This window comes from Agelaius tricolor, unplaced genomic scaffold (assembly GCF_023055355.1).
Source record: "Agelaius tricolor isolate 1412-34295 unplaced genomic scaffold, bAgeTri1.0.p SCAF_3, whole genome shotgun sequence".
NCBI lineage: Eukaryota > Metazoa > Chordata > Aves > Passeriformes > Icteridae > Agelaius > Agelaius tricolor.
The window spans coordinates 51,610,287-51,754,465 of record NW_027269263.1 but is presented as its reverse complement, the minus strand read 5'-3'; the positions used below and the strand labels follow the sequence as shown (position 1 = coordinate 51,754,465).

The 144,179-nt window shown below is 37.4% G+C and overlaps 1 protein-coding gene across 7 annotated transcripts; it reads right to left on the bottom strand.

Annotated features, from left to right (window-relative positions):
- Positions 1-75,641: 75,641 nt before the first annotated feature.
- On the bottom strand, positions 75,642-138,410 carry BRD1 (bromodomain containing 1). Of its 7 annotated transcripts, none has more exons than XM_071423830.1 (13): positions 138,275-138,410; positions 128,316-129,696; positions 116,830-116,986; positions 110,453-110,584; positions 107,216-107,344; positions 105,970-106,282; positions 104,933-105,193; positions 101,219-101,707; positions 85,931-86,066; positions 84,630-84,757; positions 82,667-82,776; positions 80,274-80,428; positions 75,642-77,536 (listed from the first exon to the last, which is right to left on the bottom strand). In XM_071423830.1, the coding sequence occupies exons 2-13, from the start codon at positions 129,680-129,682 to the stop codon at positions 77,353-77,355; spliced, it is 3,561 nt and encodes a 1,186-aa protein (XP_071279931.1). In that variant the 5' UTR covers positions 129,683-129,696; positions 138,275-138,410; the 3' UTR covers positions 75,642-77,352. The 7 variants fall into 7 exon arrangements, with proteins under 7 accessions (XP_071279931.1, XP_071279930.1, XP_071279929.1 ...); XM_071423829.1 differs by lacking the exon at positions 138,275-138,410 and adding an exon at positions 133,861-134,234; XM_071423828.1 differs by lacking the exon at positions 138,275-138,410 and adding an exon at positions 133,024-133,191 and having other exon boundaries at positions 82,667-82,773.
- Positions 138,411-144,179: the final 5,769 nt, after the last annotated feature.

Sequence of the window (144,179 nt, the reverse complement as noted above, 5' to 3'; positions counted from 1 at the left end):
CAATATTCTGTTTCACCTTTCCCAGTCCCTCAGGTGTGCCAACCTCTCTCTCCCCTCCCCCTTGCCCCCTTGCTAAGTGCTGTCCGTCAATCCTAACATTGCAGCAAGGGCGTCGTCTGGTTGGTGCAGTTCCAAAGATGCTTCTCAGCCCTGGGGTCATTGGCCAGTCCAGGTGTCATTGTCCCCTGGGACTGCCCCCCTCCCACCTGGTTGGTGGCACACCCACCCCTTCCCCTCCCCCTTTCCCCGGGCTTAAAAAGACACGGGGCCATGGGGCCTGGTGCTGTTGGAGCTGTTACCAACATTCGGAGATCTGTGACCATGGGATAAAACTCTGGATTAACTCTCCAGCAGAATCCGTCTCCTTTTCCTCTTCGCCTCGCCTAAAGCCTTTCCATTAGAGGTAAACCTAAATTCCTGCCTGCCTGGACTTGTTCCAAGTGCCAGCTGCAGCATCCAGCCAGCCAGGGGTGTCTCTCTGAGGTGAAAACACCACAGCTGCCGCCTCTGGTCAAGCAGCAAGGGCCAGAAGAGCCCAGGCACGTTCCACCCAGTAATGTTGGGATCATATCCCAATACTGGTGTATACAGCAGAGCACAACATTCTTCTCATCTGTGAATGTCTCTGCATTTCTACCTGACCTTTTTGACTTAAGCATAATAGAAACAAATCAGGCTGAAGATAATTCTTACTGATAGCTGACTTACACAGTGGAATTTCACTCATTGCAGGGGAGAAGATGAACAGGAGAGCAATAGTAAAGGAATAGGAAAATGGGAAATTAATATATGGATATGGAGCACATGTAACTGAAAGCAAGAAACTGACATATTTTCATCCTTCCTAGAAAGGATCTATGGCAAAACAGAAATGGATGTAGGGTATGAAACAGACTTGTCACTCCAAAGAGAAATACCAAACAGGCATTTTATCCATGGAAGGAGAGGTTAGAATTAATAAGAGAAAGTATAATTAGAGTATCAGCAAAGAGAAAAAGGGCAGGTGCAAAGATGGATTAAGATAAAACAAGAAAAACAGAAACAAAGGAATAAATAAGAAGAAATACATAAATAGATAAGGTCAGAATGCAACATGCAAATGTCAAGGACAAAAAGCTGACTGGGAAATAGAAATGAAACTACAAAGTAAAAAAAGGTTAAATAAGAACTAGTAAGAAGAATATGTTTTGAAGGATAACTAGATAAACATAATGGAGCTTAAGAAAAAGACAGACAAGTATGGAAAAGAAGAAAATACTTTTTACCAAAGTGAAAGGATGCTAAATATTCCATGTGCTGCTCAGCTGCTCTCACAGCCTAATGCAGCAATATTCAGACAACAGTATTTTGGGTAAATGGAGAAAATTGGAATTAAACATCCAAACACCATTGAAACAAAAGGTGATGCACATGAACATTCATCTGAGCAATGTAGTTCTTAGCAATTTCTTCCTCTATAAGATGTTGATTTAACAGTAGTGAATAAAAGAAAAGGGGAAATAGGTTTGAGTTATAGATAGAAAGGTGTTATTTCTCTTCAGATATGTGATTCACAGTTCCTAAAACTTGAGGGAAACTGAAAATTTTTCCTCCTCATACAGGTTTGGATTATAGCAATGCATTCAATGTATAGGGCATCTGTCAGCCAAAGTCCTTTCATCTTAAGGGAAATCTGAGAATGTAGTAGTTACCCTAAAGGCAGAGGGAATAGAGCAGACCAATGCCATACCAATTATACTGTTTCTCAGAGGGATCCATTACAAGCATTCAAACTCCTTCAATTCTACTTCATAAAGGCAGTCTGTGTCAAAAGCTGAAAGCCACTGGTTGAATTCTAAGCTGCAGATCTTCACTCTCAAGGATTTGGAGAAGTGGAATATGTCTGATGCCTCCCATAGTGATGAATAATCTTCTTTGAAGTGTTAACAATCGTGCTTCATGTCCCTCATTTCTTTATTTGTGCACAATTCATATGCAGGTAATGGTGGATTAAATATGCAGGGAAAAACAGCTATAGCTATAGCACTGGTTTTCACTTTTTTTCTTTTCCCCACAAAAAGAAAAGAACAAAGGCAGTGAAAATATTTCTATACTTCAGTTTGAATTTAAAAGGCTTTCTTTTTTCCTCTCCTTGGGCTGTGCTCATTAATAATGATGACTATCTGTTAAAAATCAGGTCTTTATAATCTTTCACTTATCTCTGTTGTTCAGCTGTTGGTGAAGTACCACTGGGAACTTTATGTGGGATACCAAGCTACCCAGGAGGGGGAGGAAGAATGTACTCTGAGGTAGGTGGCAAGATCCCCGTTCTGTCCTTACACAGCTTGGGAAATGGGAAAGGTCACACTACAACAAAATTATTTCTGCTGGAGGTGACATCTGGAGGTCATCTTATCCATTCCATTCCCTACACAAAGCAGGATCAACTTAAAAGTTCTATTCAGTTTCTAAGGGCCTTGTCAAGTTACTCTCTGAATATATCTAAAGATGTAGACTCCACAGCCTTGGACAACTTTTTTCACAGCTTAACCATTCTCTTGGAGAATGTATTTTTTCCTCTCTTGAGTTAGATGTTGTCTTGCTACAGCTTTTGCCCACTGTGTTATGTCCTTTTACCACACACCTCTGAGCCAAGGTTGTATTCATTTTCTCTATAACCTCTCCTTCAAGAGTTAAAGACAAGCACTCTTCCTCTAGGCTTGTCTTTTTCAGACTGAAAAGTATAAATCTTCTCACATCATATGCTTACCTAAATCTCTTGGTAACCCTCCTCACTGGAACTGCTTCAACGTCATTCTTGTGTGGGGAGCTCGGAACTGGACACAGAACACCTGTGTGGTCTCACCAGAGTGAGTAAATAGGCAAAAATAGGCACTCATTCTGTACAGGCTCTGATCCCCTGCCCCACTGACATCATAGCTCTCCATTGGAGTAGGATGATGTGGATATGCACCTTTCCCCCCCCCCAGAAAGTTGCAAAAACAATGCTCATGAGAGATAACAGTGCTATGGCAACTTTACATTAGCAAAGAAGCAAAAAATCAAGGAGGACTGTCTTGGTTTGAAAGGTGACTGCTAAGGAAGGCAGGAGCCCCCCTTGGAATGGAAAATGTAAACTCCTTTTCTCTGAATAATTCTGAAATTAAGGGGCTCTCAGGCAAAGATCTGGGAATAGGAACAGCAGTTCTTTGCTAGTGTGTATAACAAGGCAAACAAACAACAGCAGCTCTGGCACTGACCCCACACAGAGCCCGGAGCCCCGGCCCGGCCTTTCGGCCGCGGCGCGTTCCCCTCGGTGCAGTTCCGGGCACGGCCAGCAGGGGCGCTGCTGCTCCCGGCGGGCGGGGCCATGCGGTGATTCCCCCGCGGCTGCAGGGGGCGCTGCGGCGCACACGGCAATGGCGGCTGGGCCCGGACGGGCAGGGATGGAGGAGATGATGGGATGTTTGCTCCACAAACCCTGGGGCAGCCATCCCCGTGCCCCAGCAGGACTCTCGGAAATAGCACGCTGGGCTGGCAGGACGTCTCAGCAGGCAGGGACTGAGGGGCTACAGTGCAGCGAAATCTCAGAGCAGAGCTGAAGAAGCAGTGGCGGCCCAGCTCCCAGCAGGGCAGGGAGAGGTGAGCTCAGGATCCTGGACAGATGGGGACAAATGCCTCCTTTAGTGAGGTGGGTGTTCATACGGTCCCAGTTCCGTGGCTACTCTCACAAGCAAAGGCAGAAGCAGCAGCTCTGGGCTGGGCTCCAGCAGCAGCAGTGAATTCCCTTCCCCAAGGAGCAGCTCCAACCATCCTCCTCCGGAGCCGAGAGAAAGAGCGCCAGCAGCTGCCCCAGCCCCGTCCTCTACCTGCCCAATCCTCCTCGCATCTCTCCCTTTGGAGAGACACTGCCGGGTAGGAGAAGTGCAACCAGATGCCCTCCTCCCCTGAGCTTGGCCACTTTTGTTTGCTTAAGTACCCAGTTGTTAATGTGTCCTAGCACCTTATGGGAAAAAAATTCTATAAATAAAAGGAACAAGAGGAAAAAAACCTGACCCCAAATGAGCATTCCCAGATTTAGGCTGATATAAACAGAGCAGGAGACTTTCTCTCCTTTTAATGCTCCTATTAAAAGTGATTAGCTCAAGATTGAGAAGCGCAGCAGGTAGTTACTGTCTTGTGTTCCAGAGTGATTTGGAGAGGAGAGTGTGTGTAGTTTCATCAGTTAGGACCAGAGCTGGGAGACCCATCTTTCACAGCGCTCCAGTCGCCCAAGCCAGGTTGCCTTTAGCTGAAGTCTTCTTGGCTAGGGCGAGGGGCAACAAAGGTTTTCAGCATCTCTGCAGGCTCAGCACTCTGTTGCTCATGTCTAGACATCACTCTAATTTCTTAATTCTGTATTGGCTCATTGTTTTTGGGGTCTTTTTGGTAAGTTTGACAGGGTTCCTTCCCATGGCATGCTGGTCCCGAAGTTATTTTGCATCTTCTGATGCCCCCCTCCCATGTCCCCTCCCCTCACTGTCTGGGGAGAAGTAGGACTTAGCCTCAGGCAGGCTTTACCGATACAAAAGGAGCAATTAGCTACAACGACTGGTGATTACAATAACAAACAGGCAGAACTTCAGTTTAGCAGCAACTTGTTTGACTGGTTTTGCAACCCTTTTTCCACAAAAAAAAATTGGCAGATTTTTGTTTATAACATAGGCCCAAGACCATAAAATAGGAAAAGGCATCACCATTGGCTAAGTCCAGATTATCTCTTTTATGGTTCATGAAGTATTTTCCTAAGTGTAAAATTAAAGGAAGGTTAATTTACTGGGGCTTTCCAAAGATCAAAAAAATTCATTCAATGAGGAAAACCCGTAATTTTCTATGGATAATAGTTTTCCTAAAAGAGGAGAGAGCAAGGGTGTCCCCAAGAGGGGCACTAGAGACTAAGTGCAGAGACTATAACTCCTGAAGACTCCACCTCATGCCAAGCCATGTTCTCCAAAGGGCCTTGCAATCCTGTTCCCTTTCTGAGTGCTGACCATTGAGTAGGTGCCCTTGTTGAGACCAGAACCTGTCCTCATCTGCTGTCAAGTTGTGTTGCTGCCTAGAGCCTGTCAACATAGGTATATACATGTTCACAGAAATCAGAGATATTCCTCTCTATCCACCAAATTTAGCTTCTGTTCTTTGTGGTATCTACTCATCTTTTGCTGTATGAAGAGAGAGACGCCTTCATCAGTACACTTCTTCTCTAATTAAAAGTCTAGATTAATGCCAAGTAACAAAATTATTTACTAGGAAAAGCTGCAGGGAACACTTCATTTTTTATGTTCTGTTTGTATTTAGTGGCAGAAAGAAAGGAGACTGGTTACCGAGAACAGAAATCAATGAGCACCTGAGGCACCACTCTAAATTGGATGCAAATTGATAGAATAAGAATTAAGAGGATGCAGTCATGCAAATATTTAAACAGAGCAACCTGCCTTAATCCATAAGGAACTTTATTCTCAGGTGTTGCTGTCCTTACCTCTAGGTATCAGCTCAGTGTACTTTGTTAGCTTTGAGCAACAGAAAAAAATTAAAATCTCTTTCTTTGTTACAGACATGGGGTATGGACTAAAGCTACTTGAAAGAAAAACAGTTTTATTACATCACACAGAGGAGGAGAGACTATTTTCCATATTTTTTCTAACCAGTCACTGTTTGAAATTATTCTTGTGATGGTTTGTTTACTCTCTTCCCCATCCAAAAAAACCCATAGAGGTTTACTTATCAAAAAACAGTTTTCACTAAACAATTGATAACAATCACAAATTTAACCTGCAATTTCAAGTAACTCAAATTATGCCCCTAAGCTCTGTGGCATATTCACTGCTGTTCCATCAAGTCTCAGTCCTCATCAAACCTTGAAGTTTTGCATTCCCCTTGGACTGCATTTTCTTTTCTATCTTTTAATGCTATAAACATTTCCAACAGTACAAAAGTAAATAATTTTTTCATTAATAAGTTTCTTCAGAATGTCAGCTTTGTTTATTTCTCTTGTAACTTGCCAAAGCAGGATTTTTATTGTCTTTGTTAAAAAGCATGTACCTTGCAAGTATTCAAAATCAGTTTCATTATTTCATTTCCTTGTCTCATTCTTACATGGTGGTACTTCTTGTTGAATAATATGAATGCAATTTCCATAATGAAAATATAAAGACAAATTATGTGTAATTTGTTAAACATATGCAATATGGCAATATCCTGCTGACACCATTGCACAGATGTGGAAGCAATTTAATTATCAAGATGTTATTCTCTCTGTAAAATATTGAGAGGTGCTGAGAAACAAGACACATACAACACTTGAGCTTGGCTCTTTTTTCCTGTTTCACCTTCATAAACATTACATGTATTTAAAGATAATGAACATGGGACACGGACCAAACAACCTTACTCAACCCCTTTGCTAGTATGACTCTGTTCAATCATGATGCTAAATTTATGTAATTAAAGTTTAATGGTCTTCAGAAGCATTATTAAAAAAAATTCAATTTCTATTTACTAGTTATAATCTCATCAAAAATTAATTTCTAAATCAAGTTACAATCTCAATGGAAACATTTCTTTTCATTAAAGAGCACATATGAAGTTCAGGAGCTATATTCCTGTCAAAGTGAAAACACGCTCGTACGTTGATGAAGCTGGACTTCAAAGATCAGGTCCTAATGATGAAATTCTAAACCACAATATTTGTGACTGACCCAAATGTCCTGCAAAGCAGGAGGGAAGGGGTGCAAAGAGTATACCCACAGATTATATTATTTCAGACATGTTGGCAATCTAAGGTTCCTGAGTGTAAAATATCACAGAATCACAGAAACATTTATGTTGGAGAAGAGAAGAGACCTCCAGGATCATTAAGTCCAGCCTTTGAGTGATCACTACCTGTGATCTTGTCAACAATCACTAAGTCCTGTTATTTCTTGAATTATGATAGATGTACTCTTGAATAGAGTCACAGGGATAGTAGCTCTACCAGCTCCCTGGGTAGCCCATTCCAGTGCTTGACAACCCTTTCAGCAAAGAAATTGTTCCTGATGTCCAACCTGAGCCTCCCTCTTGAGGCCATATCCTCTTGTCCTATTGCTGGTTGCCTGAGACCAATCCCCTCCTGGCTTCAGGCTCCTTCCAGGTTCTTGTAGAGAGCAGTACAAGGTCAGTCCTGAGCCTCCTTTCCTCCAGGCCAAACACCCCCAGCTCCCTCAGCCACTCCTCACCAGACTTGAGCTCCAGACCCTTCACCAGCTCCGCTGCCCTTCTCTGGACACACTCCAACACCTCGAGGTTTTTCTTGTACTGAGGGGCCCAAAATGAACACAGCACTTGAGGTGTGGTCTCACCAGTGCCCAGTACTGTCCTGCTCCTGCTGGCCACACTAATTGCTGACACAGGCCAGGATGACACTGGCCTTTTTGGCCACCTGGACTCATGCTAGCCTATGTTCAGCTGCTATCAATCTGCACCCCCAGCTCCTTTTCTGCTGGGCTGCTTTCCCCCAGCTGGTGGCCCTGTCCCTCTTGTGACAGAAGTGCAGGATCAGGCACATGGTTTAGTGGAGCCTCACACTGTTGGCCTCAGTATTTCATTTAATGAAATACAAGAAAATTATGTCTGCTAATAGTACAGCAAGTATATTTTTAGGAAAAAGACAGCAGTCCTAGTTACATTAGCAGATACAAGACCAGCTTTCTTCAGAAAGCTGACTTATACATGATTCTTTGTCAGTCCAGTTTAAAATGGATTTTGAATTCCTGCTGTGTTCAGTGTCCTGGAGGCAGTGACACAATCTCTAACTCATGAAAAAGCAGTGGTACGGTAGTGGGTAGTGATTCGTTACAAGCTATTGCCCAGCTCCCATTGCTAGGACTATGAAACTTCATTGCAAGTTAAAGCTGGCTTCTTACTGTTTGCTAAATGAGATGAATTGGAGCACTGTGAATGCCAGAATAGGCATAGGAGAAGTTGACCTTCTACACTTTGCAATTCAGGTTTCATTTGGTTCTCTGGTAGCTAATTAGCAGAAGACGTCACCCTTTTTCCTCAAATCTGACACGATGTATCCATTGTAAATGCAAGTGGGAAAGTGTTTGCAAAAGGCATTCCTTTGGAAGAGCCTTGTAATAGCTCAGCTCTACAGATTTGTGTACATTAGCTGAAGTGTTATAGGGCCAGACCTTCAGCTGGCCTTTCAGCTCCATTAACTTTCAATAGCACTATAACAAATTACATGAGCTCATGATGTGCCCCGTGATGTTTTATATCTGACAACTGGAGAAAAGTGGATTAAAGCAACATCAAAGCATAAAGGCTTCTAACTCTCTATATAGATCAGTATGAGTTTAAGCTTAGATTTCTTTTTGGGTTTCATCCTTCACTTATTACTTGTTTCAAGTGTCATATTCAAAGGCAGTGAAAAATTGCTTAGCTCAGATTGGGAGTCAGGATGATTATCTACTTATACCACAACACAATATATTAAATAGTTTTCTACTTATTTTTCAAAAAATAATTTTGCATTTGTTTAGAAATGAACATATTTTGTGTGTTTTAGTTTGTTATACTATAGTATGTATGTAAATATAAAACTTGTCTATATTTAATTGCAATGAGGATTATATGTATAAAACTTTAACTATCAGTTGCATAAACTTTCAGTACATTTATATAATCATTTCTCACAATACAGTACCAATTCTGACAATACCCTTGTATTGATAGTTTGGTATCAGACCTGAAGTCTGATAAAAAAAAAAAAAAGGAAATTAAAAGTTACACAGGGAAAGGAAGTAGTTACAAAGAAAATAGACTTGTTCTATTTAAATAATGCCTACCTTTGCAAAGCCCGTTTCCCTCCAAAATCCCAAAAGTAGTATTTGACAACAGTAAATGTATCCTGATCACAGACTGAACTAGTGTGCACCATTATCTAGGAGATTTTCTACAATAATAATTCAGTTTTTTTAAAAAACCAGTAAAATCAGACAAACAAGCTACAAAATAATAACAAAACCATATAGAAATTATTTGATGTCAAACTCAGTTTCTAGGATGCTACCCAGATTGTGTAGGATTGCCACAACACAGGTTTATTCAAATTTCAGTCACTGATTTTACCTTTTTCTAGCCTGTCCACCCTCTCCTCTGCACCAGAAAGCATAGCAGTCATTTACTCCTTCTCCACCGAGGAACAACCACCAATGCAAAAAGCTGGATTGTGCCAAGACACACTCCAAGCTCCTCACACTTAAGAGCAAATTTAGTGATATGAGCAATGACCAAAAATCCCTATTTCCACATTAAATAAGAAAGCTGCTTTGCAGTCATCTCGTTACAACTGACTGGTAACAAAATGAAGGCCAAGCAGCTTAGTGACCCAGTTGCATTAAGTAAGATAATTTAAATCAGTATTTCTTTGAATACCTTCATTCTGTTTGCACAACACTACTTACAGTGTGTCCTGGTAATAAGAAAGCAGATTAGGAAAAAACAGCACTGGGACCTTTTTCATTGTAGAGAGGATTATTCCTAACAATTTTTGTGCTTAGATTTCAGAATCATCAATGTGTTTCTGCTTGCCCATGAAAATTTTAGTAATACACTTGTAATCCTTGTTTCAAGTTACACAAAGGCTGGTTGGAAGCATTTGAAGCCAAGGTCAAAGCACAAGGACCAAGGCATAGGAAAGCTCTGGAATGCAAGCACCATTTGGAAACAGTGCAGAAAATGGTGGTAACTAAAAAGAATCAAAAATTGGTTACAGCTTCTTCTTCTTTCCTCACTTTACCTTTATTAAAGCCATTTCAGCTAAAAAAAAAAAATAAAGTGAGTCGAGGAAACTTCAAAAGTACACTTTATCAAAACTTGATCCAGAAATTACATGGAAAAGTATTCATGATCACACAATTATAATACATCTTAACTCCATGAAGGAAAAGTGGTAAACGGCTTGAAATGTAACATACAAGAAAGTCTGATCCAATTCAACTGTTGTTAGGTGTGATTTTAAATTCATGTCACTGGAGCAACACAAAATAGCAAAAAAATCTGAAGCCACAAAAAACACTGCAGGTTTTCTAGTTTTACCTGGAATAAAATTTATTTGAATAATCTGCCTATAACAAGATTCAATTTTTCAATTTTCACAAAATTCCTCACTATGGGATAGTACTGGAGGCTGTTCTAATACTTTAAAGTACAAATATGCAAGCTCAGCATCTTCCTAGGAAGTGTATGTAGGGTTGAGGAGAATCAGGATTAGATGATAACTGCAAGCAGAGGGATTAGCTACAGTCCTCTATAAAATAATACTCATGGCTGCTTATATTTAAAAAAAAAGGCTGAGGGTCATATGGCTGAATATTGAAAATATGGCAAATAAAATTGAGTTAGTGACTCAAAACCATATAGTGACAATATTTTTCAGTTTCTTATGGATTAAGTCAATGTGTTGACCAGACTAGAATAGTTTTTCTATATTTTCTGTATATATCAACTATCATTTGAACTGGATGCAAATTGTCATCCATTTAAATCCTCACTCTTAAAATAAATCTGCAGCAGAATTGCACATGAATTTTAATTGGTAAGAGACTTCTATCTCCTATTATTAACACAAAGTGCTTCATAATACAATTCATATATTTATATTTCGGTTGCTTATTAAGATATACTTTGAATCTGAATGTGACAATTTAGCTGAAAATAATTATGAAAAACTATGTTTTATTGCATAGTGTCAATAATGAAATGGAAAAGTTATTGTCTTTTCTCTTTTCTAGTCTTATTTTGGCTCATGTGCTAGGAATCTCTGGAAATATGGTCTTTTAATTTAGACGACCAGCATTTCATAACTAGATTAGTAAAATCAATAAGAATGCTCTTGGCCTGTTTTCTCCAAAGAAAGAAAGGAAGCCTGATATTTCCATATATATAAAAAAATGTCTTCAGGAAACTGACAGTTCTGACATGTATCGAAAGAATATTCGTATGCCTTAATGCTGGAAAGTCCATTAAATACAAATCTGTAATCCAAAAAAGGACCCCACTTTGTTTATAGGCTTCTGCACTGGCTTTCTGTAGGCTATTAAGTAAAAACCAATGATATTATCTGTGTTATCTAGATAGTGAAATCAGGATCTACTGAGGTTAATCAGTGTGTGCAATCAGACTTTGTTAAGCATGATTCTTAGCAGACAGTTTGGCTTCCAGAGAGATTAAAATAAAGGTCTGCAGGAGCAATAGGGCAATTTATTGACCACCAAAAATATCTGCATGTTCATTTAAATTTTTGCTCTTGAACAGCTTCACTAAATCAACAGGGAGGAATACTTAAACATGTATTCATGTTTAAGTAATTAAGTACAGGTGTAAATATCTGCAGAATCTATGTGCACATGCTTCATATATTTTGTCATTTCAAATGGTCACATTTTTCTGTTATTCAGGATAACCAAGAATGTATGATATTCATAAAAACCTTCCAACTTGAATCATTTTAGGAGCATTAAAAACCTTTTAGAATATACAATGTATCTTAAAAAATATCAAGTGTTTGTGAATCTCTAATTTTTCTGTAACTAAAATATGTCTAATTCCAGATGTTGTCAAAAAACTGTCCTTTGGACTGAGAATATGAATTCCAGGTTTAAACCCAATGAGGATTACAATGAGATTTAGTAATGGAAGCACTGACAGATCTTTAGTAACAGTAGAGCTTTCAGGCACAGCAATAATACTAGCAACAGTTGTTTGCAGATGTTCTTGTCATTTTAATCATCCTGTTAACAGAATTAGCAATGATCCACAGTTGACTTTAGTATTCTGTCTGCAAACTGTTACATTGTGAAAAGATGAAGGGAGTCATAACAGCTTAATAGAAAAACATTAAGTCTTTTCCAAATTTATCACTTACAGTATTTAAATGTGGAGTGCTGGTAAAACTAATAAAACTTTTATTTAAGGAACATTTCCCTTATATTATTTTACTGCAATTTCCATCTAAAGCAAAGATTGCTTGCCTTCTATAACTGTTAGTGCTAGATATTCTTGCACATTAATGCCCCAGCACGTAACACCAGGTTAGCTATTATATGCATTACAGCCATTGCCTTTAGTGCTCTCAATTATGTATCAAGCATATGTTAAAAGCCTTATTGAGATGCAAAAGGAATGAAAATAATGTCCACAGAGTTAAAGAACAGACAAAAATGTATTATGGCAAACCGGGATTTTATTTTTCCAGTAGTCTACTCTGCACCTCTGTCTAGAAATTTTGTAGTAAATTTTGTTTGAAACAGGCTCAGGTACCAAAGGATTCAGCTGCAAGAGATGTGAAAGGCACACGTGAGGTGCTGCTGAGCACAGAAAGCCCCAGTCATGGCTAAACTGCTGTCTGCCCCCAGGCAAGCTAGTTTTAAACCAGAGTTGGCATGTTTACATGTGGTACAGTCAAGCCACTAGACTGAAACGTAAACACATTAAAGATGTGCTGTAAGTGAACAGAGAGATCATACAGACTGACAATTTGGGCCACATTTGCATGATTCAAGTCATCTTCCTAAATACTTACTACCATTAAAAGAGTGCCTGCAGTCCAGCCAAAAATCAGACTGCATGTTGTGTGAAGCACAGTGTAAGCACAGACTAGGACTGGATGCTCCCTGAGGCAGGATTTAACTGGCTGGCTCATGGAGAGCCTGTTGTTCACCAGGACCCCAGCTCCTTCTCCATGGTGCTGCTTTCCAGCAGCCAGCCCCAAGCCTGTGCTGGTACATGAGTTTGTTCTTCCCCAGGTGCACAACCCTGCATTTGCCTTTGCTGAATTTCAGTTCTCTGTCCATCTCTCCAGCCTCTCAAGGCCCTCCTGGAGGGCTGCACAGCACTTTGGGGTACTGGCCACTCCTCCCAGCTGTCATCAGCAGCCTTGGTGAGGAGCCATCTTCCCCTTCATCCAAGTCATTGATGAGTAAGTTAAACAGTACTCGGTCCAATATTGAATCATGGGGGTCACCATCAGTGACAGGCCCCTAGCTACTCCTTGTTCATGATCATATCTTTGATCATGACCCTCTGGGGACTGCCATTCAGTCAGTTCTCATCCATCTCACTGCCCACAGTTCCCAAGTTGGCCTATGAAGATATTGTGAAAGATGCGTTAGATAATCTTCACTGTAGAGTAATATAAGATAATACTATATCTAGGGAAAAATAAACAAAGCCATGTCTGACCACAAAAGCAGCAGTTGCAATTCAAGAGAGAGCCATTGAGATCATCAACAGTTCACCAAAATCATTAGATCTGTATGCAATGGCAGCCAAAATGATATTTGAAGAATATTGGGACCAAGACAAATGTATAATTTTTATGTCATATAAAACCCACAGGTGTCTGTCCATAACCCAAATGGTGTGTTGCTCTGGTCTCTGCATGTCAAGGAGGAAATAGCAATGTTGGAGATCAGCTGATATGCTAAAATCAATAAAACAGCTATGTTACAAAGAGAGACTAAAGATTCTGACTCTCCAGTTTGGAAAGTAGATGGAAAAAAAATATGATCAAAGTTTATAAAACTCAGGTTGTCAGTGGCTAAGACAAATACAAAATGAAATTGACTGAATTCCTCAGTGTAAGAACAGGGAGTACTTGATAAAAATAGTAGGAGTTCAATTTCAAACAAGTAAAAGAATATTCCTTTAAACAGAATGTAAGAATGAAAGTCATATTACTTTTCAAAATGTAATAATTTTCTGGAATGTAGAGGTTTCAAAACCAGAGGAGGTTTTGAAAACAGACAGCATCAGAAGGTTTGGAAAGGTACAAAGAATCCTGAGCAGCAAATCCAGAAACAAATATAGGTAAGCAATAGTAAGGAATGTATCCTCTTCCATCTGTAACGTGCCAAAATGCCTACATGGAGAACAGATCACAGGAAGTCGTGAGGCTGATGCTCTTCCTAAATAGCTCATCTTTTTGCTACTTTTTTCCCCATTTCTGGAAGGACTGTAATTAATAAAAGGTAATGCACAGACTATGCAGAGCTAGCTTCCAGTACCAGCCCCAAAAACATAGTTCCCAAACAAAGGACTATCAGATATTAAACTGTAAATAGCAAAAATTGAAGACTAGATTGATTGGATGGATATCTTTAGTATTCTTAGACAGGATTAAAGCCACAATTTGATAACCTCTTAACTAAGCCATTTCTAAGGCTACCAATCTTCAGCACCACATCCTCTAAGAGTACTGTTCTATTTTCCACAGTACTCTTATATTTATATTCTTCAGTCCTCATGCCTTGAAGCAACAGTGTTTATTTACTCTGTAGCCTCAGTAGGTTGCATACACATCCTTTGTCTTTCATCCAATCCAACACCCAACACTTCCTCACCTCTTTTTTTCTCCAAAAGTCCTCGGCTTTTCCTTTAGAAAAAGTATAACAACAAAAGTCAGACAACAGCTTCAGGCTTTCCCATGTGAAACCATCCTGCTCCTAATAACTTTCCTGCTTGTCTAATTCAGAACTTCCATCCTGAATAACAAAGTCCTTTCACTTACAGAATACAGCTTTATGCTGTAGCCATTCTGGGGAGAAAAAAATTAACAACAGCTAGATGAGAAGATTAAACCTTCATTTCAAAGCTTGCCTCAAATTAGTGTGCTCCAAACAGAATGCATCAACATCCATGCCATAAACACTACTGGGAATGCAGGGGAGGCTGTAGCTACACACAAACACAAGATGATTCAGGAATTCTGCTGTGCCCTGTGCAGCATACTAGCTTGGGATTTGTACTATACATTAAAAAAACACATGCAGTGCAACACAAATATCCAGCAGAAGCTGGAACTGTCTGCTTAAACAACATATTGTTTATACAAGAACTAATGTGTCTTAATTTCTCCTGGTTGGAAACCTTGCAGTGACATTATGTAGGGACATACTGCTCTTGTATAAAGCAGTGATTTGTAGCTTCTCATCCCATGGGGTAATACTTACCTCAGACATTCCTTTTCATTAGGCTCTGGTAGAATTATCCTAATGCACATGGTAGAAATAAGACTTAGGTGTTTGGCTGAAAATTTGGAAGGCTGATGTATTTAAATTATATCTATGCATCTTCATTTTACCACTGGATTCCAGCTTAAGCACTAGATGGTTAAAGTCTTGAACAAGTTGCAGCTGTATATATAAATTCTGACTTAGTTGAGAGTCATCATGTACTTAAAACATATTATGAAGTACAGCTTTAGCCTATTACAAAAGTCAACTATCTGAAGCTTTGAACTTTTGAAAAGAATCTGTAGTCTCTTTATACACTGTACACTTGATCTGATTGAGTGTTTACAAAGGAAAAATATGGATCCAACATTACACTGGAACCAAATCTGTGATTTTTCTATTCCCCCCAGAAAGGACAACAAAACCAGGAATTTTTAACACTTTCATACCCTATCAGGAGAGCTTTGGGCAAGTGCACTCAAATCAGTTGGAACACAGGCAGAAACTGAATTATATGAACTCTGCTTGGCCAACTGTCAAAGGTATGATGTATACTTACATAAAATATTTTTCTTTCTGTTTTTTTCTTTGATACAGCAACTCAGGCAGTCTACCACTACTTTAGTATTTTAAATATATGTTCTGAAACTGAGTGGGGATTCCCTGTATATTAGGAAGTTAGAGAAAAAAAAGTTGAGTGCCATTAACACTGGATCTTTTCTACTTCTTTTAGTAGAAAAGCACAAAAAGACAGTCTCCTTAAGGAGTAAAGCAGGATACTTTATCATAAAAGTGTGTATAAGCCTGATTTTGTTCCATTTTCTAGAATTCTTCACTGTCCTAACTTCCTTTCTGAGCTGAAGCAAGTATCACCCATCATAGATGATAGCTAATCTGAAGACTAGTTTACCCTCCATGTCAGTATTATTACAATAGTTCTTTAAAGAGATCATGGTGCTTTAACCTCATGGTTAAATTAAGAATTTCACCTGACCTCAGAAGAAAAACCTCAATAAAATAGCTCAAACAAACTAAAAATTTGGGGATTGTGCCTCTTAGCACACTGGGAAACTCCCACAAAATGCCAGGTAAGGTTAGTGAGGTTCTGTACTCAGTTCTCCCTGTGAGGCTCTTGCACACTGCATTCTATGCATTGCCTGAGTTAGTCCTTTATCCTCACCCTCCTACTGCAAAAAATTAAATAAAGAGAAAATAAAACCTTCCCAAAATTATTTCAAAAGTATTTATATGTATGTTATAATGATACTGAGTTACTTAATTTCTTTTTACGTAAGTACATTTAAATACCTCCATAAAAATACGCATTTTTTTGTTACTGTAACATCACTTGACCTGGCAGGTTACTACTATTGCCTGCAAAATCCAGATATTCTTACTCAAAGCCAAATCACTGGCATTTAATTAATAGAGAGAAACTTTGTTTCACCAGACAGACTTTATATAAAATTTGATCTCCCAGAGCTTTGTTTTGTATCTCATGGAAATACAAAATGTGCTGTGCACTTTGATTCAAACACAATCCATGGCTTACAAAACATGTCACTGTTTAACAACTACTAATGTGATGGAAAAGATAAAATAATGTTCTCTAACCAATACTGGTGAATCACCAGATAAGGAAGTAGTGATATATGAATCCTCCCTTAATCGTATAGAAAACTAGGACTTGATAGAGAACGATTACATGACACGAACACATCATCTGGCATTTACTTCTAGTTTATCAAAAAATATTTGCCCCTCTTATACAGTAAGAGCTGAACCAACCTGGAGCTCAAAAGAAAGAAGGAAATGAGAGTAGTCCCCTTACTCTCATGTTCAACACAGACATCAAGAGCAGAACATCCTTTGAACAGTTTAATTTAAACATGTTAGGGTATTGATAAATGTTGCTGCTTTAAGATGTGTATTGCTTATCAAGAGATTTATCAGAAGGCCACAAAATCTTTAACTCTTATGTGGAGAATAACAAATCAAATATTTTTCTAAAAAAAAATCAGTAAAACTACAGATTATTATTTTGGAAAAAAACAAAACAAAACAAAACAAAACTAGAACAAAACCAAACCATACTAAAAAACCATTAGTATTTCAGATAGCTCCCCTAGAGAAATCTTGTGTACTACCCCCTACCCTTCATTTGCAAAAACAATTGAGAAAAAATTATACTTCAAATTTTCCATGCACTTGAACCATTTTTAGTTTAGAACTGTTCCCTGTCTTCTCCTTGATTAATTTAACAGCTAGCAGTTTTTATGGCAGCTGTTGTAAAATATCTTGTTATTCTTGTTATTCTGCTTGCTGTTATGAATAAGAAAATTGAGTTGCATGTAAAATAACCATTATTAGGGGTAACTCCTCACCTTAGAATGGATGACTGTCATTCTCAGATATAACCGTTACTTCCAGTAACCTTATGTGGAAGGAGGGAGAAAGAAACACTTAACCATGAAGAAAAATGTAATTTTTAACTGCCAAAAAAAATGTAAACTGAAGGTGATTCTATATGCACTGTAGAAAATTACAGGATATAAAACTACTTGCATGATTTATCAATATGTCCAGGAGAATGTGGAAAAAAGCTTTTAATCTTGTGCATTCTCCATTAAATAACCATTTAAGTTGTAAAAAATTGTGAATGATCTCTTCTGTATTTCCAATATGGCAGGAAATAATTCAACCCTAAATTTAGGTGGTTCATCTGAAAAGTACTTTTGAAAATGATTACCCAGATTTATAAATAGTCAGGTAACACTGATGAAGAATTTCTTTATTGACATCAATAATTCTCACCTTTAAAATCCTGTTAATGTATTTGTCCAAATTTGAACAGTTCTTCTTTTCCAGAATATTAATAACTGTTCTTGTTTTTACTTAGAAAGCAAAGAAAAATATTTCAGTGTTACAGTGTATTATTTTTAAATCCAGAATGTCAGAAATCCATCATTGTGGACTTTAGTCAATGAGTGTCAGAACTCCTGTTGATTACAGAATACAGGAAGAAATTCCTTTAAACGTGTTCTCAGTTTAAAGTGTCTAACTATGTGTATGTATTTGTTTCTATTTTAAAATAGAGTAAAAAAGCAACAAAGAGCACAGAACAGAACATCTACTAACACCACCCCTGTCCTTGGCTGTGGAATTGGACTGAATATTCACAGCAGTGTCAGGTGGAGTGACAGGGGCTTATTGTGAAGGACAGGACAGATCACTGGGTTGACTCTTAGTGTATCTCAGATTGGGACAGTTTGTCACACCTCTTATAGGGTATCTGAGGCCTCTGCAGTCCCTACTGTGAGCTCCTCAAATGAATGTCTGTTATTCTATATATCACATCTGGAACAAAGACAACTCTTCTCTGTTGGCTCTTGGGCACTACTGTAATGTGAATAATAGGGATAATAATAGGGATAACCCATTATAAATGAGGTAACAGCTGTTCTGGAGAGCCTGTGAAAGTAAAGTAAGGGCCACATTACCTAAGACAATCTTTTCACTGAAGTCAGTTTTAGAAACTGCATTTTATAATGTGCAGCATACACCTGTTTTGATAGAAAGGGGGCACTGCCTAGGCAGGAATAACACAGAATCAAGTACAATAGCACTATACCCAGTACTTTGGGCCAGAATATAAAAGCATTCAACAGCAGCTATTTAGTTTTAACCACAGTGACACCAAAAACCACTTTGCATTTTCCATAACTGTGTGCCAAAAAACCATGATCACCTTTAAAGAAATCAACTGAAACTCTGTAAGAACTCTCCTACACAGGGCATGTGAAACCCAGCTGCAGAGTCAGTCATTATAAGGAATTCTGCTTGCAGCTGCAGCTAGAACTATATTAAATCCCACTAATACATCTGGGGAAATGAAAAAGAGCATTTTCATTGTAAATTAATGCTAATTTTCTATTCTATTTCTATATTTATGCATCTAAACTTTCTATGACAGTCAAGGAAGCAGTCAGTGAGGCCTAGCTATAATGACAGGTAGGTGTTAAGGCACTTTGAACACTGCCAAGAGAAAGAGATCTGCCCTGTCACTCTGCCTACAGATGTAATTTGAACCTGTGAGTTCCAAATGTGGGAAGACTGCTCCTTGCTATTGACTGAATTTAAGAACTAGGCACAATTAACTAGGGTTAAACCACAATAATTACAGAAATATTAGAGGAAAAATTTGAAAACATTACTGCAATTGGTTGACAATGACTGGCACCTGCCAGCTGCCCACCCACATGCACCTTCACCCTTCTTCACCAAGAGCACAGAAAACATGATGAAAAAGCTCAAGGATTGAGATAAAGACTAGGGGAAAATTAATTTGTTGCAAATCAAAACAGATTCATGTAGCAAGAAACAAAAATAAAAATTAAAACAATACCTTTCTCCCACCCAGTTTCACACCTCTATTTCTTATTCTTCAACATCTTCCCATCCTGAGTGGTGCAGAGGGACAGGGGATGGGGCAGTCCTTAAAGCTCTTATTTGCTGCTACTTCTGTCTCACACTTTTCCCTTACTCCAGTGTGGGTCCAGCCATGAGTTCTTCAGGATAAACCTGCTTCATAGAAATCTCTCCATGGGCTGCAGAGAAATCTCTGCTCCAGAGCCCCAAAATCCTCCTCCTCCTCTTCTTCCTCCTCTGACCTTGATGTACCAATGGCTGTGTGACATTTTCTCACTCCTCTTGCAGAGCTGACACGCAGTGGGTTTACCCTTTGTTAAACACGTTATCACAGAGGCAGCACCAGCACTGCTGAGGAGCCCAGCTGTGGGCAGTGCCAGCTCTGTGTTGGGGCTGCCTGGAATCCTGGGCAGTGAAACCAGTACTCTCCCTTATGGAAAATGACCAGTTAGGAGCTCTTGGTTTCATCATATTGCTCACACCATAAAAGCCAAGAACGCTATTATTACAACTGTGATTTTACTGTTTACTAGTTAAGTGGTAATTTTTTACTGTTCTTAAAATGAGTGTGATTTCAGATTTCATGGATACAAGCTACAACTCAAGAGCATAGCTAAAATTCAGTGCATAAATGAATTCATATTTACAACCATGTTTAAATGACTACTATTAATAAAAAAATTTTATCTTTTTGAAAGACTTTGACAAACACACTTTAAAAAGGGATTTCATAGAAAAAGAATTCTTAAGGGAGTGTTCAATCCAACCTCATATCCTGTGATTGTCTTGTTTAATATTTGAGGTCCATTTTGGATGCAGCAGCTAGTTCACAATAACTCACAATGTCTTTCAGAGGAAGAATCATAAATGATTGACATATGCTGTCAGATACATACATTACACACATTACACAAGATACCTTTTTCCCCAAACAGTAGAATGCAACCCACTGTCTAAAACACTTATATCTGGCTGGCTTTCAGGGCACTCAATTAGTATAGAAAGAGATATCAGAGACCACCCAATTCATATGTTCTATCAGGTTTAAAACAAAAAAAAAAAAGAAACAAGAAATCAGAATAGAAAATCGACTTTATGAGGCTGAGCTAGACATCTTCCTAAAAATGACACTTACAAAAAACCAGTAGTATTCAAGGTCAAAAAGCATTTGCAGTTTCTACTCATGCAAGCAAGTTATTGGGGTCTTTTCCTATGCTTTTCTGTTTTAAATATATTAAAGTAAAATATTTCCACACTCATTGAGCACTGTCCAGATGCTGATATCTTCGTTCACATGTGAGATACAGACCAGTGTTCTAAAAGAATTCCAGCAGCACTCAGATTCATGGACAAAAGTGTGACTTGAAATGAATGTGAATACACATTCACAAAAATCCAGCCTACAAATGTTCTTCAGGCCTTTTTTTGTTCTCCTAATTTTGCTGTTTAAAGAAAAATCCATAAGCATACCCTTCATTTAAGCTATGATAAATGTACCATACTGTCTCCAAAAGGGGCAGATCGGAGACTTAAAATGGTTCTATATAGAGGAGCTTACTCAAAACAGATTTTTAAGGGCCTTCTTTTCTCAGAATAGCAAGTTTAAGTAATCTTCATTTGTGTCATTCTGTATGCAAAAAGGTATGTATACAATTGCCTTTAGATACATCTCTGTGAAAATTATGGGGAAGTGAATCATAAAAGAGAGGCAGATGAGGAGAATATTTTGAATTTTTTTCCTTTAATGCTGATAGCTAGTGGACTTTAGTAAGCAGCAGGTGTTTTGTTATTTTTCCCTAGATAATCAGTAAATTCCCTGCATTGTGTATCTGTCAGCTTTGCCACGACTCTTTCAGTGTCTGTTCTTATTTCATAGAATCTGGGGGTCTTAAGTGTAGTTTAGTCTCCTGGCAGCTATATTACAACTTCTTGCCATCACCTCTATTCTTGCAGTTTTCAAAAACATGGAAGTCAGACCTTTTATTTCAACACAATTCCCTTTAAGATATTTAATATGTTTTTTCTTAGAAAGGTGAGGCATTTACTGGTGAAGTTTAGTGCATCATTTTGGTTTGAGGTTTATTTTGGTATTTTTAATGTTTCAAAACCTCTATGAGATTCTAACTAAAGGTGTATTTTTTATTCTAGCAAAAGAACCATGCAAGGCTAGAAGAAGAGCAGTGCTACGTGCTCATCCATGCTAGGGTGCTGAGGAGCAAGGGAGGAATTACAGTCCCTTGCAGGGGAGAAGAGGCTTTTCATCTTTACCTCACGACATGTCCAGGTGAGAAGTGCCCAGAGTCAATGTTTCAAGACCAAGGAAGTTGTGAACAACCTGCTCTAACACCAACCCTAACCCAGGGTGGAGCTGTAGGTCGCTTACAACTCAAGCCAGTCTAGGATTCAGTTTCTTGCTCCCAAAGATATTATTCCTCAAATCCTGAAATCTTATCCCTCACCTGCTTTGTCCTATAGGTCTTTCACCATTCCCAGGCTAGGGCCACTTTTCTTCAGCCTCTTTCAGCCCAAAGCGTCTCCCACACTAACATTGCCTCCTTCACTTTCACCAGACAGGTCTATTCACTCCATTTCAAAACCCTCACATTTATCTTGATTCCATGCCAAATTGTTTCATTAATCTGTAGTTAATTCTTTTAAATTTTAATTTAATGCTGTAGTCTTCTACTTCTAAAATGAGATGTAGCATATATGTGTGTGTGTGTGTGTGTGTGTGTGTGTGTGTGTGTGTGTGTGTGTGTGTGTTCAAATGGGAATAATTGGCACTTTTTCTGGATGCAGAAAAGAGAAGGCATCAATCAGCCTTCCTATGAGAAATGACTGACTCTCAGGTTTCACAGGAGTCACAGTGATTTGCCACTCAATAATGTCACTATTTACACCAAAATCAAACCTGTCTTGGTAAAGCTTTGGGAGAAAGGTGACTAAATGTTTTATTGCAAAGCAAGGATCAGGAACTGACTCACAAATGGATGATAGGAGCCTGGACTTTTGCACAGCCATTTTCTCTTACAGAATATTCCCTTAGCTTCAAGAGAGTTATAAAATGAAAAAACAAACAAACAAACAGAAGAACCCATAGTCCGGCTTAAGTAGAAATAAAGGCAATGTGTGTCAAATATTCAGTCATGTACGAGTTTCTATTTTTGGACCATACCTTATTTTTCAACAACTGAGGTTTACTTTTTCTTATGGAAAAGTCATAAAGGCTTAAAAAGGAAAAAGTAATAGAGTCTGAAGTATTACTGCTCAGCAAATATATCTTTCTCAATTCTGAATCCTGAGATGAGGCACTATACAATCGATTTTCTAATACTCAAAACTGAAGCATGACTACTTATTGAAAGATACATTGAGACATTAATTACAATAAGATGACATTGTTTCATTGAAAAAAAATCTTGTGACATTGTAAAATCTTATATTTTTTATATATTTTATATCTTTCCCTTTTCCACAGAAAAAAAAATCACCTATTTTTAAAGATTATTTATGTTTTTACATGGTATGGGTTTTTTCTAAGATTTCTGTTAAAAACTATTTTCAAGAACCAAGTAGTTTTATTTGGCCTGGATAAAGGGCAAAATCATTAACTATTCATAATTGTATTTTTAAATAGAATCACTAAGTATAAGTGTATAAAAGTATAAAGTAAACAACGGAGAAAATGAGAAATACTTACAAAAAGTCTATTTATTCCTTCTAAAAAAATATTGACATGGAACTTTTCAGCAGCTTTTTCTATTGTTGCAACCAATCATGTCACAAGTAGAAATCCTCAAAACCAGATTAAATAATTTTGCTAAAATAAACTGCAGCATATGGCAAGGTTAGACTAAATATCTATCTGAATATTCTTAATGCTAATCATTCAACCCCATAGCAGCTTATGTTTTATAATAAAATCCAAATGTATTTCTTATTTCTAGAAGTGGTTACATCCCCTGGATCTCCAGTGGGAAAATGGACACTAAAACATCAAGGCAGAAAGAAAAAAACTCTAGAAATACTTAGCAAGTGTGGTGCTATGTCTGATTCAGTTCAGTCTGAATAGAGGCTTTTATTTCAAGCTTCAACCTTTGCAGACATGTCTTCTGTAAATATTTTTCATACACATTTTTCTAATAATTATGAGTTCGTAAATGAGCATGGATTAACCAAAGTAATTTTCAAAGTATTTTCATACATTCTTGAGTGCATTCCTAAGAGAAAAAAAGAACTGAAGTGGTAATGTTTTAGTCTATAATGTTTGCTGGTAATTTTTCAGAATACAGTTTTCCACTGGCAAATTATTTCTATTACTTATTAAGTAATCAGTAGATGTACTTTTTACAGTTATTCAAGTGGCTTACAATTTTTAAAATAGCAAGAAATTGTTTCTTGCATCTCATATTTTTCAAGGGGAAGATAATCTCCAAATCAAGTGTATATTATAATATCCGAGTTTTTGGGTATTCATCCTCCCAAAATCACAAGTTTTGTAAGCTGTCTCACATTCAGTATTTTCCTTCAGTAAGTAAAAGGATTAATTATGTTTTGTAGAAGGCTCAAATCATGAAAATATATTTTTTTCTACCTAACTCTGATTTGTGGTTCTAACAGTTCCACTGTATTTCTCACTGAGGTGCTTCACAGCTTTGTGTGTCCTCATCAGAGCAAAGATTCTCCTGGCACCATCAAACTTCACCATCTTTTGAGCATCTCTCTTCATTTTTGACCAAAATATACTCTTTCAATAAATTCATCTAGAAATATTCATGGTTTCTACCATATATCTGTCCTCTCTACCCTATTCATTCATATGCAGTGGGACACAATTATTATATTGATATTAAGTTTCCCATTTCTTTCATTTAGGTAACCAAAACTTTTGCATGACTATTTGAATAAAGTTCTATACAAAACTTCTTACATGCAATCTCTAGTAAATCATCTGAATCCCTGACATAAGGTACTGGAAAGTTCATCTTCCCTTTTTTAAAGTACAGGAGAAAAAACATCTCAAGCTTTATCTGCTTTCAAGGGAAGGATCAAACGTTTTTGAGATAACAAGTAGAGATATCAATGGGAAGTAAATATAATTCAAATCTTTTAAATTACTAAAACATCATTTAAAACACCAAATAATTTTCTAACTAAGGCATCTTTTTTTTTTTTTTTTCTTTTTTGCTAAAAATAAAGCAAGCTGAAACTACATCGGTGCTATAATTTACAACCATGGCTGGATCATTAGGCAAAAAGATTGCCTTGATGAATTCTTACAGGCATTGAAGTGGTCCCCAATTACTCCTAGAACCTGTTTTATTCTACCTAAATGAGTCGATTTTTTTTTTTTTAATCCACTACTACTTTTTTTTTTCCTGAAAATTAAGCATCTGGTTATGGAAGAAGTTGAGACATCAGTGCCTTTCAAATGGTGCAATTGGTCATCTGGAATACATTCAGGTGAGAGGTATCTATTACATGTGCTTGTGGAGATTAAAATCTTTGTCTACTAGAGTCCATTTTTGGAATTAATTCACACAGTTGAAGAACAGACACAAACTGGCATTTCTCAGATTACTTTTCTAAAAGCATAAATGTTCAAAACACCAAACATAAATTATACACTTGCATACTTTTTTCAGGGATTTTCTTTAGAACAAATCTGATCCACTAAAAAGTTATATTAAGGAGTTATACCACATGCAGTGGATGTTCCCCCAATAATCCGTTTTTGTTCTATTAAACACTATTTTTTGAGTAAAAAATATTCCTTGAAATAAAAGGAGCAAAATTCATCAGCAAAACTATTTTTCATTTCATCAAAAGTCCAAACCTTCCATTATAAACTGATTTTTGCTACATCATGTGGTACCATTAGAGGATTTTCTTGGAATAGAACCACTGAATTAGGTGCAGTTCTTTGTATTCTTGGAATAGCCTGATAACTTGGTGCAGCCATGAAATTATAAATGCTTGTAAGACATAAATAATAGTCATATTCTATTTCTGCACAAATACTTCTAGCTGAAATAAAATTTACTTCTCTCTAGGCGACTTGACTCAAAGGAAATAAATTGTACTTCACTCAGATGTCTGTATAGTCCTCATGATTTATTCCTGTACCTGGCTAGCATCTTGTTTTAATCTCTGATATCTATTAAAATAACTGAGTATTAGTTCATCCCCCTAAGAACTCTGTGTGAAGGGATGCACAGACAAGAAATGGACAAGCCTTGGCAGAAGTTGTTGTATATCTGAATTCTCCAGCTCTCACACAGGTACTGTGTATAGCCAAAAAACCTGTATGGGACCAAAGGCCAAATGCACAGGCCAGGGGGCAGCCTTGACTTAAAACAAGACTTGCAGCATCACATTTCCTATCTCACAGGGAAATAATAGTGCTTTCTTCCCATTTACACCTTCATGGGCTTCTAAAACCGTTTAAGACCCAAGACCTTGGATCCAGCAGCTGCTATCAGGCAAGAAGAGTTTGGCTGATGTTCTGCTGACAGAGAACAAAAGGTGCTCAGTGCACAGAGAAACTGTGCAGGTAAAGAACCATCACAGACATACCTGGGCTTCCCAACAGCTTTCAAGTTCAGAGTTCTTACAGCCCCTGTAATTGTCTTCCAGCAGAACAAACCTTTTGCTTTTTGAAGAGATGAAAGGGAGAAAAGCATTCCAGGAGAAAATTTGCAGGGATAGTTTCTGATTTACATTTTCTTTCCATTTTACTTCCAATTTTTCTTCACAACAGGGAAGAGCTGTCCCCATATTTCCCATATATCTCAGACTTCAAGGCAGATAATCACTAATGCTGTTGTCGCATTGTTTTTTTCATTATCATAACGGAAAATTTTAGTTGTGCATGATACATTCCAAGTTATGTAATTATAGCAATTCTACCTTCCTAAATCCATTACATCCTTCAGTGTGCTGCTTAGATTTTCTAAGGTGGATGAGTGCATTCACTGATTTTAGGTATATTCACTATTATTTGCAGTCACGGAAATTGCACAATTGTAGTCAATTTTTAAACAGAAGAAATCGAGCAACTATTTAATAATATTACATGCTTGTATTAGAAGTTTATTGTGGAATTTTATTCACTGCAGTGCTAAGAAGAGTAGGAATAAATGACACAGCACAAACAGAATGAATATTGCAAAACAGATGTTCAACAAGTCTCTGTCTAGCTTTATTTTTTGCCATAACAATCATAGAATTCACAACTGGTATGAAGCTTTTTCAATAACAGAATCCCTCTTGTGCATACAATAATTCTTTAATGTAGCTATTACTCAACAACATTGTTATATATTTAAGGATAGATGAATCATCTCATTGCTGCTCTTTGTTTGGCATCATTTTTTTGGTTATAGTCCAAGTTGCATGTCAGATAATACATCAAGAAAATTCTCATTCTAATATTCCTGCAAAAGCTGCATTCGGTTTTAGTTCAAATGAAATCAAATGGATTTACCTGGACTAGTTCCAACAGTGCTTTTGCATTTGTCTGATCTTAAGTTACTGCAGAAGCTAGACAAGTTAGCCTTTAATTTGCTTCAGATAATCATAGTCAATTCATCTGTAAGTATCCAGCAATCCCACAGGAGATGGTTGTCATTCTTAAGACCTCAAAGAAAATGATAAATGGAATATGAAATGAATGTGTAAAGAAATGTTTAATGCTCTGACTTATATCAAGAGAAGAAAGAATCAAAGTTTTAGTTCCCAAGATCTCTGCTCTAACCAGAAGCTGGGAGGTAAGAAACACCCTCACCCTTGGTATAAGCATAGCAAGTCAATGGGATACAGAAATGCCCTAGAAGAAATAAAAAGGAGGGAATTACAGACCAACAACCAGACCAGTAGACTGAGTCCCACTACTGAGCAAAACAGGCTGAAATAAATGTGTTTCTATCAAACTTTCTAAAGCAACAGTTCTTTAAAAAGCAGTAACATTCTTCTGAATACTAGTAATATAGGAGTCAGGCTGATAGTTTATCAACAATCCAACACTGCCATCTATCAGATTTCATTAGCATTATATTTTTCCATATGGCAACGTGTTATTTTCTAATGCTAAACAATTTCCAGATTTGAACTACAAAAAAGTGTACAGAAGACTGTTCATTTATACATTAAATTAATGCATGCAGAGTTCTAGGTAATCATAAAGCTACGAGAGTGGAGGGTGGGAAGAAAAAAAAGGCAAAGCTTATCTTTTAAAAATGCTCCAGCTATTTACAAGATAGCATTTGGTTACATTCTTTTTCAGCAAATTGGTTATCCTTTCTTCTCATGTGGTTGTCAACTGATTTTCTGGAGTAAGAAGTTTGAAATCCTCCTTGAAACTTACCACCTAACAGGTTTACAAATACAGTCTGTGCCATCTAAAAATAATGAAATAAGACACAGATCAATGAGCACAATTTTTTAAAGTTAGTATTTGAAAAATAACCATTAGCAAAAAATTTGTCTTTTCTTCTCTTGAAAAGTCATCAGGCAGGATAAATATAAAAAGCTAATCTACTATAAAATTCCCCAAACTCCTGTTGAATGCAATTAGAACTTCAGAAGTACAAGACCTCTGCGTTGTACCCGACTTTCAATTTAACATAAAAGTTTCAGTTTCTTCTCCCTTCAATGAATTAAACTGCTTTGTGCAAACTTAAAATAATTCAAATAAAGGAAATGTTCACGTGAGTCAGAGGACAGGCAATATTCTCAAGATAGAAGATGCAGGTAGGGAAAAGTTGATGTCATCTGTACAATTAAATAAAACTGTGAATTCTTAAGATACATCAGGGAACAAAGCAATGGCATTTTTCAGAATTCAAGTGGAACTGCTTTCTATTAAACCAGACTTGGAACAGACTGGCTGTTACAATTCATTACATAAATTATTCAGTAATATTTTTCTTACTTTTGCCAAATGTATAGAAATAGTAGGACAATTAGTAAATTATTCAGATATATATTAATTTCTCTTCCAGGAAACTGGCTTTGAAACATTCTATAATGTATGTGAAATATTATATTCTTTAAGCAAAATACAGTAAGTTATTTGTTAATTCAACCAACGTCTGAAATTTTTGATCATTTGTGTCTGTTTAAATTGACAATATTATAACGCAGATTCCTGCATCTCAAAATGTCAAGATTATCATAACAGAAATCCTTTTTTTTTTTTTTGCAATGAGTAGGAAAATTAATTCAGTTATATATTAAGTAATTAGTTGTGTCTTTTTTTCTGGACAACCTCAGTAGGAACATTTGTCTTGAATAGCATGTTGGCTGGCCTTGACTTGGACACCTAATTTTCCAACATCTAAACTTGGATGAGACAAATTTCATCAGATACTTTGAAATCATTGAACTGCCCAAACTTACAGTTAAATCTATGGTTTTCATCATGAATAATCTAATAATATTTTTTAAATCCACATAAAGTGAAATTTTCAAAAACCCACAGTATTTGCCTAACTCTGCCTCCATTAAAGTCAAAGGAAGTTTTTACACTGACTTGAAGGGAGCACTAAAGAGGCAGAAGAGGGGCAATCAAAAGCATTTGATATGGAAAACCTGACAGCAATAGCTCAGGATTAAGTGCTTTAAAAAGTCTTGCCCCAAACTCAAATGCATTCTTAACTATTTCCATGCATTTACAAAGTATGAAAGCGAGTTTCATAAATAAAACTACAGTGGATCCATATGTTTACTTGAAGCTATTTGGGGAAGGCATAAGCTAAATAAGAATTCAGTGTTTTCTTTTTCCCCAAGAGCAATGCCTATTCAAAAAACTGTTTGTTAGTAAAAGTCTTAAAACCTCCCTCAACATTATATTTCACTGCCTTAGCTGATATGAGAGCTTAAATCTTGTGGACTAAATTCAGGCAATAGAGATGTGCTGTAACAATAGTTTAACATCACCCTGAGCCTGTATTTAGAGTAGAGAGGACCAAATCAATTGCCTCTTGTGCAGATTATTTCTTCTGATTAAAGACTAGTGTATCTGAGATGAAGGACAACAAGGTCACAGAAGTTATTTTAGATCCAACAAATATATTTTGATCAGAAACATTTTCTGCTTTATCTAGAAATGTTTATGATTTCTAGTATATATTTTTGTCATCTCTCCCCTATTCTATCATAAGACATTCTATTATAATGAGCATGAATTCTGTCATCTTAGGGGAAACCACAATATGGGTATTCAAACTCTACCCCTACAATTCCTCCATGCAAATTTAGCATAATGGTCATGTATCTAGCTGCAGTATACAGACATAAATTGACCTTCTATGTTAGCTGTCTTCAGAAAAAAAACAGCAAAACAAAACCAAATTAAAAAAAAAAAAACAACCCAAAATAGTATTGCAGCAGCAATTGATAAAAAGAGAGTACTGTTTTAAATGAGCTAAATGAAAAATTCCTCTGCAAATGCAAATATACAACAACTACCGTTCTAGCAGTGGTGCAGCAGTCCTCTGTTTATAACCAAACACATTGATATTCAATAAACAGTGCTGCATAAATTTCATCTCCCTGTGGGGAAAATTCAAACTTATTTTATTATTCCACTGGAATATTTTAAATGAGAAAAAAATGAAGATAAACTGCAGTTGACCCTAGGCATTACAAATGCCATTAAGGCTCCCGCTCTGTTAGGCCCATCTGTTGCTTTTCAGGCCAGCTATTCATTAACCTTATTAGCACCAGCCCCCATAGCCTTGAGTTGACATTTCCCTGGTTAATATGGAAAGCCCATTTCCTAGCACACATGAACAGGCTGATTAAAGAATTTGTATGAATTTTCTAATAGGTGCAGTAAGATACAGAAACAACAGATCTGTTTTTTCCAAATCCAATACAAAATTCCCTTCTGCAGGCTTCTAGGGGACTGCAGTGTTCTAATATATTAATATGTAGCTTTGCACAGTTACTGTCCTAATCAAATCAGCAGAAAATCAGTCTTCTTGGCATCAGTAATAATCTCTATCTGTTGCAGCAATATAAATCCAACTGGTATAGCATCAGATTTTGTACTAGATTTACTGATGAGCCAAAAAAACAACAGCAAATGTATTCATTCCACTGATACACCCAGCAGCTTAAATTGATGTGAATACATAAACTGTTTATCATGTTTAACCCATTCGTATGAAGTCTCAGTAAGGTGAATTGTTTAGTTTTTAATCCCAGTGCCTTTTCATGCTGGGCATTCATGCAAATTTTTTTATTCCCACAGCGAATATTGTGAGCAATTAAATTTGCAGAATGAGTTTAGAGGAAATGTTTTTCTGTCTCTGTTTTGGATTAGGTGTTGCAAGCATAAACAAAATTCAGTATATTTCTAAACCTGCACAAAATAAAACAAACATTTCAGAAAGTAAACTATATAAATTCCTCTCACATCATAGATTTGATGGCAACAGCTGACATAATTTCATACACTAAAAGGAAAAATGAATTTTTCTGTCAAGAGGTTTTATTCAATTTTTTTTCAGAAAAGTCTAAGAGTGAAACTAAATAAACTAATGGGTTAAACTCAACAGGGACAGTCCAACAGCCTTTCTCAGCATCCCTTTGGCACTTCTGATTCTTCTTGTATCTGTGGCAATAAAAGGTAATTTCCAGATAATTTTTCTCCCATAAGTGGAATGCCAAGATAATTTATAGAGATGCCCTATTCTTCCTGACCAATTTATTTAGTTAGGAGTAAGCCTTTAAAGATTTTAAGGCTAGAATTAAGACTGTCCTTCTTAAAAACATCCAATTCAGCAATTCAGCAATTCAATTAATTAAAAATAAGATCTGACCTACAGAAGCAACTACAATTACTATAGATAGAATGTATTGGAAAACATACAGCTGCCCAAATCTCTTTTACTGCAAGGATCTATTCATCAAGTATTCTCCCTCTGTTAATCATTGTGTGTCCTTTCTTGTAAAGTTATCTGTCTCTACCATACCTGTTCTAAGCCTGTGTAAGACATAGCCTTTTTTTTCACATCTGAGTCTTTTTCAACTACCAGCAGCCCAGCACTAGTTTATAGGTAAAACAAAAATAGTAGTAGTCATAAATGGTTCTGGTACTAATCAGAAGCTAGTGAAACCAATGCAAAGACTTGCAGAAACTTCGTGTGGTTTTGGAGAATATGGAGTCCACTGAGGCTCTTGCATAATGGTGTGTGTCACTGATAATGTTCCCTACTCCTCTCACATTGTCATCACTGGGATAATCTCTTTCAGCTCAGTGTCGTGGCTTTTGCACACCTGAGGACTGAGCCTGCGTCTTTATTGCCTCAAAGAAATCCTGACATTTACAAGTGTCAAGTAACCAAAATTTCATGTCACAGAAGATATTTAAAAGATGGAGCTAATACAAAGACAGAAAAGCAGCATCAGCTTCAATTTCTACCAAAAATGGATAAATCTGAAATATGCAATTCAAGCCTTATAAGCACCTCAAAGTTTGGATGCCTATCTGAAAATTTTTGATTAAAAATGTGAATGACTTACAGCTGCTTGGTTCAGCTGGGAAGTCCAAAAGATTAATGTTTCTTGAGGCATGGTTAATAGATACAGCTGAAGACACTAAAAGATAATAATGAAGTAAAAGGTCTGAAAAAAAACCAAAAATAGGCAAATATTTCAGACCTCAAAAACATGTTCGACCCAGGAAATAGGCTAGGAAATGGACTCATTCATACATTTTATTTATGTCATCACTTGTAGTTGTTCATATTACTTCATTTTTTCATATTGAAAAACACCCCAACCCTATAGCATGTTAAGAACTGCTTAGCATTTCAGTGAGACCCAGAGGGGGATGAAAAGAACAAGTCTGTCTGTTCCTCTGCCTTCATCCCTCTGCAGTGTGCTGAGCAACAAGCTGAAGCTCTGTAACACAAAAAACTTGCCCAGTTCTGGTGCAACAGATGTTTTCACAAATGCTTTGACTCCCAGAGAAGCAAGGCTGGAGAACACTACATAAGTTTCTTCATCCTGACAGAACAGCACACTACCTGGCAATCATGAAGCAGCTTTTATGTGAGATTTCATATAGAAATATAAAGTACCAAAAAAAGAAGTTTCACACCTAGGAGACTACTGGGGTTTTTTTCCCATGTAATTATTCCTTTTTTTCCTGCATATGCAGCTCTTCCAGCTTCTGTGGCTGTGACAGTACATTTATCCATTTTTTGGCTTAAAATTTGCGCTTCTCCTTAACTTCCATAGTGCTACCTCACAATTCAGTTCCTAATTCAAAACAGGATTTCTTTTACAAAATCCTATATATACAGAAGAAAAGGCTCTGTGCCTTATCCCTTATAACTGAATAAAGAGAAAAGGTATAAAGTGTGAGAAAAATAGATACTCTTATTCCTGATTTTAGATATAATTTTCTTTTTCCTTTTCTGCAGTCCTTTGTTCCCCACCACAATAAGGACTAGCCCAAAATTCTGAATAAGCAATTCTAGTTACTGCTGTTAAAAATTATCTAACAAAGCATTAAAGAAGATATTGAATGGCAATTTTTTTCCTAGACAACTGGAGTAATAAGTAAACTGCCAACTTCTTTCAGCAAATGAAATAAAAGCAGAGATCTTTATTCCATTTCAAAACAATTGTTCAGAGTTTTGACTCTACTGGAATGTAGGTGTTTTTTTAGAGTATTTGAAGTTCGCATTTAATCCAGCAGAATTTAATACATATTTCTTAAATAATCTATTTGAATGCATATTACTCAAATACCAAAAAATCTCATTCAGTCTAGGAAAAGAAGAGAGCATGTCTCAGTCTTAGAGGAATTGAAGGGATGGACTGTCAAGGTTTTAAATGTGCAGGTAGCAGGTGAGTTTGTAGTGCTGATAGCAAAAAAGCAACTCAATAACAACCGTAAAGCCCTCCTTGTGAGCTAAGTTATGTAAATTGAAGAATGCCCTTACTGGCAGCAGGTATATTATTTCAAAGAAGACAGACAACTGTGTTAATCTCCCTTCTGCTTAATCCCTGTCTCTCCACAAATCATCATGTTGACAGTTTAAACAGATTTAGATGTGACTGAAATCAAGAAGAGGAGATAGTCTCAGGATGCTGAGGCTGATGCAGGCCTCCAAGAGGTAATTTTGTTTGTGGTAGAGAGAGAACACAGGAGAGAGAGTAAATGTAACAAATCTAACAAAGCAGCCTTCTGGCCCAGCCCTGAGGATCAAATCCAATTCCACCAAGATACACATTAAGCCCTGTCTATCACAGCTTTGCCCTTGAAAAGACAAATGATGAGCTTCACCTTGTTGTGCTTGTCCCTGGAGAGAGGAGACAGAAGACATTTAAGGAATCTGCTCTGTTGCTTATTTCAAATGCCTTTTATTATTTAATTCTTAGTACCTTAGAGGAGGGGTGAAAAAAATAGTTAACTCTGTTAGTTTAACCACTTGCTGTCCCTTAAGTAAGAAGCAATAATAACTAGAATAATAAAAACAATCAAGAATCGAGTAAACAGTGGTCAGTGGAACAGTGGCTCGTGTTATGCATCTTGACCAAATTATTTGTTGCAAAAAGCATCTTTTTATATTCCTCTGTTAAGTGAAAAGGACCAATTTCTACTTACTGCTCTGCTGAAAATTATTGTGGAAAACATTCTCAAAAGACTGCTCTGAACTTTTTAATTTAATAATTTTCTGATAGTATGAAAGTTAGATTCCCATATATTCTTCCTGTGCTTGGGCTGTGTCAAAACCAATCCTTTAATGCTATTTTTCAGTACTTAACTGTCAAGTTTTAAATGAAAGAATCCTTTTTCAATAAGGATTTACCAGCATGCCACTCTTGAAGTTTTTAAACAAAAATTCTATCATTTAATCACTTTAGTGTTAACTTTTATCTGATCAAATAAGCATTTGCTAAAATAACAAAAATTGTCTTTGGAATAATCTTCAATGCAAAGAAAATTATAATTACCTGGGTGGTCTGAATGATCACAGCCTGCAATACTGTGTCTTAGAAGAAAACCAGAAAATTAATTAGCTAATATTAGTGATACTCTTTGAAGATGAATAGCTATATGAAAGTGCTGAGAATTATTACAGTTATTAGAGAGCACAATAGACTGCTACTAACAATTAAAAAATTGCAGTAGTTTAACTGAGCTAAAGGAGATGCCACTGTTAGCAATTCCTTGGGGTAGCTCCTCAGAGTTTAGATGGGTTGAGGTAAAAGCAAAAGAAAATCTGGGCAGATCATAACTGTGCAAGATTGCAGCACCTTTTGTGAATGACCAACTGTTCAGGCTTCTGCATCCAGAGTGGCCAGGAGCCATTCTTCAGCTTTTGCAGGAGCAAAATCCTCTCTGTCCCCTTATCTCAACAGGTACTGCTTCCTATCTTGCTCCTTGCTCTGGGGTCTCTCCTCTCTGAAGAAGGGCCCACGAAGGGCAAAGGTGGGTTTATCTCACCATATGGGAAATGGAGCTTGGGCTTTTATTCTCTTTGGAATATTTGTAGTCTCCTCTGAAACCTTTCTAATCACCTTCAGTTGAAACTATTTCTGAGAAAGACTTCTGGGTTTGGCAAATTAGCTTTTCACAACAAAGAAAGACTTCCACAAAACGACTCTGACCTATTCAAGTTGCAGAAGTTCACTCCCTGGACCACCAAGGTGCATAATTTGGAAGACAGTGCCTCTTCACTGGCAATTATTATGTTGTATTTTAGCATTTTTATCTCTTGGTAGCCGTTCATTCATTGTGTCCTTTTGAATACATTTACCATGCCATTCAAACATGGCCATGCATGGCAATTGCCACTTAGAGATTTATTTTATGAGGTTTAAATTGAGTTTACAACACCTGCTGTAAATTTCATTCTCAGCCAGGTTTCTTTACTTCATGAAATATAATTTCTTAAATGCTTTTAGATCATAGGAATGAAAGAATACAGTATAAGATGCAATATTCAAATTACGTATAATAATACTAGTATATAATTCAGTTGAGAATGAATTGACAAATTTAGATTCCCCTTCTACACTGTGCACCACCTTTCCTGGAACTATTCATAATTCAGGAATATTAGAAGAGTCTTTAAATATGGTATTTTACAGACTGTTGAATATTCCTAACTTAAACCATACATATTCTTAAGGAGCTCAAAGATGCCACATGATGAAATTTCTATTCATTGATTGCTTCATTTTCATGAAGATTTGCTTGTGTCTGCAAAATCAGAAATAAATTTTTGTTACTTTCTCATCACTTTTAAAATTTGCTTCAGGAAAGCACACTATTTTACTTCAGGAAAGCATACTTTACCTGGATACATACCACAATACTCTAATGCTATTCTGCAGGTGAAAAGAAATTCCCAATGTCAAGTTAAAATTCTTTGTCACAGCTACCTTGAACTTTTACATTTTCTTTTTCTATGTGCATAATTAATCGACGTTTCTATTTTTTAAATTGGATTTCTTTCAAAAAGCGTGAAAGATGTGAATCATTGTGCTCATGTGTTTAGTGGCCCAATGCCACTTCAGTCATCACACACACAAATGGCATTGAAATCTGCAGTGAGCAAAAAAGCAGATCCCTTGAAATGAAAAAAAATCACCTTGGCAAGAGAACTGGGTTTTGCAAAGATCTAGAAAATGTAGTGATAATTAAATGCAGTAAGAGAAATAGCCTCAAAGTTAATTAAATAATCAAAAACACTGAAGAAAGCTGTGCCAGCTCTATTGCTCTCAACTAATTCTCTAAAGGAATTGTCTCTGCACTGCACTGGGGAATGTTTAAGACTTGTGGCTACCTTAGATTGCCTAAATGCAACCTCTTTAGAGACTAAAGAACAGAGAGGAGGATGTCTGCAGTGGCTGAGCCATCATGAGCATTACAGCACCAAACAGCTCCATCTCAGAGCGGCACAATTAGACAAGAATGTTCTCTTAGGGTCATTAGCCCTCCTAGTGCCCAGATGCCACATTAGTAACTGGGTGCCAGGTGTGAAAAGATTAATAATGCATCCTTCAAAATGCAGATAACACAGGATCTGTCTCTGTCTGCAAAAGCACAGAACCATCACAAAATCTGAGCAGTTTGTGCTGTTTGTGCCCTTTGTTTGTGTTGCCTGCTCAGCCCTGAAAATCAGCCTTCATGCAAGTGAGCACCAGAGTGACAGAGGGAGGTGTGTGCTAAGTGTTATCTGGCGATGCAGTCAGGCCCATTCCATGTTGCATTGAGATATTTTGAATTGTTCTGCTAACCTTTATGATAGGCTAACAAAGTACTGCAGTCACTGAAGAAGGAGGATGAGAAGGGAGTAGCTCCTGACCTGGGTAACCCAAAATGTTATTGTATTCCATGACTACCTGTACCCCAAATTGTTACCCTCTCTCAAGACCTGGCAGCCAGAAACAGAGCCACGATGTCAGCAAAGGAATGCTGCTCTTTTAAGGTCGGTGTTGCTCAGGCACGAGCTCTCTTGCCTCACCCTCTCATTCTTGCCAGCAGAGCTGAGGCAGTGAGCACATGGCAGACAAGCAGCCACAGCACCACACCAAGGAAAATGGAACATCCCTGCTCCATGCAGCCACCCCAGCCTACCAACAGGGTCAGGTCAAAGTGGGAGGGCAGGGAGTCCCAGTCACCCCAGCAGCTGCGTGCTGCTTTTGCCAAGGAGAAGGTGAAGTCCCTCCACAGGTTCCAGCTACTGACCCAGTTCAGGCCACCAGAGAGATAAGAGGGACATTTGGCTGATTTTGGACTCCAGGTTTTCTTTTTGTTTTGTCCTTGTTCCCAGTTGGTTTTTATCTGGGGAGAAGAATGAGTTTTTGTAATTGTGGAGGTTCACTGGCCGTGTTGCTTTTCTCTCTTCTTTCTCTCTGCTCATACACAGTGGCCTATGAAGGGCTTCCTACTGGGGGGAGGGGTTATCCACCATTTTTTTCCTTTTTGTTCCAAGTCTGTGAGATTCAAGAGCTTTGTAGCTGGTGTTTATCATATTTATTTTTCGCCTGTTGTTCCATTTTTTACTAAACGATTATTTTTTTACTTATATCTTCTCATATTTATCTCTCCTTATTGGTGAAAAGGGAGTGATTAAAAAAAGTGGAAGTAACTCATTTGGGAGTGTCCACCCTCTTAAATTGTCTTTATTGTTTTTATTGTTTCAGTGTGCCCTGTATTGGACCTTTTTAAACAACCGTCTTGAACTAAAAGTAATCATCTTTCTGTTTTTATCCCTTTTCTTTAGTTTCTAAATTTTCTCTGTTCTGCAATCTAGATAACACTGATAACAAAAAGAATTGTTGACATGCTTTTCTTTCCAGTCTGATTTTTGGCTGAACCTTATTATGATGTTTGAATGTTCATTAATATCTTTGTGATCATATTGTAAGTCATAGTCACAATAAAGTAACAGAAGTAATTGCAACTGATTAGTGTGCTCTTAGACTACTCTAAGGCCTTTGATGTAACACATTTTGCTTACAAAAACAGAGCAATGGAAAAAGAATATGAAACCTATCAAAGGATTAAAACTGGCTGATAATTTTACAAATGGGTATAAGCAGCTCCCACCTTCAGGAATCCACCTCACCTGCTAGTTTGGTTTCCTTGGTTCTTTCTGTAGGTATCAGAGAGAATGAAAGAGAAACTTCTTCAGAGGGAAAAAATGTGATTTTCGTGCTCAGAAATATAATCTTAGAAATAATTACCTCAATTCTGTTAGGAACTCTAGGAGACTGGTAACTGAGATCACTAAAGATTCGATCCCCCAAACAGAGAAGGTGAAATAAACATCATTATTTGCTCAAGAGTGGACAGCAGCTAGTGTTTTAATATATGTTGCATGATGTATTTGTAATTGCAGAGAAGTAAGGACTTAGAGGGGACATAAAATAAGGTACTTTACTTCTAGAAGACATAACAGTGTATAAAAGACAAACAATAAGGACAGGTCGCTAACACTAAGGGTAGATCACATGCTAAAATGAGCAGCAGTGCAGGCATTCAGTATGGCTTTGAGTGCTTTTTAATGCTTTTAGTGGATCCGAATGTAGCCAATGCTTAAAAAGAAGAACAATTTGTCTCTTATTTTTTATCTGAAGACATAGGTATTAAGAGACGTGTTCAGCTAATAGCTAATTCAACCTTCAAATGCAACAGCAAGATCAAAACCATTCACATAAATCCTGTTTCACTAAACAGGATATTTATTTGGAATAGATAAGATATCTGTATTTCTGTACTTGGCAGTGGTACAGCACCTACAGGGATATTGTCTTGTCCAGCTTCAAGGCCTGCATTATTAGAAGAGTGTTCATAGTGTAAAAAATATCTATACAAGTTCTATTGATCAGAAAATACCTCTCACAATACTCGTCCTTCAGTAGCTAATTCATTCAGTCTTAATAAAGGGAAGGTTAGGTTGTTGCATGCCTTAAGTCTCCATACCCACATGACAAACAGGCACTTCACAATAGCAGATTCATCAGTGCAGCAGGTAATTCTGTAATGAGACCAAATGATCTAGATGAAGTAAGCCAAATTTGGATCAACTGTAAAGCACTATAGACTAATAAAACATTAAAATAATTTGCTACTGATTATGGCAGACTTATCTCTGGAAACACTTTCAAGATTGGCTATTTTTCTAAATGGAACACTTTAGTTCATGTGGGAATTAATTCCAAAATCTCCAATGGACTGTGTTATGCAGGAGGTCACAGCAAATGACCACAATGGTTCCTTCTGGCTTTTATGATCTATGAATCTCTGAACTTGGTTCAATAAAATAAGTACAGCTGCCTAGCTGCAAGCACACTAGATAATGGACTGAGCTTTCTCCTCACCCCTGATATGTAAGCTTACATTCCAACCTCCCAGCAAAACGTCTGCTGAAATAAATTAATATTCCTCTTGATACATGTGGCTGGTGCATAAACCTGAAAAATCTGTGTTGATTGTGTTATGTTTAGACGACTTGGGCCTGAATTAAAAGGAAATTTAAGTACCTAGAAGAGGCAGCCTACAGGGATGGGAAACAGTGCAGCAATGACTGGTAGTCAGTTCCAAACCCAAGAAATTCACGTAACCTTTCTCTATAATCAGATGAGAGTTGTAGATAGGCCAGAGAGGTGACTCCAAATCCAAGTTAGATGTCCAGGAAAGTTGGAACGAGTGAGGTCTGATCGTGCATTTCTCCCTTGCTGACTACAAATGCCTTGCAAAGACTTAACAGCCAAAGTGCAGAGAACTAGGTAGGTGAAACCTGGGAATATGTGATTAAATTCTCTGTCACACTCTCAATCTGCCCAACACTGGCATTCCAACTGAAAATACACGAGGGTGTGTCTATATATGTATATATACACACCAGTCAGAAAATTAGAGATCACCGTGATAGAAATATTTAAGAGACTGATAAGCCAGGCCAGCTTCAAATTTCAAAACAAGGATTGACTAGATTGCTGCTCATGAAAAACAAACAGTCACAATGGTTGCTTTGTAATGTCTATGAATCATTACCAGGACATAGTCACAACATTCAGTCCTTGCCCATCATCATATCCTCCATTAGCTCTGCCTGCAGAGTGCTGCTGGACTGACACAGTACAGTCACCTGGCTGACAGCTATGGGCCTTGATGGCACATCTGGCCCTCTGGCTGAGATGACCACATCCAAGAGCTCTTCAATAAATCATAGAATCAAAGTTATAGAATGTTAAGGGTTGGAAGAGACTGTAAAGATCATCCAGTCTCAACCACCCCCTTCATGGCAGGGACAGCTCTCCCTAGACCAGGTTGCCCAAGGCCTTATCCTTGCCTTGAACACTGTCAGGGCTGGGGAGGCTGCAACATCCCTGGGTGACCTGTTCCATCTAGATCTTATCACCCTTATAATGATAGGCCTATGGCTTTAAATAGTCAACAAATATCACACGTAAGACCTTGCAAAAAGCATTAAAATGAAAGCATTTAACCTAGAATTTACATAAAATAATAACTGCTATTTATTGTCATTTTAAGTTCTATTTCTCTATGGTCAAAATATCCATATGAGCAAAAATAAGACATCACTTGCACATGGAGGCAGAAATTTATTTTTAGTAGAAAATAAATTTAGAAATTTATTTAACTAAATCTTAAGTTTGTTTGTTTTGATAGGGGACTCCTTCTTCCTCAGCTCTACCAAGATAGATATAATTTTACCATTCCTAATAAATAACCAAGTGGTTATTTAAGCAGATGTTTCAGCCTTCTGCATTTTACTGAATGGTATTGCTTTATGTTGAATCACATTAGAAAAAGCTTTCCAAATAGATAGATAGCTTCCATGTACCAGCACTGGTGGTATTGTCAATCCATTCCTACTCACTGAAAGATCTGACTGTAGGGATGACATTCCTTCTAGATACAGTTTGCTTGTTGGCAATTATGACACTTCTCCAGCTGAACAGAAAGATGCTTCATTTCTACAATACCGGTGAGAGTCAGGGAAGATAAACCTTAGAGAGCAATGAAAATTGTGGTGTACTAAACATTTTAAATCCAAACCCATAAAACTGCAATCAAATGAGAATTCCAGAATGTCTGTTTCAAGGCTGTGGAAGGACAAGAATGTATGAGTACAAATTCATGTGGAAACTTTTCTTCTGAGTTAAAAGAGAGTTGTTCACTCTCTTGATGAAGGAAAGGAGCAGGTGATCTAGACGAAAAGAAAGAATATACCCAGTATTTAACATATCAACATCACAATGACAGCTCATACTGATGGAGTCAAGATAAACAAGAAAGCCTCTGGTTATCACAAGAGAGAAAGCATAATACAAGAAAAGGAATATGGTAATGACACATCCCCTCAAAATTGTGTACCTTCCACTGAACCACTGTGGTATACCATCCACTATAACACTGTGGTATACCTTCAGTTATAACCCTAAGGTTCAGTTTTGAGTACAAATGACCTGAGAAATCATAGAATCACTTTAGCAACCAATTGAATAAACCACTCTTGGCACTAATTCAAAATATAAATGACATAGTGTGACCAATTCCTTTCAGTTTAGTCACATTTCCTAGACTTACCTAATAAAGAAGCAGAATCAGCCTTTCACATTTACTTTTCTGATGATCTTGGATCACCAAAGAAAAAAGTTAAAGATGAAAACCCTGCAATTTTGTTTATCCTATACTATAAGAAATTGCTCTTAAACTGGATGAGTGGATGGATGGATGGATGGATGGATGGATGGATGGATGGATGGATGGAAAGAGAAAGATGATGTATATGTGAACATACTTATGCATACACAATTTTCATGTGAATAGAAATGTATGTGTACACATGTAGCAAAAAGCATATTTGCTACAGACAAATATGGCAGAGCCTGAGGAAATGTATTCAAAAAGAAAAAAAATAAAATAAAAGGCTCTCATGAAGTTACCTGACAAGCATCCATTTCAAACAGATTCAAACACTGTGGCATGCAGGAAAAGTAGACAGTTGTGGAAAATAGAGCAGTTTTCAGTAGAAAGAAAATTTGATGCTATGCAGTAGCTAAGGTAACACTTTTGAATTTAAGATTCAAAAACAAAGAACTTTAAAAACCCAGAAATTAAATAACTGCAGTACAGCATATACAGCTTATTAAGTCAGCCACAACATTTCAGGTTTGTGCTGCTGTTTTAACAACAGACTTCTGATTTTTAAACAAAGCTCCTGATCTCATGCAGGCTTAGCCTAGATTTTAAATTCTGATAGAAGCACTTTCATATGTTAGAGAAAACTCAATAGATGGAAAATAGATTGTTTTTCTTCAGTGATTATTTTGTTCCACAGATCATGGAGTTGCTTAAGGCAGTGGGACGCTCCCCTGTGGCGCTTTTTGCTTGGTGTTTGTCAAGTGAGTTGCAGAATTGTTCATCCGGTACTAATAAACAATCTCATTAATGCTGTCTGAGCCCTGCTGCCTGCTCCAGCAAATCTGTCCAAACCTTCATAGACTAGTCACCTTTACTGCAACACACTCTCTCCCTTGTGTGCAGGGAGATCTCCTCCTCCCTGCTGCATTCCTCATCTCCCCAACTACCTCTCTGTGGCCCAGTCATTAAATGAAAACAAACAAAAAAATTATGTAGCAAAACTAACATGCCAATTTAACAGGTGTATATTGCTTTCAAAATGTACAATACAAACCATATGATCATGGGGACTGATAATTTTTCATCCCTTTTTTAGTCACTGTAAACAGTCCATTAGAACAGTAGAGAAATCTGATAACCAGCAAGATATCAAATCCCATTTAAGGGTACCTTGGATCTCAGTCCTCTAGGAAGATCATATTAGTTTGCTCTGCTAGAGCTTAGAGTGCCTCAAAAAGCAAACAAGTATCAGGATTCATTCCTATTGTCTGCTTAGACATTCCTCAAAATTACTAAACCTTGCCCATGAGAACATTTGTTTGGTGGATCCCCAGGAATTTCCACAGGTAGAAAGAAGGTGAAATAATAAACTACACTTAACCACACTTAATTATAGAAGAATCCAAAGCTTTTGTTTCTCTAAATAAAGAGGTAGGTAGATAGCCAGTTCTGTTTTTCTAAGAACAACATTTTTGGTTTGAGGATTTAAAAGCTTTGAGTTTTTCTTATTCAGTTATTATTTTTGTCCCATATAAATTCTTTATATTGTATTTGTGCAATATGCTTACAGTTCAAAAATATATTTCTCTGAGTATGAGAAGAGGAACCATTAATGACACTATGCCAAGTCAGACTATCCTTATAAGAGAAGGTCTGCAGATGTAAAAGTGTTGAAAAAAGATGTACAGAGCATCTATACAATGCAAATATAAGATCTGAAGGCTCTTAAGCCTCCAGAGTGAAGAAATTCAATGCAAGAAACATGAAAATAACAAAAGGTCATTACAGAGACTGTTTCTGAACAGCCAGAAATATCAACTCCTGTATTGAGGGCAGACCTACAACACGAAACATCTGCATGACAGATTTCTTTGGGATCAGGGGAAGGCATTCATGTGTGTTCGTTTCACATCATCCCTCTGCTCAGTTCATTCAGGTAGTGCAATTTCAGGACCCTGCTCTTACAAAATTGTGATGAGAGTCATTCCTCTCTGACTATGCTAGAGTGAATTCACATAAAGTGATAGTTCTTTCCAAAGGATCAGGAAAATAACTGTTTAATGAGGAGACAGGTAGCCTACTTTGGCTTTCAAAGCTTGCTTAGAGCAATAAGGGCATCTGGATTTTTGCAGGCTTGCTCAGAATTATTCATGTATATTGAAAATCTCATTTATTTTATTCTTATAAAATATGCTTGGCAATTTACTCATGTCAGACAGGGGAAAGGAAGATGATTCTTTACCTTTATATTCAGATTCTGCTTCAGAACTCAGAAGCAGATATTTAAAATTGGGCTGAGTCTCGTTGATGCTGTTTCATAAACTTTCCTCTTACATCCTCATCTAAAGCTACATCCTGCCTGGCACAGCAAACCAAGGAGCTGTCCTATGACAGTCACTGCCATGCCTAGATCCACCATTCAAGATGGGTGAAATAGGAAAGGCCTCATTTTCTGCTGTTTCTGCTTTCTATTATTTATTAAAAATAGATTAAGCATAAAAGGGTTTCCAATATTGTTATGTTTGAAAGGAGTTGTCGAAAGTGTAAATGCTTTTAGCTATTAGTTCTTGGTGAATACAAGTCTCCTTGATATAAGAGATTTTGACTAAGCCTAAAATAGTTCTTAATGCCTTCATGACTGGAATTCATGAGGAGAATTCCTGTGCATAAAAAGTTCATGAAACTCAGGATAAAGACCAGGAAAACAATCCAATACATCTCATGTTCTTAACTGAATTAAATACTTCTGATATAACTTGTGATTAGCTGATTGCCTTGTTTGCTACACAAACGCAGCTTCCATCAGCTATCAGGATGAAACAATCCCAATGTATGACTCTGCTGAATATTCAGTCAGCTCAGCTATTTCAATACAGCCCAACACATAACAATCTACCAAAAGCAGTCAGAAATTAATAAACAGACTTATCTTCACATAAAACCAATTAATTCCTCACCAATTTTCTTCCTATTGCCATTGTCCATGTTCTTCCTCACCATTTCTGCTCATTTTGCTAAATGCAATTATGCATTTTTTTATCTCTTCTTCCATTTCTATCTTTTGTCCTTTCTAGTTATTTTCACCCTTTTTATATCATCTCTATTTTCTCTTTTGCCTTTGCAATTCTAGTCTAAAGACCTTCCTACATTCTTCATTTCTTTTCTATATGGTGATTTATTCAGTTTCTGCAATCTCCTGCCTAAATTTTCTACACAATCTTGTGTTCTGAACATGCACTTCAAGGATTTATTTTTCACTTTTTTTTACTGAAATACATTCACCCACGCTTATGCTACATTTTTCTTCTTTCTATTTTTCAATTCCAATAGACATTAGCAATGTGCTGTGGATTTGTTAAGATCACACAATCACAGAATATTCTGAGTTGGAAGGGACTCACAAGGATCAAGTTCAACTCTCAGGTGAATGGCCCATATGAATATCAAACCCACAACCCTTGGTGTTATTACCACTATGTCAACCATTTCATAACAAAAAAGAAAAGGAGAAAATAAAAAACAAACCAAAACATATTCAGATAAGGAAGTCTTATATTGAATACAAATGTTTGGTAATTAATGTACTCAGAGTAATTGAACAGCAGAAGGGATGATCTCAGGTGTAGCCTAAAAATCAGCTACAATTTAGAAAAAGACTGCATTCTTCATTAATGCAACTGCATTTCTTTCAGTTCTGGACTGCAGACACATGACCTTGACTACTTAGAAATATACAGGACTGCACAGCACATCAGAGCCCAACAGGAAGCTCTTTGGTTCTGCAGTGACTGCCATATTGCAGTGAGGGGATAGGCAAATAAAACAGCCCAGGTCTGGAAGCAGCAAAACAACTTCTGGTCAGTGCTTCATCTGAATAATTGATACCCATCTCCCCTTGCATGATTGAGCTACAGAAAAATGCAGCTGCACTTCTCTCCTTCTGCGTTCCAGGATCCCCTCTTCCTCACTGTCACCTAAGTCTTACCTAAGCCAAATGTCTCTGCACTCTCAATGCTGTTGGGCTCTTAAAATGACAAGGGACATACTCTTCTCTAGCAGTATGGCTGATGACTTTTTTAACCTGAACAGAAGAAAAGCTGAACTCACATCAATAGCATGGATGCAATTTTGCAATATTTTATTAATATTTAGTTAGATGTTAAGTGTATTTATTTATTTATTTCTACTTTTTATTTCTAGAGACCCTGAGGAATATGTCTCTAAATCAGGATGTCAGTGTGATGAGGAACATACCAGAACATTCATTGAATTCCATCTGGAAAAATATCACTGAGATGCCAAGGACTGGAAAATGTCTTAAAAAATCTGTATCTGAAGAAAATTCAGTAAGTTATCCTGATAAATACCTAAAAAGCTTTAGCTGCCTATGAAGGGTTATCCACAGACAAGCAGCATATCACATTAATGTAAGCAGGAATTTTTGACAGCAAAACCAACTGTTTTGACAGTGTAGATGAAATCACCTCCAAGTTGTGTATGCAGGACTGTAGCAAACACTGCAGAAACGTGTAGGGACCCCTTCTCTTCAAAACTGACTGTGCAAAATTGGTTACTCTGATGTGCAGTAGTGTAGTGCTCCTTATCTTAGGCATTACTTTATCATAGAGTGGAAATCTAAGTCTCATATTTTCGTCTCCACTTTATATTCACTCAGTCTGATTCTGTCCTTGAGATTTATTTGTAAAATTTAGATCCAGAAGATTGATCCATTTCTGGATATTATGTAAACTTCTGTGCCTCAACCTCAGGACTCATCAACCCCATCCAAAAAAGGCAGTATAATTTGCAACATTCTTCTATGTCAGGAAGCTAATCTAGCACATCAAGCACAGGACTACTTCCCAGGCTTGTGCTCTGCCACAGTGCTGACTATCATGTAATGCCTACCCAAGCATAGTATGTTTGTCAACACAGCACAGGAGAAGATCCCTAATTCAGCACTGACTTACATAACAGCTGTCTCCTCATTCACACAGAAGCACAATCACAGAACCATTCCTGTGTGTGGCAGACAGCAGGCAGCCCTGAGAGAGCACGCGTGTGTGTGAATCCACCACTCCTGCACCTGCAGCACTTGGCAGCCTCTGCCGTGTTTTTGTGGTGGGCTGACCTTGTCCATCTGCTGCTCGTGCCCACCCAGCTGCACTCTCACTGCTCTCTCACTGCCCCTCCTCAACAGGATGAAGAGGAATAGCATGAGAATGCTCATGGGAGATGAATACAGGGAGGTCACTTCCCAGTGACTCTCATGGGGAAAATAGGCCTACCTCAGAGAAAACTAATTTAATTTATTGGCAATTGAAATAGATTTGCAAGTGAGAAACAATGATTAAAACAACACCCCAGCCCTAGAGCAGCACTAGGGGATGCAGAATGGGGACTGATCAGTACAGAACAGCTCTTCTCTGATGATCCTTGCTCCAGAATGGGTTATTCCATGGGCTGCAGTCCTGCAGGATAAACCACCTCCAGCAGCATCTCTCCAGGGAAGTATGTGATCGAGCACCTGCAATACATCATTCCACAGCATCTTGTCTGACCTTGCTGTCTGCAGAGCTGTTTCTTACACCTTTTTCCCTCTTCCTTGGCCTTTGTGGCCTTTCTGTGCCCTTCCTTAAGCACATTTTCACCATGATGCCGTGCCTGGTGGTGGGCAGGCTGGGACAGGCAGGGCCCCTCACAGGGCAGAGGGCAGGATGGCCACTTGCTGGCCCACAGATCTGAACACAAGGACACCTCAAGACAGGCTCAATGGGCTGCCCCAGTGTGAAGGGATAGAATGTAAGAAAATAGTGCAGAAGGCAGTCTCACCCCTGAGGAGTTGCAGCTGTACTAATCACCAAAGATTAGGAACAGGCCTGCCCTTAATAGGCCACAGCTGTGTCCAGTAAGAAAAGTGCTACAAAAGAGTTGGAGTTTGTTGGCTGTGCTGTGAAGAAGGAAGAGTCAGTGCTGTGAGGAGATGCTCATGAGAAATCACCGAGAAGGTGTGGGAACTTTTGCAATAAGATGACAATACCCCAGCTCCTGGGTTGGGCGTGTGCAGAGCAGCTGCAGCCGGGCCTTGCCGCTTGCTGTGGGCCGGGCCCTCAGAGCATGAGCAGCTGCCTTGGCTCACGGCTATGCATGAACACAGATGGGCAGAACTTTCTTCACTTTTGTTTAAACATCTCTGGATGTTTTTGTCATTTTGTCCATGACCAGAGAGATGTACTTATTACATGAAATGTTGCATATTTTACACTTTGATCCCTTTGATCTCTTTAGTTTGCTACAAGGTCAGGAGCATGTTTTAGCTTAGTGCAGCGTCTCAGACCAAAAATGCACCCTGGCATATTCTAACAAATGTACAATCAAAACTCTTGCAGCATTCCTTACTGTAATAGCCAAATGGCTCGCAGTAGTGATGGCATTCGCACCGTTTTATACTGTATACTTTATTCTGTAGGGACAGATATATATGTTTTTAGGAGCTGTACTGTGTAGGGGTAGGGGTTAAGATGTATCTTTAGCAAGTTCATGCATATCAATGCATTCTTCAGCAGCTCTGAGCTCAGTAAATGTTTCGCTTCAGATGTTCCCATTAAGAATTAACATATTAAGTCAAAGACAAAAAAAGTTACAAGAGGAAAAAAACCAAAAATGGAAATACATTAAAATGAGAGGAGAGGCAAAATACTAAATAGTTGCTGACAGTGTTGTAATTTACACAGATAAGGGAGAGCAATGGTCTCTTAATGAACCAGAAGAAGATCCTCAATTTTTATCATATTTTTATATACTAAAAAAAAACCCCCATTATTTATACTCACATCTGTTGTCTGTAGGTGTATCAGGTGATACACCTGATACACCAGGTGAATTAGGTGTACAACAGATAACCAAAGTAGCCCCTGGCCTTCACTGAAAAAGGCAGGACCAGGATGGCTTTAGATCTCTGCAAGTCTCCTTGAGCAATGCTGGCACAGGGACATGAAAAAGTTAATACAATGCAAAGAAATTTTAGCCCTAATTTGCACCGTTTTGTACCAGACCATCCTCTGGATTGTAAGACCATCCAGGGACTGTAAAGAACCATACCCCCTCAACACAGTTTCTTTGTACTCCATCAGATCACCTCTGCCACAACAAACTCTTAGGTACCTGGAAAATGAGGTATTTTTTCCCTTTGAACTGCTCTGAGGGAAGATCAAAAGCTTATCTAGACTATTCAAAAATGTGTATTTGTTAGCCCTCTGAAACTAGCACCAGACACTTGGAGTCACTTAGCTGAGAGAGGTCTTTGCACAGTACTAGAATGGTTCAGAAATGTATTGTGGTTGAAATAAGTCATAAATTGTTATTGAGTATATTCAAGACTGATATACTGTGGATTCTTCAGTGGAATGCATTGATAATATCAAATGATTCTGAATGTAGAATGCAACTTTCTGCAGATGCAGGAACTGTAACTTTCTGCATCTTCCTTTTCAAATATTTGCACTTATTTTCCTCGTCTAAGATTTACACAAAGCCTCTTAAAACCCAAACAGAATCCCTGAGTTGGTTTTCCATTGCTGACATTCTTTGACTAAATCTGTATATTGGTTAGGATGCCATTCACAGCCAAAGGATTGCAAAAGGTCTTCTCTGAATATAGCAACCTTCAAATGTCTGTTTAATACTTTAACTGTCCTTAATTTAGTAGCCAGGCTGAACTAATTATCATGAACATCAAAAGGTTTCCAGAAATACAGTCATTAAATATTTTTCTTTTTCATAGGATTAAAAAGCAACTCCTGGCTTTATTAGCACAAGTTTTCTCTTTAATTGGGTGCTAATGATGGTGCTTTTTCAAGGATTTTCACAGCTAGTACCTTGGGGTAAGTAAACATATAAATAGCTCTGGTAAGCTTAGGGGCTGAAATCTCAGGTTAACAGCATCATTATAGAGGATATACAATTACAACTAGAAGTACTTCCTGAAATTATTGCTGGTGCTTTACATTTCCAAATGACTCTTAACATGACTGAAGTCATTAATATATGCCTAACCATTAAAGAAATAAAAGTTATATTCTTACAGCTTTGGTCAACCTTTAAATAGCTACTTACTGAATTTCAGTGATGGTTTTTTTTTCTTTCTTTACAGTGAACATAACATGGGGAGGATTCCTCCAGAAGCAGCCTCTCAAACAATTGGAATGTGAAGAAACAGGATCTCAGAGGAACATCTTTAAATACACATTTTGGTTTTCCATGTATTTAATTAAAGACCATTTGCTCAGTATAGTCACAACTGATGTTTATTGGTATCTTGAGTCCTGTAATTTACATTGCATTTTACTTTGTACCCAAAGATTCCAGGGAGGTAATCAAGCTCCTGTCCTTCTTCGTGGCTTAAATGAATTGAGGCTAAAGCTCTTTCCTTGTCTTTTCCTTCTGGTGGTGCAGGAGGGTATGGAGGAGTGAGGGCTGTCACTGATGACATTTAATGCACAAGATTTGTCAGTGATGGAGCACTGTAAGTACTGGTCCTACCCTCCCTTGCTCTAGTGGTAACACAGGCCATTATTCTTTAGGAAACCCATAACAGCCTGCTGTCACCAACCTCAGTGTGCAAAGCACTGTCTTACACCAGAGACAAGCTCTGTTCCTGTTCTCAGGAACTTCTGTTCTGAGATTCCAGGAGAAGAACAAATCAAAATGCCATTAATGTGTTTTATGCACTGACCTCAACAGCAGTGACTTTAGTTGGGAAAACATTACTTTTTAGTACATATTCTTTCCTACAAAAGTGCTTCATTCTTTGTAGCAGACTTAAACTTTTCCCCACTTTGACAAGGAAGAAAAGAAGCAGCAAGTGAGCTACAATTCAGCTATTCTCCAGACATCATACGTCAGATTTCCCTTTATAACAGATTATTAAATGCAGAATAACTGCTATTCATGTGAACTAGAAACTCTACTCTTTAGGACCTCTGACATTTTGATCTAGATAATAAACTGGTTAGCCTATGAAATAGGAGCAGAGGAAAAAGTAAATTAGAAAAGTTAATACTGAAAAAGTTCACTTTTGATTTTTGTATCTGTTTAGAGCATTTCATAGTCTACTTAAAATACTTAACATTTTCTTCACTAAATGAAAAACTGAGAATTATTCTTTCATTTCTCATCAAAAACTTCACTGAAAGGAATAAGTTCAAAGGAAACATTTGACAGGTGACTTGGTGACTTTGTTTCTCAACACATCATGAGGTGTTCACAGGTAGGGGGGTACTTGGCATGTACATGGACACACCAAGTACATGAGGCAGCCTCCACCAGAAAAGAACGGTGATACTTTATTTGCATTGTGGAGTCTTGGCATTTCCAGGGTTGCTGCACAATGTTTCCTGTGGTATTGAATCACAGATAAAATGTGCAAACTTATACTTAGTCCCATGCAGCTTTTTGAATAAGCCATATAAATATAGAAGATAATTTTTGCAGATCATTTTCCTAACATTACTGTGAAACTACTAACAGTATTACCTCCTAATGCTAAAATCTTACTATTCTAAAGATCTTCTAGGCACAAAAAACTCAAAAAACAACCCACAAATTTTAATGATTTTACTAAGCAAACTTATGTTTTCCTTTAGATTTTTTTATTTTCAGTGTTGAAACAAAGCAACATCTCATTGTGACTGAAAAAAACCCTACTTCAAATCAATTGCCCTCTATCTCTGAATAAGGTGAGATGATAAGAATTTGCCAGACAGAGACCTTAACCTTACTCCTTACAAAAGAAAAGTTTGCTCACTAGAGTCTTTGTGCTTTTAGCTATAGGAATGCATCACCTTCTTTAACAATGCCCTCTGGTCAGCTGCCTTTCTGCACTAGGCATTCTGCTCCAGACAGATGTGGGGAATATTAATCATGACAGTGTTTTACCTCCTACTGCCCTGACCTTCACTGGGGAAGTAAAGATCTCAGAAACAGAATATCTGAAAGAGCAGATTAACTCGGGATGAGTCCTCTTCATTTTGGGCCAGATCCCAAACCAGAGTCAATCTGAAAACTCTGCTGAAGGCAAAAGAATCTTGTTATTGAAACCAGTTGAATGTCTTCTGCCAAAGCATCTCTGAATGCTTAGGAGAAATTTACTGTTCACTTGATTCTAGGATACCTAAAATATTAAAACCACTAAAGTAAGTATATCCATATTATATGTAAATGGTACCATTTAGATTCTTTGGAAGTCAAACTAAAACTATTGTGATTGGCACCTTGAAATTTTGACTGTAAATAAAGATTAATTTGATTCTTGCAGGCTAGTCCTCAGATAATTTTGCAAACTATCTTCTTCCTATAATTGCTGGAAATTTTTTTCAGCACCTTACTAGTAAATATTATGAATATATGAAAATGTCCAGTCTTGATTTCTTATTTCCAAGGCAGGTTATAACTACAACAAGAAGCACTAAATATGTCTATAATATTTAGTGATATCAAAAATTTACACGGCAGTTTAAAAAGAAAACAAAACCAAACCTACAAGAGTCCCCACAAAGCCCCTGAACATTGAAAACAAACTAGTAATTCTCCAGAAAGCTGTTCATCATATTTCAGTTTTTGAGGCTGGCAATGCAGCTGTTAGTCCCATTTCACAACTGAAGAAATTGAAGCAGTGTTTTGGACTGATCAGGGTGAGGTGCTTTGAAAACGAGCCAAGTGTTAGGGTTCAGAGACAGGAGGGACCACTAAGGTTCCCAAAAGCTCCAGATAAAAGCTCAAATTATATTCATCTACCTTTTAGAGTTCATCATCATGTAATGGGCTGTTGCCTCAGAGAAAACTAATCAACCCTTGTCCTTTCAGGGTGATTGTAGTGACAGGCTCTGTTTTGGAAAGCCAGAGACCCTCACTCCAAGCCAGCATGCTGTTCTCTATGCCTTGTAACTCAGTGGAAAATCTCAGCAACAGATGATTAGCCAAATTTGAGCAAAAGTAATTTATGCCAGTGTAAATAAAATAACAAATCCTCACAGATTACTTAACTAAATATGATACTGGAAGTTGGCAAAAAGCCTTTCCGAGAGGAGAAAAGAAATTTAATTAGAAAGTGTACTAATGCCCTCTATTTTTGACAAGGAATAAATCTTCGTGAGACCTATCTCATCAATAGTTTGTAACTTCCTCAAAAAGCAGCCACAGCCAGGGCAGAAGCAGAGCAAGCTGCCCCACTAATGAGCCTGGGCTCCTGTTTGAAGGAAGAGCAGTGCCAATGACAGGAGGTCGATAAAATTCTGACACAGAGGAGGGCAGAGGGGCTGCATGACTGCCCAACTGTGGTCACTTCTCAAGGCTGAGGAGCACCTGCCCTCTGGGACAGACTCATGCATTGGCATGAGCCAGCACCTGCTGTCAGGGGGTCTCCAGCGTGCCAGGAGCTCATGGCCCAGGATCAGCTCCCACGCTGCTTGAGAGCAAAAGGAGCACCAGCTTCCATCCTCCCTGTCTGATGGGATCCTGCCACCAGATCCTGACTCAGCCACGGTCCTGAAAGCGAGCTGCTCCACTGTTTGCAAACGGTGAGCAGGTCACATTTACACTCCCCAGTTTTCACATTTTGTAGGAAGCTGCAATCCCACACCTGTGTGGGAGTAAGGTAACTTTTCCCACGGGGTGGGTGGTTCACCTCTGCAGGATGAGGGGAATTTCAGAAAAGTTGGAAGCCCAGAAGCACCACAGCCCCTCGAGGTGCCTGTGCCGCAATGGTGCCACCATGGTGGGCGAGCAGCTTCCCAGCAAAACGGCACACACACAGGGTCCTTGTGTGCTCAGCTCTTGCCCCAACTTCAAAAGAAAAAAAATCTTTTTGTAAATTTTCTTTTTTTACCCCTTCCTCCTTGTCTAGACAAAGTTCCCACAGTTTACTTTACCAGCAGGAACCAAGGTCCTGTATGGAAGAACTGCCAAGAGACACTTTGGAGCAGCAGTGCAATGGGAGCATCCAACTGCACCCAACTCTGCACTTCCCTCAAAGTAAAACAAAGTGGTATTATAGTTTGGGTTCAGGAGAACAAATGCTTTCCATGGTGTTGTTATATAAATCTCAGTTTCCAATACAATGGGTGTTTTACACAGTAATAAATTTAAGAACACAATTTTTTAATTATAACACTTTTTATAATAGTTTCCCTGTTATAACCTACAAATCCAAACACAGTTTCATGCCCTCTGAAGTGATTTCTCTTTTAAAATGCTTTTATTTTAAGCATATTTTTTTCTTGTACTTCTTAGTGTATGCAATAAATAAAAGGCTAATATTGATCGTGCAGTGTTTACTGCAGAGAAACAGTCTCATTTTAATTATTCTGCAAATAATACAGCTTAAAGTGTAGAAATATAAGCCAGTAGTTTATGCAATGTTCTAAGAAATGGTAAAAGAAGAGAAGAAACTCTGCTCATGTATACACACTATAATGTTTCCTCAAGCAGTTTGGATTAAAAAAGAGCTCCTGCTGGGGCTTTTTAAGAATAAAAGCAATTAACACAACTCCTCACTGTTTACATTCTCAAGACCTTATCTCTCTCTTATTAAAAGCAATTGAAAAACTCCCCATTAAATCACAAGACTAAGAGAAGACCTCTAATTTTTTCTGTCACCTTTCTACACTGTTATGTAGGTGTGTTGTTTTGCTGGCATTTGAGATAAAAAGAAAAATTACATGGGTAGGTTTTCTCAGTGTTTAGAATACCTTTTGTAAGAACTTTTTACACAGTTATGGCTATCAGGTCTAACCTGAATTTTTGAATCAGATCTTTCTTTAATAAGATTGAGATACAAAGGAAGAATTATTGTAGCCTATTCTAAATTTCTCTCACAGTCACCTTTGTCAGTGGAAGACAAAGACACTATAATTCAGTAATATTGCATTCTGGGAAGCTCCTTTTTTTTTTTTCCCCCAGAACTATTAGTTGGAATGTGCAAAATGTGATTTTTCTTATACATTTCTAACCAAAAAATATTGCAGATGATGGACAAAAGGTAAGATACATTTATTTAAATACTTTGTCTACTGTCTCATAAAACCTTAATATTTCAATTGGAATAGTAATAAGCAAAATAGTACTAAGTGGAAACTATCCAAATAGCCATAAATTCATGACAGTGATAAATATAAAGGTTTTGATTTATGGGAATAAGTATTGACGATTCAGTTTTGTTTGAAGTTCCTCCATCAAATTTGGAAAATCAGAAGCAAATTTGGAAAAAAAAAAAAGAAAAAAGGTATCTTAAGAAATTTGGAGTTTTCAGTTTGAAATTTGGTATCAAAAAGTGGGACAACTTAAGGCACTTCAGTCCCATCTCTGAGTAAGACTCATGCAGATCAAAACATGAAAAAAAGAAGAAACCAGGAAAGCATTTACATCAGAGCTGATGGCACAATCCTGTCACCATGTGGCAGCACCCACTGCTGCCAGGCTGCCAACACCTCTTATTTCTGGCAGTGCCTCAGACCATGGCTTCATTCAGCCTGTACTGTTCTCGGTGGCTACCTGAGATTTTGTCTCCTTTTCTGAAGGACATGGAAGAATGAGCTGGGTTTCTTCATTTCCTTTCCACTAATCTTTATTCTTTTAACTAAGCCTGGTGATAGAGAAGTCACAATGGTTTTTGCTACTTTATGCTCTAAAGAAAGGTAATAGAACTGCTTTTTGATGCTCAGAGGCCTTCAGTAACTCAGAAAATATAAATAAAATCTAACGCAAGAAAAGATAAAACTGTTAAGCTTGTTTTTCTTGGCTTCTTTTCAGATAATTTCCCTTTCCTATTTAACTCCTGAATTTTGACATTTAAATATCCCAAATTCAAGCCTTGGAAAGATGAGATGCCCTAAATAGTAATGAGTAGGTACATCTTGTTCACTGAATGAATACAGACAAATTACAAAATTAATCGTGATTTTTTCCACTATGATTAGCAAATGAGGGTTTGTCATTGTCCAGGTTTTGAAATAATATTTTCAGCTGGAGGAAAGAAACTAGACAACCAGAATTCCAGGGCTGATACACACTGTGAGGCTCATGCTCCACACGCCATCCTGCAAACACCTCCTCAGGGCCTCCTGCTGCCCCTTTCTGAAACCATTCTCAGGAAGGCTGATTTTGCCCTAGGACTACACTACCAACTACACCCTGCTAGACAGACAATTTTGGATTAGCATAATGCCTTCAAATCTTGGAGTGCCCCAGGAGAGAGAGGAGCAGCTCCTTCTGGGGTCTGTGTCCACCACAGTGGTAACGCTGAGTTCAGTGGAGCCAGATAAGTTCCCATAGCTGAGAAGCTGCAACTGTGGTGGCTTCTTAATGCTAAGGATCACATTTTAGGTCAATATTTTCCAAAATATTATCAGAGGTTTTAATGCTGTGGGGCAGGGTAATGTATACTGAGCAGATAATGTGCAATATGTGGGTATGTTTGAGGCTTTAGTTTGAATTAAAAATACAGAAGCTGTTAAGAGGTGTTCCTGCTTCTAAATAGACTTTATACTTCTAAAAAGATTGTTTCAAAACTAGATGACTGAATGAAAGTGAATATCAGTGAAGACTGGTTAGACCAAAGGAGGAACACGTTTCTGCACTACTGGAGCTGCCAGTTTTGAGGGTACTGGGGCCATCAGAACATGTCTTAGGGCTGCTCGCAGTGCAGCCCCAGACATGAGCACAGGATAACAGGCTTCAAACATGCTCCCAGAGTTGGAAACGGCAACAAAACTACCAGCAGAATAATTTGTGGAGACAATTTCAGTCCAAGATTGCCATCTTGTGGACTGCAGCTGCAGAAGAAAATTTTTACAATCTGTATTTGCTATCTTGCGATCAGCAATGACAAATTTATTGCAGTCTAAAAAAAAATTATTACTTTTCAATGAATCTTTAAGATCAAATTAAGGATGTTCAGCTCTCCTGAAATAATCAGGAGAGGAATTTCAGTTTACAAAAAATTAATAGTATCTTATAATAAATATTTTACAGCATCAACTTTTTACAATTACAGGGAACATTTTTGCGTGCAAGAATTATCAATCTATACAGGCTGGGGGATGAAGGGACTGAGAACAGCCCTGCTGAGAAGGACTTGGAGGAGAGGTGGATGAGAGGCTGGACATGACCTGGCAATGTGCACTTGCAGCACAGAAAGCCAAACTTGTCCTTGGCTGCATCCAAACGAGTGAGGGCAGCAGGGAGAGGGAGAGGGAGGAGATTCTGCCCCTCTACGCAGCTCAGACGAGGCTCCACTTGGAATACAGTGTCCACTTCTGGGTCCCCAGCTCAGAAAGGACATGAACCTTTTGGAGAGAGTCCAGAGGGCCATGGAGATGGTCAGGGGGCTGAAGCACCTCTGCTTTGAAGAAAGGCTGGAAGAGTTGGGGTTGTTCAGCCTGGAGACCTCATTGCAGCCCTCCACTGCCTAAATGGGGATTATAAAAAAGATGGGGACCAATTTTTATTAGGGCCTGTTGTGACAGAACAAGGAATAATGTTTCAAATTAAAAGGGGCTACATTTAGACAAGCTATAGGGAACCAAGGTTTTACAATGTGGATGGAGGAGCAATAGAAAAAGTTGCTCAGAGGGATTGTAGATGCCCCATCCTTGGAAACATTCAAGATCAGGTTAGATGGAGTTTTGAGCAATCTAGTTGAAGATGACCCTGATCGTTGCAGGAGATTTGGACTAGATGACCTTTAGTGGTCCCTTCCAACCCATAATATTTTATTCTAAGACTATGATTAATGGTTTATAAATTTAGACATAAAAATTTAATTAAACCTTTCAGAAGGTGACTTGGTAAAGTAATATTCTCTCCCAAAAGACTTTAGCTAGAAAAGTGGCTTTAATACAGGAAAACTGCTCACCTATCAAGTTACAGAAGTAACTGATTTCTTTAAAAAAGATTAGTAGGCATAAATTATTTTATTTACTCTGTATTTGGATATAAAATATTTTAACATATCTGCATCCTACTTAAATATATTTTAGAATGCTGATTAAAAAATACCAAAACACATAAACAAACAGTCTGTTCTCAAGGAAAGATGTCTGTAATAACAAAAGATTTTAAGCACTATTATCTGGACCAAACAGCATTTATCCAATAAACATATATGATGTATATATGTGTGTTTGATTTACTCAAGTTTACCATTGCCATACTTTTGAAACTGCCTGCTTTGTAAGTACACTGCTCTGCTGGACTGGGATTGCTGGGCTTGGAAATCTCAGACATTCCCTACAACAGGGCTCATCTGGAGAATGCAGGTTCATTATGGGGAACGCTGAGCCCTGCTCCCTGCTCTGTCATCTGCTGCCAGTGAGACTATTTCATCCAAAGATAAAAGCTAAGAGCATTGTTTTATGTTTTCCAAGACCCTGCAGAATGTGCAGCTCCTTCTCTGTACTGTTAAAGCATAGCTTACAATGAGACCTCAAAATGCCACGTTCATTTGAGAAGCCAATGAGCCTGTGTTGAAAGGGACCCTTGGTCAATAATAACAATATATTGGGGATACATGATATAGAGGGTGTCAAACTGGGACATTATTGAAGATATACTCCTTTTCTTTAACCATTTTGCATTTTATTTCAGAGCTACAAATGAGAAACAATAACAAGTCTGAAATCTAATCACATAGTAGCAATCCAGTAACAATCAATTACTATCAGCCTGATTTGCATTTAATTTACAGCATCATTTTCGTAAATGGAAGCTTTCTTTTAATATTTTATACTGTATTGCTGTCACTTTAAACTGTGCATTAAATATATAATATCAGCTAGTTAACTGTAAGAGATTTCTAGTGCAATTTTCCATAATATTTTATATAATGATCACTCATTCTCAGTTAACTTTGTCTCAGCTCTATTTACTCTGCTCTTTATTTGGTGTGGTAATACACAGAGGAGTTTCAAGTAAACACACACGACTTCTATCACAGAAGTTGAAAAAATGCAAATGTATTCAACCATTTGTGTCCATAATAATCCGATGAATTTTAACAGTGAACATTTATTTTGACTTTCCCAGTTGAAGTTATTCATACATTATTTTAAGAAGCTTTAAAATTCTTCCTGTCTAAATTAAATGAAGACAAATGTTGCTCCACTTTTGAAAAAGAATCATTAATACCTTGAATGTGCCATGTACAAAAGATTGCTGCATTTGAGAACATACAACATAATGCCTCAATGGACATCAGTGCATGTCTGAAAAGCACAGGTCTGTAATACAGCACACATGGCTCACTCTGGAGCAATGTGTGGGGGAATATTTCAGTCCTTTAAAACAAGAAAGGCAAGCAAACAGGCTGGCTCCCTTCCCTCTAAGGTGTGGATTTGGCTGAAAAAAGGCACTCCCACGTTAACACACTCACACCTTAGCAGAATGATGGTCACAGACTCCATTCTGCTGTTATTAAGTCTGTGAACACAGACAAGATTGACATAAGCAGAGATAAGACCAAACAAAAAAAATCCATATCTTCTTGGTATGTGTTGTTGCAGTAAGCTTTGTACATTTTATTGCTTTATCTTCTCTTCAAATTTTGCAGCTGTTCATTATTATAAAATACTCATACAAAGCACACGAGCAGGAGCAGATGTTGTGTCACAACAATAACAAATATACATATCCTCCTCATGTGATGTATTTTGACACGTTTACATTATCACCTTTCTGTTAAATCACAGTTTTGAAGAAAACATCAGATCATAAAAAGGAAAATAAATTGTACCTGTAGAGAATAACTTCATATGGGTGTCTAAAGAGGCCATGTACTGTGGGTGTCCTGTATATATCAGCTGACTAAATCCAAAATTCTGAAAGTGTCTACTGACACTAAAGACATAATCATTAAGTCTCCTCCAGTTCTAATTACTGTTGTATCCCAATGTTTCTTTCAACATGGAACATTAAATGGGTCTATTTTTAAAGAGCTGCCTAATGCAATACTAATGGCATGGAGACCAGTATTTCCACTGAAAAGAGCAAAAAGGAATAAAACCAGTGAGCTACTGAGATAAGCCACTTGTAGCTTATACTTTATGATACCCCCCAGAGATGCACAGGGACACAGAAAATTCCACACTTGATGAAAATTCCACCTCTGCCTGGTTGCTGCAAAGAGAAATATGTAAGGAATCCTGCTGTGGACCTCAGCTAATAATTCCTCAATGAAATTAATAGGAATATGAGGGCAAAATCATTGTTTGCACATTTGAGTATTAATCTGCAAATGTCAAAAGTTTAAACTAATACTAGAAAACAGGTTATGTGGGGTTTACTCCTTTGGGAAACATCAAACATCATTAGAAATGTTTTAAACTTTCATCTTGGTGACCAACAGCACCTTTCAAGCAAGGGCTAAACTTCTCCCAACTGACTACGGCTAACACACTTTATTCATGTAAAGTTATTATTATTATTATTATTATTATTATTATTATTATTGTTATTGTTATTGTTGTTGTTGTTGTTTTGTTGTTGTTGTTGTTGTTGTTGTTGTTTTAGCACAGAATAGAGTCTGGAGCTTACTGGGAGTAATTTTCATCTATCAAAACAATAGGGATTTCTTGGGAGTTTCTGTGTACACGTATTAATCCTCTTCTGGTCCCTATGTTTGCTGCAGCCGTGTGCTGGAGTTCACTTTAAACCTCCATTAATTAAAAAATGTCCCAGCTGTTTCTCAGAAATATTTTTTTCTGTAAAGACACACTTGGTCTGCTTCACTCAGTTTAACAGAGCCTCTGTATTTATAAGGACACTAAACCATCACTGTGCAGAAGCTGACAGAGCAAAATTTCTTTGCAAACCAGCTTTAAGTTTTAGTGGGTTTAGTTTAGAATAGGCTTTAAAAGATATTTCTATAGGAGAATACAGGACTTAAGACCCAAAGGCTCAGATTATCCACTCTTGCCTGTGAAAGAACACATTTTTAATGTCTCTGGATATTAAGCCTAGACATTTTTGTATCTACTTTCTCTACCTGTGCAAGCAGATAATCTTGGTGGAATTACTGTAATAATTTAAAGCAGTGCCACAGCATGAGCCTTGCCATTATCACTCATGGGTCTGTCACATTATGAGAATTGCCTGTAACCCAGTGATGAAGAGATATTAATAAGATTAAGATACTGCATCACTACATATATACTTCATACTTTTTACAGACATTTTTGTGAACCATTTGCTGGGTTTTTCTGGTGCAACAATATTCTGGGCTCCTCTCAGTTGCTTGGCAGTTCATGGAGAAACAAAGTTAAAGCTGTGGATGTTATTTTCCATGCTCTTTTTGGGGCCAATGGTACAATCAACTTGACCAGAACACTAGGGCAAATGGTTTCTGCCATTGCAATGGTGCCAGCTGCATTCCACAGAACTGACCAGCCTTGGCTGCTCCCACAGAGCCTCTTCCTGATGAAGGGAGCAGGGGAGGGATGAGAAGCTGCTGCAGTGACCATGGAAAGGCTGCATGGCACAGCACTGTGTGGTTACAGCCAGAGAAACATGGGTGACACAGAGGGACTCCCTGTCCCTGGCTCAGTGCTGCTGCACAAGAGAGGGGCTCTCTGCATCCTGTTTGGGATGGACAGATACCCAAATCATACACTGTTCTCAAACAGCAGTGGCTTTGAAGGAGAGCAAATGTACCCCAGGACCCCAGAGGTCTTTAAAAAATGAAAATAGAGCATAATGCAATATAATTAATCTCTGCTGTTTTATCCCTAAATAACTCAAGTTTTGTCCTCAGTACTTTTGTAGTTTTTTTTTTTTTGCATGAAAAGGAAACTAATTTCAAAGTCCCAAGTAAGCTGTCTTTGAAAGGTAGATCATGGTTTTGCACTCAAAGAACCTGTAGTTCCATCTTAGAATCACATAAATATTTTAAATGAACATTTTCAGGTTCTCTGAGAAGAGCTGACCATCTGTCAGGAATAAGGAGAAATCCCTCCAGATCTGGTTTGGACAGGAGGTTGTGTTAACCACCTGTCTGTACATATGTCTGTAGGGACATCTGGGACCAGCTGAGTGTGACCTCTGTGTTCATTTAGATTTATTTTAACAGGCAATACGTTATGCTGAAACAAAACTGTCCCTGTGGCATCACCCATCAAAGAGAGAATCTGCAGCATAAAGAGCAGGCCTTCAAGGGGGAAAGCACACAATTCTCTTCAAAGTTGTCAATATTCTGGAGGTTTTACTCAAATCATAGTTGGAATGTTCTCTGTGTAAAAGTTGAGTGCAAGTAAAAAGGGCATGGTCATGGGAAGGATTAAAATGGGATTTGGATGTGAAAGTTAAATTAAGACTGACATGGGAAAAGCCCCACCAATTACTATATTCTGCTAATTTCTGGTAGAAAACAGAGGAATCTCCTGGGTTTAAGACACAGATGTTAAGATGTAAGAAACTTTCTATGAAGAGAGAGGTTTGATAAGGTTTTGGTGACAGCTAAACTAGATTTGTAGTTTAGGCTCTCCTTTCTGTAAGCCTCCAAAATGTTTCCAAGAAAATTTTTTATCAGACTGCTAATAAGAATTACAGCATCAAACCAGGATAAAAGATTTATATTTCAACCACACACTGCTTCCCTGTTCAGGGTACATTTATGAGCTGATAGCAAACCCATGATAATGAAATTATTTCCAATTAAAATTATAATAAAGTGCTACATAATGTCATTGTAGGTGTAAAGATGTTCTTAGAGTTTCCACTAGTCTATTAATTTCAGTATTATTTCTAATACTGATTATGTTATTTTAAATGTCAGTACTATTAAGTATTTCACAATTAAAATACTAAGAAGTGTGATAAGACTTGTTATAAATACTTATATCAATGTTATAAATATAGATAGCACCAGGACCATAAAAATAGTGTTTGAATTAAGACATATTTGTGTTTAATAGCTCATGTGAAATGCCTTGAGCATGAGTAACTGCAGTTTCCATGGAGTCATTTAGCTTTGATGTTTTCCCTTTTTTAACACAAACAAAAACTCTAGCAAAAATAAGAATATTACTTATCTGTGTCACTTGTCACTGATTACTGAAGTATTGATGGTAATTACATCTTGTAAAACAGTTTGTCTTTTTATTTGAAAACTTCTAAAACCTTGGTCTTTTTCAATGTGTGCCTTTGTAGTTTTCCACTTGGAAACATTTTATTTTAGATATTGGTCTATCTTTAACTGCCTGCAAGAGGGGAAAAGTAAAAATGATTCACATCAGATGTAAAAGTTTTAACTACAATGACACTTGAAGAAAAAGACAATTTAAATATTATTATATAAAAAGAGGGAAAAAAGCTACCAATGCCCTGAAATAGTTTAACTAATTACTCTGCTAATATATAAAATTATAAAAATTCCACAAAATCTCTCAGCCACCTAAACCTGAGCTGTGAAAGTATCAGTATTAGGGAGCTATTTTCCTAATGTAAAATCTAAAACCTCTTGACATCAATTGAAGCCTGTTTTTTCTTCTCCTACACAAGAGTTGTTGCAGAAAAAAGGTAGTTTATTTGGGGTTTTTTTGTTGTTTGGGGTTTTTTTTTGGTTGTTGTTGTGGGGATTTTTTTTATCTTTGTTTTGGGGTGTTTTTTCTATTTTTTTGTTTTTGTTTTTGTTTGAATTTACTTTTTATATGTTGCAGGCTCGCTTCTGGCTTCTCAGAGTTAAACACCACCAGAAGGCTGGACTATCAGATATTCCTCTTTCTGCTGAAAATGAAATCTTTCCTGTTGTCTGAGCACAGAGACAGCTTCACACTGCATGAAACCTCCCAAAGGATGAAGACAGCAGGGCTGAACTGCTTTGTCTTTTCCTGTTGCTGCTGTTAGGAGAATTAGAGCAAGAAAGGGATGGGAAAGAACTGACTAGAAGAGTAACTTCATGAGGAGAAAATGATCTTTGGATGCTTCTCACCCTATTGTTATTAAAAATGCATGTGCTAAGCATAAATGGTCTCTTTTTCTACAAACCTTATTTATATATGCCTGAACCCTGCAGTCAGGCTTGTGTGATCCCACTGCAAAGGAAGGACATGGCCATCATCCAGACCAGTAGTGTCAAAAATCTGCAATAACTGTCAGGTGTATGCAAAAACAGTAGCAGAGCTTTAAACAACTAAATTATTCCTTGCTGGCTTTTCTCTGTAGCCTTGTGTCTTACAGAACCTCTTATTTATGTCAGTATATGAGGAGGATGGGGAACAGAAGTGGTGCTTCAGCCTCTTTAAGGGTCTTGGGACATGGCTAGAGGTTGTCTGAGCTGTTTGTTAGCTGTGATCCACTTCAGATGTCTGTGCAACATGAAGAGCACTCAGCATGAATGAAAATTCCCTATGTGAACCCATTCACATCATATGGGTTTGCCTATACATGTTGACACATAGAAGCTGAATTATACAGGTGGCACTCATCAGAGCAACATTTTCTTTAATTATTAGATACTGTTTCTTTCTCAGTAAACTTTTAAAGTCTTTGCTTCAGACTCAACAACAGAGCTGCAAATAATTGCAGAAAGATGATATGCATAGATTCATCTGGCATATACCCTCAAGATACCTGAAATTGTTGCTTGTTCTGTTCCCTTTGAAGCAGGAGTCCTTTCTACTCTACCTAGTTCTGCAGCCTTGTGATTCCAGCTGACTATTTAAACATGAAAGCAAAGCTGTACTATTTTGAAACTGATAAAACAGTCACCACTCAGCCTTTGAGATCTGTTCTCACTTTAAAGTCTTCATTAACAGCAGAAGAGCAACTACCTTGAAATATCTGCTTTAGCATCAGATCCCTCCAAATTGTGCTGTGTTGGTCACATATACTTCAGACAGATGGATTTACAGCTCATCAGTCCAGTAAACATTGATTTAATGGAAAGTCACTCAATATTCTCAGTAAATTTTAGAGAAAACCAGCAAATGCATTTTGATATATTGGACAGGTAGTGATGAATTAGCATGCAGAAACAGCAGCCCTCAGAATCAGGAAAAGTAAGATATTAGTTCTAGCTGGTCGGCTTGTGGACAGCGGGAAATAATAGCACTCTTTAAATGGCCTAAACAAAACAAATTTGGAAAACATAAATAAGAAGGTCACCAGATGACACTCCCAAATTATGCTAATTCTGCAGCAGGAGTGATCCAGCAGTACATTTCAGCTCTACATTTAAAGTGTAGCAGCTTAAAGCATTAGACTCTAATCCTTCCATGGGTAGACTTCTATGCTCATATGCTCATTCAGTGAATACCTGGGCAAGACTTCTGTTGATTTAGTTAGGAAAACAACATTTTTCAGATAAATAAGTTTATTTGTTTCAGAAGACTATTCACATAGTTTGAGAAAATCAAATTAAAATTCAATGCCTTTTATTTACTTCAAAACTGTATAACAAAGTAAGATAAATGAAAGCAATGAAAGTATCTACATTGTATGTCTGATTTAAACCCAAGCTTTTCACCAAAAGTTCTTAAAAATCTATAGAGTTTTTCTTAGCTGAGATGTCCTTCGCTCCAGAAAGCCTCAGAAAGTCTGCAAGGAGACCAGTCCATTTTCAGCATGTTTTAAGCCCCCCAGTACATAATATATTGTATAAAATATGGACTGAAAACCAGAAATTAACAGTCTTTGCCAGGTGACTACAGGATCTGTTTGGGTCAGCACAGTTTTCTTGTTCCAAAGCAAAGTCACAGAGGTAAGCTTAAATCCTCATGGTTTATTATTTTAACTGTGATGAGTAAGGTCTTTATCACTGCTAAGGTTATTCCACTTTAAATAATCCATTAAATATTTATGAAGAAATGAATCCAGACATTTTATATCTCATGTTTGTTCCCTGGCCTACAGAGTGAGTCTTTGTGAAAACAGTTTGAATTTTGCCAGAGCTGAGCAGCTCCACAGAAAGGAAAACCATGAGTATCTGCTTGCACTGTAGACATGAGGGTAGCAGTGGGAGTATTTCCATGGCTGTGTTCAAATTCCTTGGCAAACTCCAGCAAGGCACAGAGCTGATCTCACAGATCCATCCTGCATGGTTTCTGCCAGAGTTGCTGCCTTGATAGGTGTGGGGCCCTGATCTGACTGGGCACCCAAGGCACTCTTTTACTCCCCTCCACAACTGGACAGGGGAGAGAAAATGTAAAAAAAGCTCCTGGCTTGAGATAAAGACAGGGAGATATCACTCAGCAGTTACAGGGAGAGGGTACTCAGCTGTTTGATCAGAAGGTCCCAGGCAAAACAGACTCAATTTGGGGAAATTAGTTTAATTGATTATCAATCTAATCCAAGTAAGTTCAGAAGAAATCAAATCTTAAAACACCTTCCCACGCTTCCCTTTTTCTTAGGCTCAGTTTTGCTCCCTATTTCTCTAATTCCTCTCCACCAGCAGCACAGGGGGATGGGGAATGGGGGGCTATCATGTCAATTCATCACACACTGTCCCTGTCACTCCTCTCTCCTCAGAGGGGGGACTCCTCACACTCTTCCCCTGCTCCAGCACAGGCTCCCACCCCAGTCCTTCCTGCTGTGCTCCAGCGCAGATCCCCCACGGGTCACCAGTCCTGCCACCAAACCTGCTCCAGCCTGGGCTCTGTGAGCCTGCTCCAGTGTGGGCTTCCCACAGGATCACAGCCTCTTCTGAGAGTCCACCTTCCCTGGCAGCACTCTCCTCCAGGGGCTGCAGGGGCACAGCTCCCTCACCATGGGCACCAGGGGCTGCAGGGGAGTCCAGCTCCATTGTCTGGAGCACCTCCTCCAATTCCTTTTGTACTGTGGGGCTCTTTCCCACATTCACGCTCCTCTTTCCAGCTGTTGTGCAGCTGTTTCACCCCCTCCCTAAACCTGTTATCCCAAGGGCCCATCACTGGTGGGCTCAGCCTTGGGCAGAACCAGAGGTGTCTTAGAACCTGAGGGCATTGGCTTCATGAGACATGGGGGAACCTTCTGGAATCTGCTCACAGGAGATACCTCTGTAGCCCCTCTTGTCACTCCAATCCAACAGATTAAATAGGCTCCAGAACATTAATTTTCAAAGCCAGTGTCAAAATTTCTCTATTTCATGCAAGCATGGGATTCAGCAATAGATCTTTTTTGATAAAGCAAACTTTTTAAAACTGTAAAGTTGTTTAAAGCTTAATGCCCTAGATTTATCCTTTGCCAGCAACTCTTCTTCTGAGAACAAGTCAGGATTTAATTATGTCCCACCCTAGAGATTCCCATGACCTTCTAAATAGTTAACTTTCATAATTTAGTCTTAGAACATTATAATCTTTCTCTGCCAAAGGCCTACTGATATTGCTATTCTCTACATTATCCTGGAGACATCACTAGCAGAAAGTCAACTCTGTGACTTCAGTTACAGTCAAAGGACAGACACAGCAAACTCCCTCTCATTTGTGAACTGCATGAATCAAACCATGGCAAATAGTAATAAATCGAGTGAAAGAACTGATTTTATATATTATAATACTTTTTTACAAGTGGTCCATAATACAAAAAGAGGGTTCAATCTAAAAAGCATTAGTTTAACAAAACAAATTGGACATGTCAAATTGGAGTCAGGTCTAGTATGCATAATACAGGCATATTTACTGAAGAATAAACTGGTTTAACTACCTTTACATTATTTGTGTATATTTCTTCTGTTAGAACTGCTAGTTGCAGAATATTGTCTGGAAATCAGCACCTTTGCAGACTTGTATTTGTCTGTAATATGTATGGTTTTAAAATAGGTAATACAATAAATGAAACCAAGCAGCTAACTTAAAATTTCATATTGGATATGCATTGTCATGCAATTTTAAATGTTAGTTGCCCAAAATTCAGCCTGCCTACTTCAGCAGGCATGTCTGGGTGCACAGAGCAGGATCCACATAAACTGGTTCTTGTGCACCCTCTTAATCTCACATGGTGCAATGGTAAAAGCCCCATGCTGAAGATGTGCTCAGTTTGTTCACCTCCTTCAGAGTTAACAATTTCATTTCCCCTCTCACAGCAGAGGAGGAGAAAGAAAATCAGCTCAAGGGAAACCTGACCATGACTGTTAAAAGGGCCCCTAAGAAACCTGAAAGATGAAGCAAGACAGAAAATGGAAAGCAGGGCCACGTCCTCTTCATCTCTGTCTTCAGGCAGTTACTTTTACAGTTCCACCCTTGGGAAAGATTATAAGAAATTATAAGGGGTGAGCAGAGAGAGAGGGAGCAACAAAACACAAACAAGTAAACAAGCAAGTAAACAAGCAAGTAAACAACCTTAACTGTGGAAGAGAGTCAGGTTTAGATTTTTGTTGCAAAAGTTTTGGTCCATGGCTGTAATTTTTCATTGATGACACATGAATTTTAGCCCAAGCCTTAAGTTTGGGCAAAATTCAGCCCATTAAGGTATGTATATTTTACTTCTGAGGGAAAATTATTTAACTAAGGTTGTACTCATTTAGTGAAAATGAATTATGTTTGTGAAATATATAAGTGCAGTTTATAATTTTACTGTGTTTTCACAATAAGCTGGTCTTTATAAGTTTTTCACAAGAAAAATTACGCCTAACATAGTTCTCCTTTCTCTTTGTAGTATATTTTCACTAAATGAGCAGCTCATCTATCAGAATTAAGTACTCAAATCCCTCAAAGACCACTGTGCTAATTTCTTTCTATCCTTTGATTAAAACACGGTGCCTCCACTTTTCCAAAATAAGGATTTTTTTTTTTCTCTTTTTACTACTACTTTATTTAGGGAATAATACTTAACAACCTGTCATCTTTTTTGCCCAGAGATAGAGCAGTATGAAATTAACTTAAATTAAATGTTAAAACATTTATATTTTTATCAGCACATAAAGAAATGGAAATGGAGTTTCTAAATGAAGCAGAGACTGGTAAAACCCCATAACTTGAAACACATTACAGATTAATTCAAACTCTCTAACTACACACACTATTTGCTTTGGTACTCCCTAAATGCATTCCCAAAATGCACAGTAGAACTTCATTTCAATACTATCATGGCATACCCATATAGATTGTAGACTGGGAACAACTGGTACCACCAGTCAAATAACCGTAAATAGAATAATATAATTTAGTATCTGTTTTATAAGAGAAAGTTTTATATTGTGTTTCACATCTGCAACACAGGAATAGAAATAAGGTAGAATTAAGATTTATGGGTGGATAAGAGACCAAGATAAATAAACGTACTGAAGCAAAACTTTTTGATATAATTATTAAGCTAGTTTTGGTAAAAATTTTGATTTTCATTGAAGTATATTCATTTCAACAAGGCTTTTTTTACAAGGCTTCCTATTTACAGAATGGATGGCTAGTTGGGGTAACAGCAGCCCATGTTCAGCATCCACAGGATGAAATGGGAATCTGTCTCCCATATCCCATAGGGCTGCTCTGCCAACAGCACTGCTGACTATTCTAACAAGAGGTTAGAGGACTTCTGCCTTAAAATAAAAATCAAAATTTTACCGAAACAAAACTATTGATGCTGATGCAAAACAAAAGCAAATTGAAAAAAAATCTTAAACTTTTTTATGGAGTCTGGCTGGCATGTCACAGCAGCTGATATTGGTGTTGATCACATACAAGTGTTTTGGCTCCTGCTGAGCCAAGCAGCACCAAGTCCTTCTGGTTTTCACTCTGCCTCTCTGCTGGGAGGGGGAAGGAGACTGGGAGGAAATGCAGCCAGCATTGTCAACCTGAACTGCCCAAAGGCATATTCCATGCTCACTTGTTAAGCTGTTTAATCTTGACCCACTAGTTTGCTTGCTTTTTCTCTTCCTCTGCCCTCCCACATCCCACAGGGAATGATGGAGTAGCTCGGCTTTGCTTTGCTGCTAGCTGGGGTCAGCCCAACACACTCCTTTCCTAACGAAATTCACTGAGCAGCTGAGCCTGTGATTAAATTCCAAATCTATCAACTGGTTAAAAAAGACATAATTTTGTACTCAGGCAGAAATGTGTTCAGTTTGATTCCTAGCTCTGTCCCAGGCTTTCTCTGTGGCCCTGGACAATCTGAATTTCTACTGTCCTTGGACAATTCATTCAATTTCCCCCAACTGGAGTTTTATCAAAACTAATTTAAGGGTAGTAGCAGCAGCAGCAGCAGCAGCAGCACTAAGCCATGTATTGCTTTTGTCTTGCTCTGGAACTGTTTTCACTCTTGTTTGTAATCAAATTAATCAGTAAGAGGTTGTCCAAACCTATAACCAAACAGCCTGTGGTCTTCTTTTATAGCAGATCCCATGAATATCAGAAAAGAAAATGGTAATTTGATTATGTGTGCTTGAGAGGACCAATATCTACTGCAAAGGTTTCCTGTGTACTCTTGCTGCAAATGCAACAGCTAAACAGGCTCAGTTTCAGCCCTGCAACTGTGCTTTCACTTTCAAGGCTGTTTGTTCTTTAACTGGTAATTGTACACATATAGCTGACATTAAAGACTGTTGAATACAAAAGCTAATGCGAGCTTCAGGCTGTCCCCAAAAGTAATTTTTCGAGAGACAGGTAATAAAACAGACTTGTGTAGTTCATTAGCAACACCTAACCTGACTGAATACATCACTGTCAACTCTAGTAACCTTGGACACAGAAGACAGTGTCACACTAACCAAGATTAATGAAACTATTGAATGTTAAAAATAAAATAAGACCAGAGTTTTCAAAACTAAAACTTTTTATTGCTGAGGTGATAAAATGCTAATGGTTTATTTTTATGCAAATAGCTTATATGAAGCATGGGAGGCTTGACAGACACTTGAAACAATTGCAGTAATAAGCAGCATCAACAGTCTCTGGCATACAAGGCTCTGGAGGAGGTGCCATGTGACTATCTGCTGCTGTTACTGACTTTGACCTTATTTTTTTTTATTCTAATTCTAAACTGAGAATCCTGCTCTCATTTTCTATGCAGCCTCTTTTTCCTTGCCTAGAAATTAGCACTTTTAGAATAAAAACTATTTTACTGTTGTCAGTTCTTTACCTCTGCAGTTTTCTTTACCTTTTCCTTGTATTTTCTGGTTGACAGGCATAATCTATGATAAATCAAATTCAGCAACTTCTCTTAACTGCTAACAATTCTCTCTTACTCTTTATTCTGATGAGAAGTACTTTTCACTCCATTCCACAAGGTCTTCTGAAAAACAGAAAAAAATTACAATATTGGATGACACATTTTTTTTTACACAAAATATCATTATCTTAAAATAAACTAGAATTTTTATATCTCTTAATGATAGGGCTTGTATAAACACCACCACAACAGTACCAAATATCATGAAGTACGTAATAAACAGAATGTGAGAGTAAGTAAACAAAAAGGAGAGCAAAAAACACATTATGTTTGCTTCTCTCATCCTGGGAACCATTAATTCTGTTTATTTATTCTGACTTAATTTTAACATATGAATTGGGGGGAGAGAAAGGAAAATAATTGATAGTAAAATTAGACTTAAGAAAATTAGGTAAAAAGTCATATTTACCTGTCATGAGGCAGCTTAACAACTAAGAATTAACATCACAGCATTGAAGAGACCTTCTGGGCTATCAAGGACAATAACCTGCTATTGCACAGTTCCTGTCACAAAATTATTACATTTTTTGTTTGGGTTTTAATGCCCAGTTGTCTCTACCCCACTGCTTCAATGTCCACACGTCAGATCCATGCAGGATGCTTGTTTGCTCACTTTGCCCATGAGTTCCTGCACTGTGTGATTCGTGCAAGGGAAGCACTGATGCAATGAGCACCTGGATGGGGATTGTCCAAATGTCTGCTCTCAGCTGTGAGACATCTTGTGTTTTCTGTTTCATGCTTCCTGACAAGCATTGGTTTGCTGTCAGTTGTTCTCAGTGAAAGAGGAGCAGCTAAGGAACAACAGACAGCATTAAATTAAAGCAGCATTAAAAATCAGAATTATTAGAAAAGAAAACCTTGTGGTAAATAAAGCGGATCCCTTTGTTCTACAACCTATTATGTTCACTATTTTAAGAATAATATTATAAATATTATATTATAGCTACTACATTAATTATTAAGTCTTATGGTTATTTTTAATTAAGATAATTTTATTATCTTATTTTCCTTATAATGTTTTCCTTATACAAGTGCTAAACAGAAAATCTTAAGCAGCAACACTTTTTGCACACCTTAATCTTAAATTATTTTTTAAGTCCTAAGAAAAGAAGACATGATTGGTTTTCTTTCAACTGAAGTAAGTTACAGTGCTGCAATACCTCTGTGAACTCTACACACTGAAAAATTAGACAATCTTCAAAGTCCCAAAATCCTACAAGTTTCATAGTAAAAAATTGCTGATGTTTTTCAATAGTTCCCTATTGACTATTGACAAAAATTACTCATATTCCTGTGGTTCTCCAGCTACTTGAGCATGAGCAACAAGTTTCCATGGTCCAAAATTACAAAAGAGGGTATTATCAATTTTTTTTTAAAAGAACTAGGAGTTTAAAAAAATTAACTGTCACAATCTCAAATACAGTGACAAATAAAGCCCAAATCATCAATCAACTCCAATCCTTTATCATCTTTGCACCATCTATTAGCAACAGTTTCCCCATTAAAATGACAGGTGTGGATTCTCCTTTGTCCTCCTTGTACTTTCCATGGATTGAGAAAGGATTTTTCTGTGGGTTTTGGGTGTTGTTTTTAAATAAAGATGCAGAAATTCTTATCCTCATAGGGCTTGATGTGGACAGCAAATGTCTCCTCATAGGGCCAAGGTTGGAGGAGTGAAGGACCCAGTAATGACCATAGGAGAGGAAGACATGTAAACATTCCTAACCCATCTTAGAATAAACCTACTTGGGACTGTTGCCAGGGAAGCTGAACAGAGAATACAGTTAAATCTCTCTAGAATTCACAAGGTGAAGCCCCTCGTGGGGGAGAATGGCTCCAGACAGCTGAGACAAGACCAAAACCAAAGGTTAATAGGAGAGATAAGTTGGTATCAATACATAAAATTTCAAGTAAAGAGGAGCAACCAAAGACTGGACATGGAAACTATTCACATTACTCCAGACCCCTCTGTAAAGGCAGACTTTGGCCACTTTAGACCAGCAAGTGGAGACCTTCCTGCTTTCCTGACAGTGCTGCCTTGCTGCAGTGAAGACTTCAAAACAGATCAAAACAACCAAAAAACAAGTTGAGCTTGGAGAAACTGTGAAAATAAAAAGGAGAAGAGCAGCACAAAGGCAGCAGAACAGCAGCGTGATGAGAAGAGATTGATATCATGGGGATTAATTAAAAATTTAAATAATATTTTAATTATTAAAAGGAAAATAAAATTCTTATTCTGACCCCTCTCTCCATGTATAAGCAAAAAATAGAATGGGGTGACTGCAGTCACTGCACTGTTGGTAAACACATAGAAACAATTGAAAAAGATCATTAATAGTGTTAAAGTACAGCTGCTGACATCTTGTATTTTCTTTCCTGACCATCAGATATTTGATAGCACTTTCTATGCACAGCCAATAAAAGCTGAATAAGTAGGCAGGTAAAAATAAATTTACAGCCCCTCCCCATCAAATACCAATTCCCAAATGCTTTCTAAAAGTTTTTTAACTACATGCTATTCCAAAATGTTATTTTCCAAACTTCCATTACCTTGAATTTACTCTTTTTCTACATTAAAAGTTTTAGAGGAAATAAATCTTTCAAGGAAGAGGCAAGTCATAGCAACTGAATGTTAAACAAAACTCTCAACAAGGTAACCCAAAGGTGCTAAGCTGGATGTGGACAGTAAATGTCTCCTCCATTTCACTTCTGGATTTTCTGTTACAGATATAGCAGGGGTGAGAAAGTTTGTTCTCACATAGGCAAGAACCTTTACCCATATGATCAAAAGACTGAGATGAATTTATTTGATTCCCTAGCACACATCCTCAAGACAACCTCCCCTTGCCAGGCTGCAGGACAGAGCAACTGTCTCATCTGGAACCTTCACCTCCACACTTGAGTATTTCTGTTAATCAATGTGCTTGACTTGCACTGTGCCACCAGCAGCAACCACCTCTGAGTCATTTTCTAACACTACAGAATGCAAATGTGAAAAGAAAATCAACAACTAAATAGAAGTGTAAGAAGTTACTCATCTGTCACTTGCAATTAAGACATGAGAGACAGAAAATCCAGAGCTATTTTGTCCTTTGTACTAGCTCTAGTTAAAATTAACCATTCCTGAATCAGCCCACTTGCAGCGAGAACAGAGAAAGCTACTTTTGATGGACTAGAAACACTAGAAGCAAAAAAGACTTACTGTTTACAAGCAGTAAGTTTTAATAGCAGCATTTTGAAAAGGAAAAACTGAATACTTATTTTGTAGATGTTGATGGTCTGTGTGCATTGCTCCCTCTAGTGCAAAAGACAGAAAATCACAACAAACGTTCCCCAAAAAAATCACTGAGATCGGTAACAAACTTTTTAAAAGAAACATTATTCTCTAGTCACATTTTCCCCCTAAATATTTATACAATTACTCATATTTTGATACAATAAAATACATTTTCACATAGTTTCAACTGATGATGTATGTCTCACACTTCTATTAACAGGAAATGATCACACCAGAACTGAGCAGTAAATGTACAAACTTACACCCTGTACTTATAACTGTAACACTCCCCAAGAAGCTGACAAGCCAGAATGTGGTGTTCCAGTTTTACTTTCCATTAGAATACTAATTTCCACTCTATTTTGTTTATTTATTTCTGAGTAACTCTTTTAAACTTTAACCCAAGCTCAAGAGCCACTGGATGATACTGGATTTCATCACAAGAGAGTATGGGAACAGCAACTGACACTGCAGCAATCTCCTCTCGACAGGGTCTGGGAAGAATTCCTGGGAGTTTCCACTGCATAACCAAACAAAATAAACAAGCCTTTCATCTCAGTTTCATCAGAAGAAGATGCAGAACAAGCTTATTTTAATCAGTACAGTTTTCCAGCTGATAATTCTCTTAAGTGCATACAGTCCCCTGTAAGATGAAGGCAGCACATCTTCCTTCTCCAAGAACTGATGAAACCATCTCTGAACAGAAGTCATGTAATAAGACTCAGAAATCTGAGCAAAATTTGAAACAGAGCTTTCCCTGATGATGTGATTTTAAAAAAAGTTCAGAAATAATTAATGCTCTTTTTTGCAAAAATGAGCTCTTTTCCCCCCTGCAATGTTGCTAGTGTGCGAGGCAACTGAGAACGTAGGAAGCCTTCTGAAGGATCATTTTGCAACTCTATGCTTTCTTTTTTATGGCACTTAGTATTTCACAGGTATCAGCATCCTTATCATACAAGTACTGTCATCTTCCAACTTCTGTTGTAACTGCATTTCAGCTTTCCAAGGTCCAAGACAGAAAAAAGGTCCATTTCTCTGTGCACCAAAACGAGGTTATGAATCATTAGCTAGTTTTACACACACAAAATCTGAGTACCTTTTGTGGAACCAGTCTGAAATAAAATCTGATGCAGTGTATTTTTTTAAATACCTTTAACAGAGTCCTCATGATGGCAAGTGGTTCTACTGTCTCAACACTGCCCAAATTAGGCTCCATTCCCTTTAAAGAAGAGCATGATTATATGTCAGACCCTTGAAGTCATTATATTAAATGCAAACCACCAGATTTTAATTTTTCTACCTGATGTGGCTGTTGTGGCCATCAGAGCAGCACACCTCAGTGATGGTCCTTCCAGGGTACCTGCCATCACTGCTCTCCCTAAAGCTGTGTCTGCTGTCAAGCCTGAGAAAACTATTTGCTTGATCATTCGTGACCTTTATCCAACTCATCATCCCTAATTACCAGGGTCCATCACAGGCAACTGGTCTCAGCTAACTGGAATACCTCCTATGCAAAGGGCTCAGTGAGGACAATGCTGGGTGCCACAGGAGAACATGAAGCTTCTTGGCCCAGTGCCTCTGGAACAGCTCAGTCATGGAGTAAGAAAATGGGCACTGCAGCAAAATCTCAGGGGCTAAATTCAGGACAAAATTTACAGTTGAGAAAGAAATTTTATTTCAAGCTTCTACGGGGGTATTACAAACAATAGAGAATAAAAACATTAAAAACTATTTAAAAAGTAATTGTCCCTTTAAAATAAAGATTCAAGCAGGTTTAACAATGAAGTATGCTATTCAATGAAGTTTTAAAAAAAAGATTTAAAAAGTATTGGTTTTGCTGTATTTGCTAATCCTTTATAAAAAAGCTGGGCATAAATACTTCGTGCATTCATATGCATTATTTGGTGTTTCATATTATATAACTTGGTACAGTATTTACGATATCACTGCAAAAGAGTTCAAACACAGTGCATTTATAAATAATGGAGCCATTATAAATCACATTGCAAACATACCTTGCCATTTTCATTGTTACAAATTCAGTATCTCAGTGAAGGTAGGAATAAAGTAGCTACAACAATCAATATCTTGACTTTATTTTTTTTTCTTTTTAATATAAAAATGCAGTTCTGGAAACCCACCCTCCTTCTTCCCCCTGCCCAAACATAATGCTTTACTTCTTAAAAATAAAAATAAAGTACTAATTCTATATACATCACATGTACCATACAAAAATGTATCCAAAGTTTCTATTGCTACCAAAGTGTTCTAAATTAAAAGTTACATAAATCCCCTCATTGGAAACAAAAGATTACAAGTTACCAAAAAACCAAATTACACACAAACCATCGAGTTATTTTATACAATTTCCAATACATTTTTCTCCCAAAGCAAGTTGTCTTCTCATGTGCCTGTATAAAAATGCATATCAATATATTTGTCAATTTTATTTTTCATTATAAAGCAAATTAATACATTTTCTACAATAAATAAAACACAGGGAGGCACACATATCAACAAAATTAAACCAATGGGAGATAAATGGGATATGGTTTTGAAAGAAATAATGTGCTTGCAGGCTTTAAGCCAGGTTTGTTTAAAACAGTAAGAACCTTAAATCATTTTGGGCAACAATGGAGTGTTTTTGGTGATTTGCAAGTGATGTACATAGTATAATTTTTATTGATGTCTTTCTCACAAAGTACCCTCCAAAATAACGCAACTTCCTTTCTTAAAATACATATTTGTAATTGTAAATTTACATCAATCTTAAATATGTGGTACTTTGTGCAAAGAGCAACAATTTACACAAACATTCAGAAGTCTTTTTCAGAAGCTACAGACCAAGGAAGAAATGATACAAGCAGCACCATACTGTATATGATTTAGGCAAACATATATTTGATGCCATTTTGATATTAGGCTTTAAGATCAACTAAACACCTCAAGCTGGAAGATGGTGCTTAGGTAACTTAACCTCAGAAAGAAAGAAAAAAAGTAAAAAGCATGGAAAAAACAAAAACCAATTCCCTCCCCAACAAAATTATAAAAGGAATTAAGGAGCTACTTCTAAAATCAGAATAAGTTAAGTGTTGAATATACATTTATGTACAATTATGAACACTATGAACAAGACATTTTAACAGGTTTAGTGGAAAATCCTCCAATCTACAACACAATAAAATAATCAATATGGCAATGGTGATTTAGAAGAATTGCTCAACTATTTCAAGTTTGCAGAACTCAGCCACTGAATCAACAATTAAGGGGTTGTATCTTCAATACATTCTTTTAGACAACGAGGTTCATTAGTAGAGTTCAAGTCTCTGTGGTATTTTTCATGCCTTGCTAGAGAATCTCTGTTAATCAATATCACTGAAGTCACTGACTGGTTCTCCATGGACTCGACTCAGGTGATTCATAGCACGATCAAAAGCAATTCTTACTGCTTTTCGTATGCTCGAGTTACGTCCTTCCATCATTTTTAACTTGTCTATGGTCTCATCTATCCCAAGGGGAACCATTTTGGATTTGGGAAGCCACTGCCTGTAAGAAAAGGGTAAAAAAATAAATCTGTTAAATACAGAATAAAATCAAGTCTGTCCAGAAATGTCAGGGCTACGATGCCATGTTTCTCATATCGCAGCTTTACCACCTTGAACATGATCAGCTTTGCCACCTTAAACAAAACAATTAAACACCTTTTACGATAGTGCTTACTTGCATTAAATATTTAAAGAACATGAAATATTAAGAAAATCTCTTCCATAAAACAGAGAATGTATTCAGTGATATGTACTTAGTGATTAAGTATTAATACAAAAACTTAGCCTAAAATACTGATGCAGTTAAAAGAACAGGCAGCAGCAACTAAGAATGGGCATGGCTCAAGATTCCCCTGACACAGTATTGTTTCTCCTCATTCTTACCCTTCCATTATTACAAGGAGTTTTCAGATGATGGATTTTTGCCTTACATTTCAGGTATCTCAATTTGGTCTTTATGGGGAAAGCTAAGCTGTCAAGGAAGTTCTGCTTTAGCATTTACTCTGCAGTATGAAATCCCACTAGCTCTGTATTCAGGGTGCTTTTCTGTTTCAAGCTCCATAAATGTCTTCAAATTCTGGGCATGGAGGAGTGATAATGGAAAAAGGTCTACATCCCATTCTTCTAGTTAAAGCATTCTAAATATTTACTTTAAAAGTATAAATTAAATTTATGTCATTTTCATAAAGGTTGACTGTAATCCTGTTTTCCAAAGTTACAGACATTGAGGAAAACAAAAATTAGGTCAATTAATGAATATATTTAAGATATACTACTGTAGTCTGCAATCCCAATCCTGCAAAAGGCAGAAGCCCTCCTTTTGTATAAAAACATTAGTTTGGGAGGGAAACCATTTGAAGCCAAACCAACAGGAGATCAGACAGTCAAATCTTCAAACATTTTCTTTTAAATGAATAAAATTGGCTATTGAAATATTTTCATTTTCTTAAAGGACTCTAAACTAGAGCCCTATTGTATTGAGCACACACACTGAAATAAAATGTGAAGAGTCAGTACAAGGACATGGACAGTATGATAACAGCATGAAAAGCATCAGCCTAACCATTATCAGTTTCAATACATGTCAGAGGAAGTTTTAAGAAGGTATTTTTAAAAGAAAGCTTTGCAAGTCCTCCAGCTATATAAGCAGGGAAGAAGAAACAAATATGAAAATCCATAGGGGATAGACACTGCTATTACAGAATGAAGGTGACAGATACCCTGCAAATGAATGAAAATCACAAACAGGGCTTCAAGACTACAAGAGACACAACAGAGATAGAATTATGAGTGCCAAAATAATCACAATAAAAGAATCACTACCAAAACAAGTTGGTGGGGTCAGGGTAGAGGGGAGGAAAGGGGCTGGAAGAAGTATTGAGTCTTTTCCTGTCCATCTATGCAGAGTACCCATTAGAGACAATGCACAATATTTACATGATTTAGGACCACCTGCACATAGAGGCTAATTAGAAAGTTTAAGCTGCAGAGGACTCCCCAGGTCAAGAAGCAATCAGAGCAATTATTAAGAAACTGACCAAGGAAAACATGCATTACATTGGCAACACCAGTAAGAGGAAAAAAAATGAGAAACAAGACTGAGTATGTTTAAATGCAGATGTTCTCTGCTAATAAAGGGAGAAGAATGCAGGCTCTTATGGAATCATGAGCAACTGAACAAAGATAATTAAGATGAAGTACCAATTAATTAAGAAAATAACTGAAGAACAGAAAAATTATGCCAAGAAATCTAAGGGGGCGAAAGAGTAAACATCAGTTATAAATTTTAAGCAGAAATTTATTTAAGTGATAGCATACTAGCACAGCAGGAGTCAGGAGAATGGCAGCATCACTCAATGCCACATATAATCATCTAAAGAGGAAACTGATAGCTAAAAGTAATTAAATTCAAGAGAAAAATGAGACATGGAGAGATTTACAGTTAGCTTGACCTGTATGGAAACTAGGAGAGGAGAGGGTCTACAGAGAACATAGAAAAGAAAAAGGTAGTTTGATGAAACGTAGATGAGAAGCTTCCATGTCTAGGAAAAACTCACCAAAACCAAAAACAACCCTAACAAATCAAAAGAAGACCAAAAAACCTAGTGTGTCTCCTCCTACCTCCCCAGAAAAACCCCACCAGCCCTAAAACTGAAGACCATGGGGGAGGGAAAGAGAATGTTTTGTTGTGTGAACTATCCCCCTTCAGGCTCTACATAGCATATTGCTGATCCCAAAATAAATGGAAATAGGGAAGATTTAATGAAAAAAGAAATTAGAAAAGGCTAAGTGAAAAAAAGTGTTAAAAAAGCATTGAGTTAAAGAGTATTAAAAATGCAAAGAAAATGCACTTGAGCAGACTGGGAGAAGAAGTGTTGTAATTCAGAAAGCAATGATGAAGGATAAAAGAGATAAATGTTAGACTATTACTTTTAAAAAACTTATGAAGCAATGAAGCAATTTCATCAGGTCAATAAATGAAAGTCACTTGTAAATAAAAAAGACTATCAATGACTTAAAATATTTTTTCCGAAACTGACAATAAAAAGGTATCTTTCAGTGATGATATATACCTTGGTCCAAAAATAGACTCAAATATGAAAGTTTAGCATTACAGTTTATACTTCCATAGGAATTATATCCATGGAAATATAATGTTTCATTTTTCTTCTAGACCAAAGGTACAGGTTCTTAAAATTTTAAGTTACTGCATCAAACAATACATTTCAATAACATACCAACTTCTTTTGTTGTCAAAAAATAGTACTAAGAATAGTTTCTCATCTGATTTGGTCTGCATTTGTTCTCCAATTTTCAGTACATCTAGAGGTGGCACTGGTATAGTAACACCGTTGTGATGGCCAGCAACACGAGGCATCTTAGGGTCAATAATCTGTAAGAGAGAAGAAAGGACAGTTCCTCACTTTTAAAATGATGTAATTCATTTTAAGAAGGTATTACAAATTAAGTTACAAGAAATAAATAATAAACTCAAGAGCCACCGGATAGAAATTGACTTTGTGTTACACACAACTTTTTAACAGAAGCTGAATAGGCACAGTGGAGACCTAGTGGCAGACTTGACTGAAAATGCCAAAAAAAGCATTTTTCACCCATATTGGTTCTTCTTAAAAGTCCCATTTGAATTCCACTTAGTACAACTTTGAGACTGACAAGCAGGTTTAGAATGAAAATGTCAAACCATGATTTCTAGAAGCTGTAACTAGCCTCAAATTTTAGGGTTTGAAATTTATATACCTTAAAGAACCAACCTATGTTAAAGTATAAGTATTTCAGTAAAATACATGCTCCATACTCAAACTCTGGAGCAAAAATTTAAAAACAAAACCAAAAAAGGTGTAACTTTCAAATATCTTGCATATCCAATTTAATGACTCAGCCTTAAGCAAAACATGCAGTTATAGTCACAAAGTCTTTCTAAACAAAACTTGAGGGAGAGACGGAATATGCTGCTCATGTTAAACTAACCATCCTGATGGAAAAATCCTTTGCAGGCAGCTCACAGCATTATGAAGTGCTTAGCTTCCACTCAAAGAAAGGTTTTTACTCCATGCCTGTTCCACCCATCCCCTACTCTATGAGCTCCTGTTGTTTTTCCACCATCCACATTGGCACCAATCTTAATCCACAGTAAACTAACTTTGGGAAAGAAATGAATAGAAAGCTAATACTGTGGGGAGCTCATAGAAATCAGAAGAATTTTCCTCTCTTGACAGAGGCTTAACTCCTCAATTAACTTATCCCACTCTCAGACACACCAATGCTGACATAGAGTAGAAGGCAGAAAAGGAACCCTTTGGTTTTCATCAGTTTAAATCTAGCACTAACATCTTTCAAGAGACAATCATCAAATTTTCAGCTTCTGACCCAAGTGTCTTTGAGTCACCCACTGCAGCTACTTAAACTCAAGTGCTCCGAATGCCACCTCCAGAGGTTTTAACCTGACTCTGTATGATTACATTGCACATTGTCTTTAGAACACACATGTTAAAAGTTGTGATTGTCCAGACTCATATATAAATCAAGCCAGTGTATGAACTGATCATATAACTCCAAAGGCCTAAACCCAAACACCTCATCAATATTTTCTCTGCAAGCTTTGATGTAAACAGAACTGTGTCTGTTTCTCCTTTATTAACACACACATATATGTATCTCCTCTGCTGAAAAACAGCTTTATATTTCCAGTACATCAATCACAATTGGCTGCAATCAGTCAGTTTATTCCAGCTATTGAGTTCTTTGTTTCTTTAATGAGCTGCAGCATCAAGAGTATATTTATACTGATTTTGCAGCAGAAATAATATATAATGTAGAAACAAAGACTACTGAGACAAGTATGCTGGTTTTAACAGGGATAGAGACAATTTTCTTCACAGTAGGTGGTATGGGGCTATGTTTTGGATTTGGGTTGAAAACTGCATTGACAACATAAAGATGTTTTTGTTAATGCTGAGCTGTGCTTACGCAGAGTCAAGGCCTTTTCCCCTTCTCACACTGCCCCACCAGTGAGGAGGCTGGGGGTGCACAAGGAGTTGGGAGGGGACACAGCTGGGGCAGCTGACCCCAACTGACCTTAGGGATAGTCCATCCCATATGACATCATGCTCAGTATATACAGCTGGGGGAAGCAGGAGGAAGGAAGGGACATTCAGTGTGATGGTGTTTGTATTCCCAAGCCACATGTAAAGGAGCTCTGTGTTCCTGGGGATGACTGAACACCTACTGCCCATGGGAAAGGTGAATGAATTTGCTTTGCTTGTGTGCATGGCTTTTGCTTTCCTTATTAAACTGTCTTTATCTCAACCCAAGAGTTTTCTCACTTGCACTCTTCCAACTCTCCCCCCACCCACAGGGAGTGAGTGAGTGGCTGCAGGAGGCTGCATGACACAGGAGTACTGCACATCTCAAAAGGCTGGCAGGGTAGCAGAAATTATTGACTTAAAATCTGGTACTGCAGGAACTTTACAAACTCAGTGCATAGTAAAGAGGGCAGAATAAACCACCTCTCTTCAACCTGAATGGGAATTTACCAATTAAATAGGTTTGTGCATGGTGTTTTCAGACCAGAGACAGTCACTACTGTACTTCTGGGAAGCTAGGCACTTACCAGAGCTGGGTAAGAGGGATATCCACTGCATTTGGCCCATACTACTTTTAGAGGCTCAAGAACAGATGTTGCAGCATCAGTTGAAATCCACATACTGCTATGCCCAACTTCTAAGAACAAAGAAATATAAAATTAAAATGTTCCAGAATGAAACCTCAGACAAATCTGCAGTTCTTGGTTTCCTAATCAATAGCTCATGTTCCTTAGAATCCAAATACTAATACCAACTTTCACACACATACCAATAAAAACAAGGTAGTATTCATAAGAGCTCTTTACATGATACTAATACTTTTTTCAAAGCCTACAGATAAAGAACAAGAGTTGAGACACTTCTAGAAATAGCATATTTAAAACATCTTAGTTCTTAGGAAGTGTTTGCCAAATTCCAGTAATTCTTTCCCTTTGAAAAAGCTCCAAAGAAAACATAAAATTATGGTACTCCAAATAACAGTTTCTTTTACTATGATGACAATCCTGTCACAGAGGTGATGATTTTCAAGATGCAATTTGCATGGTATGTATTTCCAAGTGTTGGATACCTGGATACCCACACTGAGATTAGCACCTCATAACTTAGCAATACTGGTACACCTTTCTATTCTTATACCTAAATTCTAACCTGCATTTTGATTTCCATTTATTTTTAACAAGTTTTCTTGGTCTCTCTGCCCTGCCCTTTCCTGCAGTCAAGTTAAAAAATGTCAAGAGGTTTCCAGGCAGCAGCACCAGTGTTTTATTTCTTCTCAAAAAGCAGGGTAATGAACAACTGGGTTTAAGTTACTGTGCACTTCCACAGAATCCTCAATTTTCTTCTCTGCTGCTCAGCAATGGATTGAAGCCTGAGACAGGCATAAGCCTTTCAGTCAACCAAAACCACAACTGGTGCCAGAGACTGATCAGAAGAGTAGGTTACAACCTCAAGATGGAACTGGGGGTGGTCAAAGGGGGAAAAGTGATCCAAGTTCATACTCTGTAAAGATCAGGCAGCACTTCCTGTATGGGGAAACCTGGTACCAAGATACTGTTCAGGGGCTGCAGCTGCACTTTCTTTCAGCAGACAGGCAATACTTACTGCTGAGAGAAAGTGCATTTCAAATGGGCATTGCTTATTTATAATGAAAGGTGGCATGCAGATACATGTTCTATCTTGACATTACGAAAACATACCAGGGTTTGTTGTTGATCTTAAACCATAAAAGTGGTTTAAGATCTTTTCAAAGTAGAAATAGCAAGAAAAAAGTATTTAAAGTGATCACATTAAAAAAAAATTAGTTCAGTCATTCTTCACAGTAAGTTCTGTTTCTCTGCTCTGTTGGTACCAGTTTGTATTCACATGTCAGTTAGAAAAAGCCATGAGGGTTTCAATTAATTAATCCTTTATTTACAGACTGTTTCAAAAAATATCTATGTAAAACTGTATCTGGTACATAAAAACAGTTCAAGTCCTCTTCTTCAGGACAGCTAACAAGAAAGAAATCTACACTATTCTCAGCTGTAAAGAAAATGGTATTTTAAGGCTGAATAGAAAATCATACATAAGCTGACAGGATGCATGCAGCCAGACTCAGAGACTTCTCAGGTGTACATAAAAGTAAGAGTCTCAGAATTCTTCCTAGTCAGAGTTCATTCCACATGGTAGTAAGAGGTTACTAATCTAGTACACAGGATTACTAATTTTCCTTTAAAGATCTGCAAAAGAAAACTCATCTTCTCTTTTTATTTCAAAACCTCTTTATTTCCTCAAGCAAGGAGAGAAAATTAATCAAAATCAGAGTCAGATGCTATTCTTTAAAAAGTCTTTCAAGAATCAAAAGCAGAATTCAGTAGTTTCTGGAAGGATATCAACAACACTTTCAGATGGCTTAATGTATTTAAGCAGTAAAAATAAGAATGTTAAAATCTGTCAAATAAATGGAAAAAATTATACACTACTATTAAGAATTCAATTATTTATAGTTACCAGCTGCAATTCTTGCTGCTTTGGCATAGTTTCCATTTTCAATGCATGATATCAGTTCACTTCGATCTTCCAGTGTGTGTCTCCGTATCAGGGCAGGTTTACCTTTACCACACTTTGGGAGACTAAAACTACAAAAGTATTAATATTAAAATCACTACTTGATAATTAACATTGCTCCTATAAATCAAAATTTTGAACGAGAATTTACATTTCATCAGTACAGGGTAAAATCAGTGGAGCAAGCTCTAAAAATATTTTGAGTAACAAATACAAACAACATAAAAGCCAAAGCTCTGGTTATTTTCATACACAGAATTGCCTGGTGATCAGCAAAAGACAGATCCACTGCTCCAACACTTCTACTACACAGAAAACACAACTATTCTCTCTTTAATTTTTCATTAAAAATTTCAGTCTTCCAATTGTGAAATGTCTCTTCTCAAAATGGGAAATTTGCTTTCTACACACTTGAGTTTTCTTCAAGAAATCACAGAATGTGAACAACAATTATACTGACAATTTGATCTAGAATATCATATTTAAAATAGATGCAATATAATATTATCTTTGTTTCTGAAAGCCTGTTTGACATGACTGCATTAACACTATTCCCTTAACCTGAACACATGAAAAAAGTCCTCTTTTTCTGGCTAACAGATTTACCCTATACTGTCCTGTATGTCCCATCCTCATAGCCCAGGACTGGAGACAGCTACCTTGACCCAGAAATCACTGTTCTTTCAGAAGATACACCACTGGTGATGGAGACATCAATGGTGGCAGAAGTGTCCATTCTGACAGTCCTGCCTTTAACAGCAGACTCCATGGAGAGAAAGTCAATACCTGGTACAGAGTTACTATCAACACTGTAGTACCTACCCAGCAACCCACAGGCTGACAACCTACAGTTCCAAAGCTATCAAACTACCTTTTTTGTGTACAAGACTCTGCTTTGAAAGTTGCTTCTCTATTGCCTTCACAAAAATAAACACACACATTTTTAGTGTTCCAGATTAGGAAGATAATTAAGCCAAGATACTGTATGTAAAAACATATCTGTATCTTTACAGAGCAAGAGAAGCACAGTCAGTTTAAAAATGTAACTGCCTGGATATGCAAAAACCTGAATTCAACAGAAGAATCGCAGCAATCCTGAAAGGTAACTCGGATCTGACATAACCGAGAAAACTGAAATACACTCTTTTTTCCAAAATTTATGCAATCTTCCAATGTGGGTCACAAGCACTATAGAAAACTGATATATTTAGTCTTAAATCTGTATTTCATATTTACAGTTTTACCTTGAGTTACACAAGAGACTGTTACTAGATGAAATACTAGATTCTGATGCACAGCGGCGACGAGGTTCAACTTTTCTTCCTGGAGTATCATCTAATGCTCTCTCTTTACTTTCGTCTCCAAAACCATTTGATAGACCTGCAGCATAACACAAAAAATAAACTGCATCAAACTGGAAACCACACCATTTTCATTAACAACCTTTTGTATTTACACAATGTACATAATTATTGTTTTGTTCTTCAAATATTTTGGTGTGATGAAAAAGAATGTCAATATTAACAAAATATGTTATTTCAAGAAAGTATTATAAATAGGAAGTTCCTGTTGTCCAGATTTTAAAAACAGGATGAACCTTTAGGTAAGGTACAAAAAAAAAAGGCAAGCAGAGATTGTAACATGGGAAATACTAACAGGAGTATCAAATCAGTCTTTGCAGTAATTTTAATCGTTTCCAACTATTAAAACAATCACGCTGCAAAAGCTAAGTAGAAAAAAACCCCAAGAAAATAAAATGTTACAAATCAGGCAGATTACCAAGTCAACAAAAGGCTATTTTTCAATGCAATGCTATGATCATTAAAATCCTTTTCAAACACTGGAAGTAAAGACTGATATGGATTTCTCCATGACACTATCTAATTCTTCCTGATAGGGTTTCCATTTTAGTAAATTCAGACTGACTGACACTGTGATGACTGTCTTCTGTCACCAATAATCAATAATATACATGGTACTGCTTTTAATTAGCCTTCCCCTAATAAAAGTTTACTTACATCAACGGATATTACATTTTAATTTCATAATTGTAATGAAAACATTAAAAAGGCTTTTAAATTACAATCCACTTATTTGATGGGCTGTTGCCAATCCTGCTCTGGGTTTGCTATACAAACAGTATTGTCCTTATTAAGCCATTTCTATACTTGATTAAAGAGGCAAATGAAAAGTTTTAAGATAGCATTCTGAAGACTTTCCAGGGTGTGTGGGAGTGTATGTGGAGGTGTGGACATTAGGTCTACAAGGAAAGAATCCCACAGAGACTCTAGAATACAATCAGAAATGCACTCAGCTAAAGGCAATGATACCCGCCTGCAGTCAGCCACTGCAAACTGTAGGCTACAAAGAGAACAACATTTTAAAACAAATTCAATTCTGGGCATGCCACTCCCAACACAAGAAAGACCTACCCCATCCCAGCCATCCTTACCACTACCAAAGACTTAAAGGCCATCATGATCATTGTACATGCAGACACAGTCAAACTAGGTTATGTAACATGCCCCTTCACATGCCCCTCCACAGAGCCTTTTACTGTAAAACAATTATGGCAGAACTTCCTTTATCAATTCTTCCAGTCTGTTTGCTACAAAGACAAAGGAGGCTAATAACTAAGGAACTTGAGCTTAGCAAATTACTTTTTACAATCCAGTAATTTTTCAAGCATTTCCATACAGTGACTTACAAGGTTTTTACCCTCCACCCCAGGAGACCTTCCATTTGGATTATCAACACTATTTCAGATTTTTAAGAGAAAGAGGAGTATATTTACTCAAGGTTCTGAAAGATTTACATATAAGTATTCCCTTTCATTGTCATTTAATTTACACTGTAAATATTCATTTTAGAGTGTTTGTTCTGTAACTCCTATATTTGCCTTTGATTTCCTACAGAAGAAAAATGATAAGGTAGCATTGTCCTGAGTGACAAGCACCAAACTATTAATCAGTGCTATTAATTAATCTTGTTCTCATTCTCAGCAAGTTGATAAAAATATCTGCAGATTAAGGAGGAGTTTGGTCTTAGACTGTGCTGAAACAGAACATGCTTTACGAAAAAGTGTATAGGGGAATTTAACTTATCACAGTACATTTCACATGGCATTTGAAATGAAAAGCTAAAAAAAACCATTCTGCAAAGGACATCTCCTACGTCTTTGCAAAAAGTACTTGTTATTCTTCAATATCCTGTCAGATTTATCTTTCAAGTGAGGTGTATAAACTGTTTTGTTTTCATCCTGCCACAAGCCGGAGACACATTACTCAAGTCATCGCTCAGGCATCTAGCTAATGTGAAGCAGCTATCAGCAGAAACAAGTCAGATCACAGACTGAATTTTAAACAGGAAGACAGATCAAGTAATGATTGCTGCCAGAACAAGGGCACAGCTCACATTTCCAGTGGACTGTGAAAATGGAAAGAAGTACCTGTGTTAAGAGAATGTGCAAAACATTTAACCATATAAAGCCAAATGTGACTTGGATGCTTATCTCTGCATACATTGGTTTTGTACATGCACACCCAGGACAAAAGGGGCAAAATAATATTTTTATTATTTCAATCAGTTTATGACTGTGCTGTCACCAAAATGGACATTTTGGCACTCTCAGTCAGTCCCTGGCAATGGTGGCTTCTCTTTGTCAACAAGTCAGTACCAAGAAATGGTAAGGAGCCAGTTTTCAGCAACACAGTGGACAAAGCAACCATGTGATCGCCTGACTGCTGAAGTTAAGAAACAAGGGATACAGCAGAAACATGCAACTAGAGCAATGGAGACAGCTCTCTGAGGTGGCAGTCCAGCCCTATTCTAGTTTAAATATAAGCTGTGAGTTCAATGACTCACTTAATTCACTTCAGATTAGAGTAAAAAATGTTTTATCAGTCTGTAGAATAGTTACTAACAGTGGTGTCCTGGTTTCTGCTGGGATAGAGCAAATTTTGTTCTGAGCAGCTGGTACAGTGATGTATTTTGATTTGAGTGTTGATAACACACTGATGTTTGAGTTGATGAGCAGTGCTGACAGTAAGTTAAGGACTTTTCAGTGTCTTATGCTCTGCCAGTGAGCAGAGGCACAAGAAGCTAGGAGGGACCATGGCCAGAACAGCTGACCCAAACTGGCCAAAAGGATATTCCATACTATGGAGTGCCATGCCCCATAGATAACATGATGGGAGTTGGCTGGGAGGGGCTGACCACTGCTGGGGGACAGAGCTGGGCATTGGTTAGTGGGTGCTATGCAACAGTATTGCGCATCACTTGTTTCTCTTGGGTTTTATTCATTATTATTATTATTATTATTATTATTATTATTATTATTATTATTATTTCATTTTATTCTTTTTCAATTGTTAAACTGTTCTTATCTCAACCCAGAGGTTTTACCTTTTTTTGATTCTCATCCCACTGTGAGGACCAAGGAGAGGAAAGTGAGAGAGTGGCTGGTTGGTACTTGGTTGTCAGCTGGGGTTAAACTACGGTAAGTGGGGAAAAAACCCCACTTACACATTTTTGACAAAAAAGGAATACTAAAGTGCAAAAGAATTTAGAGCTTCCCAGACATGTTTCTTTCCTGCTTGTGGAAGTATGAAAAACAAAGAACATGCAATCTATCAGCAGGAGTAATTTTCCTGAGCACCAAGCCCCAAATGACAGGAGCTTACACAATCTATGAGACTCCAGTTTATACAGTTCACGTTTCAGAAGGTATAAGGAATAGGCATTATTTTAAGAAAGGAAAAGCTCAAGCCTTATTTTAAACAAAACACACTCATATCTAGTCATAGATGAAATGGTTCACAAGTGACCTTGTAACTTGCCAGAAAAAAACTGAGGCAATAAAACCCAAGTGCTTTATGGTCGTAGCACTGATGTGCAAAAAAAGATCAGATACACTACACGATTTGGTTTCTGTTATATCATTACAAAACTATTTTCTCATGAATCATGAAACACCCAATGTCCTGTAGCTGCTAGAGTAAGTGAAATTAAAGATCTCCATTTGCTTTAAGGAACTTACATTTTATAGAATCAGTAAATATAACTAAGAAGGCCAAATAAAGAAAATCCATGAGACCTAACTCATCCTGCTTACAACTTTTCCACAAGCTCATGATTTTGTTAACTCAAATGAGCTTTCTCTACGGTCATGGAGTGAAATTTTACGTCAGGTACTAAACTTCTTACACATATTGCCTCCTCATCAATACCACTAAATGACAACCCTCCTCTTCCCCCCTAAAGTCCTAAAGATCAAACTAAAAGCCTTTAATTAGTGGTTCATTTCCTTTACTTTTCCACTCTGTTCTTAAGTTTCTTCAATAAAGCAGTCCACTCTCAAGAGGCAGAACTTAACCTTTTTCAATTAAAAAGGGAATTCTCAAACAATGAAGTCTGCTATCACTCTTAAATGCAGGGTTACTTCCATTTCTAATCTTAGCTCAACTTCTATTTACGTGGAAAATTTACTGCCTTGCAAATCACAGCATAACATAACCATTTTGAAAATAAAGAAATGCTAACTAAGAAGAAAAAAAGTAAGGCAAAGATGATCAGCCCAATACTTTTCCACAGGTCTCTCACTGCACTGAAAACTGTATTTATCAGGCAAAGTTTTAACTTCTTCTCAACAGTGCCAGTTTGTTCTTAGGCTGCATTTAAAACTTTCACTGACTACCTACATCAAGCAAGTTGGAATCCTTTTGCACATATTAAATAAATGGAATCAGGAAAAGGTAATTTCCAAAAGAGAGCAGAAGTTTGGAAAACATGATAGAGGAACAAAGCTCAGTATAGTCCAAAGAGCAGCACAGCATGTCCATGAATGCACAAAATGCTGCCCCAGAATACAGAATTGTACATTTCAGACTGTAATACACCTTACAGTTCTGCTGAAACAAAAAGAAAGAAGCAGAACTTGCAAAAAATTATTCTAAAGCAATTAATTCTGTACTATGCGTAGCTTGATGCAAAACCAAGCGCAGCAAAATTTAAGATGAAGTGCTCTCCCACAACTAGACCTGAAGGGCTGAAATTCAACCACTAAAAAACCTGGGAGTATTCAAACAATGACTGCACACAGTGCACCAGCACTTCTACAACACTATTTAGTCTCATTTTCAGTCGTGACTTGAGCACTTACCCTGAACACTGATGTTACTCTTCATTAAAATATATATACAGTAGAGGAAAATGTGTATTTTATTTAAAAAAACCCATAACCATTTTTTTTCTGGTAGGTTTCACTTCTCCAAGGAAGATGAGACTGGTTTTTCTGGGGAAGGGAAGAGGATGGATAGGTAGCATTCTTAGCTAATCTGCTCTCACAGAACATGTTGTGGGAATAAGAATGTTGGGACTGGTAAAACTCTGCGACCAGTGTGTGTCACATATACTACAACACGTACAACTTTGTAACTTACGGAAATGGGGCAATGTATTGAATGAAGAGCATAGTTTCATATGTGTCAAAGACTTCCTCCAAGAGTGTTCATTTCTATTTGTTTTTTGTTTTAAGGATGGCTGGTGTCTCCAACATGATCCAAATTAATTACTTCAAATGTAATTGTCTTTCTGCGCTCCAAAATGATCATTTAATTGAATTCCATTCCATGTTGAGGATAATAGAAAATAATTAGGATCCAAAGAGATAAATACCCAGCATGATATTAGTTAATATGAGAACCTGGAAGACAGTGAAAAAGTCATTAAGTCTCTCTGAAAGGAAACAGAGCTTTCAATTAAATAAGCCATCCTTACAGCAGTGTCCAGAGACAGTGAGAATGACACAAGTGTCCTATGTATTCTATCACTAAAACCTAAGGTTTCTAAAGGGACTATCTAAGTAAGTTTCACTTTGATTCAGGACTCTGTCTTGAAAAAGAAAATACTGAAAGTCATTGAAAACACAGAATACAACCTCCACGTGCATGATATGCATCAAGAACACAGCTTAGAAATGTAGCTAAAAATACCTCCAGTAAGGGTAAGAAAGGGGATGCCACTGATTTAGGGGGATTTATATATACAGATAAGCACACACAGGATAAGGGAATACTTGAAGGTAATAAATCATCAAAAGTTACTGTATCCTTGAAAATGCAAACCTTGGAAATGGGCAGACTGCAGAAACAGGAAGGCATCCACTAAGTTGTTTTTTTTTTCACAAGTAAGAGCATAAGACCCTAAGAGAAACCCTCTAAATGTTACTTCAAACAGTAAATTCTAAAGTGCAACAGGAATATTAAACACAGTTCTTCTTTTCAGAGTACACAGATGAATATCAGAGCACAGCAAAGCTTCCAGTACTTAAAACAGTCTTCAGTATGCAGACAAAATGGAAGCCAGTTACTCAAAGACTACAAAGCCTGGTGTGAAGAGTCCCCTTGGAAATAAAGCTTTTAAAACTTGGTCATGGCTAAAGACAACAAAGACAGCTCAGTATGAGCTCATGATGTGGCACCTACACACTAAACAGCAGTACCTTTCAAGATCCTAACCAGAAAATCTTAACCTTTAAAGATTTAAGTGACACAGAACAAATACAGTTTGGTGGCTCAATAAATTGCCTGTTTGATGGGTTCCAAAAGAATGCCAAAGAATTCATCTTGTAACTACTAATTTTCTTCAAATCTGAGAATAAGAACTGTCTCTGGCAAATCAGATGAGACTCTAATACAACAGCGAAATCTGATTTACACAACAGAAAGAAAAACTAATCAGAATTTATTAACTACAGCTTCTGTAAGATAAGGATCATACATTGCTTTGCATTACAACAGGATCTCTGTACTGCAGAATGAGTGCTCAGGGCATTTCAAAGCATGTGAGTGGGAGGCAACCTTAGTGGAGGAGTTTGAATACACTCCAGAAAACTCTGAAACGAAAAGAGAGCATACAAGAAGAAACATTTCTCAAAAAAAAAAAAAAAAAAATTACAACTTCTTCTAAGACAGTATCAGCTCTTCCAGTGGTAGACTGATAGACTGATGAAGCAGTAGAGTAGAAAATGCCATTAAAAAGTGCACACTTAAAATCTAAAAAATTCAAAACTAACTTTACAAACTGAATTCCTGAATCAGCTTTGGTTTATACAATTTATGACATGTAAAACAGATGACTGCAAAATACAAGCTTTAAGTGCCTGAATCACATACAGACCAATGGCATATCATCCAGGATCCCAGAAATTACTATAGAAAGCCAGTAATATTTAGGACCATTAATTCTAATTACCTTGGCAAAAATTACTTAAGAGGATTTAAGATCAGAATCTTTTTTCCAAACATTTTTTACTGATTTATGCCCAAACAGTTACGAACCTTAAGAAAGAAAAAAATTCTTTAAACATTTTCCATTTGAAGATTTTTACCTTCTCACCTACAAAATCCTGATATAAATGAAAAAATCTTTAGAGATTTCTTAAATATATTCTTGATATATATTATTTTAATTCACAACTTCCAAAATGAAAAAGCATGATAATTATTTATCAATACATTCCATGAAAATCCTAGTGCCTAGGAATCTTTCAGAGCAGCCCAGCAGGACCTGACACCTACAAAGAAAGGCTGCTCCATTTCCTAAACTGAGATGTTCCTGAATGGAACTAACTTTTGGAACTTACTAGCTACAGGATTTTACACAGAGCTTTTATCAACACAGATTTTTCTTCATTGAAAGTAAGGGTTTCCCTGTAATGGTGAGAACACAACTTTTAGGTATGCTATCCAATGAAAAGGGAACAGATAGACAGAAAACTCCAGAGCTCTCCTATGTAAGGAGGTCAAGCAATCTCATTCTATTAAAAATAAATAATTTAGCATTTACTTGCCTTTTACAGCTGTTTAGGAAAATTGGTGCATAATTTGTTCCTTTAGAGGATAGGGAACAGAAAATGAAACTGAAGTTGCTACTTGAAAGAAAGATCAAGGCAGAGATCTGCCACTCCTGAGATGACATACAGGACACCACAGTAAAATGTAAATCTTTTAATTACTTCAGTAAATTACTCAGCTGCATTCCCAGTCCTAATTTTCCAGGCCTTTTTTACCTTGAGAGGTACTTCAAGCAGGGAGATGAAAACTTCCTGTGATTCAGTATAAAAGATCCAGGGCTTTACAGCCTCCTTCTATGACAGCTTGCAGAGTACTTGAGGAAGTGCATGACCCGAGTCCTTAAGAGACTGAAACATCTTACTAAAAAATTATTCCAGCCTAGCAAAAATCAACAGTGTTTGCTATCCTAAGATTTTCTTCCTGGCTTCATTGACAGGATCTGGAAAGACCAAATGAGATGTTTCACTGCTCATGCAGTCAACCTGACAGTGCATGAAGCATCCTCAAGTGAAGAAAATCAAGAGCTATTAAAATACCAGCCCGGCTTTGCTATTTTTAGGCAAAACTGAACAAAAGAGTTAAAATAAGGCTGACTCGCATGTTCGTATCCTTGTATCTAATCAGATGAATCTATAGTTGCTTTTTTCCCCTCAGACATGAAGTACTTTTATCTTCAACACAGAATTTTTTTCAAGAACTCAGGAGTTAGCCATGGTTATCAACTGAAGGTTAGTTCTCGGCATCTGCTTTTGTCTTTGCTTTTTTCCAATAACAAGCTGCTAGGAAGTAATTTCTGAGCATTATTAAAGCTTTGGAGGGAAGGGAAAAAGGAAAAGTCAAGGAAGAAAATAGAATAAAAAGAAGGAGAAGAGAAAATGAAATCAAAGTGTGAGCATTACCACATTAGGATAGCATGGCCTGTCAAACACGACAGGCCATGCTATCCTAATCCAAACACTGACAGCATGACCAATGACCGCTGTTTTGGCAGCAACAGAACAAAGCAACTTTGCTCCAATTTTACCCATTCTTGAGTATTACATGTTTCTTTATAGGGGATATCTCCTTAATGTGTATACTTCCCCTGTGCACAACAAAGAAATTAGATCTGGGTATTACAATGAGAAACATAGCAGAGAGCTATTCAATTTAAATTATCCCCAAATACTGGGCTGTGTGTATGATACAGTGGACAACTACATGCTACCATAATTACTCTTTATGAAGGAAGTTCCTCTGTGCATGCAAATGCATAATCTAATCTCTTCTAATTGAATGGAAAAAGGGGAAAAGGAAAAAAAACCACCACAAACCACAAATCCACACACAAACCTCCTTTGAGAGGCATTAATCTGCAGTCAATCACACTGTGTAAACTGTCCCACTCTCTCCACTCACAGCAGAATGGGCCACAAGTGACTGGTACTTCTGCCTGCCAGGTTCAGTGCCTGATGCTGCTGTTGGAGCCACTGGATTAACCTTTTCTGTTGTCCACCTCTTAAATCAGACCTGTGGGTGAGTATGTGAGGGTTGGACTGGATAACCTTTAAAGGCCCCTTCCAACCCAAACTATTCTATGATGTTACAAACAGCTCAGCTCACTTGATCCACGTTGATACACTGTATGTCTGGGAAGAGGGGACTTCACCATATCTAAGCCTGTAAATTTGAAGGTAGGTCATCAGCCACAGCACCACGGCAAGTATCTTCTTAAATAAATTAAGAACATAACTTGCAAAAAATATAGTGTGGATCTCCAAATTCACTAACTTTTAGCTATTTTCAATAAATCCCACAGTTCTGTTTACCATCTGTACCACACAGAAAAAAATAGTCTTAAATGTCACAAATGAAGCACATAGGGGACTATGACATTTAATTTTTTACAAAGCCAAACCTGGGCCAAGAAATGAGCTAAGTATTAAAAAAAAAAAGAGAAAAATACAAAAAGCAGCACTAGAATACCGTAAAAGGCTCCACAATTCCTACAGCATCAAGAAAAACAGAAGGGCTTCCAGAAATATTTGTTTATTATTACAGAAGATTTGGTTATAATCATCTTGGAAAACACAGCAATTGTACGTTGAGTACTAATAATATCTTAAAAATAACCCAAAAGACATCACTTTCAAAGATATTAACATTTTCAAGGCCCCAAAAAAATTTCCAGAATACTAGTGTATAATGTACCTTATGTATGCACACATCTCACAAGCCTTGAAAAAAGCACCACATTGCCATTTATCCAGGTGTTCATCAACCCCCACCACTCTCAACTATATTGCTCAAAATTCCCCCTATTTTAATAACATAAATCAAGAAATAGGAAAAGGATTTTTCATCATCAGGAAGTTAATACTATGATTATTTATATGCAATAAAACCAGAAGGAGTGTTTATGTTCTTAAAAGACACTGTGAGTGTTGATTGGCATAAAATAGCTTCCTACCCCCTCTTTCTGCCTTATGCACTTATTTTATTCTATGTGTATTACAAAACTGCTCCCCTATCTCTCAAAATGTTCCCAGAAATTAAATTGGCAGAGATTTTCATAGGCCTGGCAGAACTCCTGGCTTAAGTTGTGTGGGCCAAAAAGAAATTAAGAAATGCAATGGGGTTATTTTTTCTTTTCCTCCTCCCAATTTCTTTCCTTAATTTGCTTTCTTTTCTTAGCAAATGGTCCTACATTTCCTAGTGGCCTATCAACCTACTAGAAGACCAATTAACCAAACATATTTTGACAACTGAACAGTCAGACTCCTGTAGTCCCCATGTCTCTACACTGACAAATTTAACAAACCAGAGAATAATTCCTTTTAGGCCTTTATAACCTCCTCACAATCTCTAACACTTTGTTTGTTTGCAAATACACCATAAAATGTTTTATGTTTCCAAACCTCCTGGAGTCAGGCAGCTGAAGTTCTTGAACACCACTAAGTGCTCAAATAATTAAATTTCAAATCAGACTTCACATGAAACAATCACTATGCATTTCAATACAACAAACCAAGACTGTGGTAGATTTAGTCAAATTGCTGCACTTTATTCATGAATATCAATTTTTTATATATATATATATATATATATATATATATATATATATATACATACATACACACACACACATGTACTGTCATTTCTGTCTATGCTAACCACAAGAGAAATCATACCAATTTGGGTCTTTTTTCCACTGAGGAACCTTTATTTTAGTTTTTTATTTACTTAGAAGACATAAGTTTTTTAGATATGCGTGTTTTACTTTCACTTCCTCCATTTAGTGAATGGTAACGAATGTTGTGCATATGAAGCCTGACTTTTAGCCAAATGGGCCTGTGTTCCAGAGAGGCAAATATTCATTAGAAATCAAGTGCTCAAGAATCAAAAAAATGAACTGTGCTCCATTTCACTCCAGACACAATGTCTACCCTTATCATATCAAATTAAGTAACAGCAGTCCTCACTACAATATTAAACTCTATCAAATGCAAATGGAATTCGTATACAGGTTACTTGCCATCATTTTGTAATACTCGAGCAGAAACAAAGTCAGCCCAACATTTACTAAGAGATTTAATAAGGAATCTTTGTTGTATACTGATAACTGTATGTGAAGTATGTATTAAGAAATTATAAATTCCCCCACTCTATGCTTTTTACTGTGTGAATATTCTACTTCAGTGATCCATATTCTAAATACTTGTTTACATGGGTTTCAGTACCTTGAGAAAATCTGTGTAGCTGGAAGCGAAAATATGAAGTAAATTATATACTTCCCTGAAATTTCCTACTACTGCATTTGGACAATAAATAATAGAAATGCAACATACTATAATAATCACTATCTGAAATCCTGATTCTATGGTAAGTTACAGTGGTTGTTTTAGGATAGTGTATTTTAAATACTTAGTTTCTCATTAAAATAGAGAGTACTGTAACAGCAACTAGGAATTTTAAAACCTACGTTTACAAAATCTTAGAGATGACTAATAACACCAAGTACACAGGCAAATTTAATCTGATCATAAGCTAGCATTTTACAATGTTAAAAAGGGTTTCTTGAAACAATAATTTGTTCCATCTGCTATCTTACTGATACACAACTGATACAGGCAGATTTTTAATGGTCAGTAAAATCTACCTTCTATCCATTAATCAATTTCATTTTTCTCTGATATAATAACTGCACCAAATATTTCCCTGACAAAAAGGATTCATCTTTGTAACAAAAGAGCAAGGTAAGTATACAATGGGTATTTGGAAAAGGTCATTAAACTTGTCACAGTTAAGACTTGACATGCCCAACCTTCAAGAATCATACATCAATCTCTGATGTCACCAAAATTTCCTCGGTAAACCAACAATCTTCTTTTGGAAATTGTTGCTAGATACTGTGTGAAGCAAACCCAAAATACATCAAATATGTATAGGAAATTTTTAAACACGTCTCCACTATGCAGCTGTCAGTTTCTACACAGCAACTACAAAGACAGATGTACTCTGTAATAATGTAGAACACTAGAAAATTTAAATTTAAGATTACACTACACTCCTGCTTCATATATTTTAAAGATACACAAATGAAAGATCACAGTATGGAAATGAACTGCTTTCAGCTCCCTTTGAAGGCTAACTCATGTTGTTCAATAGTCCCCTATTTCTGAAAAAGAGCTGGCATTTCAGTAATCTTATGTATGAAAACCAACAGCATGTGGGACACCACACTTACAAAGGAGTGTGTCAGTGGATTCTATATGTGTCCTTCTTGAAAATAACTAGAAAAATATCAACCCCAAATGTAAGTCAAGAGAGCACAATAAAAGCAGTCTACAAGAATAATGAACAACCAGGTAGGTGTGTTTTCACTCAACTAAATAAACTTTAAAGTCTTCCTTTGAACTTTGTCATGTAAGAATACAGGAGTGACAAGAAAGGGGGAAACACTGAAGAGACTGCAGAGTAAGGGACAGAAACAAGACATCCTTAAATAATGTCAAAAACCCTCATACTGGCTATAAATAGGTAAGAAAGAAAAAAATACGTGACAGTGCAGCTCCTGACAAGTTAAAAATTTCAATCCTTGGCATATTAAGCGGTTCTTTATCATGATTTTTTCTGAATTCAGTAAAATTAAGGATAGTTAATATTCACACCATTCAAAGAAAACTGTGCAAGAATTCATTTTCAACTGCAGGGATTTCCCCCAAAGCTGATAACTCATGTCAATGCACACAAGAAGCCTGTTGCATGCCTCTTCCTATGACTGGATGGCTTTGGAAGAAAAAGCTCTGCTGGATTCTACTGAATAAAAACATTCTTACCTGTAGTATGAGATTAAATTTTGTAAAAAATAACCAAAGAGAAAGAATGTATTGCTATATACATCACCTAATGCATTTTTATCATAACACAGACATCTACATGAATCAATACCAGCTGCATACACAAAAAATCTCAACTGTTTTTAAATCTTGTTAAGTATCTGACATTTGTGCTGGTTTCCTGCTGAACTGTAGCTCAAAATAGCTGCCAACTGCAAATTACTTAAATTTGTGTGGAGACACAAATTTGAAAATAACATGAGGAATAAAATTTCCTATGTGAAAGCAAAATGTTTGCTTGCCAGCAGGCAAACTAATCAAAGGAATAAGATCTGATAAACTGCCACATCTGTATGAACCATATATGCTTAAAACACAAGATACTATTAAAAAACAACTAGAACATTTTCAGGTGAATATTAATTGGCCAAACTGTTTCAATTCACTCTTCTTGAACAAGTACAAATTCTAACTATAAATGCCCCCTAAGTATTAGTTCTACATAAATTTAATTCTCTTTATATCTTTACTAGCTTCAGAAAAAGACTACATAAAATTGTTTTAAATTAACAATAGAAAAACTTTTTAACTTCTGGATTTTATTCCTGTAACTAGGTTGTTAGTTTTGAAGATAATCAAAAGCATATTTGCTCTACATACACCTAAGTCCACAGAGAGAAGGAAAAATGGCTGAATTTAAATGTATTCAGAAATCTGGTGGGTTTTGGTTTCATTGCTGCCTTTTTTCCCTTTAAGAATTAAGTTAGTTTTCCTACAAAATAAAAACCTTTTCTTCCCCTAAAGAAAAAATCCACAATGTTTAATACAAAAATTTCAAGAAATTAGAACTAATTCCCAGTGTGGTCTAGCACAAAATGATTCACTGTATGTGATAAAATGCAATCTATGTCCAGGTACATAATGAAATTATCTAGGTTATACACTGGCAAATTAAGATATTTGGAAACCAAGGTTTTTATATTATTAATAAAGATTGACTAATTTCTATCATCACACTGCCTTCACTTGGTACTTACTTCAGAACTAAAGACCCAGGTCTAGTTTGCATGCTCTTTCCAAGCTGTTAGGAAAATGAATGGAGGTTGGGGCTTTCTAAACAGGCAAACAGAGCAAAACCCAAAAAATATAAATGAAAAACAATTCCCCTCACTGCATCTTACATAAAATTTTCTCATACTATGATTCCAGCATTAGAATCATTAGTGCCTTCATGTGATCATTAAAAAAAAACCCCAGCCAACCAACCAATCAAAAAAAAGCGCAACGTCCCACACGTCGAAAAATCCTGTTATTCAGAACAAAAAATTCCCACCAAACAAAAAAGAAACAACCTAAAAATCAACAATACTTCCCTTTTCCCCCAAATAAACCCCCCTATCCCTCCCCCAGCTTTTGGAGTACATCTTCACACCTAATGTTCAAATGTAACTCCTATCTCTTTCATTCAAAGAGACAAACCCCCACATGCTGTTTTCATACCTGCATAAGGGTTCCCAACATGACAATGAAAGAGATTATTTATTTCAAAGGTAATATTAAAGTCATAGCAATGGCCATGGATGACAGTAAGGAAATATCCATAGTAATTTCCTGATGCTGCTTTTCTTCCTCAAAGGTTTTGTATGAATTTCTCAAATAAAGAGAATTATGGTGTGCTAAGAAAAGATATAATTAATGTCTTGAGAGAAATAATTAATGTCTTGAGCTGTTTGTGCTGCCCTAATGTATCAAGATAACATTTCTTTCAAATATCCTTTAGAGAAGTCTCATTAAGAGCATAATCTCACCTTCAATTCTACTGAAAGTGCACAGACTAAAAAAAACCACATGAAGTGTCATTATATGTTGGGGTTTGAACACTTCCATAAAATACATGGATATACAAAGTGCCTCATACACAGTCATCAGTTTCATAATATAAAAATATGCTTGGAGCAACATTCAGCAAAATGAAATCATACATGGCGCAGGTATTTTTCATGCTCCTGCTTACAAGCCTTCTAGTTTTGGCATCACATGTCCAGTTTCCATGTAGTTTTAAGAGGGAATTTGCAAAAAAGCAGCCAATTTATCTTTCCTACAGGTTTCATATACATCCATATGTGTACTTAAAAACTGCATCATGAAGCTAGAGAACCCAAACTTGGTTCAGTAAGTCTAATTGTCAAGGGCCAACAGAAAAATGAATAATAATTTTCTGAACTGTAACTACTCAGCTGCGAGGACAACCTGTTTCAAGTGCTAAAATCTGAAGATTAACAATCACATGTAGGTAAAAACTAACAGGAATGTTAACTTTCCAGATGCATCCATTCAAATAAGTTTTGTAAACATTTACCTGTATCCAAGCGCTTTACAGGGGACTCATCATCAACCTCAGAATCTCCACATGCACTCCTTGATCTTTTCCTTGGGTGCAGAAGTGTCTCCAACCTTGGAAGGACTACAGACAAAAAGGTTTTGGTCCCTAGCTGTGGAGAAGTTGGCTGGGTTTCAGTGTTCTTTGCAGACTTTTGGGGGCTTATACTTTTCGATTTGCAGAAGAGAATGGATGTACGTCTGTTTACATCAGTTGATGACTCAGCTACAGCAGAAACAGTCGACTCATTGAGATTACTGTCAAGTAAGTGTTCTGGAGTGTGTCCATTTATTTCTTTCTGAATGGAAGTGCTATATAATTCATTATCAAATTTTACTCTTTTGTAAAGCTTACTCTGCTCTGGATTGAGTTCTACTGGTTTGAGGGTTGGTGGTTCTGAATTAGTCTCCAAGTTTGAAGGAAGAGGTAATGCATCTGATGGTTCAAGTTTAGGGGGAGATTTATCTCCTGAAAAAATTATAAATAGAGTGTGATTTTTGAAAACCTGTAGTTATAAAGTCTATTATAAAACTCACTATAAATGTGCAGCCCACCAAATAAATTGTTGTCTGGAAACAAAGCATAACATTTTAAAACCAAAACTTGTCTAGCAACAATCTGTCCTAGTTAGTAGTTCCTACTTTTATACTGGGAATGCAACAGGGGTAGAAAAGAAGACATCTATAGTTGGTGTTAACAATTTATACCTGAATAAGTACTTGCTTCTTCTCATGCAGTTATGTTAGTTTCATTAACTAAAAACTACTAAAATTTTTTCATTAGGAAGTTGGGGTGGTGGATGATTATCTGTTAAATGCAATTATACTGCCATTCAAGTAATAGTTTTTGTAAGATATGTTTTTAGCTACTTCACCTTACCAATATTCACCTTACCTGCCTATGAAAAATTTTATTAGCTAACCAATAAAAAAAAAAGGTACTTGTAACCTGTTATACTTGAGTGAACTAAAATGTGTTACAAAATCCACACAAGGACATGATTTGTAAAACCTTTTTACAGTTGTGACCTGAAGTTTTATCTATGAAAAAGTAATAAAAATGGAGAAGAAAAACCCAACATCCCCAAAATCATGCAGCTTGATTAGCCACTAGTTGAAAAATAACACACTTGATAATGCAGATTTGATATGAGAAATCAGAAAAACCACCCTGTAACATTTTTCTCCCCTTCTCCCCCACACTTTTATATTTTTTAGTATGATTCAATTCCACTAAATCCATGCTGAGAAAAGACAATAGTGACATGACAGTGAGTGAACAAACGTAGTTTCAGTTTTTCATCACAAGTAATGGGACAGAAAATAAACATTCCACTATTGCAGCATTCCCTAATACAAATAGAAGGATGTCCTAAGCCATAATTATCAACTCAGAAAGATGTTAAAATCTTTCTAGCTTTCAAAAGACTCTTTTGAAATACAAGAAAGGAAATACTTATTCTAGAGTAGCTGCATAACACTACTGTACTATTTATGCTAAATAAATATTTTGTTTTATATTTTATTTTATGTGATTTATTTTATCACATAAAATATTTAATATTAGTTAAATTTTCTATGCCACCTGAAGGAATGTGAAAAACCCCAAAGCATTTAAGTTCTCTATTTGCAGTCTATTTTGTTTGGTTTTGGCCCAGCAATATGCACTTGGAAATCAATGATTTCTGAGTGCAAAAAAAATCTTTACCCTGTTGTTTAAGGTTTAATGAAACAATAGCAGAGTCCATATTAAAAATACTGTTTTTTAAAATACAGTGTGACTGTGCTTACATCATCTGCAGGTACACAGGTATTAGAATTGGTAACTAATATTTCAGGAAGACTGTAGAATGAAATGTACAGTCAGGTAAGCACATTTGGACTATCGGCCATTAAAAAATCCTGTGCTTTAAAATCTCCACGGTGACTTCCTTTGTTAACAAATTCTGATTTTCTTACAACTGATTAGAAAATGTTTGCAGAAAGATTAAAGAACCTAAAACCACTTAAGAATTATTTAGAAATAAAACCTAAATTTCATGGTGTTATTCTGGTACTGTATTTTTCACATGATCAAAGACGGGAAACAAAATTGCAAGGGGGTAATTCAGAGTTGAATCAAAGTCAGCTCCTGTAGAGATCCTGGGCACAGGATTTTTCTTTTTATTTTGGGACAATTTGTTTTCTTTACTCCTCTATGTACCTTTTAAGAACTGAAATTTGAATTAATTATTATTACTCTCCACTAGATCAGAACCATAACAACCATACCAATCAAACCTGGATCATGTCTTTCATCATGTTTTATTTTAAAAGCCTACCCTAAATGTAAGAAAACCACTACTGTTCACTTTGGACTACTTTTTTCACAAAAACTGCTGAAGTGAAAGGCTGTGGCATCAAAATGTTAAGCTACAAGTAAAAAAAAAGGTTGTGGATTCATTAGATGCCAAGCCCCACATTCCTAAGAAACTGTATTTAATACCATCATCACTTAAAGATCAAAAAAATACCCAAATTTAAAAAACCCAAACCATTAAACATTTTGAGAACACTTAAAAACCTCAGAACAGGATAACGTGCTGATTCAGGTACACTTTTTCTACCAATGCTCAAATCTCCAGCAAGTTCTGTTTGGAACTAAACACTAAATTACTGTTTGAATGGCAGTTAAGGACAATCATTTAATTGACTTCACCTTTCAAAAATTTTGACAGCATCAAGCCACAACAAATAGAGATTATTTTATTTATTACGATGCTTCCACTTTCCCTTGAGCTCTTTCCTCCTCCTATTTCAAGGCACTTAATTCAAAAATGAAACACACCTCTTAACTCTCCTAAAGAAAAAGTTTAGTTCCTTAGAGGTAATCATGAAACAAAGTCAATAGAATTCTTACTTAAATGACAGATTTTCTTTCCATCATTTTAAAATGAGCAACAAAAACCTCAGAAACTCGATTTAAAAGCTAAAAATGCAAATATTAAATTTAATTTAACTATTAAGTTAGTCCTTCCAGCACAGTGCTCTCATTGAATTCAATGGCAATTAGCCAAGAGTAGACACAGTTCTGAGACAACTGTTTTAAGGAGGAAGAGAAGCAAAAGGGGAAGAGGTAGGCAGATGTGCCTGACTTGATTCTACGACGTGAAATTTGTTAAGTCTTATCAATAGTTAGCTTTATTTAAAATAGATAAATAAATAAACAAATAACCCCAAAGCCTACCCACCCTCCTCCCTAGTCTGGAGTAGTGAATAAAAAAGGCTACAAACACAGTACAACAGCCAAAGTCTTCAGTACCATTGACCTAGGCTCACATGATCCCTAATACATATTTTGACATTTAAGTGTATTTCCAAAAGTAAAAAGATATTTTCCACTCAGGCATTTCCAACTGCTTTTCATCTGAAATTGTTTGCACTTTCGTTTTTTAACACCTAAGTTTTTAGAGCCTTGCTACCATGAAAAGTAATGGAGGAAGGTTTTCTTCAGAAGATCATTCTACTCTTAAAATATTTGTTGTGATTAGGCAGCTATTTTCATATTTTCAAACTATTATTTTAATTTTAAAATCAGTATTTTAAATTTAATATTAGTTAATCAAATTCTTTAATTCACACTATTACTCACATCACAGCACCTGACTGAAGCAGCTCAGACCAGTACTCATTTAAACCTGGTTTACAATCTTACCTTCTTCTTCTCCATCTTGTTCTAATGCTGCACTTTCTTCCTCGAAACTTCCAATACCTGACTCTATTTGAGGAGCTTGGTTGTGTTGCTGACTGAGTTTGTTGCGAATAATGCTGATTTCTTTCTTTAACAGCTTTGCTCTTTTGCTCCTTGACCCACTGGATTTCATTGCACAGGTGAGATCAAGTTTTTCTAGCAGCTCTCTCAGCTGTTCTTCCAAGGACATATGTGCTCTGTTTGCAGGATTCAGTAATCTATCCACTGAAGTCAAAACACGTACAATTGAAAACGTGTTAGCATTTCCCAGAATATCCTCAGAACAGTAATACAACAAAAGGAAAAAAACTGAATTTGCATGCCAAAATAAAAAATACTGTCAAAAAACTATTTAGATTATAGTCAGAAATACTGAAATTAATTCCTACTATACAGTTACTATTTTTCTTAATCAGCATTTTGATCAAAAAAACTAAGCAGTAGAGCAAAGAAATAAAAGGTCAGAAGGGTAGACATAATTAATCCTTCCCACTTTAACAGATTAATTGCTTCTTGTTAAAGAAAAGGACAAAATTATGGTTATAAAAGAAATGTGTTAATTATTCTCCACTGCCAAACCTTAGAAAACTCATGTGTATGTCAAAAAAACCCTATTTAATTCTTAGTATCACAAATGTGCTCAATTTTTCAAGTAGGTTACTCAGGAATGTGCTGAAGTTTATGAACACTGGTATTCATTTTCCATGCTTTACAAGCATATATGATCATGTGAAAGAAAGCACTCAACTTAAAAACCTTTTCCACGTAAATTGTTGAATTAGGCTCTGACACTGCCAAAATCAGAATCCAGGTAGCACTGATGACTTAGGACAGATCTGGTAGAATAGAAACACCAGACTCTTTCAAGCAATGCTTTTAATGGGGGGGTGGAGAATCTAGCTAGCAAACCGGACAGCAACAATCCTAAACATCTGTGTGGAACATACACGCTGTATGCAATGAAGAATGCAACTTTCCAAAATAATTGAAAAATATCTTACCATCTTCCCAAGAGAAAGGCTGGGGTGACTCAAGTTTAGGCCGTTCTGGTAAGTGCATTCCAGTTTCATTGTTGTAACCAATCCCTTCAGCATCTCGCCTGGCTTGCCTGAGAACTACGCCTCCTTGATCTCTTAACCGCACTGCAGCTCTATAAAATATTGTGTCTTTTGCATTGTATTTCATACAGTTATCTATGATCAGATTGAAGTCTTCTTCAAACTCAGTGAGGTTTTTATAGCCTTGAGCTTCTAACCGTTTCCGCATGGTAGAGAAATCCATAGGATGTTTAATATGATCCAAATAGTCTGGAACCTTTGAATAAATATTTAAAACACAAATGGGTAAAACTGTCTTATTACAGGCAAAGTAACATTAGTTAGTACCTGATTTACTTTGTAAACGTATCTTGTAACACCTCAATACAAGACAATGAAGATGTAGCTTAGAATTGCACATCTAGATAGTGCAAACATTTGCATGCCAACAGAAGTTTAGATATTACAATATTCTGCATCTCAGGTAACAAGTCTGAGCTCTACTAAGAGATGCTGAAACTACTTTCTCTTGAGAATTCTGTGGTTTTATATAGTATATATACTTTCAGGCAACTAGTGATAGGACAAGGGAAAATGGCCTCAAGTGGGGCCAGGAGCAGTTCAGGTTGGATATTAGGAAAGATTTCTACACTGAAAGGGTGGTTAAAAATTGAACAGGCTCCTCAGGGAAGTGGTGCAGTGGCCATCCATGGAAGTGTGGCACTTTGCCATATGGCTTAGTCGGCATACTGCTATTAGGTCAATATGGACTTGATGATCTTGGTGGTCTTTTTCAACCTTAATGATTCTAAATATAATAAACAGATGTGTATGCAGTATATGCACAAACGCACACATGTATACTCTAAGTCTGTCTAGTTTCACCTTCAAGTAAGAACACAGTATCTGCACTGCAATTTTTGATATCCTTTGAATTTGCCTTACCAAAATTGTCCTACTGAAAAGTATCAGTATGTACTCAACATTCTATAAGGATGGGATATTTCCATACAAGTATTTCCCAGAAATTATTTTGCTACATAAGCATAAAAAGGCTTTTATAGCAGCAGACCATAACTCATAATGTTAATTATCAGAATAAAGATTAAAAGCTAACACTGCTTCTAACTCTGCATGTAATGACTTGTTTCCTGTACTTAAGTGCCACCAAGCCACATGTAAACACCAGGAAACACAGCTGCAAACATACCTCTTTAAGGTTCACTGGCTGAGCAAATATACGAGCAGAATCCTTTTCCTGCAGCTGATCCAGAACCGATCGCAGAAGTACAGTGAATGGAATAAGCTGAAGCTCCATAGTAACCTGCTCAAGCTTGACCTAAAGAAGTAAGAGTTATCCAACTGAGCATTTTCCCTTAACATACTGTATTAAAGTTGTTTAGCAGCAATAGTATACTATTTTAAATAAGATATAAAATATAAATACATTTAAGTAAATGAGTAGTACTCATTTACTTAAATGTACTCAATACTACTTTCAATATCTCAGTTGGCATTTATCTGACAGAGGTTTTCAGCTAATGATTTTGTAAGAAAAAACATCATCCTTGTTCCTTCAGCTCCAGCTTCCCAAAACTCACATTTGTATTTTATATGTAAGAATTTTATTCCACTTTTAAATGTATTTTTTAAAAGATGCTACATAATAGCAGCTTCACAATTTACCAACAATGTGAAAATAGTAAGAATTCAAAGGTAATGTTTCAAATTAAATTTCAGTTGTACTGCTATGTTTAAAGTTTAAAAAGAGGATCTGATTTACAGGCTACACAAGACCAAAACAAAGAGTAATTGGAAAGACAGTGCTCTACATAAATTCCAAGAAAATTATTTCAAAAAACAGAATCAACATCTTCAAATACTTCAATATCCTTCAGAATTTATTTTTTTATTTTTGACACTATTTCAACTCCTCTGTAGCTTAATTTTCAAGCCATTTTAAGAGTTATCAACAATCAAACAGTTTTGCTATGGCTAAAGTAAATTCTTAATGAAAGATTAAAGGTGTGTGTACCTATATATAATATATAGATGTAAATAAGTATAAGCAAACATGCATACATTAAGTACACACATATAAATACATGTGTAAAGCAAGTGATATGTGAATACACGTGAATGATGCATAGAATTCCAGAAACCACTCCAGAAGGACAAATTCTATTAGCTTGCAATGAATGTTCACAGTTTGCACAAGTAAAAATGAAATGGTGTTTTTACAAATAAGGACCATTAAAAGCTCCTAAGTGCAAACATTTTGCGTTCACAGTTTTCATGTACACTTTTATCTTTTTGCATTATCACTTCCTCAAATCTCTCCTCCTGGCAACGTTAACTGTAGAATGCTGTAGGACTTCAGATGCAGCTTTTATTTTTGCTTTTTTTGTGACAGAAGGATAAAAGTGCTACTAAGTATATGGACATGTATTGAGAAAACCTGAATAGATCAAATCTTCTACAGTACTTCAGAAACCAATCATTTTTCCAAGTCTAAGAGAATGTCTTCTTAAATAATTTCTCTATACCAATGCACACAGTAAGGGCAAGAAACAGAAGGAGGTGGAGGTCACAGGGCTGGTAGAGAGCCACACCCCAATTTCCATTACTGAAATTTGGTGGGATGAATCCCATGACTGAAGTGTGACTATGGATGGTCAGAAGCTGGTCAGAAGGGCCAAGAGCATACCAAGGGGCAGTGGGGTTGCCTTCTACACTGAGAAATGAATATACTGTGAGGAGCTGTCTCAAAAAAAGCCACGAGAAGGTTGAAAGCTTAGGCACCAAGGTGAGAGAAGGAACCCCGTGGTTGGTATTTATTTCAGATCTAGGGGAGCCTATTGACAAAGCCTTCTTGCTCCAGCTACAGACAGGCACTGCTTTTGCAGGCTCCTGTCCTGTTGAGGACTTCAACCACTCTGACATCTGGAAAAGTAGCACGACGAGCTGTAGGAGACTCCTGGAGTGCATTATGGATAACTTCACAAGGCAAAGCTTCCATGTGGGGCACAAGGAGATGATTCAGGACAGCCAGCACAGCCTTACAAAGGGTAAGTCCTGCCTAACTAACCTAGTGGTCTAACCAACCTAGTGGCTCTTCTATGATGGAGTAATTCTTTAAAGCAGACAAGGGAAGATGTCATCTATCTGGACTTCTCTAAGGCCTCTGACATGGTCCTCAACAACATCCTCCTCTCTAAACTGAAGAGAGATGGATTCAATAGGTGGACTGCTCCACAGGTGAGGAATTGGCTGGATGGCTGCATCCAGACAGCAGTGATCAATGGCTTGGACTCTGGATGGAGATCAGTAATGAGCAGTGTCCCTCAGGGGTCTGTACTGGGACCAGGAGTACAGTTGGTATTTTCATCAATGACATGAGACCAAAGGATCAAGTGCACTCTCAACAAATCTGCAGATGACACCATAATGAATTGTGCAGTTGACACACCTGAAGGACAGGATCCCATCCAAACATGGACAAACTCAAGAAGTGGGCCCCATGGGAATCTCATGGGGTTCAACAAGGTCGAATTCCAGGTCCTCCTGCACCTGGGTTGTGGCAACCCCAGGTATCAGTACCAGCTGAGGGATGAATAGCTCCAGCCCTGTCAAGAACTTGAGAGTACTGGTGGATGAAAACTTCAATGTGAGCGGGCAGAGTACGCTTGCAGCCCAGAAAGTCAACTGCATCCAGGGCTGGATTGAAAGAAGTGTGGCCAGCAGGTCAAGGGAGGTGATTCTGTCCCTCCACTCTGCCCTCATTTGGCCCCAGCTGGACTGCTGCATGCAGCTCTGCAGCCCCCATCATAAGGCACAAAGCTGTTGGAGTGAGTCCAGAGGAGGGCCACAAACATGATCAGACTGGAACTCTCTTCTGAAGAAAGGCTGAGAGAAATGAGTTTGCTCATCCTGGAGAAGAGATGGTCCAAATGAGACTTTATTGCAGCCTCTTAGTACTTAAAGAAGCTTTATAATTAAGATGGGGATAAACTGATTAGTAGGGCCTGTAGTGACAGGACAAGGGGTAACAGTTTTAAAGTAAAAGAGGGTAGATTCAGACTACATATAAGGAAGAAATTTCTACATGAGGGTGAAGCACTGGAACAACAGGTTGCCCAGGGAGGTGGTGCCCTGGAAAAATTAAAGGTTGGATTGGATGGGGCTTTGAACAACCTGATCCTAGTTGAAGATGTTCCTGTTTATTGAAGAGGGACTGGACTATAAAATCCTTAATCTTTCCTTTCAACCCAAGCCATTCTATGAAAACTTTAAATATTTTAAATAGTTTGAGTGCACAGCATGTACATATGTTACTTGACCGGAGGTAAGGATTAAAATACAGCTGACCTACTGAAAAAAATGTGAGAATACTTAAATTATCTTTCCTTCAGAAAAGCTTCACCAAATTAAAAGGTGCTGCATTTACCTGTTCTCTTTTTAATTTTTCACGCTTACGTATAAGTTCTATCAATAAACGTGCTCTTTCAAGATCATGGCGCAGCCTTTGCCAGTACTTCAATTTTTCTTTTAAGGCTTGCATTTCTTCATCATCTTCTCTCTAAGAAAAGAATCAAAACATTTTCATGAAAAGAAAAATGCATACCTCTTTTTATAAGATAGTTCTATACAACTACAAAACGTATGCACATGAAAGGAGAATCTACTGTGAGCAAGTTATGGCACTTGCTCATAAGCTTCATGCTGCAAAAACAGAAAATCTGTGGTCAGGGTATCTTCCAGAGCTACTCAAGGGTTTAATTGAAAATAAAATCTAAACTAGAAAGCAATCCTATGGCAATGGCTATTGCCATCAGAAGAAGCAACTCAGCCAACAGCAACCAAGAAATACAACATACTGCAAAATACAATACAAGATTTTCACATCAAAATCCAAACTAGATGAAGAACACCAGTTTCTTCAGAAGCTCCAGCCTGGCAGAAACAAATTACTCATGTGGTCAACACAGTCCATGTCCCTCACACCCAGCAGAACTAGGACACCCTTGTAACAAAACAAAATAATTATGGCTTGTAAGGACAGGAAATGAAAAGCTGTTTATTAGATAATATAGTACTTCAAATAGTATTGCAGGTGAATAATGCAGCAATGCAGCAATACACCCTTTTGGGAAATGGATGAAATAATTTAATTTACACATTTTTCAGAGTGAGTAATGTTTAAACACTTGTAGTATTTAGATTGATTAGTACATACAAAACTCAGTGTTTTGTTTGCCTTTACTATTTTTCATAAGGAAAAGGAAGGATACTAGAATATACTACTTCCAGGATTCAAATGGTTTTGGTAATTCATCAGAAATGAGGCCATAAAGAAACTGAATTCCTGATATTAGTACCAATTACACGAAAGAAACAGCTCCTTTGGAAAATTATTACATTTGAAAAACTAGTATTTTATAAAAGCATATCTGAGAGATATCCAAAACTTTGCATGCTTGCCCGTAACTAGCAGAATGCAATATATACTTGTTAAGTCACCTAGGAGGGTGTTCTAAAACCTAAAACAAAACAAGTAAATTCCGTCAGCTTTTATAGATAGAAGACAGAGAAATAAAGGAAAGTGGCTAAGGAGATGAACAAACATTACAAATTATTACACCAAAAGCCATAAATTCCTTAAGAGAAGAATAATTTAGGAGTACCATAGGTCCTCTAAAGGACGTTTGTGCCATTTTTCAGATAGTTGGCTCTAAAAATAGAATTACAAAAACTGGAAGCTTAAAAACATTATCTAATAGATTTGCCAGTGCTATAATTCTATCATCTGCGTTGTATTTTATTGCTTCATGTACTTTGTAAAGGTAAAGCTTAGTATTATTCAAATCTCTGACTTCACTGAAGTTGAAAATACTTAAAATATCAACTATTTCTGCACTAGAATATACCTATCCAGAAATAACAGTTTGTTCTTCTTTTCATTAAGGGGAAAAAAAAAACAAAATAACAAAAAACAACCTAAAAACTGGAGCTAGAAACTTCTAGTTCCCTTTCCCAATGACAATTATAACTGACAGTTGTAATTTCTTTTAAAGAGTTAAATCTTTACATAGACTCGATAATGTAACTGCTGGGGTCAGAATAGTTCAAAGTAAATTTTGACAGTTAATAGTATTAATATTTTCAGGAACTTTCAATTCCTTAAAATTCTGAGACTCACTGAAACAGGAAGTCTATGCCACTAAGCACTAGTCTCCTAAACCCCTTCATCTCTGAGTATAAACCTCATGTGCGGAAATGCAACCCAACTCTTAGTTGTACAATTTTTTCAGTTCTCCTGTTTGTCAGAACCAAAATTAAACTGTCAGAAGTAGCAAGCTTGTCATCCCTTTGCTTGCAAACACTCAGAGCCTGCTTTTTGCCCTATTTAACTGCATAATTTAAGAAATTGGAGAACCGAGCCTGATGAAAGCTAAGTCAACAAAGTGTACTAGTTCTAGGGTGGGTCAGGAAACTTAAATACAGCAAGAAAAAATAATGTTACAGCAGGCCTTAGATTGTTTATCAGACATTTAAGTACTTGGCTGAACCTCAAGGTGCAGTTGCACTCAAATAAAATAAAAATATTTTACCTGAATCAGTTGTTTTACTAATTTCATTCCCTATAATAGGCACATACTTGTCAATCTGGAGATGTGACCCAAAATATCAAAAGCACCCTGCCTCCCTTTTTTTTCTGCACACATACACTACCTTTCTGAATAGCACTCTGGTTTGGAGATTAATAGCAAGCCTCCAATTTTTTTGACACTTCTATGCAAAGTAATGCTGGCAGACAGTTTACAGCTTAATAGCTAAATAACTCTCCTTTGCCCTAACCTATTTATTTTCTGATATACAACACATACCTTAATTAGATTAAAAGATCAGTGAAAGTTGAAGAGAGCACAATGCAATGGTTTCCAACAACCAACCGGTAAAAACTTAAAATATAAAGAGTTTCTTTCAAATTTTTTAGCTTTTTGACATAGAACTTTCTGGTAGGAAAGTTCTTCTTCTTCCCTCTTTTTACAACTGTCCTGACAACCACCAAGTTTCATTTGGCTGATGACACAAGAAAAATTTATAAAGAAATTCTCGTTTGAAGGGGGATTCTTCATCAGGAACTGTACTGCTAGGACAAGGAGAAATGAGTTAAAACTGAAAGAAGGGAAATTTAGATTAGATATTAGGAAGAAATTCTTGACTGTGAGGGTGGTGAGACACTGGAACAGATTGGTCAGAGAAGCTGTTAATGCCCCATCCCTGACAGTGTCCAAGATCAGGTTGGGTGGGGCATTGAGTAACTTGGTCTAGCGGAAGCTGTCCCTGCCCATGGCAGCAGGGTGGGAACTAGATGATCTTTAAGGACCCTTCTACTCCAAACCATTCTGTGAGTCTATGATTTTCCAATGGACTTAGTTCTTGCTGAACATAGTATTAAGTATTACCTAGAGTATCACCTATGTGTTAATACTGAGGGAAGAGGAAAACATTTTTAAGTCTACACAAAGAACATGCAGCAGCTGAGAACTCGTCTCACCATTAGTATGCTACCAGTGTCTCCACACCAGCAGGAACACTGTCAGTGTAGCACCATATCCCTCCTAATGCTGGATGTGAATGTGTGAGAACAGCCTCACTCCTTAGAGAGACTGTGCCTTAATATGATACAAACAAAAATAGAATGACAGTGATAAAACTGAAGCAATACAATTAGTTTTATTAGCATGCTCTGCTGGACTTGTATGGCAATCAGACAAAATCATTTAGTGGCTGCAACTTGTGTTCTTAATGAAATCTTCAGTGCAGGTGTGATCTTAAGTCATCAGCACCTTCTCTTTTATTTCTTCTCACAGTGGCTTTAAACTAACATCACTACAGCAGCAGCAAGCTTCTACACTTACATTTCGTGCCTCATTTTCATTCAAGCATTCTTAAAATTCAGGGAAAAAAACTAAAATAATGAAGATATAAGTAGCATTAGAGTATTCAAATACCTCTCCTTAATTTCTCTAGGTGGAGAGAGAAGTGAGAGCACAAACCATTCTCTTACAGAGTTCCTTGCTCCTGCAAATGGTGAGGCAGTCCAGGTCTTTTAGCCTGGTTTAGAACTCTTAGATCTTCAAAACCATACAATAACTGAACTCTGGAATACATTTATTAGGAAGTCTAGATCATGAAGACCTCTCCCTTTGCCAAATTTGTTCTAGTAACCTAACAGAGAGGGATCAAAATCACTTTCCACCATACATCCTGAAACCATTTTCAGGGTTTTGGTTTGTCATTATAACACTTCTTTTCTGTTTAAATAACAATTTTTTAAAAAACCTGAATTTTATTACATCACTGTTCATATATGGTTAACTGAAAAATCTATGTAGGTTTCTTGATATTCTGACCCCTCATAAAATAAAAAGAATTTTCCCATCTGGACTGAAATGAAAAAAAATAATCATGCCTATCAAAAAATTTTAAGGTGTTTTCACAACAGCTAATGCCATTGCTGCGTATTGTCTTAGTTACAAATTGGTTTACACTTGGGAATAACAAAATACATTAATTTCCTTGCAGTTACGACTGCTTTAATAAATAGCTATTGAAAGTGCTCTGGAAAAGACACAATGTCATACACAGGACACTTGCTACTCAATGAAAAGCACTAACTACGTATTTTTCATCAACAGACTTCATTTAATACTCAGCCCACCTTGAAACTAGATTTTACTTTTCAAAAGAACAAACTTTTCAACAGACCAATATAAGCAGCTTCCAATTTATTTAGAATACATTATTTCCTTATTTAAGAATCACTCTCAAATTAGAAAAGAAAATAAAGAACTACTGTTTGTATCGAAGTAAGCAGGCAACTGAATTTTAAAATGCTCATATCAAAGGCCTATTTTATTTTAATGGAATATCAATTACAATAATAGTTTTATTGTGATAGTCATTATTTAAATATATAGTAATGTTGCACCCTTATCATGCCATCCCAGAAGAAAACTGGCTCGTGTAATTTTTTTCACACACTAACAATGGTCTAGTTCTACACTGCCACAATAGCACCACACTCTTGTGCTTGCCTTTAGTATTTTATAAGGACTCATGCTCATTTAAAAAGAAGTTTATTGTCTGAATAAATTAATTTCAACTATTATTAGGAAACACTAATTAGGTAAACTGACAGGTATCACTCTTCAGAACCTCTCATGCAGAAGTAAAAAATTAATCAAACTTCAAAATGGAGCGATATAGAAACAATGAAAACAAGATAAACAAGTGGTTGATTTATATTCAAAGTTCACCTAAAAGGAGTCCATGTAACTGGAATTTGAGAATCTCAGCTATGAGGAAAGGCTGAGAGAGCTGGAACTGTTTAGCCCGGAGGAGAAAAGGCTCAGGGGCAGAAATCTCACCAATACACATAAATACCTGAAGGGAGGAGGCAAGAAGATGGAGCCAGGCTCTGTTCAGTGGTGCCCAGTGACAACACAAGAGGCAATGGGCACAAAGTAAGAAGAATCTGAAGACTCTGTTTTTTCTAAACTGTAAAGGTGACCAAGCACTGACACAGCTGCCCAGAGAGGTTGTGGAGTTTCCACCCTTGGAGATAACTCAAAAGCCAACTGGACATGGTGCTGGACAGCCTGTTCTAAGTGGCCCTGCTTGAGCAGTGGGGTTGTATCCAACAATGACCTCCAGAGGTCCTTTCCAATCTCAATTATTCTGGAAATTATTAATTAGTTTTTTCACAAGAAAAGCAAAAAAACTAAACACACACAAACAAGACAGATCAAATAATTAGGAAGCAGTGTTGACCACAGTATTTTTTATGACTACAAAATCAGCAAACAGAAATACAATTCTAACAAAAATAACTGTTCCATTTCAGAGGGGCAAAAAAAATCAACTTAATACAAGTAAATTATTATAAAATTAATTCCTACATTTTAGAAGCTATTTACAGGAAGTCAAGTGCCAGAATAGAAAGAACACACCCACCTACACATTCCATTCCATTAAAAAAGGTAACTCGGATGGAGTGAAAGTTTCCACATCACAATGTTTCATAGCATTTCAAAGTCTACATGCAAGGACCCACACAATTCAGAAGTTTTAACTATTTTTGAAGCTCTCCAGTAACTTGAAACCAAAACAGACCACCTGGAGTTGGTGTTTTGATGTTTTACAGCAACTTATTCATAGGAGAGTACAACTAAACTTAAGCTTGTCTACAATCCCACTTAACTGTGTCAAAAGCAAAACCAGAAGCTCAAACAGGTCTTTGAACTTCATCAACAACTTCCATTTTGTTATTACCGAACAAGGTGGGCAATACACATCTGAATTTGAAAACTGTAAACTAGCTGTCTAACCTTTACCCTGTTAAAATCCACATTTTTGTCAAGTGTCAAATAAGACATCTGCTTTGCATCTTTTGATGAATTTAAAATAACTTATTTTTTTATCTGACAGTACACTGATTAATGGGTTCCAAAAAACTACAACACTTATCAAAGAATAATGGCATTATGATATTTGTGATGATAGCATTTTTTGTGAAACATTTAAGCAAAACAGAAGAAAAAGCTGCACAATTTTTTTTTTTTTACATCTCACATATTAAAAAGTATTAGATAATTGCCAATTCCCAAAATAGGTAATATTACTTCAGAATAGGGTAAAGAATTTATTCAGTCCTGAGTAAAAAAAAGTTTTGTGCTAGGCTTCCTAGTTTATTTTTAACTCAATAAAAGAGAAAATTTCCAATTTATTCTTATAAATAAAAAGTATGTCACATACCTGTTGTGTGTTTCTTTGTGACTGTAAACTGGATTGCAGCCTTCTCAAGAGTGGAACACCATTCCTAGACAGTCTTTTAAGCAACCAGTAACTGTGCACTCGTTCAACAAAATGCTTCTTTCGCTGAATGGCCACCTGATTCATAATCTTATTTAATCTAAAACACGGAAAAACTGATATTGTATTTTTCACAGCAAAGCATAAAACATATTTATCTATGGAAGATAAACTTCGCATATATATGAATGTACACTGTAAAACCAGAAGTAATCACTATATTACTAACTTCTTTCAGTAAGATCCCTTCCAGTTCAATTATTTCTGAGCAGTAAATTACAACCAAATGCATCTGCTTGACATTGCAGGTTCTACCACATACATTAACATACTTTATAAAGCTAAAGGGAACCAATCTTTTTGTAATCATTATTGGAAGAGCAATCCCAGATTAGGGCTGAGAATAAAGCTTTATGTGCAGTTGATTTTCCTATTGAAAATGAAATCAGATAAAAAGCTCCAAACCACTATGAAAATCATCAGATCATTTGTTGCCACCTACAGAAAGATTAGCAGTTTATTTTACAGACAATACATCTTCAAACTCCTCCCATAAAAACATGCAATGAAAGCCTTGTATTACTCTATTAATATTAAATTTCTGACAAATAAACCAAACAAAAAATATAAAACACAGGAACAATTGTTATTTTACCCCACACATACAACAAAATAACCAAACAGAGAAGACGTGAGGACAATGTAAACAGTTAACAAAATATTTTGATCAAAATCAATCAGTATTTTCTCTGAAGTTGCTTTTTAACAAAAAAAGTATATGCATATACTTTTTTACAAATACTCAAGGAAAGTGCTTTATGAACATCGTACACAACAATATGATTCCTGTTTTTCAAATAATGATGTTAGATAACCAAGTCTCAAACACGACAGTGGCTTCTGAAAACATATGGAAAAGAAAGCTTATCTGAAACAAATCTTCAGCTGTTTGTGCCTACAATATCTTGAAATTACAGCAAAATAGAAGTTAGAAAAAGCTAATAGCTATAGAATGAAAATATTTTCTCTTTGTATGCTAATGCTGATATTTGCAACCAGTGGCAGCCCTTGTAAAATAAACACAAGATGTCCAAGCTACCAACCCCCTGCATTGCAAGAGATGGTTCCTTCATCTGAGGACAGAGGTGAGCTGGAAAGAGAGCTGGATGTAAAACAGTTACAGAAAGGACAGTAACAATGACAAAAGAAATCTGTTAATTCTTCACTCAGAATATTACTACCACCCATAGCAGAACTCTAGAAAAATTGATAGTAGAGGGTTTACTGCATATTCTCCAAGATTTATTACTAAACCAAGCAAATATTAACTCAAGAAGTATCTGATTTGTAGAGCAGTACCATGAGACATTTAAACAAGAATCACAATTGTATATGCGTACTAATGTTTTTCTACTTTTCCCCTTTTTGTATTAGGAAGAAAGCAGCTTTGCAGGTAAGTGATAAAAGTTAAGCAGTCAAAACACCTAAAGAAAAATGTAAAGTTAGAAGTAAGCCTTGGGTAAAATGGTTTTTTAAGAATACCTGGAAAACTAAATATTTTTCAGGCTAACATAGAAGTGAGTGTACTTTGACTTCAAAAGTCATCTGTCCCTGGGGTTTTTTGGCCTGTGTAGAAGATAAGGTGCAATAGGTCTATTCAGTGCTACTAACTATAGCTAAAGTTTTCAGTCATCACCAGGTAAAGGCAGAGCAAACCCAGATTTTCTTTAAAATAAAGTGCCATTGTGTCCTTTGGTTTCTCAAAGACTTTTTTTTTACTTAATAACTAAGCTAGTTAGGCATTCTTGAAAAATTCTAGCTTAATTTAAAGCTTAGGTCTGCAGATGGACTTCAGACTGTCTTGTACATCTTTCACTGGAAGGCAGACACAGGCTCCACAAAGATTTACTCAATACAGAACAGATGTGACCCTAGTAAACTTCAAACAACATAATTACAATTAATTATAGAATGCAATCAAAGTCAAATAATTGCTTTCACAAATCTCTTGGAAACGGTAAAACCTACTGAACCAAGTCAAAAAAAGCACAGCCAAATACACAGCTATTTGGAAAGATCAGAGAATCATAACATAAAGAAAGGTGCTTTGGCTTCATGCCCATCAGATGTGGCAAGACTAAGCAAACATCTTTAGCTACAGCTTTAAGTACATTTGCCAATTCACATAACAAACCATTCTATTCATATATAATTATAATAGCAGAGTGTTAGAAGAAGCTCAAGAAAGATGTTCACAGAAGACCCTTTCCAACTTTCAAAATATAAATAGACAGAAGGTAATTTGGAGTGCACAAACTACTTTAAAAGTAGTTGGAAACTACTCGTCTGTGCCTTCCCCTCTAAATTAAACCAAGTATTTCATTTAAACAACACACACGGGTAGCAGCTATAAACTTGTCAAAATACAGAGCTCTGAAACTCTTTATGTGGCAGGTATCTACACAGCCTCTACACTACAAACTTAGTGCTAGCAGGTTGTTACATCTGCTATTAGACTCTAACCACCCACTACCTAGATCACAGCTCTTCAACCATCCTTTTGCTTAATCTGATACTTCCAGGCAGATTATTACTGTCCAAAGCACCTTACATTTTGTTGGGCAATACAACTATTTTGTAGTTGTATTGGGGAAATGAGACCATGTTGCTGTAGAACCCTTCAAGATGCACAGACTGGGTACTGATTTTGAAGCTCCCGCCACTTAAATGAATTTTCCATACATTCTACTTCCTTTTTTTTTTCCTATCAAAGATGTAATAAAACCCCCCTGAAGAATAAAAAAAAAAAGGCATGTATTTGGGATAGGTAAGGGAGAGCTGTTTAAAGACTTCATCATTTTGCAATCTAGGATCTGACTTAGATGTGACAGTATTAATTGCTACAGTACACTGATAAATCCCCAATGAGGAGGCAAGGCTTAGAGAACTTGGGGCACCTCCCAGAACTACAAAAAACACCTCAGCAAAGGCATTTTTTTGCTAAGGAATCTGTTCACACTAGCCCTTTTTCCAGTATAAGCACATCGAAAAAGAACAGCTTTCTGTATTATCTTCTAAAGGCAAGTCAAGCATATCAACTACTGGGAGAAAAAAAACATCATTTTCCCCCAACTTACCAGTTATTTAAAACAAAGTACATTGACAGAGGAATTCAAAAATTCTTAAAAAGGTGACTGTTCCAATGATATTCAGTGACTACTATCTAGCTGGTCTCAAAAGAAACGTTAGGTTTCAAGCTGATGACCACTGCAGCCTTTTGATGTTTTAGCACTAGCAGTCATTCTGATTCTTGTTTTTGTTTCTTTAGAGCTACATGCCAAAACTACACAGATGAAAAAACATTTTTCAGAACAGTTTTAATTGTGTCACAGCCAACTGAGTGAGCCAGAACTACTTCCCCAGCCCCAGCCCTGTAAAACACTGATGCGCACTACAAATGGGAATATCAACTCCCTGCTTGTCTTTAACAGGCAAAGCTCCCTTTGAACCAAATGTCTGAAATAGCACCTACAGTCCCCTCACATGGAGACACTGGATAGATAATCTGGCCTGTAAAGGATGACACCCTTAATGCACTGGTCAATGCATTCAGAGAGCTGAGTGTGTTACTCAGTCCTTGCTTCCTCACCTTTTACAGAAATGCATAAAATAGATTTTGTCAATGTAAGAGATGTGCTTTTAACATATTAGCAAATCTCACAGCTGCCTTCTTTGACTCATGACTTCCTCTCCCAGTTTCAGTTACATATCACTGTGGCAATATGGCAACTGGTTACAGGGAAAAGTGAAACCAGTATTTTTGGTAACCAACGGTGTGGCAGCCTAACCTCAGAAAGCCAGTGAGAGATAATCAGCCACTTTTTTATCCATCTTTACTAACCACTGCACAGGCCATGTTTTTAATTCCACAGGTATTTTTTTACCTCAATATTCTTAAGTTTTTGAAATATAAACTGGAGAGAACATTTTCTTAAGCAAGTATGTGATTTTGACAACATTACTATAGTAACTCAAGCACAAGGAACTCAATATGAAAATCTGTATTAATCAAACATCCAAAGGAAGATCATATATCCATTAAAACTAAGCAATTTTTGAACATGAATGAACCCTAGTATTTTACTTAGCATACCTGTCTTGAGTCTCCAGTTTTATCAGTTTATTATTTTGCATTGTCCTTTATCCAGCATAGAACTACTAAAGGTACACACAATACAGGAAAACTGTATTACAGCCTGTAAAATTTCATTCAGTATCATTAACATACAAGTTTCTCTTGACCTATGCTAATACCCATTAACAATCAAATTTTGTTCCACTTTACAGAGCAAATAAAATACCCTTCTTTTCCCAGACAAAGATTGCAGATATGTTTAAAAACCTATCAGAACAAAATGCTAAAAAAATTTGTTGAACAAGTTGCAACAAAGCAAACTGAGTTTCCAGAACACTTGAATTTTCAAGCCTTGTTCAGCAAAGTTCCACAAAATGTACTGAGACTTGTAGGAAAAAGAAAAGATACAGGACTTCTCTACAGATAATTATAGTAATTCAAATGACACCTACTGGAAGACAATTAGCATAAAACTAGAATAAAAAGTTAGGAAGAATTTATTTGGGGAATTGAAATTAATTCTGGAGCCTTACCAACTATTCCTCCTAGCTCCATAGCCAAAAACTTCAGTTTTTGAAGACCAGAATGCCCACCTGGACAGATGAAACTCTCCCTGCTCTTCTCATGGAAATCTGTGGCAGCAGCTGCTTATGAAAGTGTTTGTAAAATTTGTCTTTCAATACACTTTTTTTTAAAACAGTGAAAAACCACAATTTTGTTATCCTATTCTTCAATAAAAGATGAAACTTACTATATAACTTATTAACTTAAAAATAAAAAACCTCTCAAACTGTTCTGACCAACTTGAAAGACAACACAGGCAAATGAATAACTATGTAAAAATCAGAATCCATCTGCATGTCTTTATTTCCTCTTGAAAAAGGATAACATTCCTTTAATACCAAGCAGAAGTAAGAGAGATGCCTAACAGAGTGCATATCAAATCCTGGAAAGATTGAAAAATATTTCAGTTAAATTTTTGCAACACAAGTCTGCAGAATCCACATGCAACAAATACACTTTCTTAATTAGAACTACTTTGCAGGTTTTATTCCTTTTGGACTGTTATGTTTTAAAAGTCTAGCTAGTGAATTTGCCTCTCCTAAGTTCAAGTCTAACAGTATGTATTTAATCTACTGATATATCTTCTGGAGCCTGAAAGCCTCTCCAGGTTCCTATTCTTTATTCAACATTTACTGGTATTTAAATAATTTTGAATGCATATGTAGGAAGCACTTTGTTTTGCTTACATGACTGTGAACCCCCTATTTTTCTATTTGAGCAAGCAGCCTGTAAAATTTTGCTTGGACAGGAAAAGTATAACAGTGAACTGAAGAGGTAAGAAAACGCTGCTATTTCAGTTAATTCTGTTTTCTTCTTCCGGTTCTAACAACTAAAGTTGGTCATATTCCAAAACTCTGGATAAGGAAAAAAACCCAAAACAATAAATAAAATAAAAAACCAAAACCAAACCCATCTCAAACAATGAAAACCTCCCACCCTGTCACACTGGAAAAATCTCTTCAGAAAGATTATATGCACACATTTACCTCTGCCAGTTCCTATACATATATAATGACCACACATGATATTTTGATATTTAATATCAAAAGGCTAAATTCATATCAGATGTATTAAACAAAAATCACATTTTGATCTGTAATAAGAGGAAAGCTCAGTATTTATCTCCTATTTTTTGTCCACTCTGTAACTTGATCATTGAATAAAAAAACTGCCAGGACACAGTTCTTCAGACAATGCATTCTTTAGATGTTTTGCTATGGCACAAATCACAACATACTCTACTTGGCACCAAAAAAAAACTGAATAGAAGTTCACATAACTGGTGAAACTCAGAAGTTCTGAAAAACAAAATCACTTAAGTCTTGGTCTTCATAACTGCATTATCACATATATAATCATTGTGGGCCAAACCCCTTAGAAAGCACATAGAGTATTAATGAAATGCCTTACAGAGGTAACATATTAATTTGCTTTAAGCTTCTTGCCCTTGTACATGTAAAATAAACAGAAGAAAAAAAAGTATTATTTTTACTCAAAATCTACTTTTACAATTTACTAAATAAGTTACACTTCTTTGAACACATTAATTAATCTTTATTTAATAAGCCAACCAGTGCCAAGATGAAGTAGCTTCAAAATAATACTCTAAAGTTACCTTTCCTTTTTTTAAATACTGCTGAGGCAAAACTAGTGAACACCACAGTAGCTTTTTTAATTTAGGGAAAATTACTTTTTTATTTAAGCAAAGAGATCAGGATGACATCAGGAGTAGTTTCTACATGTAACAGAAAGTCAAAGTCAAACAATATGACAAGACAAGAAACATCAGCAGTTGAAGATTTCTGGCATTCCCCTCAGGTGATTCTATGATCCAAGTATTAGGTACAGTCACAAGGCATACCTACATGATGCTCCCCTGGAATTAAAATAAGCATTTTCACACCATTCTGTAAATTATACAGACATGTATATTCAAGGATAAAGAGCTAATAGACATTGGTCTGGATTTATTCAGCTTCCAAGTTCTTTGCAATGCTGGCCCCAGCAGTATTTTTCAAGAGCTTTTTTATGCTGAATTTTAAGCCACATTTCTTGTACTTTCCCCCCACCTTGAAAACTTTTTGAACTTACTAAAAAAAAAACCCAGAGTACCCTAAAAACATTTTAAAAAAAAATCCCCAAAAGAAATCCACAAGCTGCATATATGAATAAAAAGCATGATCTGTGAATGCAGACTAACACTGTCTTGAAGGCTTTGTTAATATTCCTTTCCCCTCGTACTGCATTTCAACACTTTCTGTTTATTATTTTTCTGGTCCATACTTCCTTTCAGAGACAATCAATATTCCTGTGTTAAGATAGCAAGACTACATTTAATTACTTGGTAAGAAAGTTCAAGATAGCTCAACTGGGTAAATCATAAGCCAAAAGAAAATATTGGTTTTGCTTTGAGACACGGTAACAGAAATCCAGCTAACTACCAGGTACAGCATTCCTCCTAATAAAACCAAAGATCAACATAAAGAAATCAGTTAAGGTGGGGCACATAAATGCTGATCTGTGAGAAGAGCTGAAAATGTTTTTGTAAGAGTCTCAGCAATTTTTGCTCTCAGTTGTCAGCTATTACTTACGTTACTTTCATAACAATCTTATAATTGTTTTTTAACATTAATGATGCAACAAACCTCACGGAACAACATACAGTGTTCCTACTTCTAATAAAAGTGGGGCTTTTCTGCTTATTCTTTGCTTTCTATACAAGTATTGCATTTCAAATGTTTTCTTAATTTCAGACATAACAAACATGCCATGTTTGCAGAAAGAGAAACTAAAGATGAAAGCAAATATTTATATGCTTTTAATGCCAGATTCCATTTAATAGAGGGGTACTTGCAGGAATGGCATGTTAATAAAGCAGATTACACTGTGTCTCAGTGTATACTTTTAAAATACTGTAGATTAAATATTTCATATCACATTCTATTTCCCTCCAAGTATATAGCTACAATATTGTAGCTACACAGCATTTTTAAATAAAGTGAATATTGACACTAGCTAACAAGTAAATATTTTTAAATGCCTCTTTTGACACATAAGATCAAGAGGCTACACAAAACCAATAGTATTTGTACTAGAGAATCAAGCACTCAAAAATAAGAGAAACCATGTAGTTTTCCCAGCTAACATTGTAACACTTCTGCTGCACATACCCATCCTGCTTGCTGAATAAGGTAACATTTATAAAGGACAAGGATGAGGAGCAGCAGATGAAAAAAACAAAAAACACACAAGAAATTGAGCAGAGTCAGTGCAAGATAACTGACAGAGAGAAATAGCTAGTTTTAGATTGCCAAGACAACCCCAAAAGTTAGGATTTCCTAACTTGAAAATTCTGGACCTGCAGTCTAAACAAAATCCTTCTAGTATTTTTTTTTTGAACAAATTTGCCATTTTCTTCAGCCAAACTAGCTGGTGGCAGTGCGAGGCTACTTTCTGACTACCATTTGCCAAGAGCAGCAGGTACTGTCTGTCCCTCCCATACAGTGGAAAAGTTTTAGATGTCCTTTCCCACTCTCCTCTCTACACAGCACAGCTGCTCTGGCACTTCCCAGGAACACAATTTTTAGATGATCCCCATTTCTACCTTTAAAAAAATCAAAAAAACCCAAAAAACAAAAAAGCCCACCAAAAACAGGCAAATGAAAAAAAAAAAAAAACAACTAATGAGTATGAACAGTACAGTGTAAGCCACCACGTTCAAGAGTTTGGTATTTCAGTAAGAACTGAATGGAATTTTCAAGTAAAGAAACAACACAGCTCTGTAGCCAGGTCTGACATACAACCCCCAGGCATAGGAGTTCCCTAGTAGTCCCATCCATTATTACCAGTGCTAAGCAAGTTACAGGTCAGCATTGACAGCACTGAAAACTAAAACCACCTTAAGGCTCCAAGATGAACTACTGCACCTTTGGAAGAAGATACTCAGGTATAGACTTTCCAAAATACCTAGGCAACAGGACAGATATAAGTCCAGCATTAAAAATAAATTACAAAAAAAAGAGAAGAATGAAGAGGCAGGGGAGGTAAGCATTTATGTCCTATCATCAAAGGATCAATGCTTAGCAACTTCTGATCTGCACCCCTAAATCAGTAGTTCACAGATTAAATTCTGAGAGATCATATAATTAATTATAAATGACCTAGAGAATGACACTATCTATATAATTTAACTGCAAAAAGTGTAGAATATGAGATCTGTGTCAGAAATTCTGGTAGAAGTCATTCAAGGCAGTAGCATAGAAACTCAACCTAAGGTAAGCTGATCCAGAAATTCGTAAGCTACAAAAGTTGTGTAGAAATTATGAAGTATGCTGTTCCACACCCAGTCTTTTTAAAACATCCTGAACATTAGGATAATTGCTTTGGAAAACAGAATTATTAAAAATTGTGCTACTAAAATGCTCATTCATAGACTCCAACTATCCAGAAAAGGATAGAAATCCTTCTCCTTAAACTGAATATAAATTGCAAAATAGTTTTCCTCAAGCTTCACCAGATGTGAAGCTTCACACTCAGGAGCTGCACCCAGCATGTACTTTCCTCCACTGTGATCTTCATATCTGTACACTCTTCCAACTACCAACTCTGAAGAGCCAGCAATATGCTGAGGAGGTGTACAGCCTATGTATTAAGCAAGCAATCCAAACCAAGCATCTCCACATGTGCCTCAATTTCCAGAGATGTTGAAAACATATTAAGATCAAATTCTTCAGGTAAAAAAGCACTAGTGTTTAAACATTGAGTGTATATGTTTATTCTCTAGTAACTTAAATAGCTTATTTGGTCTTCCTTAAGGCCTCTAAAAAATCATGCTTCAGCTCCAAGGGAAAAAAAGAGTACATAAAAAACAGATTAGAGAAAAAGAATAATATAAATGAAGACTACTGTGAAGTGATCCAAATAATTTTTTAATACTTTATGGGTATGTACTTAATTCCTACAGAAACACAAGTGTGTTTCCTAAACAGACAAAAACTGAAGAACAGCCAAAGAAAATTGCACAACTTTGGTGCCAAAACTAGAGATTTGGGTCTGCAGTGTAATCACTTTTCCTTTTAATATGCCCATTTGTTTCACTTTTAATTCAGGGATCAGTTTTCTAGGACTGAACATGTTCACGTTACAAAGAGTACTTAAGCAAGGGTCTCTCTCAGCCAAAGACAAACAATTCATAATAAAGCTCAACTTTAAAATACCTTTAAACTGTACACTTTTTACACTTATGACATACAGAATAGGAATTGTACTTGTTTCTAGAAATATGAAGAGTTGCATAGATAGAAGAACGCTAAATTTCTCTGCAGTCTTGAAAAGAAAGTGCATCATTACCATGAAAAAAAAGAAAGAAAAAAATGCCTTATAGCTTTGCTCCTGGCATCTATTGACTATTTTAAAAAAAGCCATCTGACGATAGCATCTTTTTAGGGTCTGGTTTTTTTAAAAGCTGCCAATGGAATGAGCTGCCATAGGCACAGCTAAGAACATACTTTCTAACCCTCAACTCTTAGTTCATGTTCTTTCTTACAGTGTCCCAAAAAAAGCAAAACAAAATAACACTACACTACCAATTGGATTATCCTAATTAAGAGAAAGCCAAATTATTATACACCAACTTCTCCTTCCATGGACAGTAGTTCCTGTTTAAAGAGCAGTATTACTGGCCTACTGTCAAATAAAGTTTTTCTGCAATGCATCACTAAACATAAAAACCATTTTACCAAGCCAATCCTAACATAGAGCAATCAATCTGATGTTTGTAAACATCGCATGGGAGCTGAAGGCTGTTTGTCAAAGTCAGTCAATAAGTAGCTTCTTACATTAACAAAACTTACTACAGGAAAGAACTGCAGTCTCCAAACACATACTTATTTAGATTAATTTAACCAGCTTTAATTGCTCCCTACCTGGGACTTGGAGTCAGCTATTTAAAAGGCATTGCATTATATTAAAAGCCCTCACTTCTGTGCATTCAGAGTCCAGTCACAGGACAGGAAATGAGCCTGCACATGGAACTGGTGCTATTTGAGAAACTTTCCAAACTACTGCTCTTAAATTAGTAAGAATTTCATTCAAGAGGTAAACAAATATACTGGTGTTGTAAACATACAAACATAAATTTCAGAAACACCTCTGGAGTAGTTATTCTGCTACACAAGGAAAACACTTCCTTGAAGGTTTTTTGTAAAACTTACATAGATATTATACTACAAGTTTATTCTTAATTTATGTGAGATGAACACGATTCAAAACTTACATACACAATTGAAATTTTCATTTTGTATCTCTTAAAATTAGAAAAATAAGCTCAGAATCCAAAATTACAAATAAAATTAAGTTTGAGCTTGGTTTTTTTCCTTAATATGAAGATCAGCTGCATCTACTATTCCAAATTCAGCAGTTAATTCTTAGAAGTACAATGAATGACAAGTGGAAACACAACAGACCTTAGTCTGACAAAAAAACTCAAACCCAACGTTCTGAGGACAAGACAGATCACTTGATCACTTAGTAATTTCTCTGAGGAAATTACTGCATTTTTAATGCCACTCCACAGAAGTGCAATGTACATAATTAACAGCAGTTCTCTGAAAAGGGCCTTTAAAGAAAGCATGTAAAAAAGGTACAAAAACTTCAAGGTGTCATCTAAAAGCACTGGTTGAAAATTAAATTTATTAAATAAAGGTTTCTCATATTTTGATGGTTTGCTTACCTCTGGGGGGGAATATAAGGAGCAGATACTGTTGGCATAACTGTACAGGGTTCAACCACTGTTTTCTTGGCTTTTTTTGTCTTTTTCCTGATTTTTGATGTAGACCTAGCAGTTCTGACTGATCCCTCCTTTCTACAAACACCGTTTTTGATTTCAGCTTCTCCATAAATATTGAGCGGTCTCCGTGTGCAGCCTGGTGGAGTATGCACATCGCAATAGGCAGTCTTTTTCACAGAGAACGTTGTTCCACTGCCAGTCAGTTCTTTCACAGGTTCCATTTTCATATATAGACCAGCCTTTTGAGCACACGTCACATGGAATGCAGTATAGCAGTTTGCTTTGTGGCACTGGATGCAGGCACCAACACCTTTCTGTTTACAGAGGTAGCATGTTAACTTCCATCTGGCCGGGGGAATGTTCCTGACACCATCAATTGGCTCAATAAAAACCGTATTGGCAAATCCAACTTCTGGAATCCACAGAGCACACACCACGTGTCCCCAACGATCATCATCTGTCTTTTTAAAGGCACCTCCCTTGTTTGGGCACAGCACACAGTCTACGGGCCGAGAGCGGGACTGCAAACAGTGTCTGCAGAGCCACTGGCCCTCAGGTATATATGGCACCCCATAGCATTCCTGATGTACTGCTAAATTACACATATCACAAAACAGGATCACATTGCTGTTCTGACATTCACCATCCATGCATATACAACACACTGCATCTTCATCAATTAAAGACTGATGATCACCCTGTTTTTGGTTCTCACAATAAGACTCTTTTTCAAACCTATCCATAAGGAATTCAAACATATTTTGGGAAACAACTGACACTCCATCACTTTTCCGCTTATCATTGATCAATTCTAACCATGCATAATCTTCTTCATCCATGTCATACTCAACTTCGTTATCAAGTTCTTCTGCTGACTTCTCAATGAATTTGTAATAAACTGGAGGTCTCCGAGGAGCTGAAGGGGGACTGTATTCAACAATCCGTACTTTTGGTTCTGGAAGAGGAGCTGTTGTAGCAGGTATACCATGCGAGCTCGGAAGAGCTTCATTTTTCTTTTTCACTTTGTTATTTTTATGGCGTTTGCTTCTTAGACAAACTGGTGGTCTTTCACTATTTTCTTTATTGCTGTTGCATTCGCTCATTTCCTGGGCAGTAAGATCATCTTCTAATATAATTTCTAAAGGATCAAAGATACTGATCCTATGCAGGCGACCTTCAATTTCTATTTCAACCATCCTTTGAGCTTGAGCGTATGTCAAGGTTTCTCGTGTCGGGGAGTGCTTAATACTGCATGGGGAAGAAGAATGCCTTGCTGCCGATACTCGATGACATCTTCCTTTTCTCCTCATTTGGTAATGTTTACCTAAAATTAGAGCAACAGTTAATACTATGAACTTCAAATAATCATATTAAAATATCAGTTTTACCGTAGTAAGGGAAAAGACCTTTGGTTCTACAGCCCTCTATGCAGATATTTAACTAAAAGTAAACAAAACCATAAGCTGTCACTCTTACTCAACAGGACTGCTCAGTTTCATACAAGTTTAACCTGAAGATCAATAGATCTTCTAAATAACAGCTTCCCTGAGTAAACACAGCTATACAAAATCCTTACTAGAAATCCTCTAGAAGCACTGTTGGCAAGACCACTGAGTGAGAACAAAAACATTTCAGATGAGTCACAGATTAAAAAAAACTGCATTTGTTACTTTGTAAGAAAACCTTTAACAGAATACTTAACACCTTAGGGGCACCTGCAGTTTCAAAATTTTTGCAACAGATTATGTCCTCTAGACCTCTCTTCAAAAGAACTAATGCAATTGTGAAAGAAAAATTAGCTTTCTCTGAGTTTTTTTCCAGTGTAATTTGAAACACTCATGTTATCAACTCAACTACTATAGCTATATTTAAAAGCTAGAAAAGCACACATAATTCCACATTTGGCAAGTGGGCAGTTTGACAGCCCTGTACTTTTTTTTACTTTCCTCAACCCTTAGTGAGACCATTATTCTTCACAACATGACAAGAACATGACAGAACTCTTAGTGCCCAATATGGTGCAGTATGGACTGCAACCAGTAAATATTTCACCTGTAAAGCAGATTTGACTTAGGGCCAAAACATGTTCCCTGCTTTTAAGTACACACAGTCTTCTCCTTCAACAGATTCTTCAGGAGCTGTTCTCAAACCAACTGCTGATAGAAATCTTCCTGATTACAAACCCACTCCCAAGCTCTTTAAAACAATTTTTAAGTTTACAACCTACTGCAAAAAGATCACATACCATACAAAAAGACAGCTTTCTTCCCCCACTCCAAAGCCCCATAACTAGGATGGTTACTGAACTTTTAAGTTAAAAGTGTCCATACATACTCATGCCTTTTGACGTGTTCACTTCACACTGGGTGGGGTTTTTCTCCTATAAGGGTTGAAAATTTTATAAACCTGACTAACATTGTCAGACTGACATTTGTCAATAGACAAATTTTATTCCACTGCTTCCTTCTTCCCAATAAATCATTAATAAACAGTATCATTCAACCTCAGCTACATAAAAAAACCTTAATCTTTAATCACTGCCTAAAGTATTATTAAGGCCTGCCCATTTCAACTCTGCATTTTGAGTCAGGGCTGCTCACCATAACACAAGTAGTGTTAGCATGTATTGCCAAAATAGTGGAGAAATAGAAAAATCAAAACACAACTGCTGTGAAAGACCAGTATACCTATTTCAGGAAGCAAATAGCAAGCACTGAACAACTAACTACATTAATTATTCCATGCTGCTTGCCTTTTGCTTAAGTCTATGATGCCAATTTCTAAAGGCCTCAAAGTACTGAGGGAACTCCTTTCACAGGAAGACTACTAGATCACTTAGGCAACTAACCCTAAGACTAGCTCCCAAAAGGCTCTGATCTGTCTGCTCTCACAAACACACTCTTAGGTTTTTATAACCTAAGCTAGTTTTATTATTCATGCAAGAATTGTGCTTCTCATAAATCTGACTTTTACACAACTCATTCTTAACCCTAATTACCAGTTTCTATGCCATATAGAAAGTTCAGACAACAGCCAGTGCTTAATCATGACAAATCTCTGTTCTGATCTTTATAAACAACAGAAGAATATAAAAGGTTCCATTTCCTCAAACAACTTTGGAAGAAGCATTTAATAATTAAATTCTGTAAAACAACACAGGATTCAATCATACTAGTTTCTAAACTGCAGAAAACAGTTTAAACAACTAATACTGCCAAAGAAGGTCCAACCACTAAAACATACCAGTAATTTAACCAAAACTAAAAATTAGTTTCCAGTTTCAATGCAGATTTTGTAATTTAGAGACCCAAATGTATTACAATGGTCCTGATTTCTGTTATTGTGGACAAGTAATGATGGATTCTTCAGCTAAAACACACTGATGTGTCCATGTACAGCAACTTATTACAGATCAAAATGACATTACTTGTCAATCAAGAAACAAGGTTTACAGCATGTTTACCTCGTACAATTGCATTTCAATTCTGTCTAGAAGCAAAAGCCTGCTTTGGTACTTGTAATGCCCCTTCCTACATTTTAGCTGATTGTGTATCTGTTTGTAGTGGCTCCTGAGGATAGAGACTGTTTCAGAAAAATTCAGACGGAAGGATGAGAGGTGACCTTCAGAAATCAAAAACATATGTAACTTGTCCACACTACCTTAGCCCAGTACCACAGAAAAATACACGAATACTATGTTTCCAAGCTCTCCACCTCCCTCTGTTCCTAAGATTCTCGAGTATGGCTTCAGGCAGGAATTAAAAATAGGAAGAAAATACTCAAAAGCACAAGATCTTTAATCTTGCTTAAAGATTTAGGATGGCTGTTGCAAAGGTAAAACGAACTGTAGGAACCAGACTGATAAAAAAATGATTGAGCTAACACCTAGGTATACTGTAATACTCAACAGAAAATACATCTGACTTAAGAAGGAAGTTACAGTCTCAAACACAGACTGGATACCCTACAAATACAATTTAGTGCACACAAAATCGAAACTGGTAGTACTCAGGCCGAATTTCATGCAAATTTAGCGTGAATAACTTAAATGCCCCAGAGGCCAAAGCAGTGTTTTGTTTCTCCAAAATTCTTGTTTGCAAATGTTCTATAAATACTCCGGATGAAGACCAGAGTTCTGCATAGCAAATTCATGACCCACAACTGGTTTGCTTTTCCTACGCAATTATCAGCTGGCACTTCTCCGTCCTACCCCCTTCCCAGTATCCTGTAGATCAATAGGAATGAGGACCAAGATGAAAATTTGAAGCGCAAACTAAGACAAGTTTCCATTCAATGACCACAAAGATACTGCACTAACCGCACACAAAATTATTTTAATGCACTTCTGTTAGCACTGTCCTGCCCTCACAGACTGCGGGATATAAACCAGGAAAGTTATCCACAGCTCTCATCTCCTAGAATTACATCAGCTACTTGGGAAGGAAATCACCAGCAGATGTTTTTCCTTTCCATAACAGAAGTACATTGAGATAATTTCACAGAAATATTGAGATAGCTGTTTCTGTGAAATACGTGATATGAGGCAAAAATAAAATTAAAAAAAGCTATTTATCAAGGTGTAGGATAGCTAAAACTAACACGAAAGGTACAGTACCATACACTTCTAAATTACAATCTCTGCCCTAGTTACCTTCCTCCTCTTCAAATAAACTGCCTTTAGTCCCTGGATTCCTGCTCAATGGATTAGGGAATTCCACTCTCAATGGCACTTTCATGTAGACCATTAAAAAGAGAAAGACACAGGAATATTCTTTAGTCCTAGACAACGAGGGACGATAAGCAAACAGTGCTTACACGCACACTGGGTGGACACCACCCGCCGCTCCAGCCGCGCAGCGGGAGCGATTCCCCGGGGCACGGCCCGGAGCGGGGCCTCACGGAGCCCAGCGAACGTGCGCGGGCACGGCCAAGACACGCGGGACCACCAGAGCCGTTCTCTCCCGGCCCGATGGAAAAGCCCAGCGCCGCCAGATCCCGCGGCCATCCCGGAATCCAGCCTCCCGCGCACGGCTCTGCCCACGCCCCCGGGCCCGCCCCCGCCGGTGCCGCGCCAACACTTCCTGCCCACGCCCAGGGAGCCTCCAACGCGCTCCCTCCCCTGCCGCCGATGGTTCCTGCCCGGCGCGGCGCTCCCCCCTCCCGGCCCCCAGCAGGATGGTTCCTGCCCGGGCCCATCATCTCCAGCCCTTCCCAACAGTCACTCCCTCCCCGCCGCGAAAATACTCGGCCCACAAATATGGCGGCTGACAAAACAGCTCCAGCGGCGCCCTCCCTCCCTCCCCCAGACGGCCGCGCTCGCCTCGCCTCTCCGCCCGCCCGCCGCTGCCCTCCCCCGCAGGCGGCCGTGCCCGGTCCGCCCTGCTCCTTCCCCCATACCGCTCTCCCGTCCAACCGCGGCGGGACCCGCCGGCTCCCGGCCCCGCAACCCCCGCCCGTCCGTCCCCGCCGCCCACCCGGCCGTACTCACGCTGTGGGAGCCGCCGAGGAGCGGCTGACAGACCTCCCGCTCCGCCGCTGCGGCCGACGCTCGGCCGGGTTAATGGCGGAGGCCCCGCCGGTGCTGCCGCCTGGCCCCGCGTCCGGCAGCCGCGGGCGGCCGAGCGGGCGCTACGAGGGCCGCGCTGCCCGCGGCGGTCACCCGGCGCTGGGTGCGGGGCTGCTGCTGCCGCCGGGCGCGGCGCATTCGTGAGGCGCGGCGCGCGTCGCCGTCCGGCTGCGGGCTCGGCGCTCGGCTCCCGGGGCTGAGCGGCTCCCCTCCCCCCGCGGCACAAACAATGCGGCTTCACCACAGCGCTGCGCCGACGGGGGGGAGGAGGAGAGGCGGGCGGGGAGGGAGCGAGCGAGCGAGGGAAGGGACGTGAGGGCGCCAGGCACCGCCCAGCCCCGCCGCTCCCGCCGCCGCGGGGCGGGGCCTGCGCGCCGCCGCTCCCCGCGCCCCCGGCCGGCACCGGCCGCGCTCGGGGCGGGAACGCGCTGGCCCCGCGACCGCTGCGCGACCGCCCGGACCGGCCGGGCCCGAGCCCGAACGCGAACCCGAACCCGCCGCGCGTCCCCGGTACAACGTTCGAACGGCCCAGCGCGGGCGCCAGAGAACGGATGGAGGCGGGACACGGCTCGTTACAAAACCAAGGCTAAAAAGTTGAAGCGACTGGTATTTATTATCTCTTTGGGGGGAAGTGGAAGCTCAAGATTCCTTACGTAGAAAATGTGCTTGAAAGTCAGCTCTTTCGTGGTCTCTGGGTCAAGCTGCTGTTTGTAGATTAACTGATAATAGCCTTACATTTTGACAGAGAAAAAGGTTATTTTTGGCTTCCCCTGTGAAGGACACCCTTTGTTAGGTATTATTTTTAGACAGCCATTACAGCCATATTCGAGAGCTGAAGGATTTTACTGCAATACATTTCTGCAAAGCAGCTGCACCCACATACTTAGAAAACAATGTTTTAGCTGGCCCAGCCTTACACAAACACTTGCCTGTGCTGATCATCCAGAACAAGTCCTGCATATAGTAAAAAGCAATTGATTGACAGTAGGTGTGATTCTTTTTACCCATCAGTATTTCACATCCACTCAGCTAAATTGCTGCAAAACAACTTACCAATTCATTGTTATGTTTTCTCTAGCAGTAAGAGGATTCTTTCCCTCAAAAACCAGTTAATCCTACAATAAATATATTACTAGGGAATCAGAAAGAGATACACCTGTTATTGCTTGTAGAAAGTTAATTAAGGTCCAGAGAGTTTAAGCAACTAGGCTGGAGAAATCTTGTAGAATATGAAAAGTACTTTCCAAATTCTTTTTTCCTCATCAGGGACCATTTAGCACACTGACCTCTGAACAAAACACAAGCTATTAAAGCAGCTAACACCCATGCAGTCTGCTCAGTGTAGAATAGATCCTTAGGCTCAGACACAGTAAGTGTCTTCAACTTCCAACACAAGAAAGTTTGTACAAACTATGGAGGCCATCTGGTCATTTGTGTACTTGCCTGTGAAGAATTACTCTGCAGTTAAATTGTTTTAGTGATCCTGCCACCAAGTCTCAGAAGTCTTACAACATGCTGATATAAGGTAGTGTTGTTGCACTGGAATACGACCTGTGATAGAAATGTATTGAAGAGCAAGTATCATACCATACCATACCATGTACATTACTGTGCAGAGTATAAAAATGAATAGAAATAACATCAAAAAACATAATAAGATTATGATAAGGAAATATTTTGGTTTATCTTTTGAGGGGTAATTTATGTAGATCTACTGTGCAGTCGTACAAATACTTTTTAAGTGGAGACAAGTTTTCCACAGAAATCTTGATGGTGTCAGTATTCTAATGTGTCTGATAGACAGCAAGTCTGGCTTTTTTCCAGTTTTTTTTTCTGCCAGGTGGGCTACAGCATTCCATAGTCCCTGGACATCCCTTGATAACATGGTATTCCTTATTGGTATTTGCATCATTTAACCAATTTTCTATAATTTAAACTCATGCTTCTAGATTCTTCCAATTACTCTCAGTAAGAAGGTGGTGTGTGGAGTTTTCACTCTGGAGCATCCAGGCTAGGACACAGACCTCATGTCATTCCTTCATATGGTATTTCAGAGTAACAGCACAAAGATCAGGGCACGCTCAACAAAAAGCTCTGTATTTGGAGTCTTAGACTTCTAAATCATTTCTCATTGACCTTATGACAGGCTACCAGAGCAGGATGCTCAGCCTCTCCATTTTAAATATTAGCACATTAGCCCGTGTAGAACAGCATGTAGTACTGTCTGGGGCATCTGACCAGTCCTCAGCACACATGCCTATAACCTCAAAGATCTGTTACCTTCCTCTTTTCCACCTCACAAGTGAGACATGGTTACTCAAAAGAATACAATTCTACTAGCATATGGTTCAATTTCAAACCAAAAATAAGAAGCCCTCTGATCCCTAGTTTGATGGCAACAGACCCCTCAGCACCTTTTTTCACACCAGTTCAGCATGTGCAAGGGGCTTCAGTCCCAGTCCTTCAGAATCCTCACACCCCTACCTGGCAGCATCAAACTGTTAAACAAATTGCCAATGCTGACTCACTCTACATGGAAAACTTCACAGAAAGAGGATCTTCTGCCTACCAGCTTTCACCTACACTAGTTGTCAAATTTTCAGCAGAATCACTGCAAGAAAGATCACGTAAAGAAACATAATCACTATTTATCTGCCTCAGCATCCTCCTCTATTTTCTCATAGAATCAAACTTCATGAGACACATTTCTGTATTTCTAAAGTGTATCAGCTTTGTTTCACAGATTAATAAAAGTTAACTCAAGACTCGCTGCAGCAGTAAATACTGGCAGAGATACTGACCTACTTTGGATGCAACTTTGTATCCCTCTCAGGGCCTGGACAGCTGGCTGCTGAAGGGACAAGAAAGAAACGCAACTCACACCACACTCCTTAGAGCCTACAACAATCTGTATTTCAAGAAAGGTTTTGGACTGCCATAGCATACACATGTGGGTCTTCTTCCTATCATGATGACAAATCTGCCTAACCTTGCATGTGATACTTCTGTATGATGCCTTAAGGTAATGTATCACCAGTAAATTTTCAAGTTTGGCTTCTCTATCATACAATTTACACCTTCACACTCATCTATGAGATACAACATTGCCATGGTCCTCTCATCCTGCATGGGAATGCTTTTAGATCTCACTTACTTCATCAGCCATGGTATGTGGCACTGGTAGAATACTCGCAGGCGTGACTTCACAAGTTCACAAAAGAAAGGTTGTTCCCAAACCTCACAGAAGCCAGAACAGCATTCACCATGGAAAAGATTGTAACCTTACCAATAGACATTTTACAGCAGCATGCTCACATCATTTCAGCTGTTTATTTTCAGTCTGTGGGGTGGTGGTGCAGGATCACTCTGCATCTTCGGAGTGATCTTTGCAAATTTTTGTATTTACAGAAAAATACACATTATCACTGCTCCATCTCCTAGTTATCATTGGTATCTTGTAAGAAAGACTGGTATATCATACTAGACTAAATGGGATATATGGTTCCAAGTCCTGGATGACCATCCTGGAATGAAGATCAAATTTTTTGCTTCAAATATATAAAAGAAGTGTTGGTCCCTTTCACTCCTACTTGTTTACTGAATATATTCCTTGTTCTCTAGTTAGGAAGAATTGTCTGGATTTTCCTTCTCACTCCTCTGATGTGGAAGTTTAAGCTGTATTATGACAAAAGGGGAAATAAAATTAAATAATATTGGGGTATATAGTGTTCACCAACTGCTATGGAATCAAGGACTTTTTGTTTCTTACAGCCTCAGTAACTCTTACTTCCTGCACATACCACCTTTTTCATTCTCACAGCCAAAGCAGTTCTTTGTTTATTAATTGCTTAGACCCTTTGTCTGACCCTTCAGAACAGCTCATGTCGATCCAAATGAACAGTCTTCACCAAAACACAAGTTTAAAAATACACTGGGAGCTGTGTCAGTGCCTTTTATGGTACTGATGAAGGTCCAGAGACCTTTTATCCTCAGAGCTCCACCAGAAGTCACGCTTGATCAGGGTGCCTGCTAAGAAATACCTCTGTAAGCTTCATCTGCTAAGCAGGCCTATGGAATGTTATCTATAGATAAGCTTGACAATCATTTGACAGCATGGTCTTCATAGTAAAGCTGCTATGCAAAGGCCCTCACCCCATTTCCATTTAAGCATTTGTTGGAACTACTGCTTGGGGTCACCTACTGCAAGAAGAGGTATGTATCCTGTCCCTTGCTGACCGAGAGATACACCAAGCACTTTGCTGAGATATGCAATTGACAGGGAAACCTACTGCCTGCTTTACTTATCCACTATCTTGAATCCTTTAACATCATGTACCTTCAGGATTTTGCAGTTTTAAGGTGATCTCTACAGGATGTGCTCATAACTGTTGCATGGTGGAAGGTGAGGATTGAGCTCACTCCTCTGGACACTGCAAAGATGCAAAACCAAACTTCATGATTAGGATATACATTAAAACATACATAAGCTATACTTCAATAATAGAAAACAAAATCTGCATCCAAATTACAACATGCTGCAACACAAGCACAGAGCTTGCCCATGTACTGACCTGTAGGTCTGCCAAACAGCAAAACTATCATCTACTATTTTTGAGACTATTTTATCAAGAACAAACCGTTGGAACAGTTATTGACACTCATGTATGATCATATTGCTGTTTCCAAGAGTAGACAGAGCCATAATCAAGAGAATAATATTCCCCTTCTTTTCCATCATTGTCTCTTCAGTATCAATTATTCAATTCCTAGTGTTTACAGTTTGGCACCTTTATTATGTTCTGCATAGTAACTCCCCCTGCAAAGGTCTTTGTGGGAAGCTGTTCCTGCCACAGGATAACTACCATCAGAACAACCCCTTCATAAACAAGTCACCAATTTTTTGTTTAGCTCCCAGGAGTGCCTCCCTGCATGATCAGATGAAAATGATTATGAGCACAAGAGAGCAGCAGTAAAGTAAATCCAGGATTTGGGAGTGCCTCTTCAGCATCCTCAGTTATTAGCCATCATTAGTTTAGCTTACAAAAGCAGCTGCATATTTAGAAGTGGAGTGTCTGTCAATTCACACAGCATAACTAACTGAGCCAAGTTAGGGTAAAGACAATGTCAGTGGTAATGGGTACCAATGGGATTCAAAAAACAAAACAGTAATTGCTATGCAAAAAGTTCTAAAAATATACTTGCACAGCAAAGAAATCCAAAACAGCATGGCTAATCTACATTGGATTTTGACCTCTTTCTTCACAAGACACACTGGGGAAACCTGAGTAGCAGACATAAGACAGAATTTACAGAAAGATAACACAAAAAAAGGACCTATTTGAACTGAGCAATTTTGTCAAATGCAGCCATAGCAAAGGGAAAACAAAGTGTGCTCCATACCTGTATCTGATACACAATGATTTTTGAGAAATACAATATCTTTTAGTTTCTGTGGTTGTTCTCCTGATCAGGTTTGGATTTCATAAGATACCTGAGTTTGTGATAAACAAAGTAGCTTATTAAGATAGCATAACCCAAGTAAACAATGTTATGCAAATTCATTGCTACTGTCTCTCTTTCCTACTTCCTTTCCTCTGCACTGGAAAGCATTCTCTACACAGCACTCATCCAAGCAAAAACAAGTTGATCATTGCCTTCATAATTTTTAATTATACATAAAGTTTATTTTTTTTGTTGAAATCGTTAGAGTGACTTCCCTTTTCTCAATTCCCTTGGTGTCAGTTTAAAAACCTGCAAATGTAATATGAGATGTGAGGGAAGTTCTTTTCCTAGTTAGCTCACTCACAAACATGTATCTAAGAAACAATCTCCGATGTTTACAATGAGTGAATACTTCAGCCTTAGTATGATTAAGTTAAAATTCAATTAGTAATGAGACCCAAATCCAGTCTTAATTACTTTACTATCTCTTCCTCATTCATTCTAGAGGACAAACCTGGTCTGCAGGTGATTAAGATGGTTTGCAATGGAGGAAGTTAAACTGTTAGAATCCCTAGTCATTTGTCCATGATGACAAAATCCAAAAATAGATGGGCTAATTCAGAATTAAAATTTGCCTCCTCGTCTATATGGGGAAGGACTACAAGAAGGTGACATCAAAATCTGGGAAGGAAAAATAAAGTGAAAAATAAGTCAGAAGTAAGGACTCAACACATGACATTCACAAAAAAGCCTGAACCACCAAGAGCAACCAACATGGCCTGTAGCTTTCCTCTGTACAGAGAAACCCAACTAGTGTGTACCATTTAACAAGAAGAAATGAACCCTACACAACTTTGTTTGTCCCAGATTTGCTACTGCTTCAGCAAAGGCCTGATGCTTCCTCATAAAGAGAGCTTCCAAACTCACGTATATGTAAATCAGTTCTGACACTGATGGCTTCATCAGGTAGACAAAATCTCCACAGGCCCAACAGGAATGCTAGATTAGGAACTTCAAACTGATCTCTCCTGAAAGACATTCTCAAGCACCATGCTCACTCCACATAAAGGGCAAGTATGAGTAAATCCTGTCAACATGCTATTATATGCTCAACTCCAAGTCAAAAGCCAGTGACCTACACCTCTGATGTGCTACATAGTGAGGATCATACAGATTAAACAGTTGTGTTTGTAACAAAATAGGTAATTAATATAAATCCACAAGGGTACCATGGTTTTGGCAGTGAATGCTTGCTCCTAACTACTGTGTGATTGCTCATTCCTTCTTCTCTGAGCACTCACCTGGACACCTTGGATCTGATGAGTAGAGCCAAGTAGCCACTGAAATAAATGGGAATGTATGCTAAATATAAGTACTTTCCTATTTTGTAAGTTCTTAGAAATCATACCCCTGTGACAGATACTAAATTGGACATCCATAGTACTTCTGACCTCTATTTTAAGGTTTTGATCATTAAGCTGACATTGCCTGGATGGGTTCCTAGAAGAGGCTGGAGTCTACAGAAGAAGGAAAGGAGATCATTTTATTAAATGTATTACCTCGGTGCACACGAAAATCTGAAATTCTTTCTGCTTTATTCTACTGGAATTCTTTCTAGTTTATTCTACTGGAATTCTTTCTACTTTATTCTACTGTTATCTCTTAATGTAGTTTTAGTCTTCATGACTTCATATGGAAAATGCATCATTGATGCAGAAGTTACTAGAGGTGAAACCAAATGTTTGAGTGAAAATAAGCATACCAGAGCAGGTTTGGAGATAAATATTAAGTGCTCAATTTTGCTAAAACAAGGTAACAACATCAACACTACTAACTACACTGTTATTATCAACATTTAGTGTTTCCAAATGAATACAAATGTAGAAAGACAGAACTACATCAATTTATCGCTGCAGTACCAACATTATGTTTACTGCCAAGAAAGAAATGGAATGAAGGAAGTAATAAAATTAGATTAAGATGAACAGCCTGATGACTGGAGAGACCCTGAGACCACAACACACAAAACTCTGTCTGCAACACTAAACATCTACATTTGGCTAATAACATAATATTGAAATAGGTGTATTGAAGGTATACTTTAAGTTCTGTCACAGTAGGATAGGATATGAGAATTTAATTTCATTTCCAACATGTCTTAGGCTCTTGCTATAGCCTCCCTGAGAGCCTTCCAAGTTCAAGGTATACCCCAGTACTGAGAATGACAGAGAGATGGTTACTTACAGCTACGTGAGTGATGTTTCTTTCTTCTCTGAACCTGTAATAGCTTTTTTCCAGAGAACCCGAACAATTTCCTCGGAAGCATGGTCTCCTAGCTTTCTGCTATTCTACAAAACATAATGGAGAGCCAGATACTTGCACTTTGCTCCAGGGACTGGAGTGAGAAATTACTTCTTTGCATTCATTTAATATCATATCACTTTTAATTCATGCCAGGTTCAGTTAACTGTGCAAATAAAGATGTTTATTCACAATATCTGAAACAGATAACAAGATTGTAAATGCATAAGGGGAGGAAAAATCAAAGAAAAAAATTACTCTTCTGAAGTTAAATAATGGAAGTTTTGGGTTCTTCCTGTCAGGATGCCTTGCAGATTTTCCTAATTATCTGTCTTCCTAAATTACTATGTTCTTTTACATACTTACACCTCAGACTGCAACCTTTATGGAAAATCTGTATCTTTAGACTATCACTACACCAGTGCTGCTACATTCACCACCAGCCGGCAGTCTGGAGCCTTCTCTAGGAATTGCAGTTACTTACTCGTTCTTTTGCCTGTCACCAGATCACCACCTCTGTTTTATTCATCACCTCTGTTTTATTCATTGGTTGGTTGTGAGAAGATGTTCTGGATCCAGCTTTGCTCAGATTTTTAAGACCCGATTTCTTGAGTTTCCAGTGTATTTTTGTGAAACAACAAGAACAGAAAAATACCAGTTATTTCACTCAATCTGTGATATACACCTGTAGATTATATACAGAATCACTGATTGGCTCTCAAGCCACCTAAAATACAATTTAAAGAAATAATTAACTTTGATTAATCTCAGCTTCCCTAACCCTTAAGGAAATTTTAAGAATAGGATGTATGAAAAAATGAAGAGATACAGAGAGGTGAATACAGAAAGAGCAACATGCGGTGCAGAAGTGCAAAATTAATTTCCAGTCTTTTTCAACTTACTGTTAAATTTTCAACTATGAATTGTGAAATTCTCCAAAATCACAGCTGTTAAAAAAGGCAGTTAACAAAGCCACATACTCTGATATTTAACCTTTCCATATTGTGATAAGCTATGTCATTCCAACTGTTGCAGTTTTATAGTTCTCTAAAAGATGCTTTATGAGGTGACCTGTTTCAATACTAACAGTTGTTGCTATCATCACTGTCGTAATTTCCTGTCAACAGACTGGTGATAGAGACTTCTTAACTAAGCTCTCACACCTTTATTACTGTGTCTAGCTGGCAGATCTAGCCAAGATCAAACTACATGTTTGAGCAGTTCTATTTGTATAACTGCACTTTATAGCAGTGGAAACTGAGCAAGTCCAAGAAACCTCAAATCACTTTGGCCTCAGTCACCTATAATAACTAATACATATACTATATATATATAATATTGTCTGAATATACATATATATACACACTAATACAGTTGAACTCTACCAATAAAAAGAAAATGTAAATTAAGAAGTAACAAGGAACAAAGGACTGCCTGCACACAGCTTAACAACTATTTTGTTGGGAGTTTGAATAGCGTATGAATAAATTAAAAAAAGCAACTTGACATGAGATTTACAAAGAAGTATTAACCACAACAGACCATTTACTGTATGGTGACTGGCAGAATACATTTAGAAAATCACACCAGTACTTAAGTACAAACCATACACCTAATATAGCAGAATGTTGAATAGGTCCACTATTTCAAATCAAAAGGTATCAACTGATCTCTTCATATACTGCCATATATTCCAACCAAAACACTCTTTACTAAATCTGTTCAAATTAGAAAGAAAGAAAAAAGAAAATTAACTGATGAAAATAACTCAGATCAAAAAGCAAGGACTTGCTTAAGCACTGTCTCTCTAAACACTGTCTTAATCTAAAATTTAACATTGTTTTCAAACCTGTAAAGTGGTAAAGGTGGGAAACAAAGGATAAGCAATTACCTCTTGTAGCCTTACCAACACTTAAGGCAAAGAAAGTGAAATCTACGACTGCCACTGGGAATTTGACAACAAATGTCACAATCACAGCAGATTATATCTCACACAGCTCTCCGGAGAAATGACATACATCAAAAGGACCAACAAACCACCCTTCTTCACTCCTCCTGAAAAGCCTGGATCACTCGGCCCACTGATAACCTCAACTAATGTTTTGCAATCGGAGAAGAAAAACACCGACCTATAACCGAATACCGGAACTGGAGGAGCTTTATCCAGAACAGGACTTTAAGCATATAGCTGGCAGTGTTTCCCTGAACCGGCGCAGTGCATTCTCTTCAGCCCTGATCATCCTTCCCTAAGATGCTCAGGTGAGACTCGAGCGCCACGCCAAGGGCCCCTCCCGAGGCAGACTCCGTACATCAAAGCAGCGCTCAGAACCAAACCCGCTGGGCCTTAGACCACGCATACCCATCAAGGTGGGTTCAACGAACAATGGAGGCTAAATTCCCGACAGGGCGAGGGCTGCGCTCCGAACAGCGTGTCGGTGCCCGCTCCAGTGGAGCGATGCCCAGGAGAGCCTCTCCGCGACCTGCCCATGGGGAATGCG

Coding starts and splice junctions, on each gene's coding strand:
- BRD1 (XM_071423827.1), bottom strand. CDS start 133,117: ATGGTCTACATGAAAGTGCCATTGAGAGTGGAATTCCCTAATCCATTG. Junction 116,987..128,315: donor CCTTATATTCCCCCCCAGAG/GTAAGCAAACCA, acceptor TCCGTGTTTTAG/ATTAAATAAGATTATGAATC. Junction 101,708..104,932: donor ACAAGATGGAGAAGAAGAAG/GTAAGATTGTAA, acceptor TAATTTTTTCAG/GAGATAAATCTCCCCCTAAA.